Genomic DNA, 109,800 nt, shown 5'->3' on the forward strand with positions numbered 1-109,800 from the left:
GTAGCACGACAGCCAATCGCGATCCAATACGTCATCGCCTGGTTGCCATATTTCCCTTAACCTTTGTTTAGTTAAACACTCGTTAAAAATACGTTGGGAAACAGTCAAATTATAATCAGTACTTTAATGTTCTGTTTAAATTAATCGTTCGATTAGATAACCGAAACTTTAAACAGACTTTGTGAAACCGGCCCTAAGCTAGTCTTGAAAATACATGGTCGTATCGATTTTTTTCCCTAACCTAAATTAAAACTAAGTGTGTTTGGGAGGGGTCTGGGTTAGGGAAAGACTCTAAGGGCCGATATTATGACCTCCAGCTAAATCTTTAGGTTAGCTAGCCTCCTGGTTAAGCTAGCCTCCGGTTAACGAACGAGGGGTGTATTATGACCCATACTTAGCCTGCGGTTGGCTAACCGGAACCTGACGAAGTGTGTGGTGTAATAATGGGTGTGTTGGTAATGAAATAAACCAGAATTTGGTAACTTTGGTTGCAAGACAGTTTTTTTTTCTGGTAGAATGTTAGTCAGCTGTTTGTTTGTATTGTGATTCGGAATGTTTACAGCTGCAGTAAAGAAATTTGCCGCGAACTTTATTTTGCAAAAGATATAATTAAATTAACCAAAAACTACTTTGACGTCAAACCTGCTTTGTATTAAACCATAAAATTACAATTTACGATTCAAAACCGTGTGTTTTCAACTTTACTCTTGTATTGAAACTCATGATTTTGTTAGGTTATAATATATTAAGCCAAAACTAACGAAGTAATTCTATACAAACAAATAAATAGGGATGACATTTTTGCTAGAGAACACTTATTTCTTTCATAAATCTATTTCATAATCAAATAATATAGACCCTGTTTCGGGAAAATACTTGTCGATTTTCATTTCACTGGTGAAGGTTTCATTTTTGTACTAATAGTTTCGTATCACGTATCCAAATTAATCCGATCCTGATGGAATTCGTTTGTGGTATAGGATGCTTGCTGTTTTAATTTAGTAGGTCAAGAGATCCTAGACATATTCACTGGGGAAATAATTATGATTGTAAAATGTATACGAAAGAAATACATTTTTACAAGACCTGACATAATTTGTTTGCATCGTGATGTAGGTATTTTAAGTTATGTACAGGATTTTTCAACATTCTAAATTAAATAAAGCAAGTATAATGTAAAACAAGACCAACATATAAAGGGTCATGCCGATAGGATCAAGGGATAAACCTGGATACGGGAAACAGAATAATTCCAGTGCTGTTTTCGTTTTGAACTTGCGTGGCAGGTAGATAATAAGTACCTAAAGGTTTGTAAGATAGGGAAGGGATAATTGGGTAACATTTATTTTCACATTCAATTGTATTCATTGAATTAGAACCACGTCTGAAGTCGTATGAAGTGCATATCATTCCCGGCATATGTCCACTGTATTACGAATAAAAATTCACAGATACAACTTCCACGAAAACACGCATTTTATAGGTAATAATAACCCTCGTTTTGCAATTTAAAATTCACTTATTTACACATATTCTTAAGCAGGAACATTTAAGTTTATATACATTGCATACGTTTATGTACTTCGTGATCAATTAAAGTCAAATAATAATACACGACTCGACGAGAATAGAAAAGCGTGACTACACTTTCATCATGCCATGTAATTTTTAATAAAACTTTGACGAATACGGCGAAGCATTTTATATTTAGTAATAAATTATTCCATCGCATCCTGCAAATATTCAATAGAATTCCTCAAATAGTCATCATCACTATCAACAACTAACCTCGCCTGATACATCGCCATTTTATTAATGTTGCTTAGCCTCCGGTTAAGCAGCTAGCGGCCGGTTCATCCACCCGCTAGGTTAGCCGGAACTTTAACTGGAAGGGTTAACAGGCAGTCATAAAACCGAAATAAGAGCTAGCCTGCGGTTAAATTTTAGCCGGACCTTTAGCCGGAGGTCATAAAACCGGCCCTAAGTGCGTCTCAGGCCGAAGCTTATACACTCTAATCATGCAGGGTTTAAGCCATGCGGGAGAGGGAGCATGCATCATGTGCTAGGAGGGGGATTGTTCAGCCATGGCAGCAATTGGCGCCATGACTAACACCCCTCACTGACTATTCTAGACTAAAAAATAGATAAGTTGGGCTCAGGGAAAACCCTGGGCACTTACATGCGGGATGCAAAATTTTATGCATTAATTACATGCGGGTTGGCTACGGGAATAGAAGGATGGCTCAGGAAGAAAAGTTGGAAGAGTAGAAAATATCTACTAAGAAAGGGCGGGCACTTGGACATTTTTTGTCCGCATTGGGGTTTTTGGGCATTACTGGTCTTTCTTTAGGGAGGCGACTATCGTCGTTTCCCGCCAGGCTGCCAGCCAGCTAAGTTAATGGAAAGAACATAATTATATTTATATGACCGCAGAACCCAGGTTGCCCCAGCCACCGCGGCCATGTATGTCCGACACATTGTGCTGCCAGCCTGGGCATGTCAATCATTGGCTAGTCCAATGTTGTGCTTATTTGCACCGATGGTCGTACCCATAAACCAACATAGTTAAATAGGCAGGATAAAGCAAATAAAAAAAAACTGTGTGGTTGATAAATACCAACATCAAAAATTAATGTTATCTTTAAAAGATTTGTGCAATGGGAGTGCATGACTTGATGTAAGTTTTTGGACATACGCCATTGCTAAGAACTTTTTCTGTTGAAGAAAGTCGCACCTGTGTTTCCGTACCATGTGCGTCTCTGCCTGAGGACGGGAGCAGATAGCAGTTCCCGAAACGTCGCTTGTTTCTGTTTAGGTAAAACTATTGTATTTGTTTGTTTTTTCGTTTTGTCATGTTTTTTGTCTCGCTTCAACTGTTGTGCTGAATTATTTTGGGTTTCTATATTTTTGTGTTGTCATCATTTGTGGGGATTTTTTCGTTCTCTTAGTACATTTTTCTTTGTTTTTTCTTTGTTTGCTGACCATATTCCTGTTTCGGAATATTTTGTGGTGTTCATATCCTTGTTGACAACAGCAATTGTTTGCTTAATTTTGTGTGTTTTTTGTATCTTTTTTTTGAGTATTTTTATTTTTATTTTTATTTATTTATTTTATTTTATTAGTTTTTCTTCAACAGAAAAAGTTCTTAGCAATGGCGTATGTCCAAAAACTTACATCAAGTCATCAAAAATTAAGTTTTAAATATAAATAACACCTAGACATTTTTTAAACATAAAACTTAAATAAAAAAGTAGTTTTGCAAACCTTATACAAAATTTATGGTATGGTGTATTAACGGAGTGGCGTATTGAGTATAGTCACAAAATATTATACTTTGGAAAATCTTTTGGAAATTTAAATTATCTTGGTAGCAATTAAATAAGCATGGCTGCCAAGTTCACATTTGCAGGCGTGTACACGTGTTTTTTTTATTGCAATTGAAACTGGAGTTATGATTTTCAATGCTCATACTTTGCAGCTATGCAGATTATAAGTTTTTTAAAAAATATATAAAGCACTTTAACATAGGTATAGTGTTTTAGTGTTTTGGTTGTTCCGAATTGGAAAATAGATCATCGTAAATATTGCCGGCAACAACTTAAAAAAAAAAAAATCAAGGTACCAACATTTTCTTTCGAAAGGTTAACGTCTTTCGGTTGCTAGGTTGCCGATAAATACTGAACAGTTCGCTGATTTCCAAAGAAAATCAGAGCATTGAGTTGAGACACTTTATCGTCCTTGCTTTGTGATCCACCAAACGTCCACCACCATGGTGACAACTATAAAATTAGTTACCACGATCCCTGAAGGTCGTGGTCCAATGGATCCGCTCAAGGTCCACTCAGGTCAGACGCCATGGTTGGAACGAGGCACGTGACTGGCGCGTCGGCGGACGTCTCTCGGGCAGTGCGCATCTCTCTCGCGGGCTGTTGGCTGGGAGTTCCCTGCGCCCTATTGGGTAACCGAAGGCTGGCAGTGCGTGTGGGTTTTGTGTGCGTACTGGGGGCGGCCTAGCAGTGCCAACTGCTACCGACCGCGTCCCGCGGGTGGCGGATACGGGAGCCCAGCTCGAGAGTTGCAATCTCGCTGGGGTGGCTGTGTATAACCAATAGCAGTCCGCGGACCAATGGCCGGCCTGTGGAGTCGTTATTACGGCTATCGGGGTGAAAGGTAGCCTGAATGTAGCTAGGCGCGTGGCAGGAAGCAGCTTCGTCGGCGAAGGCACCGCAGGGGAGCTCGATGTGCCATAGTAGCGAAGTGTAGACGAACTGCGGGCTGGAACTTGCGGAGCTGTGAACTGCTGCGCGCGCAACGGAATTGAAATGCATCGGAACTCTGAAGGAAGACATCAGGAACCTTCAGCTGGGGCTGCTGTAGCTGTGGCAGCAGTAGCCTCGAGCGGCGCGACCTTCAACCGTCTCGGGGATTTTGGGTGGCGAGGTTGGTTCCCTCCCCCCACCCTGGCTTGAAAAGTACTGTTGTTGACCTGAAGAAGGAAGATGAAGATGGCGCAACGTCAGGCTGCCTTTCGCTCCGTGCGCCCGCAGTTCTAGCCGGTTTACTGGCTCGTCTGCCCACTTCTGTTTTAACTGTGGCTGCCTGGGCAGCTGTGGCTGGGCTGACGAGTGAAGTCGCCCGCCCCTGGGGGCGCTTGCGCCCCTGGTTAATAACCCAGGAGTTCCCAAACTTTAAATGCGGGCCGCAAGGCCCAAGCACCCAACTCCAGCATGGTTGATTTTTCAGCCCTTCCAACTCTTCTTACCTGGACCCTTCTTCCCTCTTGTCCAGTAGTTACCTGCTTGCTTAATGCATGATAATTGATCCCCGCATGACCCGGCCCAGGGTTTTCCCTGTGTCTATGCAGGTTTTACCTGGGTCACACTTAGCTAGCTTTTAAGCTAGGCGACCAATGGGGCGTCAGGCATGGCGCCAATTGCAGCCATGGCTGGCCAGTAAACCCCAATAAGCACACGATTGCACGCGCCTTTGTCCTGCATGGTTCAAAACCCGCATGGTAGAGTGTATAGGCTTCGGCCTGAGACATACCTAGGTCCTCCCCTAACCTGGACCCTCCCCTACACACTTAGAATTAACTTAGGCTAGGAAAAAAAAATTGTGATTGGCGCACCACGCACTGCACCTCTCACTCGCACGGTTCCTGAGCTGAGCGGAACCAGCGGGCGACCATCAGATGGCGAAATCGAACATCGAGTAAGCCAAACTTGCACGTATGACAATTATGCTTGCATAACATAGTTTATACAACCTTCGATTTTGTTTCGCAGAGAAAAACGGAGCAGCAATCAGGGGCGTAGGAACCGGGGGGACAGGGGGACGTGTCCCCCTGAACTTTTTGGGTGGAGGGGACTGTCCCCCCCAACTTTCTAGACCGTGATATTTTTATTTTATAATATTATTCTGCCCAACTTTATTTGTAATTTCTTCACTCATCAAATTTTATCTTAAGGAAACAATAATAATTTTACATTGATGTATCCAATGGTTAGATATAAAAATTGCTTAAAAAGCGCTATTTTGCACTTTTAAAATTAAAATTTTCCGGTGGAGGACCCCCGGACCCCCCGTCTTAGTAAGAGGGGGATGGGTTTACATGGCATCAAAATTATTATTTGTCCCCCCCAACATTATGAACACAGCTACGCCATTGGCAGTAATAAACTGACATTTGGGAGAAGCAAGTTCGAAACATGATCCAGCCATCCTGATTGCACCTTTACAGGATTCCCCGTAGTCACTCCAGCTAAGAACGATTTATTCATTGATGTTTTTATTTGTTGGGAATATTTCCGTCTCTAATGATGTCAGTCAAGCAAGAGCAGGGCTGCAACTAGAGTCTCTGGCACCCGGGCCATGAATGGATTCATGCGCCCCCCCCCCCTCTTTTTTTGCACATACCACACCAATAAAGCGGGGGGTCCGGGGGCCCTCCCACGGAAAAATGGTGCTATTTAAGCATTTTCCATACCTACATGTAACAGTTTCTGTGCTACTGTAACTTCCATGCTAAAACTTTTTACCAGTTACCAGTTGTAGTAGGAATTACAATGCATGTGATTTCGGCGCCCCCACAGCTTTGCGGCCGGGCCGTATGCCCCACTTGTCCCCCCCCCCCCTCCTTGTTGCGGCCCTGAGCAAGAGCGTAGGCAGAATTTAATCTGGGGGTGGGAGGAGGGGATAGAACTTCTTTGCCTGTTGCTTGCTTTCGAAATCTTTCATTTTGTTGGTAAAATGATGGATTTTTTTAAAGGATTTCTTAGGTATTCAGGGGGGTGGGGGACAATGTATCCAACAGTCTTCCCATCATACCCCTGCGTACTCCCTTAAGACCAAGTAAATCATATGATTACATATTCTTCTGTGCCCCCTAACCAGCGACTGATCAAGATTTCTGACCGCCCTGGGCTAATTATGAGGACGTGCCCCCGCCAGGTGCGTGTGTTACGGTCGGCCAAAATAGTAGTATATTAGTTTTGACTTTATTTACTAGTGTGAAAATTTTAACATGGTTCATACTGCCTATAAAAGTTAAAATCAGGAGTCCCAAGCTTTTTCAGTTCACAGCGCATTTAGTTTGTGTTTTATCTCGGTATAGTTGAAATATGTAGGGTAAATGATCCTCGCACCCTAGGCTGCAGCCTAATTAGCCTAAGGGTTAATAAGGCCCTGCCCCTAACTGAGCAATTAGTTCTTCACCATCAAGCGGACAGAATCATAAGTACAATTACGCAAAAACCATAATAAAACCTCTGGCATAAAAATTAATCAGTTTAAAACTTTGCCACCGGAATGTCACTCGTTTTTCTCAGTACCTTCGCATTCATGACCTCATTCTGAACCGGTAAGCTGGAGTAGCTACTCGCAACAACTTTAGTTATATAAATATAAATTAACAATTTAAAACAAGCAAGTGTTATCAAACAATGTTTTGTAGCATGTCTGCTACAGCTCTGGCCTGGATAAGGTTTATGTTGGCAGAAATGGTAGATTTTTTTATAGTTATTTTTTTGGCCTGCCTGGTAATAGAAGTTATTTTGATTTACGTTTGTTATATTTGGTTTAACGTAAAAAATATATGAAACTGTAATTTTTATTTAGTCTTCTTAATTTGTTAATTTTAATGGACTTTAGTTATTATATTGGTCTGGAAGGTTCGAGAGTATCATCGATTGTATCGCTCCGCGGCGAACGCACGTGGCGGAAGAGCTGTGTGTCTGACGTCAGCGGACATATGGAGTGGGTGTGACGTCAGGGGACGAGTGATTGGGAGTCGGCCTGTGGGCCTAGCCGGCGGCGGACGTGTCGGAAATAAAGCGGGTTGGGCGTGGTGATGCTTCCACTACGAAGCGATTATGAACGGCTTGCCCTTTAAACGGTTGGGGAAGCCGTATACGTAGGACGTGAGTGAGCGGTGAAGAGGTTGGTGAATATCGCGAGCATGTTTTAAGGAGGAAATACGTGCGTCGACGACACCTCCGAACCAGCATGACGGGAACTCGTCGCAGCAGAAAATCGCAACTACGGCAACGTCTAATGGTGATGGTTCGCCATCATTTTACGCTCGTGAGTAACTGAGTGTACCAGGTGACCGGACTTCTCGACGTGGAACGCAAGTAAGTGCCAGCCATGCCACCGCCCCATTGACCCTTTTTAGTCGCAGCAAGAAATGATAAAGCGTGGATTTTCCAAATTTAATTAACTTACTACGCAATCTGATTGTTTCAGCAGTTGGTTACTTTCCGCGTGCAAAAAAACTATACTCGACAGACGTTGAAGTGAAAAGACCGTCAGCGTTAGACAATGACTTAAACTGTGAAAGGCCTTTTGTTTTAAGCCAAAATTTTGGAACTAGATAAATTTTTAAGATATTTATCGGGATGTTAATATGTGTTAATATGTTGTTACATTACGCTTATCAGATGCAAAAGTTTATCCTGTAATATTTATAGTTGTACTATGCCTGGCGCGTCAGAGGTTGTTTTAATATGTTATATATATATATATATATATATATATATATAGTTAATATTTTTTTTGGGGTATTATATTAATTTTTCGGAGCTCCGAAGTATAAGATCAGAGTATACCGTTGGTAGTAATTGATGAAGTATTTTGTATATAGTTTAATAGAATTTTTTTAATATAATACAGTATGTATTGGAAGTGGTTCGCGCCGATTTGTGAGAAATCCTTTTATGATATACTTATCTAACTATTAAATGGTGCCATATAAATTTCTCATTTTTTTTATAACTTGCTGTCCCCTCTCACTGTTCATAATCTTACTAGTAGTGTTGTTGTGTCTGCTATCTGTTTGGATTCAAATATTTTTTTTGGGGGTTTTCCTGCGCTCGCGGTACGAGTCTTTAGAGCCTTTTTACGGTGTGGCGAGGCGCGGGAGTTGTACGTGTTGGCTAGGGTCAGGGCCAAAACGTTACAGTTTTATTGGCTCTACTAAATCTCAAGGACTTGTCGATGCATGCATTTTGATCATCATTACCATGGTAATATTCTAAATCTTTCACTACACCCCATGTTAACATAATATTTTCTAAGATGATCATTTTTCTTTTATTAAGTAATTTGAAAGTAGAGCCCTCCATATGCAACACTAGTCAGAAAAATCTGGGGGAAAAAAAAATGCCATAGCCTAGGATTATAATCGCCCAAGTCTTGGAAAAATGATTTCAAGATTCAGTGTCTCTTCTTTAGTCATATTGAATCATTTTTATCATCCTTGCGCACACAAATGATATAACATCATCTTTACCAAATATGCAAGGAAGAAAATTTACAAAATGCTTAGTTGGAATCTTGTAACTGTTCTCTGAATGTGACCTAGCAGTGCCAGCACAGAGTTAAGATCTGGCAAGAACAGTGCAGTAAAGAAATTTATCAAACTGAAATTTATTTACTCAGTGGATTAAGTTGAGGCAATAATGTCAAGTAGTAACAAAAGTGTAGCACTCAGAAAGGTCAAAAGTGAAACAATAAAGCGTAAGATGCCTGACAGCACGTTTTCATTATAGTAGGTACACTCGCATACTTGCACGTATGCTCATATTCTTCCACACTTTTATACATAGGTACTTCAAATATTTTCGTGCCTTACAAAATTCCTATCCCCGTATCTGTTAAGTTTTACTTCTAACAGAATATGTGGTAGCCACTCATCCATGCCATTTTTCATATTTTTAGTTCCCATTAGCTCAAAATCATGATAAGTCCGTATGAAATATCTCTATCCTTTGCAGCCTATTTTAATAAAACAACTCCCCTCCTTAGTTATGCAGCACAAGTTACACTATTTGGCAATGCAAGTGAATACTAGTTCTCTGATGCACAAACTTTGCGGTCACTACTCATTTACTTATGTTCCTCATGCAACCTAATTTAGTCTGGCCCAAATAATTCTCAATGTAGGCTAAGTTATAGAACCTATACATTTATTAGAACTTCACAGTTGCTAACAGGTGCTCAGTGGACCATGCCCTAAAATTTCATGCAATTCCAGCATTCACAAAAGATCCACATAGCCCAGTAAATGAAGGCCAAAAATCGCCTGTTGTCGCAACTAATTATGGGAAAGCTGAATTTTTGTCAGATGTTAGACCCTTATAAGACACGTATTTCCTCAAAAGTCCCCGCCTCTCCTCCTTGGGCTTTCCCCCCCACCCCTCTCGGAAGTTCTAAAATGTTGACCTTTACAGAATCGCTTGTGAATACGTAAATAATTGTGTAAAGTAGTAAATATTTAGAGTATTTTGTTCTCAAAAATCTGGTTTTTAATTTTGTTTCTGACAATATTTTCTTTAATGTTGATAGTTAAGGCGTTACAAAATCACAAACATAAAAAACGGGGTTTTAATGACAAAATGCGCAGTTCTCGTTCTGGATGTTTTTAAATATTGGGAATACACAAAAAATCTTCAAGTAAATTTTGTAGCACACACTTCCAGCTTTAAAATGATGTATAGTTTATATCGGGGAATTCATTGGTCACTGCTGGGGAGGGGGAGGGGGGGGGGAAGTGAGCGCATGCGTATGGATAGCACGCTCTGACCTGCTACATTTATCTACCCGGCTTCCCTACAATCTACTCTTTTCATGAGATTGTTATTTTTAATATTCCTCTGTTACATGCAGGATTTAAAACTTTAAGATTTAAATAGAATCCTAAATCTAATAGTAGGCTAAATATTAATATATTGATGTATTCATTTGCAATACAAAATGGTATAAAAAAATAATTGTTTGGTTGTTTATTTTTACATATTACGGGCGGAAGGAACGAGAGCTCTCCGATGAAACACTTTGGTCTGCGTCATAGTCTCGACTCGATTCCTGTTGACGAAAATCTGGGAGTTCCTGCTTTGTTTGAAACCCGAATCGCCTTTTACAAAGGCAAGAACTGGATCACTGCAACCCCGTTTCGAAATTATTTAGATAATGGTAAATTTGCCATAAAACTTATGAGAGTCAAGTGGCTTTTAGGGTTAATATGTTTGAGCCTTGGCAGCAAAAACTGGGTTAAGTGGCAGGCACACCACGTATGCATATTCTTGTGTCTCGTTTATTAAGTCTTCGCGATGACGGAGCAGGAGTGGGCTACACGTTCTTGTCTTATCTCGGCAATAGCGTGAAGAGTGGTTTAGTGGTTAGGGACGAGGCGGGCGGGCTGCAGGGCAGCTATGAAAAAAATGAAGGGACAGTCTTTCGGAGAACTGAAATTACATAGGAAGGATATGGTACTGCCTCAATCTAGTCACAAATCTGTGGCTGTTCGATCAAAGCGAGTGACTGAATCCTCAACAGTTATTCAATCAAATATTCTGTGTGATGGTCCGACTAGATTAAAAGTTTACCTTTCGTACGAACTGGCTTCACGACCACCATCCTTATTCGATGATGTTTCTTTACGTAAAGGAGCAAAGTCATCATTCCTGAAGGTTTTCTGAGGGCATTACTGATTAAATTAAACCCCAACAAGATACAGGTACTGGTATAGTTATTGATGGAGGCTTTCTACTCCATAGTGTAACATGGCCAATTGAAGAGACTTTTGGAGAAATCATTGAAAATTACTGCACATATATCGTCACAAAATATGGAATGAACTCATCTGTTGTTTTTGATGGGTACCCTTCAGAGCCAACAACTAAGGGAGAACAGTCAAGATCTGCTAAAAACTCAACATGTAACATAGAATTTGAGAGAAATACAAAATGTATCACGAAAAAGGAAGTTTTTCTATCTAATACGAATAACAAAAAAAATTAATTATGAAACAGTCTGAAGCATTAAATAGAAGGGGAATAAGTTCATTCATAGCCGAGGGAGATGCTGACTTAGACATCGTAAAAAAAGGAATTGAACATCTCAATAAATTCAATGTAGTCATATTTGTGGGATCAGACACAGATCTGGTACGTACTGCTTGTAGCACTTACGCCTGAAAATAACTCTGTATTCTTTCGAAAAGAAATCTGTGGCAAAAATCCTTCCATTGTTTATTATGACATACAAACACTAGTAAATGTGCACAAGAGCATCAGAAAACATCTTTTATTTGCATATGCAATTACAGGCTATGACACCACCTCATCATTTTTTGGTCTGGAAAAGACAAAATCTGTTGACGTGATAAAGTTGTACCACGTGCCAAACTTCAAGCAGAGTTATTTTTGGAAAAAGATGTATCTCGCGATGAATTACTCAAAACGGGAGAGACATTCATACTTGAAATGTACAGGCTTAGGAGATATTCTAATCTGAATGAAGCTCGCTACTACAAATTTACATCCATGACAAGTAAATCTGCTTTAAAATCTAACTTTGATTTATCAAAATTGCCCCCCACATCAGAAGTAGCTCACCAACATCTATTACGAGTTTACCTCCAGGTGCAATATTGGATGGGCAATAAACTTCCATCTACAGATTGGGGTTGGAGACATGAATATGTAAAGGAAAATTACAGAAAAAATAAAGTTTTAAAACCTGTTCCCAGTACCAAAGCCTTTGCCCCTGATGACCTTCTTTGTCTTGTTTCCTGCAGCTGTAATACTTCATGTGGTAACAATTGCAAATGCAGAAAATCCGGTCTAAGCTGTTCTGCTATTAGTGGAAACTGTAATGGATTACCATGCCTTAACTCTCCAAATTTCGACGAAGAAATTGAACTTCCTTCAGACGACTAGTGTCATAGTAAAGTTTGTAAATGCCAATGACTGATGCAGATGGTCAACATGTATTGATTAAGGACAATTTGTTAAAAATTAAGGATACATTAATTTTATATTAGAGGTGGGTGGGCGGTCCATGATGCTGTCATTTAAACTACAATTTAATATTTAAAACATTTTTAACTTGTTTAAAGTTATTCATAATCATGACAGCTACCGGTTTTAGCCAGTCCGGGACACGGCGGTTCTATACGTGGTGGATAATGGAAGGCGCTTAATTGGGTAGGGGTATCTTTCCCTCCCAACCAAATCTGGCTATGCGTGTTTACGTAAAGAATTTATGTACACAGAATTGCTTTAAATATTTGCTAATAAATATTATATATATATAATTGTTAACATAAAGTGAAAAAAAAAAATGTATGTTAGTTGTTTTATGAATTATTTTATATAAACATGAATACTGTTTAAAACTAGATATATTATTCCTCAAATAATTATGAAGCTACGCGAACGGACTGCGAATACAAAAGGATGCACATAGTAGGTCGGTGCACGCAAGCCATACGCATGCGCTCACTTCCTCCTACCCAGTAGTAACCAATAAATTCCCCGATATAAACTATACATCATTTTAAAGCTGAAAGTGTGTGCTACAAAATTTACTTGGAAATATTTTGTGTATTTCTAATACACTATTTAAAAACATCCAGAACAAGAACTGCGCATTTTGACATTAAAAACCAGTTTTTTTTGTTTGTGATTTTATAACACCTTAACTATCATCATCAGAGAAAATATTGCCGGAAACAAAATTAAAAACCAGATTTTTGAGAACAAAATACGCTAGATATTTACTACTTTACACAATTATTTACGTATTCACAAGCGATTCTGTAAAGGTCAACATTTTAGAACTTCTGTGAGGGGGGGGGGGGATAGCACAAGGGGGAGAGGCGGGGACTTATGAGCAAATACGTGTCTTATAAGGGTCTAACATCTGACAAAAATCCAGCTTTCCCGGAATCAGTTGCTACAAAAAAAACCCTTAATTTCCTGGGCTAACAGTCAAATTACTAGGGTCATGCATAAACATTTCACAGACTTTAACAGTGTTAATTAATTTAATGCAAAAAAATTTAGAGTTTAATGTGGCAATTATAAAAATTACTATAAATTTATTTCCTTAGATAATATCCTTGAAAATCATGACAACTTATTCTGCCAATAGCTCTACAGCTTTACAACAGGTACTTCTAAGTGGATGTATTACTTTCAAAAAATGTTTCTTAAATAGATAACTTCTTGTGGCATATCTAAATCATTTTAGACAATGTTAAAATCAGTACTTTTCGTGGTTTGTCCAAACCATGACCAATTTAGTATAAGTGATGGCACTGAGTATAGAGTATGAAGTATTAATAAGAATTCAACACGAGCTATATGTAAATGCGAAGTAATATTCTTTGAATGCCACTAAATAAAAGAATATTTTTGTCTCAACCACGGTGAATGTTAAAAACATTTAAACATTAAGAGAACTAGATTTTTTTACACACTGAATTTGCTTAGATAAGCACATCAAGAATCCAATAGATCCATGTGGGTTTTGAACCACTAGACTAGGCTCAGTAAAGAGCAGTGTCCGAGGATGGGTGTCGAACATCACTAGTTCAACCTCCACGCTGCACCATCTGAAGACGTGCTATGTGAGGGATTGGTGTACTAAATTAAAACAGCAAGCATCATGTACCACTGGATCAATGTATGCAGGATCATGCCATTAGGATCAAGGGATTAAACTTTAATACATGATATGGCATTTTTACTGACTTAACTTTAGAGAAAATATTATTTAGCAATATGAACCTAGCCTAAATGACTATATATATATATATATAAATATATAAAATGAAATTAAAACCCCCTAGAACTTTTAATTCATACTATATTATATATATATAAACAAATATTTTTCCAGGAAGGTACATTTAGAACATATCAGGGAGCATTAGGCTGGCATACAAACAAGATTGTGTTAAGAAAAGTTTTTATTACCAAGCAAAAAAAAATATTTGCAAAACCCAACAAGTTAACAGTTTTTAACAACAATCACAACAGTATTTGTCGTAAAAACCAAAATAATTATTATTAAGTACATTGTTTCAATTCTAGACCAAATGCTACGACAAAGCTATCTTTAAAACAAGGAACATGTTTTATATTACAGGAATTCACTAAAGAAACACACCTTTTTTATCTCCATCCAACATATATCTCTTTTTAATCACTCTTTTGAATACATTTTTTTTCAGGTCCTTGTAAAAACATTCAATGCAGATTCTTGCAGTCCTTTCATTTCTAATGTAAAAAAGTACGTACCTATCGGCACCAGTCAAAAAGAAAACTATAATAGTTTACCATTGAATTGCACAGAGCATGTGTCTGCATTTGAAAATCCTAGAATTCCTCATAAGATATGATCAATACAAATAAATAAAATCAAAGTGTCTGTGATTTCCAAACTATTACATATTTATTATATTACATATAAAATATTTTTTTCCCTGTTAGCCAATTAGAAACCTACATCAAATCTAATATTAAAAATTATTTTTTCCTGTTTGTACAAATGACTTAACTAGAAAGCTGCTTATGCTATTCACTTTTAGGAAGTAATGTGAGGATTTATTTTGTCTTATTTTAATAATAACTCAAATAGTTCCAAAGATACGGTGCTAATTATAGATCAAAATCTAATAGTAAGTATTATTACTTTTTTATGTAAAAAAAAAAACGACAATTTATTTGTAAGTTTTACACATTCTATGACTAACCTGAGTAAGTTTGTATTTTAATTATTCATTTATAAAATATTTCAATGAGTATACATAGCACGTTTTCAATAAAATATTCCACTCAGTATCTCTGATAGGAAAACTAAGTAAATTTAAGATAACAATCGTAACTTATTCTTTCCAAGCAAACCAAATCAAGAGAACAGTAGTAAAATAAAATAAAAACAATGATTAAAATAGCAATAGAATAACACAGGCAGTGATTAAAATAGAAATATATTAACAAAGACAGTGATTAAAACACAAAAAATAACATTAAGACAGTCATTAAAAAATAAATAAAATAACATTAAGACAGTAGACCTGTGTGAAGCTTCGACTAAGCGATTCAATTGAAGATCTTTTTAATATGCGATTTGACATTCACCAGGAAAAATGCTATTCGTTTTATTTGAAGCTTTGGTTGTGATGCAAAACTTAGTGTCTAATGTGAAGCTTCGCATTTGTTGCAAAGCTTTAAAACATTGGAAGCCTAAGATTCACTCATGAAAGTATTTAGTTGTTTTTTTTGTGTCGAATATGTTTTGCTTGAATAAAGTTGTTAATTAAAACAACCGAAATGTGGCATTCTGTTTGCTATTATGAGTGCTCAATATTATGCATGGGTATTTTAGAATTTTTATTGAATTTCGTTATACATGTTAATCACTTAATCAGTACCATCCCTACAAACATTAAATGATTTTTTTAAAACTTCAATCCTGTATTTTATAAAATAAATGTAATACAGGTTCGTTGAGGACAATATTCACAATTCAATTTGACTTTGTGAATATTTAAAAAATTCATTTTGATATTTGCTTCACTTCAAAAAATTAGTATCCGCACAGGCCTATAAGACAGTGATTAAAATATGAATAAAATAACATAAAAACAGTGATAAAAAATAACTTAGAAACACACAACAAACTTCATAATATGAATCAAATTTTCAACCACAAAATAGTATACTTTCGGTACAAACTAGACTGTGCTGATTTTTTGTGCACATCATTTTGTGTTCTTTCACTTAAATTTTTTTTATTGCATACTTTGTATACTTTATATTTAGAGCTAGTTCAGTATTTCCAGGTCTTCTTTAAATAAATCTGTTAGATACTCAATGGAAATTCAGCATCTTGAATTACATGATAGCTACTACTATACAGTAGAACCTCGTTAACCCAGATCAACTGGAGCCGGGGCCAATCCGAGTTAATGAAAATCCAAGTTATCTAGAGAATTAGGGGAAAAAAGAACACGTATGTATGTAGTTATCAAAAATATTTTTAATAGAGTTTAAAAATGATTACTATTGCCTGCTTTCAATTAAAAGCACACATGTATTTACACTGTACACTATACAGTCATAATAAGAAAGGCAGTGAGCTTTTGAGCAGCGCGATCTTGCATACGCTTTAGCATTAGAAGCTCGTTGGGTACTGTTTCGGCTCCAATCTTGGTATAAACTATCAATTTACCAGTTTGCTACACAGCAACAGCAAGTGGGGTGGGCGCAATGAACTCGCCTGCTAACAAGTGAATTCGAGTAATGTAGCTACTGAGAATAGCCATTTACTGTCTGCAAAACAAGTCTTCATTTACTAACATAATCCCCCCCCCCCCCCCCCTCCAGAACCAAAATGGTCCGAGTTAACGAGGTTCTACCCTTACCACTAAAATTACATCTAACATGTTTCTGCAAATTTATATCAGATGTTTTTCAGATTTGCATGAACATGAGATGGGAAGGGGGGAAATAACCAATTAAAAGAATTACCACAGTATTGTGGCATCTTCAACAGTATATGCAACTTGCAATATTATGTTATAAATTGTGTTTTTTATAATTTGAATGAAGAAATATTTAGTATGAATTAAAAGTTCTAGGGGGTTTTAATTTCATTTTTGATTTTTAGGACCTGAAAATTATGTTGCCCAAGATAGCCGTGGTTGTCCGGGATTAAAGAACACACAAAAAGCAAGCCCCTGACTCATGCAGAAGAGTTGCTTGCAAACTACTAACAAGAAAATAATATTTTCAACACGATGCAACTTTTTTTTGTTATTCTTGAAAAATATTTTTAACACTTGTACATGTAAATTAAGTTCAACAATAAAGGAAATTAGTAAATTACCCTTTGATATACCTGTTGGTGGCCAACTTTAAAACACAACTAAACATTCAAAAATCTTGCTGCCATGCAGCCAAACCCCAATTTTGACTGAACAAAGTTTTTACCGACACTACGATGCTAACAGCAAAGTTTGACCTTAACAATTCAGTGAGACATAAGCCCTAAATATGCGAAAAAAATGTTAAACTGGCAGACATTTAAGCCACAGTACATCATGCCCAAGGCAAATTCCCACAACTCTCACTTGCGATGACCCTTTTATGCACCCTAGAACAGTGACTATATTCATGAACAGGGCCTAAATAAGGATGATGGATGGGGGCAGGGAAAGGAGGATGATATATAACCCCCCCCCCCCTTCCCAATCCTAAAATAATCTATAATTTTCACCAACAAAAGGAAAGCATTTAAAAGCAAACAACAGGAAGTGTTTTTATCCTCTCCCTGGCCCACAAGATGAAATTCTCCTGGTCAGCAACACGGCAGAACGCAATGTGCCAATCCTGGCTGAGAAGTAAGCTTGCCACTTGGCAGACCTAAACAATGGAACAAGTTCACCATCATGGAGTAGCCAATCAGTCGTAAGGTTGTTTCAGCCAACAAACGATGGAGTACGCCTGTATCAAAGAATCTGCCATGCGATTTCCCTTCTGTGAGATTATTCACATATGCTTCTGTGACATTTGCATACTCAAGTGGTAACAGAAAATAGGGAACTGAGAGCTGATAACTACGCAGTACTGCCTATGCAGACTGAAATACCCAACACCAGAGCAAGTATCTTAGAAAAATTGTTTTCATGTGTCTTTATTAGGGATGGACCAATAAAAAACCCAAATACCATCAAATCCTTAGCATTCGAAGGATCTGATATTCAAGGAAAATGAATTGAAGAAAAATATTAGAGGAAATAAATTCCATACTTCATACCTATCCTGTTACCATTTCCCAAGCTGTTGTACTTTTAAGCTGTAATTATAGAAATAAAATTATATGTTTTGATTCTGGAAACATAGTTATGAATAAAACATTTAAAGGGTTAAATGTTTCAGCACCATAGTTAATATTTTTCATTTCTAGTACAATATTTTATTTTGGCCGCTTGTCACCTCGATTCAGATCAAGGGGTGTATTCAAAGTGCTCTTTGGGTTTCAAATTGGAGATTCGAATTCAACTAAGTTGGGTTTCAACCCATTACTAGTCTTTATACAATGACAGTAGGTCAGTATAAAAATTAGTTTGTCAATTTTTTTTAAACTTTATTGCTGTCAAATAAATCACCCATATAAATTAGAAATCAATATGATCTCGATGAGAATAAATCTGGGTAGATTGGTCAGACGTGAGAACCACTAGCAACATGTCACAGTAAAACTGCCCCTCAAACATTCACTGTTTAATTTGCACGGTTTTGAATAACAGCAATTAATTATGGCATGATTTGAAGAAATGCAGAGACTTTTTCATCTACGTACATGAATTTATAATTCCTGTACGATTACTATGGCAATGGCATGTGGGTAAAATTAAACATAATACAACATGCTAACAACTAGCTGATGTACCAGTGTTTGGTACAGGAGTCTACAGGCAAAACACTCTCGCACTGCTCATGACACAAGATGAAAATAGCATCAACAATGCAATAGCAGTTGCTAGGAGATGAAGAAAGCACCAACAATGCAATAACAGTTGCTAGATGAAGGAAGCATCAACAATTCAATAGCCGTTGCCAGGTAATGATGAAAGCAACAACAATGCAATAGCAAAATTACATCAAGAAGTACCACAATTATGCTTTAAGAGGTACGTATATGAATGAGGGATTTGGGGAGGGGGGGGGGGTGTTGCGAAATCTGATGCAGACAGTGACCTTCCATCTTGTTTCAAAGGTCAAGTGTGCAAAATTTCATCAAAATCATAGTAAAAGAAACAAGCAAATGGAAACTCTTACATGCAGCTCTGGTGAGAAAGGTCAAAAGCTTTCAGTCAAGATTACTTTGTGACTACCAGGCTGCGCTAGTGCAAGTCATGAGTAGCGAGTCAAGTGATGATGTCAGATGTACATTTAGTAATTTAGTAAACAAGAGTCAGCAATTACATTAATAGGTTAAAACTAATCTTTCTTTTTATTAGATAACATAAAGTTCAGTTTCCCTAATGTTATTAGACTTTGAAACAGAACTTCTGTATTAATAATATAAATTTTTTTTTGCATCTCATAAATGTTGTTAGCACATACTTTGTTACAAAATGTTATGCCTATGACATATGTCAAAAAATGTGGCTCATGAATTTTGTAACATTGTATTTTATTCTCAAACTGTAGCCCAAATGTTTATATAAACATATTTTAAATGATTTAGACAAATAATTAATACAGTAAATTGATTTTAACAAGTACAGTATCTTGATTGAAATGGTAGTCAACAAACAAACTTCAATGGTCGGAAAACAATTTTAGTTAAATTAGTGCTTCAATGAACAAATTATATATTTTTATATATAATATATTTTAACATACACTCTTTGGAAAAAAATAAATTAGTTGATTAGAGCTGTTTTTAATAGCACTCTATTTTCCTGGAATGAATTAGGGCATTAGATTGAAGGCAAGTACATATACTTTCATTAAGAGTAAGACCATTACTGTGATGATTTTCACATATGTTGTAATGAGATTTCACTATACTGTTAGCACAGTAAAGTACACCTATCCCTCACTTAGCACGACTAATTCGTTCCTAAAAATGCTCATGTTATTCGAAATCGCGTATTCTGAAGTTTTAGTTTCCATAAATAGCAAGGCTAATTAATGCAGACCTGCCAACATTCAAATTTAAAAAATCATGAGGTCCTCGATAAAAATTTTCAGGCCCATAAATACAGATTAGATATAAAAAACAACAAATGAGAATCTTTAAATTTAAGTGACATACCTGTACATATGTTACATGGTCTCTGCTTCAAAATTTATTTAAACAAATTATAGGTTGCAGATTTAATTTAGTTGAACATAATTTAGCGCTGTCGTGTAGTGATCATGCAGGGCCGCAACTATAAAAGATGTAAAATAACATTCTGCTCGTGTAACACTATTATCACTGTTCACAGCCAAATTATTTTTTTTATTGGAAGCAATACACTTCATGTGTTAGTTGTGTTTTTTTGTAGCGACATGTTTCACAATGTCTCCTCTTCAACTATGCGAGATAGAAAAATCAGCACGGCACACGCTACAAAACGCAAAATTGCTTCCTTTACGTGACTCGAGTATTGATGGAAACTCGTTACTGTTAGCTTTCGTAAAACTTGTTTTGTAACTTTTACAAACAAAATCTTGGGGCCCCGAAAAATCGTGAGGAAACACTATTTTGGCGTGAGGGCGTGAGATGGACCTTAAAATCGTGAGCCTCACACCAAAATCGTGAGAGTTGGCAGGTCTGTTAATGTGTTCCAAAATTGTCTAGGAAAATATACTTTACGTAATATAAATGAGTAGAATAACACTTAATGATAAATACGACACAGCGTAACGGGAGATACGTGGTTATGTACTTCATCGTCAGTCGGCTGGCTAACTTACCCGCCCGGGCGTGACCTTCAACTCACGTCATGTATCTTTCCAACCCATTCTTTACTGAAAGTGAAACCGATTTATTTTTCAAAAATTAAAGTGCTTATCGTGTCTTATCGCATAATCGTCGCACAATTTATAATAAGAGCAAGTTTCATAAGCAGGGGTGCGATATTTATGTGAAAAAAAAAAATTTCTGTTAGGTAGAGTTCTTCATAAAAACATACCCATTCATGGAAAGTAGGTTTATTTAAAAAGTAGAGTATAAAAAAGCACGCCAAACAATTTAAATTAATAAGTCATGCAACAAAAACCTTTCCTCAACTTTAAATAGAAAAACAAAATCTGTGACCTAAATGTGAGCCTGAACTAACGCATGACTATCGTTGTAATATATACCATGAAATAGTGGGGGCTATCAATTGTAGTAAACTCAGCACAAGACAGAGAGTGCGCATTGCATGTAATCGGCGAGATATCAATATCGATATTCATTCGACTACGTGTGCGTGCTCTGTACGGGAAGCAATATAGCCAACCATGAATGATGCCAACTAGCGGTGGCTACATTTTTATAAACAGTACACTGCGGCGACGCAGACTAACAGATAAAGGTTATAACGTATAAAAAGTCTTTAAAAGAAAATTGTGTGCACAGTTGACTTGCTTAGAACTGAAGTGCGACCAACATAAGTGTTGCCTTCATGTCAATCTGCATGCCGTAATACTTCTAGTTTGGTCTCAAATACTTGAACATGATGCATTATGACATGAGTATTAAGCATGTACAGTTACTGGCAGCTGAATGGGCAGACGTTGCTTTTGTTTGTGTGAATTCCCTGCCACTGGCTAGACTGAGTTCACGGCCTGGATTGTGGCCAGGCGACAACGGCATGGCACGGCAGCATACACGTGGACGTAAAAAAATTTGGTCCTTTACACTCCATAGCAGCAATTTAACTTGCCATAGTTGATTTTTGTACAACAGCCGATAGCGTAGTCAGACCTGTGCGCGCATCCGTGCTTCCCTTATTTGGCTAACTGTATCCCACGGAACATCTGTTGTTTACAGAAGTTGAAACAGACTTCATGGCGTCATGCCCGACTTTTTTTTTGCCTGTGGAGATTTCGCGTTAGCTGAAATTTACAGACGTGCTATTCAAGACTGGGGCAATAAAATTAACATTGCACTAAATGAATCCGTGCAATCTGAGGACGTACTAAGTGAGGGATAGGTAAACTATTAAATTTTAAAATATAAAATAAATGTAAACACATTGAAGGCTAAATGATAGACAGTAATACAATAATGTCATACAGTGTACAGTTAAGTGAACATTGGACCCATGCAACTGAACACATGAAAAACAGCACCACTCAGTGGTATCTTACTATAGACTAATTCTGACAGAAAATGGGGCAAAGGAATAAAGTACCAAAACCACTGCTTGATGAACAAGTAAATAAGTTGTTACACAGTTTTTCAAAGTAAATAAAAAACAAAATAACTTTACATCAACCTGTAAGTAGTTTCTAAATTTCAACATAGCAGAAGCTAAAAAAATAACAATAAAAACATTGGATTTCTGCTTCGTCACAAATAAATTACAAACACAATCGTAAGTGAAACATAGCCACAAAAAATAAGTTTTCATTACACAAAAAACTACAGTACAACTCTGTTAAGGTATTTTTCAAGGGTCCTGAAAGGGTGAAGACGGGTTTAAAATGTACTGTTTTCTGTCTCTATACATTTTAATGTGTTATTCTTTTCCAGCAGCAAATCTGTGGTTAACAGAACATTCTGGCTGTAGCGAGAGTTCCATTGCAAATAATAATAATAATGATTTCTGAATTGTTTCCAGTACCCGCTGGTCACAACCAACGTAGGGCGTGTGTTTGAGTGCCAAGATGACAAAACAGGGACACTATCCTAGTGTCTGGTTCACGGCGACCGCCAGGCGCGTCACTCGACGAAGGTCTCGCTGCTGTCGAAGGTGCAGCCGGAGCGCTGGACCACCTGGGCGGCCGCCCAGATGCCGCAGCGCACGCACGCCTCCGGCGGCCGGCCGAGCACCAGCTGGGCCAGGAAGCCTGCACGCACACACACAAGCCTCGCTCCCCGCACGCCTGCTTGCACAGTGTTCCAGACCACGGCCGTGCCACACTGGCGAACGTTAGTCAACACACTCTTTAAGATAATCCCACTTAAGACAATCATATTTCAAACAAACTATTCTATAGGAAAAAACAGACGAGACTGGGTATACAAAAAAAAGTGAGTGTGTGGAGTCCACGCGTGAAAGAAGTGGAATTTATTGCTTATATTAGCTGTAGGAAACATAATTAACTTTGGCTGAGGTCACAGATACGCTTGAAAATTGTAGCCCCCTCAGCAAAATGTACTTGTAAAAAATTAAATTAAAAACCTAACCTGTTAAAAAAAGGGATACACTGTAATGAAATGAAAACCAACAGTAACGCAAACTCTGATTGAACTAAAAACACAGGCAGCGCAGTGCTGCGACTTCGCGGGCAAGGAAAACAACCAAAATCAACCAGAAAGATATTTGAATTGGAGCAGCTCAACTGGTGCTGGATTGCAGAATGCGCTGACCACATGCTGCCTGGTTGAATACCTTTTACTGTGCAGCAGAGTCTTGATTAGTTCAGAGAATGTGGACCAATGATAAGATACGACACAGAATAACTTCGAACACACGCCTTTCTCACCTACTGAAGTGTTTGTCCGAGACCAGAGACAAATGGATTCAATTAGAGCTGGGTGGATAGGGAGTATCCATTCAGGAAAATTTAAAGTGGGGAAAAAAATTCAGCATGATTCATAGGGTGGCCACTATATTTGTGATAAAAAATTCCAGGTTTTTTCCAGGTTTTTCCAGGTATTTTCAAGATTTTCCAGGTTTTGCAATATATATACAAAATGACATGCTTTTATTTATGTAATACGTGATACAAAGCACACATTTTAAAACACGGAACTGTATAGTACTAAATATAAAACAAAAATGCACAAAATGTGATACATACCCAACTAAAAAAACAGGTGGCAGTTTACTAAATATATATTTGCCACATAACTTTAACCTTTTTTGTGTTTAAAATTTCTTCGTCCATGAGAGCGGTCTGTTTTAAGGCATCACTCATTATTTTGACTTTTTTTGCCCTAAGTTCCCTGAGGTTCTTTTCTGTTGTCTTTTTTTTTTTTTAACCAAATATATTTGGTATATTTTGTGCGTATTAAACAGGGCACAACACTGGCCGGCTGGTGGTTGTTTTCATTCAAAACGTGGCTAAAGAACTTGCATGGATCAGGCTGAAAATATCAGGCTATACGTGTAAGTTATAAGGAATCTTATTAGTGTCATGAATTGAGAAATGTTTTTCGAGTAGATATACACATCGACCTACCGGATGCTCGCCCGCGTCTTGTTTTAACTGTCGCAGCGATGTTTATTTTGACAGCTCAAGCAATTATCTTTTCCCGTGAGTTGATAGAAAAAGGTCGCTTCACACAGCATAAAAAAAGGAGCTACGCCACTTATTCCCCACGCAGGAAACACACTGGCTGCTGTCTGTCATCCCCCGCATTTCCCCCTTCCTTTCTTCTAACATTCCACGTCCCGCCTCTCGCGCGAGCAATAACGAAGCGATGTAGCTGTTGCACCACGCATTGGGTCGTGTTTATGCTTTGCTGGTGACCGCAGGAGGTCCAACATGCTTTTATTCGGTATATATGATCTTTCATTGCGTTTTTTTTTTAAATATTTTTTTCTGTTTTTCACATTTTGGTCAAAATTTCCAATTTTTTTTACGGTTCCCGAGAATGTACTCGTAAAATCACTGCTTCGTTAAATCCGGTGTTCGTGAAATCGGGGTTCTGGTGTACATAATAATTATATGTTTAGTATTATTATTTTACAAATTTTAAGTGAACATAGCATTACCGACGTTAAAGGTAAGTTAATGCGGAAGGTTTATCGGCCGGCCTCAACACGCTGCGAATATTCATAAAAAAACGTGCAGTGTCGTTAGTTACTGGACATATTTGACAGTTTATTGATAAGCGATGGATTACAAGACGTCGTAGTTTATAACACCGCTAAACCGTTGGAAGCTACTAGTATAAATTAAAGTACTAATAAAACTTTGTTACAGGAAGCCTGTGCTTCATCCTGAGCAGGTTGAGTGGAAACAAAATTCTGTAACTTGCAGGTTTCTTGATTGGTTATTTATAACTCTATTGTAATTCTTAGATTTGACATGGCTTGTAAATGCTCCCCTACCCATCGTATCGATCTTGAAACTTTTATTGCATATCTTGCATCTCGCACAAGTTCTGTCTTTCGCATCCAGTAGCCCATGGAACCTCAAGACTCATAACGACAGGAATACCTAGTCAGTGGGGGATCCAGGATTTTGGTTTGGGAGGGGCTTGACCCAGCTGAGGCTAGGCTTTATCAAGGCAAACACTAAAACAATAGTAGTGGACCCAGATGCTTTTGGGGGGGGCTTAAGCCCCTTAGCCCCCCCTCTGGATCCGCTACTGTACCTAGTAGACATTGCCGCAATAGCTTCCTAACAAACTGCACAGCGTAAGACTAAAACCGCTCGAAGACTTGTACTGAACAGAACAAATTAAAACAACACCCTGTGTTGCACGCCGTAGTGCGGTTCATATTCCCCCTCCCCCTCCGCCTCTTAGTGACGTATTGCGTCTATGAGGAAAGAAGAAACATGACACGCCTGGGAACACTACAGTCGCTGCCAACATGACACTGTACAGATTTGCCGCGTGATTATCAGACGCCGCGATGTACGTCTTATATAAGTTGTGCGCATTTACACCGCAGCATTTGCCCAGGAAAGAAATAAAATTCCAGACAGTTTCCCGGTTTTACCCGGGCCCTTTCAAATTCCCGACATATTCCCGGTTTTTCCCGTTTTCCCGGTTTGGTGGCCACCCTGGATTCAGGATGGGACTGGGAATTATTAGAAATTATAAATTTTAAAAAAATTCCATAATATTTAAAAGGAAAAATGTAGGCAAAAATCTAGTAATTATTAATTATTAGAGGCCAGTAATTTTCAGGGAAAGCCAATCACCATGATAACTGCGAAAATAAACAAAAAACTTAATTAAAAAAAAAATTGGTTGTCTGTAAAGTCGGTTTACGGACGATAGTTTAACATGACAACATCATAACAAAAGAGTGATGAAATGATTGCATACTTTTATAAATAAAATGGAATAATTCTTATTTTAATAATAAAAGAATATATACTTGAAATTATACTAGTAATCAGATTTTTAAAATGCAAGAATAATGAACCTTTATTGCCAAAATTGTTGTTGTAATAAGCAATGAAAACCACATCTAACTTTTCACTTCACTTTATAAGCAGTTGACAGAACAGTTCACGTGTAGATGACTTGTAATTAATTTTAAAAACTGGCATTTAGCTATAAAGTTTAAATATAATTATTAACAAGTATTGATATAAATAAACTGTAATCAAATATCTATCATCAATTATATGATTCACCATAATTTTTTAGTCAATTGTAACATAACCTATTATTACTGAACTCGCCGACAGATGCTACTTTTTTTTAATAATAAAAGAATAAATACTTGAAATTATACTAGTAATCAGATTTTTAAAATGCAAGAATAATTAACCTTTATTGCCGAAATTATTGTTGTAATAAGCAATGAAAACCACATTAACTTTTATTTTAAATATAATTATGAACAAGTTTTCATATAAATAATCTATATTAAAATATCTAACATAACCTATTATTACTGCACTCGCCGACAGATGCTACTTTTTTAATAATAAAAGAATAAATACTTGAAATTATACTAGTAATCAGATTTTTAAAATGCAAGAATAATTAACCTTTATTGCCGAAATTGTTGTAATAGCAATCAAAACCACAGATTAAAATTCGTCGAGAATATTTTACGTTTTTATGACTTGCAGTGCTCAAAATGATATGCAATTGTGGCCCCGGGCACGAAATTTTATTCATTATTCATAAATAATAACACCCCTCGCGATAAACAAAGGAAAATATGTATTAACGAGTGCCTGGTTCCCGCGGCAGTGGATAGATATCGCGATTTGTTCGGTTCGCGTCCGTAATCGTAGATGGCAGCACCGTAGGCGAATAATATTATTTCGTTTTTATATTACGATTTTATAACAAATACGCATCCCAAATACACCAAACGTATTTATAACGTGTTACAATATTTTTTAAAACATTGTGCAAAAGATCCAGGGTGTAGTTTGAATTATTATGAGTAACTTTAAAACACCATTGTTCGTACAAAAAAAAAGTATTTGAAAATTCAACTTTGCTTTTAGATAACCGTACCGATTGTGCTGAAAATCGGTGGACTATCGTTAAATTACATAATATTAATAATTCAAATGACGAAAACATGATTGAAAAGTCAAATAGATGGTTGTTCCAATGGAGTGGAAGAGAGATGCGGTGCATGCGTACAATGAGCGTAATGGGACACATCCGTAGTGGGACAATGTGTGTTACGGGACACTTTTTCTTGCGTGCAACCGGCGTTCATCGATTTATTAGACATTGTCACGTCAAAAATAGTTAATAATTAGTTTATATTTATACTCAAATTATTCACTCATTTTAGTTATTTACGACTGCAATATTACAAACATTTACAGCGAATTTTTAACTCTGTTCGGGCACTTTTATTTATGTTTCGGTTGTTTTCAAGGTGCAAGTTGCAACATCTATAATGTCATAAATAAATGCAGGAAGCAAGCTACAACTGTGTGAAAAGGTGGTTGATTGATTGTAACTATTGATCAGATGATCACAGGTGACAATTTCAACAAAAGTGTGTCTCACGCTTAGACTGCAGTATAGAGTAAACGGCGCCTGATGATGCCAGATTGATACTACGTACATATGGCTTGTTAACATAATAATCTTATTTTGTATATCATAGTTAATTAGGTATAATAAGTGTTAATATATTTTAATCTTACTATTTGATTTTTCATAAACTAATAAATAGTGTCTATTGATGGTAATATTAAAGTTGTTGTCATTCTGAAAGAAAAAAAAAAGTTAAACACTAATAATTTCACAGGAGAAACTATTTGTAGAAGTTGGACACTATTAATGATAGGCATTCCATTAATTTATGTGTTATAATCAACCAGAACCAAAAATTTATATTATTAAATGATAAAAAAAATTTGTTGCCAAGATTGCATCTTTCAGTTATGTATCCTTAGGACTAAAAATGGAATAGTATCAGATGATGCAATGCAACAAGAAAATGTATCTCCAAAATTCTCATTCCTAATTTTCCTTTACAAATTTAATGTTTCAGATACATTTCACAAAATTTTCTTTACATAAGTTGTATCGAAAATCTTTGTGCTCTAGTGTGTATCTGGCAAGAGTGCGCATTGAAACAAGGACAACACTAATGGCAGAAATTATGAATAAGAAAGAGAGAATAAATGTACATTATAATATTATAATGCATACTGCAAACTATGAATGAGACAAGCTATGTAAGTACAATGTTCATATTTTGTCCACTCAACAATACATAGTTCCCTGTTTTTGTCGATGTAGTCCATGGTCGAAGACAATAATTTTGTTTATACTGGTGCATGATATGAAACAAACAAATAACTGTTTATTACATATTATATGTGCCTAAAATTAATTTTTTCAATAATGGACGAGATACGTTCCACTACTGTTTCACAAAAGTAGTGAAATTACTTTGATTATTAGGTGTAAGTTTCAAATGCTGGATAAAGAGCTTGTTTAAAATTGTGCCTTTGAATATTTTTTATGCCACCGTTTAAGTGTTTGAATTTGTACTGCTAAAAATGGTAAAATTATGCGTTTTTGATCGAGCATTAATTGAATCAGGTTAAGTGCAGAGCTTTCTGTAAAATATTTCTTTTTATTTTAAACAAGTTTGGCACATGTACATGTATACTACAGGAATAAAATTGGGAAACAGAGAAACGTAACTTCCTAACAGACGTTTTGGTAAAGATATGTTCCCTTTTTTTCCCCAGCTCTAAATTCAATTCTAAGAAGAATGGGCAGACAGCCTAGCTAAATACTTCACATTCACAGACTTTTGTGAGCAGATGAGCTCAACATGTTCTGTTGATGTTCTGCTAGTATCAGTTAAGAGTTCATGAAGATTCAAGCATCTAGAAAAAGAAACTATCGAAATTTGTGGGCGCAGATGACACCATCTTACATAAGGCAAAGGCTCCTTGAAACTTTAAGAATTGAAACAAGAATTGTTTGATAGCTTTTTATATTAAAATTCTGGATCAAAAACTAGTATTCCATATAGTGTAGAATTTATCTGATACTAAATTAGCAAATTCTTACGACAGCATATTGGATTCAAGCATTTCCACCTGCTGTAATAAGATGGGTGGACTTCGAATACTAAAAGTATCCAGCAGCAAGCAGAAACAGATAATCAACTGTCACCATTTTTATGTACTGGACTTACAACTTTGAAGTGGGTCCTGAATCCTCATTAACACACACCTTATGGCTCAAACTGGCATGGACGTGTTGTATAATGTTGAATTAAACCAGGTCTAATAGAGGTATTTTACCTTGCTAGGTGTCATTACAAGCTTCATGAATTCTTTCTGCATGCCATTAACTTAGTAATCTCTTCATGGATATAGACATTATGCACAGGGATCAAATTACGTGCAGAAGATCGTATGTAAATGTTACCAACTTAATGGTTTCCTAACAAGTTCTAGTGACATGCGAAGAAGGCTCGAGCCAATATTGTTTGCCTATTGGCTGTTACCATGGTCAGAGACCTTTTCTACTCTATCCTGGGGCAACAAGGATTTGGCCAAGAATAATTTTTAAGTTTATTCCTGTAACAGTGAGTCCACAAATGTTAGCAGGTCTATCCTGATATTTAATTACACTAGGAAATCATGAGTGTTTTGATATTCAAGTCATTACGTAAATCCTTTACAAAGTTGTTTTGACAATTGAGTTCAAAATTTTACTTAAAATCATAACTGAAAATATCTGCTAGTTTTTCATAAGTAACTTCAATTATGAAATGATTCTCATTAATGAATACTGTAACATTATTTTCCAGTAAATGTGGTAAAAATGTTAACATTAGCACTAAAACACTCTGAGAACATACAAAATCAAACACCTTCAGGGATTGATTCAAGTTGGTCAAAGCATGTTATTTTATGGGAAATGGAATGTTTTGTACTACAGGAATATACAGTTTTACTTGGATGCTGGTAATAAATATACTTGTGCATATAAGCTCAGGCAAGACATTTTGCAGGACAAGTTTAATGGATCATCAAGACCATTAGCTGTATACTGCATGTTCATCAATTACCTAGTGCAAAAACAGCCTTTTCTTTAGAAACGGTTACTTCGAAACGGTTTGAAAAATAATGCATTTCTTTTAAGCACTACCTCTGAATCTAAAGAGCAATTAAAATAATGTTAACTTATTGCCTAACTGTCTGTAAGCTAATTATAATCCGGCAACTTTGTTTTCGACCTGCGCAGACCCCAGTGTCAGGTGGCAGTCACGTGATTCTCTAGCGGAGTGGAGTGGAGGGGATCAGTTGACGGTTGTGCTTCCTGGATACGCCGCTCCCGAGATAGTGCTTGGCAGGTCTGTTTACACGATACGGTTTGCGTTATGGCTTCAACTTCATGAATTAAGTAACGCATTTCAGCCGGTACACCATTACATGGACAAGCAAGGGAAATCGTTTACAATGTTGTAACACATTTAAAAGAACAGAAACGTTTATATAAATTAAATTACAACGTCACAGAATCGGCAAGTGCGGCGACAGGTGTTTCGCAATCAACCATTAAAAGTATCATTGTGGAAGGTAAAATTAAAAGTAAAAGTATTTCATCATTTTCCACACCCACGGGTAAGAACAAAGACCGAAAGAAAAGAATTGAAGTTGATGACTTTTCCGAATGTACGATTCGTAGGAAAATTCATGAATTTTATACCGTTAGAAAATCAGTTACGACATTAAAGAATTTGACAAAGTCCTTATGAGATGATGGTATTATGAACTGCAGCAAAGAATACTTGCGCAAACTGTTGAAACGTCTCGGTTTTCGATGGAAAAAATGTCAGTCTAGAAGAAAACTTTTGATAGAGAAACCTGAAATTACCGCATGGAGAGGAAAATATTTACAAGACATTCGTGCGTACCGAAATGCAGGGCGGAATATAGTATATATTGATAAAACATATATACAGGCTACTCACAGTGTAAGTTCTTGCTGGCAATCCAGCACTGAACTGGGGGTCACAGAATCTATCGGTAAAGGACAACAATTGATAATTGTGCATGCTGGTGGCGAACAAGGCTTTGTCCAGAATACGTTATTGATTTTTAAATCAAAACATAAATCCGGTGACTATCACGATGATATGAACTATGCATGGATTATGTCACTTCTGGCGGCCATCTTGGATTACATCACTTCCTGTGGCCATCTTGGGTTGCATCACTTCTGGCGGCCATCTTGGATTACATCACTTCCTGTGGCCATCTTGGATTTTACCTTGACATTTGGCCCCGGTGGTCAGTTTGTTTTTTATCCGTCATTTTGTTTTTCTAGAACTTTCCACCATCTTGAAAATCTTTATTTATTATCAGATTTTAATGAAATTTAAAATTTATTTTTTAAAAATAATTAAATAAAATTAAAAAAATATTATTTAATAAAATTTTAATTAAAATCCTATGCATCGAATAACCCACTCCTCTACATTATGAATACACCATCTAGCATCCCACTCCTCGGTTACAATGACATCGTCATCGAACACCCCACTCATCCCTGTTACAATTTTTCTTTACACCACATTCTTTAAAATAAATTTATAATCAAAATAAAAAATATACACCATCGTCTGCCAGAGGCAGCCATCTTATTTAGTGGAGACCACCATCCTGATTTCATCTGATGGCTGTCATCATAGGGTGTAGGTTTCTAAAGTACGTTAGTGTATGTAAGGATGAGTTCCTATCCCGTACGAACATTATTATGACCCTTATAGACCAACCATTTTTTCTTAAAGTCTTATCATTTATAGGTTTTGACTAAAACATATGTTATCAATACTATCATTGTGGATGCGATAGTTAAAGTAATGATAATTCCAAAAAAATATTTATTACCCCATCTTAGCGGGGCCAGAAATTTTTCAGAGTCCTAACTCACAAGTAATATTCTCTTCTCATGTTTGCGTACTCGTGTTTAAAAGCTGCATGGAAGCACATATTTCTAATGTCTGCGTATATATTTTTTACTCTCTCTCACATGTTAAATACCTTTTAAAACTGTAGGCTGCTACCAAGAAACATGAATTAAAAAAAAATGAATTTTCTTCTATTAATTTATTCAACACAAAAATTTATACAACAAATCCTTCCAAATATTTACATCAGACACATCCAAATCGCTCACACATGAACATATTGAGCAACCGCACCTCGACGCTCAAACCGGCCACCACAAACTCATTGCCGCTGAAACGAGCATTAATCAGCTCCTCCATCATTCGCAGCCTCTCCACCAGTCCAGCGCACTCGCACACTTGCCTGTGGCAGCCCTCAGACCGGTGATACGGGGACAGCGTTCAGCTGGTTGTTGGTGCTCCTGGAACACGCGACAATGTTATAGACGAGAAGCCTATGTTATCAATACAATCGTTGTGGATGCGATAGTTAAAGTAATGATAATTTCAAAACAACATTTATTACCCCATCTTAGCGGGGCCAGAAATTTTTCAGAGTCTTAACTCACAAGTAATATTCTCTTCTCATGTTTGCGTACTTGTGTTTAAAAGCTGCATGGAAGCAGACATTTCTAATGTCTGCGTACAATTTCACTTTTATAAACAAGTCCATGTTTGCGTACTAGTGTTTAAAAAGCTGCATGGAAGCAGATATTTTATTGTTTGCATATAATATTTCACTTTTCTGACACCAATTTGAAATAAAATAATAGGAGAATACATGTTTTATATTAAATTAATAAAAAAATATATGGCTAAAATTGTATTTATTAAAAATAAAATCTCATGAAGAGAAAAACGTACAAGAAAAACAGAACTATACAGCAAAGGGAAACTATGCAACAAATGGAAAACTATACAACAAATGGAAACTATACAACAAAATAGATATAACAGCAAAAACAGAAAACTGTACCTACACACCAAAATGGAAATACATATACAAAAAAAATAAAACAACAGAAAATAAATACAACAGAAAAACTATACAACAGATTATTTACAGGTCATTACCAACATATCCGTGGGGGACTGTACGTACGCCGTCATCACATATTAGACGCTCATCATCCTCCCATGTGATGGCCAGTTTGTTACTGAACTCGGTATAGAGCACATGCTGCCGGGAGCGAATGGCTCTTACACTCGCCCTCCTTGTGCGGTGTTCTTGTAGGGCATCCAGGTAGTCGCTGAATGTGATGCGGTTTTTGACCACGCACCGCTCGATACCCTTGGCCTTTTTCTTAACCCTGCCACCGCACCTGTAAGCGTAGAGTTTAGCTCGTAAGCTTACAAACTCTTCCATCACTTCTCCCCCACATTCATCTTTGAATTTGCCAACAACTTTCTTGTTGGTGGGGGAGAAGCAAGGGTGGTCAGGAGGGTAGCAGCTGGTGTCGAACTTCTCCATTAGTATAGGGTCGGCTTTGAGGTCATGGTAGAAATCATACGTGTGAATCTCATATACAAAACTGTCTGTGTCCATATATGCCAGATGAATGTTTTCAGAGTATTTAGGCTTCATGGTGTTATAATGGAAGTCATACATTAGTCTTTGAGAGGTCGAGAACTGCTAGTCCGGCATAGATAGGCTTAGCAAATATTATTGTTTCATGGTTCAGGTGTACAAGACTCAAGTTGGGATCATACATTGTGCGGTCCTAGAAGGACGGGCGGCACACTAGTTTCTTGAAATGCTTCTCAACACACCAACTCCATTTTGAGCCTACGTCTCTTGTTCTCCATCAATTTTCCGAAGGTGGAGTTCACAGCCAACTTGAAGAACTCCTTCTTGAACTCGTTGGCTGCGGCTTTACGCTTGTTGGTGTTCAGTCGAATATAGGGCTCCAACCATGCCGACTGCTCAAACTGGAGGACTCGGTGTATCTTAGTAACTCTCAGCCCATGCGATACGGCTTTCTGGAGGTTTTTGTAGTGGACGATGTAGTGCTCTTTATTTTCCAGCGCTGTCATCAGCTTTGATTGCTTTGAGGTGGGCGGACACTGATTGAAAGGGAGAAATGGCAGGTCTTTGTGACTTTCGTGGAGCTCGGGAGGGTACTCCACGTCACACTCAATTATGCAGCCAGTGGGTGAATTTTCCGGAATAGACATAACATCAACGGATGTATCCGACCATTTGAAATGGCGAATTGGAAGCGGCAGACACATCGCCCACCCGTACAAATTATTTGCATCAATGTACTCTAGGAATATGGATGGCTTGGATGCATCATATGTCTCAGACACATATAAATTATTCGCAACACAATGACGTTTGATGCTTTGCGCTACACCTCCGCGAATACCGGCTTCCACAAACATATACATATCATAATCGGTAAGAAGCTCTAGCTGTACACCTGTGGTTCGAAGCATCGCATCGAAAGCGAAACCAGGACAAGAAATGTAGTGAGACGGATCTAAACTATGTCTCCAAACATATGGAACGGAAATTCTCGAATACGTCCGCCAAAATCAGAACATCCGTCTTTAGGTACAAGTCAGCATACTCCCCTAAGGTAGCACACTGAAACTTGTCCCAGACTTTCACTGCATGAGCATACTCCGTCTCTGAAATCCCAGTATCAGTCAGACTATTGTAGAAATCATCGATAGGCGGAAGACTAGTGTCGTCTAGTCGAGCAAAAGAATCCACAAAATTGTATGGGAATACTCCTTAGCGGGTAACCAACTCTAGCTCATCAGGCGCGAAAAACTCAGCAGTACTGACAAACTTGTCTGCAGGCAAGAACTCAGCGAGCGAAGCAAGACCCTGACTCATGAAATGGAACGTATCTACAAACTGAATGCTTAACTATCACACAACTTTTTGGAAAAAGTTATTAGCTTCTCTTCCGAATTAGGAATGATGAAAATATCTTTAGTGTCGTACCCCAACTTCCTGATAATGAAGTTCTGATCGTATGCCAAGTTGTGGAAGAACACAATCAACTTTTATGGTCCACGCCTGAGAAGGTTGCAGTCATTACATGCAGGTCCCAGATACTTGCCGGTGAAGTGATTATGATCACGAACTTTCTTTGCGACCCCTCCGAACTTTCCTCCACAGTAGCAATACACACTTGCTTGCAGAAAAGCAGTGTTCTGTGCATGTGTGAGCGGAGTCATCAGAACCAATGTAGAAAAATTGTTCTGTACGTCCTGACTAGGGTTCTTGAGGTGGGAAAAAAACCAGGAAAAATTGGGGAAAAAACACAAAAAACTTTGTTTTTTTTCATCAGTACACAAATTTTATGGAAAAATTGGGAAAAATAAAAATGTACATAAATAAATACATAGATATAAAAACCCTTTACTTTCACATTGATGAAAATGATTTATAGCAACATGGTTACATAGTGCTCAGCATTGTTTCTTAATATATTATAAGTACACTTTTAAAAAGACTAAATATATAAATGAACATGTACATACAATTTCTGTAGTAGGCACTCAAGACAGTAGGTAGGTTAGGCCCTAGGCATTATATCACCTGTGGCTGTATCTCTAGATCCAATTCTGATGACTCTGAGTCTGAATCTGAAATGTTTGATTCCTCCTCCTGACTTTGTCCATCTGCAACATGTTCTGGTTGACAGGCACATGACGAATGACAATGTACATTAGTACAAGACCTCTGCCTAGGAGTATTTTCTTTAAATTGTAAGTTACTTTTGATAGACACTAGCTTCTGTACCTTATCTGCAGTCAGGCGATTTCTAGTTTTAGAATGAATTGCAGCAAACTAAGACCAATTTTGTTCACAGGCTGCAGATGAAGGTGGTAATGACAATATCGTGCTGCCATGTGAGATAGAGGTTGTATAGTGCACAAACCCTGCCACCATTTGACTGGTGTAACATGTTTTGCTGTGCTCCATATAGCATCTCTTGACCAAAATCCTGTTGATGTCCTGAATTCAGCAAGATTTGATAATAAAGAAGTTACATCTAGTCCAAGATGCGGTGTTAGTTTGGTGATGAAATCTATGGCAGACAGCACTTCATCATCTAGCATAACTCCTTTGTATCTTGGATAGAGCAAGTTTGCAGCATAGTGTATAGGCTTCAGAATGAAGTCTTTGCATTTTAGCGTTTTTACTTTCACAACTTTGGCTTCTTCGCTTTTCGTCAAGGGTGATGCTGCAGATGAAGATATTACTTCTTTACATAACTCAGAGATGAAATGTGGAACATCAGACTTTGTTAGAGCTGTCACAATTGGTTTTAGGAGGGACAAACTTGTTGTAATTTGTTTCCAAAATATATCATTAATAATTAAAAATATTAAAAATACAAATGTATACTGTAATATACTTACTTCTTTTAATTTTCAAACAGAAAGTAAACAATCTTGCTGCTGTAGGCCCAACACTTACAATAATGTCTCAACTCTCACAAGTGATTGTCTTATAAAGAAGTTTGGCCAACTGCCAACAAACAAAAATCAAAACTACTAAATTTCCTTTAATAAAAACATAATAGCCTACTTAAATATTTATAACAATAAAATTAGATTCAATAATTAATAATATTTAGTAAGTTAAATCTGAATTTATAATTTTTTTCCAATTTTTTGGAAAAAGTGGTTTTTTCTTTTTTTATTTTTTATCTGTTTTTTTTTCCTGGTTTCATTTTTCCTGAAATTTTAGAACCCTAGTCCTGACCGATTTTGATAATGCGAGAAATGAACTCATCTTCTACGTCACAACCGCGATACACTTCAGGCTGTGAAGGAAGTGAAGAAGTGAGGTTTGCAGGAATGACTGAGTTATCTGCTTTCACATAAATGCAGTAGCTGTACGCTTTATGCTTTTCATACTGCAGCGTGTATGGCTCAAAAGGATTCGGGTGACACGTATGGATTTTCTCCAGAATAGCTTCAAAGTCGCAATATACCACGATGGGCATCTTATCAGCATGGTGGAAGTTTTTGAACTAAAGTACAGGTGGCTGGCCATTTTCATTAAGTGATGGCATTTCCATTCGAACAGCAGCATGCTGTTTGCAGAGCTCACTGTGTTTTTCCAAACACTGAAGACCCGTGAGCCCACTAACCCTTTCCTGATCATCATAATGCTTGAAGCATCTTTTAAAGACATGCATTCGTTGCTCGTGTGTAGTGATTTGGGACCGAACCAGGGCATACAATTTTTTAATGAATGTGAAATGGGACAAATTGTCATTGACCAAGAGCAGCAGATCAAAATGACGTTCTTTCTCTTCAGGAGCGATTAGTGCAGGAAAAACATTCAGATTCTCGTCGATACTGTAGATGTTGATGGAGACTCGGCACTCGTTACTTCATCTTTCTGCAGATACTTATCAAAATTATGTGAAACTGAGTATTTGCTGTCACTGAAGAAACTACATTCGATGAAACATGAGAAGAGGTACTCACACCTAATGTTGAGGATTCACACAATTTAGATGATAGTACACCAGACACTGAAGTCAGTTCTTCTGGATGACCTGCTGAGGAACTGAAGTCGCAGAAACAGCCCAGGAATCGATTGGTGCAGACTTCTGAATGCTTTTACACTTACTTACGTGCTTAGCTCCTTTAGAATGGCTGACAATAGCTGTTCTTCTCATTGAGAGGATGGAAAATGTTGTGTTACATAAAGAACACTTTGCAGAATGACGATCACCTTTTACTTCTTCAACCCATGGAAATTCATTCTTCCAATCACTCTGGAAAGATATCTTTCCTCGTGATTTACGAACCATGCTTCTGTGTGATCAAGAACCTAATAATACAAACATTTCTGTACAATATAAATTTTATTGGTGTTTTGGCATGGTTCAAAAGAATTAATGTTTCTTAATCAAAAAGCTTCAGATGAAACACAAATCAATTTAACGAAATATTTTAAATAACTATTTATATTTAAAATTAAATATAACTGAGAGAGGCAGGGAAATTATTTTGTAAAACTTATTTTTTTCTGAAACAAAAATGTATACACTTTGATATCAAAACATAACATTATGCTTGGTAGTTATTTACAATGGTCCTGGTACGATGAAGTTATATTTTATGTAAACTGTTAATCCTATGAAGGCTTGCATATTTTGGTTACCTAATAGGCAACCCAAAACAAAACCCAAATAAAATTTGTCTGTTAATCACATTTAGGTTTACACACATAAGGTTTAATATAGAACAGCTCTACATACAACTGTTAAGCTGGATAAAGACAAATACAACTCTAACACAAGTAAAATTAAACCGCACAGTATTATTTGGAGCAACTTTTTAACTATTAATTATAACTGGAGGAAAATATACTTTCGGGGTTAAAAATAGTTATATAATAAATGAAAACAACCTTAACATTTACCGTTAATAATTACACATTGTGAAAAATTATGTATTGAAAAACTAGCATTGCTGCGACTTGTTAATTTTCATTCACAAATTCAAAAAAACGTCATTGATTTTGTAGGGAAAATTGTCTACATGTAGGTACACAGTGCTAACATACTCATTTTACTTATATTAAATTAACCCGAACACTACTTGCTCGCCTTGCGTAAATGTGAGCACATACTGAAAAGTCAGGGTAAATATGTAGTGTACGGATTAGCGCCAAAAAAAATTGTACAAATCTGAAATAACTTTCATTATATGCTCTTACGTCCTCTTTTCATAACCACCTGCAGAGATAAGAAATTCCAATTACTTTTGGAGATATCGCAGTTCTTATTTTGCAATACAAGACCTATGTAATCATTTGACCGACGCCATTTTATATTTTGCCGTGTGCGCGTGAATGCCTAAATAACAGAAATTTTCCATTAGTTAAGGTTAGTTACATTATAAATACTTCAAATTAAACGGAAATTAAAAATAATATCAATTTATTTTACTTGTATAGTTTTAAGTATTTATAATGCAACTGACCTGAACTAACAAAACGGGACAAAGGTAGATTAGGTCAGGTCAGCTACATTATAAATACTTTGAAACTGAACGGACATTAAAAATAATAAAATTAATTTTAATGATTGTTTAGTTTTAAAGTATTTATAATGTAGCTGACCTAACCTAACAAACCGGAACAAAGGATTAACAGTATGAACGAACGTAATTTTTTAAAGCATAAGTTAAAAACTCACCTAAGTTGGAGGCGGCCTATTGGTTCATTTGAATATTGGCCTATCACGAACTATCACGTGACAACATTATCCAATAAAAAAAAAAACAATTGATACTCGTAAACAAAAAACAATGATGGAAGTCGTATGAATGTGCAGGTATAGTGATTAAAATTTAAAAATTCAATATCTCCAAAAGTAATTGGAATTTATTATCTCCGCAGGCTGTAATGAAAAGAGGACGTAAAAGAGCATATAATGAAAGTTATTTCAGATTTTTATAAAATTTTTTTACGATAATTAAAATTTAAAAATTCGATATCTCCAAAAGTAATTTGAATTTCTTATCTCCGCAGGCGGTTATGAAAAGAGGACGTAAAAGAGCATATAATGAAAGTTATTTCAGATTTGTGCGATTTTTTTTTGGCGCTAATCCGTACACTACATATTTACCAAAGTCAGTAATTATATTAATTTATACATATGTATAATCCAGAAATTACGAGGCACTATTCACAGCAAAGAAGCGTACAGAACTTAGCACGTGGTATGACACAAAATAAATGCAAATGGAAGCTCTCCAATTATACCACTAAAAATCACAATCCAAAACATAAAAGGAAAGTGAAAATGTATACTTACACATGTGAATTATTTTACTGATGCAGTTTTTTCATAAAAAAAACCCAAAGCAAAACGAATACGGTAAATCTACCAGATCAACCACGCAACACTAATACACGCACACGCCATTTTGAGCACAAAGAATAAACGAACGACCTACCACATGCAGCCAACAAAAAAAAAAACTTCCGTTTGGTTTTATACATAGTAGTCTGCTGCTCTGCTCTTGCAAACATTTTTGTACTCAATCGTTATTCGGTAACGTAAACAAATAAGATGATACTTCTCAATAAACTGCGAAAATAATTTTTAAAATTTTTTCTTGCGTTTATAAAATCCCCACATGTTAAACAATTTCCGCACATTCATGTACATTTCCCATGCAAATAAAATCCATGTACAATTCCCGTTTTTCACGTTTTTCATGGCCGCTAGACACCCTGTGCCTGCGATAGGATTTTGACGGCTTTGTGTCGGTCTTTCAGATCTGCGCTTTTACTATAAGCTACGTCGTGGTTTTTATAAAAATTATCAAGTTTGTTTATACCTTTATCTCCTCATCTAAGTCTCTTAGCTAATTTCGTGCCCGGACCACAGTAGTTATAACCTGGAATGTGTAATTCGAATGGCAATTTATTTATCAAACTATTTACTAATCCGCCACCAAGTTTAGACTTACTCTCACAAGTAATTGAAGCTTACTGAGGGAAACATATAAATACAGCTCGTTATATAGCTAAGTACCTCAGTTGTAAACTGAACGTTGAAGTAGTTACATCGTGTCAGAATGTTTTACTTGTGTAAATACTGTGGTAAAGGTTTCAGTTTAAAACATAATGATTCGCGTCACGAAGAAAACAAATGTTTAAAGACTTATTCCTACCGCTTGTTTCGCTGTCTTAAATGTCCTCGAGAATTCAAGAGAGTAGGTAGCTTACAAGACACATCATTACTTGTAAGGTTAGTACGGATAGGGAAAATATTTCAAACAAAAATCCACATATTTCAAACAAAAGTCAGCCTATTTCAAACATAAATGAACATATTTCAAACATAAACCCGTATATTTCAAACAAAAATTCATACTTGTTGCATGATGATTCAAACACCGATCAAGTAATAACTAAAAGTTTAGGTTGTGGTATGAAAATTATAAAACCTGATTTAACTTTACCTGTGAAAATATCAGAAGTGGACAGAAAATATAGTTCTCTAGAATGCAGACAAGGAAGCTTACTACCGAATACTGTAAGATGTATCATTGCAGGCCCCTCGGGGTGCGGGAAAACGTGTGTACTCATGAGCTTGCTTGAACATCCGAATGGTTTGCGTTTTGAAAACATATACATTTACTCAAAATCCTTACAACAGCCTAAATATGTACGACTTGAATACATACTAAAATGTATTGATGGTATGGGGTACTATCCCTATAGTGATAATAATGCAGTCATACCTCCAGAAGAAGCTAAACATAATTCTACAATTATTTTCGATGACGTCGCTAACGAAAAACAGGGTAATATTCAAAGATATTTTTTGATGGGTCGACACTCATACGTGGATTGCATATACTTATGTCAAACATACTCGAGAATACCGAAACATCTTGTACGTGATAATACAAATGTTATTATTTTATTCAAAATGGATGACCTAAATCTTAAACATATGGCTCTGAGTCATGATGATGATTTATTTAGACATTGTGAACACATACGTGAAACTTTACTAAAACAAAGTGAGGGAATTAAACTGGTAGTTGAAAAAAGTTTTACTAATTTACATTAACAGTTCCTGACCGAAACGAATGCTCGTATGGATAGATTAGAAGAACATATAGTTATTAAACCTTTACAAGATCCTAAAACTTTACCGCAAAAGGGGAGAGCCGGTTTCATAAAGGTATATAAATATACGCGATGATGGAGTTAACCGTCATTTTATTAATATGTCTGAATCAGCGAAAGAGCTGCATGACATAATCAAAAGTATTCGTGATAAATACTTACTCGCGAAGAAGGAAAAATTAGGGTGTGATATTATCAAGGAAAGAATATTCGAACCGATTACTTCACGTCTAGATAATTTAAAACATGAAAATGTTTCTCCTACACTTGTTAAAACTGAAAATGTTTCTTCTGAAGCGAAAGAAAAGAATCCTGCTAAATCTTATCGTAGAAAGTGACGTATCATTAATGTAAACGAAGAAGATGTACCAATTTCGTATTTACTACAGCCTAAAAAAATGTGTTCATCAGAAGTTGAGTCGGAAACTCTTGCTTCTACTTACTTGTCTTCATACTCGTCACGTAAAGGAGATCCTATTTATGGTGTGTTTAAACGTAATAAAAAGTGGTATATGGGTAAATTCAAAGTACATTTTTTACCTGGTGATGTCATACAAGTAGGAGGATTCAGCACGGTTGGGACACCTGGTATTTATGATTTGCTGTTTCTTAAAGATCCACATCGATATACAAATACAGATTTAGAACAATATAAGCTAATGTTAAAAACTACAAGTGCTCATTACAAAAACAACTGTTAGAAAACTAACTTGTTTAAAGACGATAATCATATAAAGTATGATATCATATCTAAACTGTTCCCTGAAGTAGGTGTTTCAACAGGATCCGGTTTAGTTAGTAAATTAATTGAGAATAAAAGACTGTCATACATATTTTGGAATAATCTGGATGGACTTTTTGATCTGCTTCGCTTGCTGCTTGCTTCTAAAGAAACAGGGAATACTTCACATCAAAACGAGATAATTTCCCTACTTGAAGAACTGCAGGAAGACGAATACATCTCGAAATGAGTCGACGAGCTATTGCAAAAGAAATACATAAGCCGGCGCGACGTACTTTTCCTAGACAAAGTGTTCTGACATTAGGACTTTTAGACTTATTTCAGGTGGATTTGGTTGAAGTGATTCTTTATTCTAAAGTGAATGGCAGGTAAAAGTATCTGCTTACTGTTATAGACATTTATTCCAAACGGGCATGGGCAGAGCCTGTTAAAAGTAAAAACTCGAATGATGTAATGTTAGCCATGGAACATGTTTTTAAATTAAGTTCAACACCTAAGAACTTACAGGCTCTTATGAAAAAACATGCAATAAACCATTATTCTACGTTCACCGAGATAAAAGGTGGAGTGATCAAGCGTTTTAATCGTACTGTAAAGGAAGCCACGTGGAGGGAGTTCACAGCAAAAGGAAGTTATAAGTGGATTGATATGTTACCGGCATTACTAAATAAATGCATGTTGTAAATAAATAACATTGTTTTATTTATTTCCGTACTGTATAAACCTTTTTCTTTAGCGTCGGAGCACATGTGGGTGGTACTTAAAATGATATTTGTAGGTTGGAACGAGTGGCGACAGGTCCGGGCTATTAGGGTCAGGGAGGGCAGTGGTGTAGGGGGTAGGTGCATCAGAGGTTGTACATCACGGGGGAGCGAGCGCTTGGACAGGGCTGTCAAGGAGGGTGGGGAAGGGACAGCATAAATACTGCACACGTTTGAAAAACAAGCTTCAGTTTGTTGCTAGAGAGCTAACAATGTCTTTTCACGGTAGTGATTTCGAGCACAGCTAGGGGTGTGTGGAGGATGGTGAGATTTCTTCACCACCGATAATAGACCTCACAACAGACGAAGAAGATGAGACATATCTCCACAATTGGAGCGAAATCGAGCGTTGTTAGAGTCAGAGCCGCCGCTGGGCCCGTAAGGAGCCTTGGGGCCGGTCACCTGAACGGGACCGCTCACCGCTGGACCTCTCGCCGGTGGGGTCGGCCCGCCAAGTGTTTGGGGCACGCAGACCATCACCGCCACTCATCCCCATTGATGCTGTACGGCAGCAGTCTGCTACCGCCCGGATCGGTCCGTCGCCACCACACATCACCATTGCTGCTATCGGGCAGCAGCCGCCTGCTCAGCAGGGATCACCACCTCAGGCTACACGCTCCATGACGCGACCGCTTATGCCTCTGATGGAACTTGCCGGCCGACGGTCGCCTCCTCCGTCAGCAGCGTCAACACAACTACAGTCATCGCTGTCACCATCAACCCCAAGCTGGCTTCGCCCCCCACCACCTCACTATCACAGTGTGGGTGGGGTACGCTATCACCACCGGAGGACGTCCACAGGCAAGTGTGCGAGTGCGCTGGACTGGTGGAGAGGCTGCGAATGATGGAGGAGCTGATTAATGCTCATTTCAACGGCAATGAGATTGTGGTGGCAGGTTTGAGCATCGGGGTGCGGTTGCTCAATATGTTCATGAGTGAGCGATTTGGAAGTGTCTGATGTAAATATTTCGAGGGATTTGTCGTATCAATTTTTGTGTTAAATAAATTAAATAAGAAAATTAATTTTTTTTTAAATTCACGTTTCATGGTAGCAGTCTACAGTTTTAAAAGGTATTTAACATGTGAGAGAGAGTAAATAATATATATGCAAACATTAAAATATCTGCTTCCATGCAGCTTTTTAAACACTAGTACGCAAACATGGACTTGTTTATAAAAGTGAAATTTTACGCAGACATTAGAAATATCTGCTTCCATGCAGCTTTTAAACACGAGTACGCAAACATGAGAAGAGAATGTTATATTGAGTTAGAAAAATTTCTGGCCCCGCTAAGATGGGGTAATAAATGTTTTTTTGAAATTATCATTACTTTAACTATTGTATCCACAATGATAGAATTGATAACATATATTTTAGTCGAAACCTATAAATGATAAGACTTTAAGAAAAAAATGGTTGGTCTATAAGGGTCATAATAATGTTGGTACGAGATAGGAACTCATCCTTACATACACTAACGTACTTTAGAAACCTACACCAGATGATGACATCCATCAGATGAAATCAGGATGGTGGTCTCCACTAAATAAGATGGCTGCCTCTGGCAGACAATGATGGTATATATTTTTTATTTTGATAATAAATTTATTTTAAAGAATGTGGCATAAAGAAAAATTGTAACAGGGATGAGTGGGGTGTTCGATGACAATGTCATTGTAAAAGAGGAGTGGGGTGCTAGATGGTGTATTCGTAATGTAGAGGAGTGGGGTATTCAATGCATAGGTTTTTAATTAAAATTTTATTAAATAATATTTTTTTAAAACTTTATTTTAATATTTTGATTATTTAATTTTTTTAATAAATTTTTAATTTCTTTTCATTATAATCGGATAATAAATAAAGATTTTCAAGATGGTGGAATGTTATAGAAAAACAAAATTTCAGATAAAAAACAAAATGGCCGTCGGGGCCAAAGGTCAAGGTCAAATACAAGATGGCCGCAGGAAGTGACAAAATTCAAGATGGCCGCCGGAAGTGACGCAATCCAAGATGGCCGCAGGAAGTGACGTAATTTAAAATGGCCTCCGGAAGTTACGTAATACAAGATGGCCGCCGTGGCTCCCCGGCTACCCAGCCGTGAGCCGGTGTCCCAGGACTTACTAGATATACCTACTCTGGGCTATACCCGGATCACTTCCAAATTTTCTAGCAAAAGTTCCACATTTCTCATTAAATTTTTTTTTGGTAAGTACAAATTATTTAAAAGCCTGCTGTATCACTACTAAGATGTGTTGCTATTAATTACAAGAAAAGGGCACCAATTATTTAATCACATTAAAATAATGCTGGATCCTGTGGACAACCAGCTGTATGTATGTACTGCAAATGAAGCTCAAATATGTTGAGCATTACTTTATGAAAAAAATATTCTTCCTGGGAACAGGATGCAGGATTCACACGCAGTGAAACAACATTCTGATTTTTACTCACCTCCCACGAAGGCATCACCGGCACCATTCGTGTCCACCACCTTCTCGGGTGCTAGCTGAGGCACCGGGAACTCAGTCACCACCCCATCTGGAAAGCCAACAAAGAAACAATACTATGTTGGTTTCTTCACAATCTGAACAGGGTGTTTACATCTGCCACATTAACCAACTTACAGACATTAAATTAAACACCACACAAAATAAATATACTAATTACATGATGTGCCCATATTTATATAATAAGCTAAAGCATTTCTGAGATAATCTCCACATGTTTTAAGTGGACAGTCTTCAAATATTCATTTTTATGTGTGCCTATAAACTGAAGGTGTCAAAAAACAAAAAATGAAAATTAGTAACAGTTTCATAACTTTTTCATGACACTCCAATTAATACTTTCAAGATTTAACTCACTATTTTACTGTAAAATTCTCTAATCACCATCAATATTTCCTATTTAACAACATTATTTACACATTATTTTCAGGAATGTTCTTTGAATATTTCTAACAGTGTTGCTACAGCATTGCTCCAAGTCTAAAACCAAATGGATAATGGACCATTTTACAGCAAATTTGAAGCACTTCATGACGTAACTATTGTGATGGTTAATTGAAAGCTTATATTACGTCTTACTACAGAGACAATTACTGACGTTTATTTAACTAGTGAAATAGCAAAGTAACAACATTTTTGTAAATCTGATTTTTGTAAATGCTCATTATCTTCCTAAAACTATAAAGGAAAGAATCCTTCATAGTAAAGACTTTGCATTTGTCTAATATCAATATTTTTTCTTAAGTTTTAGTATTTTGTTCTCTATGATTTATTAATCTGTTCATAATGATTTATATGTTTCAATGTTTTTATCTATAGGTACTGATTTTGTGAAAACAGTTTCAACCACCAATGAAAGAGTTTGTACCAAATTTCATTTTGTTAAATGATATCAGTTATGCGTGTACAAATTAGTTGTTTAATTTTCACTTCAACGCAGATCTACTTATGTTTTATTTAGGTCAAAACAACCATCGTTAGTTATGTGAACAGCAAAACATTAGAATTAGAAAATTAGTTCAAAACCATCCGAGCTGAAGAGCAGAAGTTTGTGATTATAACTGCAATTATTTTGTGGATTTAACTCGACGTTTGAAAATATATTACTTATCAATGAGGAAGGAAGGAAGGAAGGAAGAACGTCTTGTGTTGCTGTGTTTGAGGCTTCATCAAAGTCCACCCTGAAATAATTCCTGAACAAGTCCTGAATCAATGCGGAAGAAAGGACGTCCCGTGATGCTGTTGTTGAGGCTTCATCGATTGCAGCCAACAAGATTAAGGAGCGACTCCCAGACCAAAACGTTTGAAGGAAGGACGAACGAAGAGGCTATATTCAAAGGCTGATCTAAAAGTTGTGTTAAATCACTGGAATGATGTAAATCTCAAAACTGGGATTACCATTTTATGTGAAGCGTCAAACAAGGTTGGTTTGTCCATGTGAGTTCAAAACATCCCGATACATATATTTCGGACGATTGGACGTTCCAATTGCCTTTATAATCATTCAATTCAATTCCCGTCATAAGTTCGTACTCCATGTTTAAAATTAAACTACAAAAATTACCATCACTAATAATACTGGAGCTCAAACGTGTCCAAAACTCAATGGTATGTGTATGAATTTGACCATTGCCAATTTTTCTGTCATTAAGATTAAATGGGATTTTAATTTCATTTGAATTGGTCCCCTTAATCAACTTTAGTAACTATACCCAGTGGTTGTAGTTTGAACTAATATTGGTTTGGTGTTTGATGTGTCACTGTCCATAACTATCAAATACATTCATCTTATAATTTTTTTTTGTGATGTAATAGATTATTACTAGTTATTATACCATACACATAGTGTATTGTAAAAGAGTTAAATGTGTTTGATGATTATATGATGTTCACAAGACACACTACCATTCAGAATACAGTTCAGTTAAATTAAGTTAACTTGTATGTTATTCACACACTTATTTTTACAAGGTGCCCAATGATTAATTCGCAACATAGTAACAAGGAATTATTTAACGTTTCACACTATTGTTTATCCATATTGTCTTTAAAAATACTTATTTGAATTGTAAAACAATAATACACAAATTCAAAAATGCAGATATTTTTTGGCTTTAGTTTTTATATGTAAGTTGTTTTCAGTATGAAATTTAGTGTGGATTAGGAGGCGACACCATAGCAAGCCTTAGTCATTCACTTCTCATGATTAGGGTGGCCGTTTTGCTGGCTGTCTTGGGTGCGGTTAGAGGTATGCACCATGTTGACCCGGCATTACGCATGCTACAACCTGGGCGCAAGAGAGAAGTAACAAGTGGGTGGTTCGAAGGACGAGGAGTAAAACTACATGGCTGAGTAGTCATGTTTTGGTGATGCTACAGCGTGTAAAGTCAACTGCTAGTGTGAGGAGGGTAGAATGTGGATAAAGATGCTGGGCTGAGGTTTCAAGCATGTCGGATATTGTCTTATAATTTCGGCACTTGAAGAGAATGTAAGTTATGGACGGGGTTGATAAGAAGGAAGAGAGGGTGGAGGACCCTCTGATAACGTAAACCATGTAGCAGATGTCAGTCAAGTATGGTGGTTTAGTTTTCCTCTTAGAGTTATGATCATCATTCATTATTAACATTTCCTCCACGGCCATAATGACCTTCCCTGAGCAACGTTTTATTACATTTAGATTAAGGCCGTTAGATGCAGACACAGGAAACAATATAAATAAGAAAATTTGGGGATCAATCTGGGCAATAATAAGGGTAAAAAGAATCTCAGCCTTTACCCACAGTATTAAGTTGTATCATGAAAAATCAACACCAACACCACTTCACTCAGTCCCTACCTATTAACACAATATATCCTCAACACTGAACATTTGAAAATGCGATGTAAACAAAGGTAAATGAATTCATTGCATAAAAACTTAATGTAATATTGAATACAAATTTGTGGTTTGAAATTTAACCATACAATTTATATTTTTTAAGGTAGAATAAGTGGTGTTGTAGCTAACCTGTTTTGAATTTCTGAAAAGAATATTAAATAATCAAACTTTGAAGCCCAGCACAAACATTACCTTTTGCCATAACGACAGGATGGTGACCATGTGTAAGAACTGCTATTCTGCTCCTGTTAGTATTATGTTTCGGAAGCTGCGTTATCTTCAGAGCAATCTCTTTAAAGTCATCAGTGTTGAAATTCTGCTCCTTTGCGAATGCTTCTGCTTCCTTCATAAAACCAAAACCAACAACAATCAACCACAGAAAGAAGGAAAAGCTTCACTAATGCTATTAGAGAAACTGTTGCCCCAAATACAGAAATTATGTACTCTCAACAATCATAGCCAAACAATTACACAGCCACAGGAATTAATGAGAAAAATATTGTATTTTTAAAAAATATATTTTTGAGCTATGTCTCAACCATAAGGAAACAAGGGACAGAAAACACTTCATAACTTAGAAATTTTGGGGAATGAATATGACATGGCGTAAGAAACCATTCCAGCATTTGCCTAGAGTGACTATGGCAAAACATTAAGGGGACTGTCCAGTCAGGGGTGTATCTATGTTACCGAGGCGGAATGATACGTGCGACACTCGCTGGTGCTTCTAGCGCGTTATCTCCTCTAAGGGCAAGGCTGTGGACTGCCACAGTCTTCTCGTCGTGCATAGGACAACTATTAAATTTGAGCGGTAATAATAACATTATATGGTGGGTATATATGAAGATGATGGTGTAATGCAAGGTCCTTGAGTGCTTTTATGAATCCAAGTTATTTCATGTCTAAAAGTTATTCTGAAAACACACATTTTAGCCTTTTTCACTCTTCAAAAAACACAGTTTAAAAATGAAATACAGAAACAGAACAACTCATCCGTCCTCAGCGCATTCTTAAATGCTTTTCGTAAACAAACGCCACTCGGATATCTTGAGCAGTTTTTAAAATTGCGTGGTTTCTTCTAAAGCTCTACACACCATATGTGTACTCAGATAAGCGGGGCCCTTAAACACAAAATCAGAATGATTGGATCAAGACTCAATTCCAGGTCCACCAGAATGTAAGTCTGGCATCTCACCACTGTGCCAGCCACCTTGCTCCACCAGAGGACAGTCAGTACATCACAGATGCAACCAAAAAAAAAGTAAACTTAAATGCAGATATGAACACAAACTGTTATGAGATATATATGACTCGTTTACCAACCACACTGGAAAAAAGCTAGTTTAAATGTTTTCCTCGACATCTACAAAAGCACCTCTGGCAAAAAGCATTAACATTCAAATAGACAAATCAACAAAATAGAGAATTTCATCCATAACAGAGCAAGAGTAGAAAAAAAGCACACACACATATATAAATACATACACAATATATAAAATGAGAAAACAGAATGGCATAACCCTCAAGGATACACAAAAATGAAATTACTGTACATAAGAGACAAAAATATCAAATTGAGCAATGTTAAATACATTTCACAAAATTTTACACAGGGGACAGATTCCTTATCGCTATTTTCCAAAGTTCTACTACTAAAGGGATAAAATTTGTTTAGTGAAGAGAAACTTTTACCACCGAATCTAAAAAAGAAACTGACCATGAATACCATGCATACAGAGTTAAGTAGTGTACATTATCCAAAATTATTTCAAAGTTCAACAGCTAAGGGGGTGAAAAGGAGAAAATAAAAATGACATTTGTGGGAAATTTTAAGATCCGATCCCACTATACTAGGAGGGAAAAAAATAATCCAGAATTGAATAAATTAAATAAGAAACTGCTTTTCACAACAGCAGGAATCATTCTACTGCGAGTTTACACGGAGAAACACAGTAGAATGAAGTCACAAAATCTTGAAAATCGGTTTTCACTTTCCAGTAATAACACCAAAGTACTGCATGCACACGAAACATGCTGTGCAACGCTCTATCAAATCAGACTTCCGGCTGGCTTAAATTGGTCCGAGTGTTACATACTTTCAAAAATTTGGAATAATTTGTTTGGCGCTGAAAATACTTTAAGTTCCGTGAAATATTACTTTTGAGGTTAACACTGTATGCTCTACATAAAGATTCTCTTCCATAAATAAAACAAATTGTGAATAGAGTTTGTAGATTTATTCTTCTTTTTATCAAATACTGAACATGGTCGCCATTTTATGACGAAGAACCAATTACGTGACGAAAACAAATTCGCAGCACATACAATTTTACTTGGTCTACCGAAACAATCACATGAAAATATATAACATGAATGTTTAATGTTGCTCCGGATTCAATTCCATGGTCGGTGGCAAATCGTGGTACAAACTGTGACCATTGTTCTATCGGTGTGCGTGGCTAACAATTATTTAAAGACTCCTCTAAGGTCTATGCTGCCACCATTGGTTGAATCTTTTAAATAAAAAACAATGTCTGAAAAAATTTTCAACAGCGCGGCCAAGACACGCGTGAAATTCTCTCCATCCACATTCAAATAATAATTTGTGAGCCACCAATCAAATCAACTTCCAAGCAATGACTAAACGATGGTGACAGATCAACCTGCTTCCTTGCTAGGGGGAAGCAAATTTGTTGGACAATCACAGAGCAACTCACAATTCTAGGCAATAAAATCACTCTGTGCTATAGTCAAATTGGACCATGGTCCTTTTTGTCTTTGTCCAAAGGACCCATTAAGCGATTTCTGTTTCCACACAAAAGTACACCTCACTCTAACACTGATGTAATTTACCAGCACACTACTTTATTCTACTTTTTTAAATAATAATAAAAAAAAACCTAAAAAAGATGTAAATACACGTTTAAAATTACCCAACCAAATGAAAAATAGGAAAACACAACCTACAGGAGCTTTACCCAATACGTAATTGTTTTATAAGTTGAGAGAGTAAGGGCCTGCCACTTACCATTTCATTGCCAAATAAGATGTCGACGTAGGGCATCGCCCTCATCAACGGCTCCTTGTAGAACTGTGATATGAACGGTGCACTGAGATTCATCATGAACAAGTGGTTGTTGGTGTGTGCGTGTTCAGCCACCTCGATGATGGACGGAGGACTCACAGTCAGGAAGAAACCCTGTTGGATCAGGAACAACTGACACCAGCTCTTAAAATAATATTTTTGGTCTTAATTAGCGATGGGTCAATTCCTGTTTTTTCCCGGTTCTCGGTTCGGTACCGGTTCTTAAAAATCGGTTCTCGGTTCTCGGTTCTGACTTAAACAATAAAATAAATATTATTCACACATTATTTATGAGGTGTTTTAAGTAGTGGTGCACCGATGCGGATACCGATGAATCGTAATCGGCGATTATGGGTACTTACCGATTAATCGTAATCGGCGATTATCTTAACGATTACTTTGCCGATTATTTACGTCCCGGCCTAAAGTAGGTTTTTACCGTGTAATATTTTGTTACACATTTTAGGACGAAATACAGTAATATTTGTATATATTACAAAATTCTTCTAACTCCGTCATATCATAATTACAGATATTTCGTTAAGTTTAATAAATCTCATTGCCTCGAACAATAAAAAATAAATTTTTCCTACACGTTTATTTACGTTTTGTCTTTTGTTCTGTCTTTTGTTTGGTGGCCTTGTACATTACCTATAGCCAGATACGTAAAATAGATGGCACGCAATCAAAATACCACAAATAGTTGCAGTGGATTCTATGACAATCGATCTTTTCGAGTCGTAGTAGCGGTTCAAAATCGTGGTCCCGATACCTTCTAGTTTTTATCACTGCGTTTTAAAAACTCGTTATGGGCGTCTTTGGTAACATTATCTGTTTGTTATTTGTATGTGACGTGAAAAGTGAAAAAGTATTTATAATTTTATGTATTCAGTCAACATAAATAAAATCACATGTGCTAGAATTGGTTTTTAGTCATTTTTAAATAATTATAGTGAGATGGCGAGTAGGGAGAAAAAAAGTGAAGTGTGGAAACATTTTTTCTATAAACTCAAGTGAACAAAATAAAGCAGCATGTTTACATTGTTAAACGGTAATTTCTTGATGCAACCTTATGTGATAGTCGATAATAATGCTAGTTTTCCGCAACAAAAACTTACCTATTATAAATTACTATTATTATACTGTAGTTCAAGTTGTTTAAAATAACAAATATAAATAGAAGTTAATTTAATTTACACTTTGCAATGACTTAATAGTGTATTTTATATATTTTTATACTGTTATTGTAACTGTATTCTCAATTTTACCTAATCTTGTTATTAAATTCACATGGGAATAAAAATTTATGTGTGCATTATTACACTTAAAAAAATTTCTTCATTATAATCGGTAACTGAATCGGTATCTGCCGATTATTGCTTTCATAATCGGTAATCGAATCGGTAATCGGTAAAGTCATATCGGTGCACCACTAGTTTTAAGTAATAAATTATTTATTGTTTTGGCTACAAAAAAAGCACTGTTTCAAAACACAGTAAACACACCAACCTATTAAAAATGTAATATGTATTAATAAAAAAATAAATTCGAAATAATATAGAGAACACTTAAAAAAACTAAAATTTACTATATCAATCTAGTAATTACCTCAATAAATCTACATACACCCTCCTTTAAAATATAGGAATAAAAAGAAAATGTTACAATAATGGAAATAAATACAATGATGGTGAACTTTCAAAGAATTACAATATTAAATTGTCCATCAAACTTATTGCCTACATTGAATTCAGTTTGTTTGCACAGTGAACAGTAAATTACTGCCACACTTCTGATGCCATTTCTTACACAATTTGCTCTATTTGGCCAGAATAATTATACTTTAGAAGTGTCAACAAGCATTTCGTTTGACCAGCCAATAGTAAAATACATCTACACATCCATACACCACTTTACTAAAAAAAGAAACTTCCCCTTCAAAGCAATCCCATTTACCTAAAAGAGAAAGTAACTAGCCATTACACTAGATGGCTGCAGATTCAGTGAACTTACAGTCCAAAGCACTGCACAAAAAGCATAAAATTTTAGAATGCCAAAAATTATTACGGAAAATTTTAAATCAATTATTAATTCTATTAAACAAATATTCTGTGGAATTTTGCACTTTAAATTGTTCTTTATACACCAGTCACCCTTACTTACATGTCAACAACTCAATTAACTACCTATTTTTAAAAACAAATTGAAACAAACATGGCATCTTCAGTTCTCACATCTCTGCTGAGGCACATTATAGAGTTGCACACATCTATGAACTACATACATCTATGGCACCTTCAACTGTTATGTTTTGGTTCTATAACAAAGTTTGTTTACAGATGTGACGAGAACATTAAATATTTTCACGTGTAATTTATTTTATAGTTAGAGATGAATATTATTCCACAGAAGTCCAAAAAAATAATTCATATGTGAATTGAACGTGAGTTGAGCCATTTCAAGCTGCAGTTAAGTTATAGTGAAGGACTATTTTTGTAAATGGTTTTGCTATACTGCCGGTACCGGTACCGGCACCGGCACCGACATTTTAGCTGCGGTTCTCGGTGCCGGTTAAAATGCTGAGAACCGTGAGAACCGTAGGAACCGAGAACCGAGAACCGGTACCGACCCATCCCTAGTCTCAACAAAATTTTATAATTTAAATCAACTAACATAATCCACAGGCTTTATTGCTTCGTTTTCATAACATTTAATGGTGAACAGTTTTCGATGAGCATCTTAGCTCTCGGTATACCGCATTTGGTGGGAGTAATATCGTGAATGCGATGGGAAGCCAAGAAACGGAAATGTGTAAAAACCACGGTGCTGCCATCTGTGGCGGATGATGTGAACCAAAGTTCACAAAGACAAAGAAAAATGTTATAGTATTAACTGTTTAATGAATTTAAAGAAGATGGGCAGTATTTAAAAAAAATTCCCCTTTTCGAAAATCAGGCCCAAAGTCGGGGTTCAGTATTTTTTCAAGTCTTTTTCACGTTTCTCTGAGACATTTCATTATATAAATATAAGTTTTGGTCTGTTAATGATTCAATAGTAGGCATAGCTGATCCAGCAGCGAATTCTAGCGGTGGGTGCAGAAACAAAGTGTGATTCGTGTTCAAAAATTTAGTTGAACACAATTTGCATGTATTTATTATGCTCAGCATTATTTTAAATAATAGTTCTATGTTAAATTTAGTGTCTGAGTTTTGTATTATAAGTTTATTTGCAGCATGAGAACACATGAATGTGCTCATTACCGAAGTTAGATATTACACTTTACTGACAAGTACTGGCAGACTTACTTACATTTTTTTATTTTCACTTGTTATAAATTAATTTTTATTATTAATTAGCATGTATTCGTAAATAGGTTTTACGTTTCTTTTTTTTTATAACTTGTTTAAAAATAATGTATGGATGAACAATGATAAGGGAGTGTAACATATGATGGAGTATGATAGTTGTGGAGAATAATGATGCTGAAGATCGAATCTTACTCGCTTCTGCCCAATTAAGAATTGTGTAGAAACTTAAAATAATTCATATGTTACTACACTGTTTGATCATAATTTGAACCTTTGAATATTGCAAGTGTATTCAAATACACTTGAATTTTAGTGATACTGATAGGAACTTCAACTAGAAGTGTTATGGCCATAACAATTGTGACAGCAACAATTTTAATGAGGAAAAACACTAGCCCCAAGGAAAAGAAAGAGAACAGCAAACAGAGGGAATGGAGATCAGGGCTAAATGGGAGATACGGCGGAGGAATAGAGGGAAGAGGTAGGAAGATGATGGCCGGAGGCTGTGAACCAGAGGATATCAAAGACTTACGGAAACATAATAGTACTTGGCGTTGTGAATGAGCTTCTTGTTCTCAGGAGTGCGGATGTGGTCGATGGTGAAGCAGTTTGCGGCCCCAAGGTCGGCACAGAGGGAGCGACTATGGCCGTTATCAGTGATCAACACAGCACACTTTCCTGCAAGCAAGGCGCCCTCAACGTTCCGTCAACTGGTCACCATGAAGCAAGTGTAGCTCACACATCACCTCCCTAACTCAACATTTACCCCCAAAGTTAATTCCACAGCAAACTTTGAAAGAAACTACCCTGCTCATGTCATAACTACTTCTTTTCCTACATCACCAAAAGAAAATGAATTTACGAGGTTAGAAACTTAATCGATCATTCATTCATTACCATAACAAATACAAAGATGGTTGGAAGAAAAAGAGAAAAATAATTGGGGGGAGGGGGGATAAACCTGGTGAGAAGAAAGTTGTGGAGGGGGGGGGGGGGGGTCAAGAGAAAGAGAAAGAGAAAGAGAGAGAGATTGCATCATTTTCTATAAAAGACATGCTCAACAACAGTCCAAAATACCTTTCACAGAAAAATATTTAGTACTAATGTACTAATTTATCAATGTTCCATGAATATGTTCTTGACTGTACAAATTAAAATATTTGGAGAATTGAAATCCTCCACCATGTAACCCATGTAAACGACATTGAGATTCAAAAGGCGACAGACAACAGGCGATGGGGGCTGGGGGCTGGCACCTGTGGGCTCGTGGGCGTGGCACTGGTAGTGGACGTCGACGCCCTGCCCCCGCGCCCGGTCCTCCAGGATGCGGCTGTACTCGTCGGCGCCCACGCTGCCGAAGAACACCGTCACCTTCGGCTTGCGCAGCACCCACTGCAACAGCACGCCGGCGCACGGTCCCATCAACCACACGCTCGAGTCTTGTTCCAACAGTAACACACTTACAATTATGTTATTTTTGAGGTACAAGTTGTTTCATACAATTAAGTGGTGAAAATTCTGCAGTTGAGATGTTTGAAATATTGCAGTCCATGACTTGTTGCAAGAGATTAACCTTTCTTTCTTTCAAACAACTTTTATGAACATCCAAGTGTGGATCACTCCTATTTTTTTTAAAAAATGGCGTTGTACCACTATTAAAATAAGATCATCATCTACTATGCTGCTCCGAAAAGTACAATATGTACACAGCCTCGACAAACCATTAACAATTACAAAAAATTCTTTAAAGCAAACTATGTCTAAATAAAAGAAAAAAAAAATTAATGGTTTTATCCAAAATTCATGTAGGCTTGAGCACACAATTAAGACATTTAGGAATTATGCAAAAAACAAGTGGGTTATCCGGTTTGCAGATTACATATTTCACTTCTATAAAGCATAAAAAAAAAGAATGTTTCTGTGCACGCACAATGGCAACGGCACTTGTGAACCATTAAATACAATGCAATGAATTAGTAACGCAACGAATCAACAAACAATATTTTGTCTTTTCTTCAGAGTTATTTGCTTCCTTCATTGTGCATTTATTTCAGATGACCCCCGAGTGTTCATCCAACATTTATAGTCAGCCATCCCGCAAACCAGATTGTCAGCAGCAGATCTGGAGACAGTGTTGCCAGCTGTAGTACACACAATTTGAGTACACTCACCTCTACATTTGGGTATTTATTGGTACAAGAAGTACTCAGTTCGGGTATCATTCAGGTACTTACACAAAAAGAGTATGAAAACAAAATAGTGCTGTCTTCTTTAATACAAATATCATATACACTGTTCTTTTAAATCTCATAATATAGTGCCAATATAAAATTTTATAGTTTAGATGCAATATTGACTCTACTGCTAAGGCCTGTGTGTAGGATTTTAAAATATGTCACTGGGTGAATGGAAAGGGTTGGATGTAATGTAAATGCTGAATAATACAATTCCAGCCACACGTGAAAAATGGTATTTTCAGGTTAAAGGTTGGTGTAAAATTATTGTAAATATTTCCTGTGATATAAATATGATGATGGAAATTTGTGCTATACTTTAATAGCATTGTCCAGACTGTTTTTAACGAAAGCTTTCCTTAATCCTGTTGTCACCGCCCAACTGGCAACTTGATCCTGTGGTTCTCCAGAGATCCTTAGGAATGTAGCATAGACTGTTGTCCACCCTAGTTGGTTTTCCATTCCAATTGAATATTGTTAAATATTTTTGGACTATTAATTTTTTTCTTTTTTCTAAATTCAGGTACATCTGTATACATGAGCAGACTTTTCAGGTACAGACTTAGTAATTTGGGTACGTCTAGCAACAATGTCTGGAGATAAAAGCCATAACCTTTCAGAGCTAGTTTACCTCACCCCTACTAGGAATCGCTAGTGGCAAATCATGGCAGAAACACATTTATTAAACAACAGAATCAAGAATTATGTTAACAGGTTAAATAATCTTTCTAATAATCGAAAATGTTAAGTTTACTATTTTTAAAATCTTATTAGAACTGAAATATATGTCCTATATTAAAAACATTATTATGTTGGTAACACCTACTTAGGAATTTACACCCAAGCCCTTTTATGTAAACAATGTCGTACGTGAAATTTTAAATTTAATCATATGTTGTTTAATCTCAACACTTATTTAAATGTACTTCAAATGTATTTAGACATATATTTGGACTGTAAATTAAATTTAACAGAAGTAGTGTTTAATTAAAATGGGAGTCAGCAAGTACTCTTACCTGGTTGGAAAACAAATTATTTTGATTAACATCATCTCTTATGGAAAAAAAGTATTTTATTAGCGCTGTTTTGATAAGCGCTCTGTTTTCCTGGAGTGAATTAGAATGTTACATCGAGGGGCGGGTGCTACAGAGTTTGTCTAGATAGTCAGGATGAAATTTTTTTAATAGTTTTTGACACTGCTTGAACCAAATTTTTTTGTTATCCGTAGACCCCTCACCAGTCATTACCCTGGATAATCGGGAGTCTAATGTATTGTATATTAAGAAGCCACTGATTACAAACTAAACTGGCAAACATTTACTGTAAACGTCTTCTCAACTTATCAAGAATTTACTTTCAAAGAACTCAAAATATTTTGGACCATCCTTCCACACAAATGCTGACTGCAAACATGCAGAGATGTATAGATATTCACAACTTTTATTTTTAAAATATATTACAACAGTGGTGTTATATAAATTAAGCCATAATATTATAAAGTCAAAAATTAAGTATTAATAGAAACATAAATCAATAATGTTAACAACTGGACTGCACTCCTTTAGATATCAAGCCCGATGCTGCTGTATGGTCTCTTTGCTTCTTTCATGCCCGTGTGCCAAGAAACATTTACCAGACAGAGAATTAAATAAGGTATATAAAAATAACACACATTTTTCGACTTGCTGATACCATTCCAAAAAGAATCATCACAATTGCAGGATTTTGGTTGGAATACAGTTAACAATGGCTACCCATTCGCTGAACGAATACTATCCGGCCACAACCGGGAAGCAGATAAAGCCGTTGAGGAATCGTCCCGAGACCAACCAACCAGGTGGCACTGCTTCCTGGGCTGCGTTCCGTAGAGGTGGACAATTGATGGGACGCTACCACAAACCTGACGCCCCTGGAGAGACTACGCAAGACAAGGCGAGTAGTTTCATCAGTACCAAAGCTGCGGTGGTTGTAGAAGTCGCTCTTTGGTCTTGGATTTTAACAATAACATGCATGTTAACTGGAGACTGTTTCTGAACTGAGCCAAGATAAACTTTACATAAACAGCATACCTAATTTTGAGGAACGATTTAATAATATATTTTAGTTTAAAAATTGCTAAGTATTTATGGTGTCATCTTTTAACGTAACTAATCTTTTCAATAAGTATTGTAACAGAGTGGATAACTTTTCAATAAGTATTGTAACAGAGTGGAAAACAGATGTAAGTGATCTTTTTTATGAATCAGAAATTCTAGCTCAGGAAGGCCAAAGTACAGGTGAATTGTTATATTTATCCTGATAGGTAGCAGATATTTTGTTCGTCATCATTTTTTGTGAGGCTAGCTGGGAGGCAAGGAGCTTAAATTTAAATACATATATAATATAATATAAGCTACAGTCCTTCAAACCTCTTCAAAATTTTTTCAAACCCATTAATAAAAATGCTTCAAACATGATAGACACGGTTTTATTTCTTTACAAATTAAGAAGCAAATGTATCATTATTGAAAAAACTGGGAAGTTTTTCCAAGGATTAGAAGTAGGTAGTGAAGTTTTAAAGAAGATTCCAAAAATTATTTATTTGTGACCACAAAAATTCCTAAAAAAATTTCCCTAACTTTTCCATGACCAAACTTACAAATTTTTATAAATAATTGACCTATTTTTCAATTTTCTGAAAGAATTAAAGACAAACACCCCCCCCCCCCCCAATCCCTACAGCTGTACTAATTCAATCAAAACCTTGTATACACCATTTTACAGTGTGCATGACTACTAACTAAAACACCAGCTTTTTTTTTAAAAAAAAAAAAAAAAAAAAAAAAAGGTTCAAAGTTTGGGTGATGATATGCCGGAGCTTGATATTCCCCCCCCCCCCCCCCCAATCCAACTTAATATAAGGAATTTCTATGACTCACAGGTTTTTAAGTAAATTCCCTGACTTCCCCTGACCAATTTCAACTTTCCTGACTTCCCAGAATGTGGACACACTGTTTAGCCAAGTCGCTGTAACAAGACAAGCAGAGGAACGTGTCGTCACATGGATGATACCACTACGTACACGCACTAACGTCAATAGCTACGGAAATAAGTGTCTTACTGTACGCACACAGCAGGTGTGCTAAGGAACAATAATAGTAACAGCACACACGACGACGCTCTCTACGCGTCTTGCCGCAGTGGCGAGAGGTTCAGGAGACGTTGGCTTGCATGCAATACAAGCGCAGGCCACACCCATGTGAGCATCTACATACTAGTCCCTACATCTCGGGAGAAGACTGAAGAGCTACTGAAGATCTCTTCTGGGTCTGCTCCAGCCATGATGCCTGGGAAAGTGGACCACCCAAACATGAGCCCAAAGGTAAGTTGTACCGACAGTCGCTGACTCTGACAAGAGGGGAGGACTGCTTTGTGACGTGCTGCTCGTCACGTCCTCAAAGTCCAGCCCTGGACAAGAGATATGCGCTATCCTGCTGCACACGCTAGAGTTCAAGAACAAAAAATAACAAATTTCCTGTCTTGCGGGGATTACATTTCTGTCAGAGCATTTACTGCGAGGTCTCTGGTGAAATGCTTGAGGTCCCCGTCTACCTGGGCACACACACGGTGCGCAGAGCTTCAGAAGAAACCATGCAATTTGAAAACTGCTCCAGATATCAGAGTGGGGTCTTTTTACGAAAAGCATTTAAGAATACGCTGAGGGCGGCTGAGTAGTTGTGTTTCCAGGTCTAGATTCTAAAATGTATTTCTAGAAGAGTGAAAAAAGCTAAAAACATGTGTTTTCAGAATAATTTTTAGGCATGGAAGAGCCAGTACAGATTCTTGAAAGCACTTAAGGGCCTGCATTACACGTTTTTATCTTCATTTCTATGCCATAAAACGTTAGCATTGCACTTATCATAATGCTTCACCAACACAAATACACCCCTGACTAGGAGGGCTCTTTAAGCAACATGAAGTAACCAGGTCACCGGTGATGATTCACAACTGATCCATGGCATTACTGTAGTGCGACCTAGCCACCTACATGAAATGAGCAATCTTAATGCAACTTTCAAATTTTGAGGGCTCCAAAATGGTTTCAAATGGCTTGTAGAAGAACTGAGCGAAACAGCGTGGTTTGGCTCATTTGGCAGGTGTTTAAATGACATCATGACAACATGTGGTGCTCACTGTACACCTATCCCTCACTTAGCACGATTAATTTGTTCCTAAAAATGCTCGTGTTATTCAAAATCACGTACTCTGAATCATTAGTTTCCATAAATAGTAAAGTAATTATATTAATGTGTTCCAAAATTGTCTAGGAAAATAGACTTTAAGTAAATATAAATGCGTAGAATAACACTCAACTATAAATATGTCACACCATTAATCTTTATATGCCTCCCATCGCACTTTGAATGACAAATACGACACAGTGTAACAGGAGATACGTGGTTATGTACTTTATCGTCAGTCAGCTGGCTGACTTGCATGCCCGGGCGTGACCTTCAACTCACATCGCATACCTTTCCAAACCATCCTTCACTGACAGTGAAACTGATATTACTAGAGATGGACGAGTTGAGGTTTTTTGGCTTCGAGTCGAGTCGAGCCGAGTTTAGCAATTCATATTTCGAGTCGAGTCGAGTTCGAGTCACCAAATTTTTGAAGAGGTCGAGTCAGTTCGAGTTTCATAATTTTATAATTTTTTTGCGTCGAATATGATAAATAAAATATTACTACACCCATTGATATAAAAATTGTGTATCCAAGATGCATCTGCATTATTTAAATATTTTAAATGATTAATTAGCAAATCATTATGTTATTTAAATATTTTAAATGATTAATTCAAATCATTATGTTATTTAAATATAAAAAACTAAGCTTTATTGCAACATGATTTCACAGTATCTTTAATGTAGCTATCCTAACCAAATCAACCGTCCACAATGTTTTAAAGTATTTATAATGTAGCTAACCTAACCTAATTGACCATAGTTATCATGAGTTGTCCAAAATAAACATTCACGGACATACTGAAAACGAAAAATATGGTGGCGTACAAATAAATACTGTTGCCTTGTTTATAGTATTTCCTTTTATCAACACCGCCATATTTATTTACATTGAACAAAAAAAAAACGAAGATGTACGATCGGGAGTTTGGCTCTTTCGTCTGTGAAAAGAAGGCTTCCCGAGTTACGTAACTTTTTTTTTTCCGATCCACCGGCAGATCCCTACATGAACAAACAGCTGAAGGGATATAGGCCTTGTCACATTGTCACATTCTCAATGTAAATACACTTTCGGCGGCAAGATTATTCGCCCGGAACTTGTTACAACTACAAGAATATGAATATGTTTTTAAATAAATATTTCATGCATTTGATTTGGCGATCAGTAACTGATTGCCAAATAAAATGCATGAGCGTTGTTATTATTATATTTTATTCAAACAAAAAGAAAGTAATTTTATCCTAAACGTTATTGACACGCAGCGCTGCGTAGCGGATCACAGCTAAATTTAGTTCCAAAATGCAAGGCTGGTTGGCCTAACACGCAGCCATTTTCACCAGTGTTGCCAATCTGCGGGTAATTACCCGAATTTCGGGTATTTTCAACTAGTGCGGGGAAAATTGCGAGTATTCTCTGGTTTCGGGAAAAATGAGGGTATTTTTGTACAATGAGAAATAACACTTTTGATGAAGGGTAAAGTTTTTGCTGTAACCATTGGAAATATGTGTTCCAGATAATATTGTTCAACATTATATAACCTAGAATATTTATCAGTATATTTTAGCCCAGGAGGAAATCATTTATGTAATTATATCTATGATTGAACTTTTAACCTAAAATTATGCCTCAGTAAATTATCCTGATATCTGTGACTATTATTTAGACATTGTTGTGGTGGTGTATGGCTATTGTTTTGCTGTGCGGGAATTTGTTATGAACTGTTAGGTTGCATTCTAAACATCAATATGCATATTGTCTGAACTATAAAGTTTGATTATAAATAACAATATGGAAAAGTGGCTAGGGCTACGTCAAAATAGCGACCAAGAACCAAGTTGCAGGTGAGAAATATCTTGTTGCTGTTGTGCATGAAAAACTGAAGTGTAATGTGTAGTAATGAATGATAAAGTAGAGTAAATATCAATAAGGACAGTGAATATTTAATAAATTTTCATTTTGAACGTATATTAGCCTGCAGTTATAAGAACATGTTTCACTCAATAAATTTTTACTTTAAATCACATCCAATTTTTATTAAGTTAATTCTCTTTAATATCACGATGTCATCAAGTGATTGGAATTGTGTCTCAACTCACTATAGCAAACGAAATGGGACAACCACTCTCAGCTATTCACTCGGCATAACTCTTTCTGCTTTTAATAATAATCTTTGTTTTCATTTAATATCATTTTTAAAGCGCTTTAGCATGTAGTATGTACCAATAGATCGAATTCAATGAAAATTTGTCACATGATTATTACCTTAATGTTTTTTTGTTGAATTATTTTGTTAAAAATCGTGTTACTTTGAGTTTATTTTTTGCAGCTCTCAGTCGGCAGAAATAAGACTCCATGAATGCAATCCAGACGCAAGTTTAGATATTATAGCAGAATCTGAAGAAAAACAAAGTCATTGTGTTCTTAAAAACCCGAGAAAAAAGTTAAAAATAAGTGGGAAAATAAAAAGGACTAATAAGTTTTGTGATTCCTGGTTGCAAATACCAGAACTCAAGTCCTGGTTACAAAAATCCAACAAAACTAGCTTAGGCAATGAGTTAGCGTACTGTACAGTATGTAGAGTTGACATAACTGCACACAAGAATGATATCACTCGTCACAGTAATTCGTCAAAACACCAGTTAAACTGGCCACAAGTAAGCACTTCACACAAACTGACGAGTTTAAAATTTATAACTTCAGACGAAGTTAAAAGAGCCGAAATTAAATTAGCTGGTTTGATAGCTTCTAACAACCTACCATTCTCATTGGTTGATACATTAGTACCATTATGTGCAGATATTTTCCCTGACTCAAAGATTGCAAAAAATGTTACTTTGGGACGAACCAAAGCCACAGCAGTTGTGAAAGACGTTCTAGGTCCAGCTTTCCAATCAAAATTGCATAAGCATTTAGCTGAAGCTGGGACATTTTTGTCAATAATTATGGACGAAACCACTGACATGAGTTCTGTGAAACAGTGCGCATTTGCTGTAGTGTACTATAATAATGAAACTCACAGTGTTGTAACAAGTTTCCTGGACATGGTGAGTGTGACTTCTAGTGCAGCAACTGATTTGTTTGAGTGCCTAAAAAATTGCTTACATCTGAAAAACATTCCACTGTCAAATATTGTCGGCTTTTCTGCTGATACAACAAATGTGATGGTTGGTGAACATCATTCTGTATTTTCTTTGCTGAAAGAAAATGTGCCAGGCATTGTTTGCATAAAATGTTCATGCCACATGATTCATCTGGCTGCTTCAAAAGCTTGCTTAGTACTTCCTCGTTCAGTTGAAGATTTGCTGAGAAATCTTGGTGCTCATTTTAGTAGGAGTTACATAAGAAGAGAAAAACTGAGAGAATTTCAAATTTTTTTCCAAACAGAAATTCATAACATTCTTTCTCCAGCTGTCACACGTTGGTTGTCACTGAAGGCTTGCATTGACAGGGTTTTAGAGCAGTACTTAGCACTTGAATCATATCTTAGAGAGTCTGTCTTTGAAGATCCTTCAAGAACAACAGAAGATATGCTGAAGACCATGGAAAACAAGTATACTAAAATGTATATGGAGTTTATGTCATATGTTCTTGGTCTTTTGACAAATTTCAACACGCTCTTTCAAGGTGCAATGCCATTGCTCCATCGACTCAAACCAGAAGTTGAAAGACTTCTGAAGACCCTATGCTGTAATTTTATGAGTCCATCATATGTTAAAGGCATGGATGTATTGACAATTGAACATAAAAATCCATCAAACTATGTTGCTTTAAATAAAGTATATCTTGGAATCCTTGCACAAAGTAGTTTGGACAAACTTACAGAAGATAAGAATGTTCGTGAAAATGATTTACAGTTTTTTCTAAAATCATGCCTCCAGTTTTATGTCGAGCTTGTATCACAGATCAAAAGTAGGTTTGATTTTAGTGACAAAGTGTTTGATGTTGTCAACATAGTTGAGCCTTGTGTTGCCCAGTCTTTAGAGATTCCATCAATTATGCCAGTTCTGAAGCGTTTTCCTATATTAAATGACCATGTAAGTGCTCAAGCTGTAGACCATGAATGGCGGCAACATGCGATGTTAGACCATGCAAAACTTGGTCTTGATAGTTCAAAACCAGCAGAGGAGTATTGGAAGGATGTTTTCAATCTCAAGAATGCAGCTGGAGCGAAACTCTTCGAAAATCTGGAAAAGGTATTGGGACTTCTCTTGGTTCTTCCATTCTCCAATGCATGCGTGGAAAGACTTTTCAGCACACTTAGAAACATCAAGACATATCACAGAAACAAACTATTGGTAGCTTTGATTAGTTCAAAGGAAGGTATTGAAGCCGAGGGAGGCTGTGTTTCATTCAATCCCAGCAAGACAATGGTGAACACAAAACTGTGGAACTGAAACTACAGAACATATGGTGTTTTTATAGTAAATTTATACGATTTAAATTACAGTGTAATTTTATAAGGCAATTGGCCATAATAGAAGTTGTTTTATGTAGTGCTTATTATGTTCCAATTATATTTGTATTTATTTAATAATTTAAATGTGTACATACCTACATAAAAAAATATTTTTAATGCTTTGTAGACAGCCATTTATTATACGATAAATACCTACTTTCAAAATGGTTAAAAAGCTCACAGCATGAAATTCTTGTTTTGATAAAACTGTATAAACGATAAGTTTTACGTTCCAGCTAGATGTTAAACAGGTATTGATGTTCTCGTTCAAGCTCTTGTGGGTGTCCGCCCTTAGTTACAATTTTTTTTAGGAGTGCGGGTAAAAGCGGGTATTTTTGCTTTCACATGAGGGTAAAAATGAACACCTGCATTGGCAACACTGATTTTCACGCATCACGGCTTGGTGTTATTTACTAAATATTACAATATAATTATTTTATGTTTTTATGTTTAGGTTACGGAAATCTCTTGTTTATACGAGTTATTATAAACGGGGCACGATAAACGTGATGATTATTAATATATGTGCGTTTTGCAACAAATTTTTCTTCAGTGAAAATCCATTGACGTATTTTGTAAACAAATGCGGTACCGTATTTGAAGTAAGCACAGGATGAAAAACAAAATGAAAACAGTGCACGCTGTTTTCCAAGTATTTTCTTTATATAAAATGGTCATGTGATATAATTTTGTCCTATAAACTGTCGCCACTATCGACAAAATCACGTTACGACGTCACGCTCATAAATGAAGGTAGGCCTAGGTTTGGTTGCACTTGTACCTATTATAGCGCCGTAGCACGGTAGCGGGCAAGGTTAGGTTTGCACGGGATTTGTTTTGTTTAAAGGTCATTATCATTTCTTGCTGTATTAATGATTTGGCGAAAACGTTAAGACAACCTATAATAAAGTGCTATAACGTCACGATGCTGGTACTTAACTCGAAACGTGTTTCGAGTCTCGAACTTGATAAAATATGTGACTCGGTTTTCGAGTCGAGTCAATCTGACCCAACTCGGCTCGGCTCGACTCGATAAACCAAGACTCGACCCATCTCTAGATATTACTGTCCGGATAATTACATTTTAATTTTTCAAAAATTAAAGTGCTTACAGTGTCTTATCGCATAATCGTCGCACAATTAATAAGGAGATAAATTTTAAATGTAGTGGTGCGATATTTATGCAAAAAAAAAGGGGGTTGTCTGTAAAGTCGGTTTACGGACGATAATTTTACGTGATAACGTCATAAGAAAACATTGATGAAAAATTGCACACTTTTTAATTTTCAAATATTATTTACAGTTTTTGCAAATTATATTTAAATAATTTGTTTAAACATAATCACGAACAATTAGTCAAAAAGCCCGCCTTAAACTGTTTGATATTATAGAAGATTTTCTCGCACGGTGGTTGGCCGGTTCTTGCATGCTCGACTCAGGCGGAACGTGACAATGAGTCATGCTTTTTCGTGCGTGCAGCCGGCGTTCATAGATTTATAAGACGTTATCACGTAAAAAATTTGTTGTTAAGTAAAGTTATTCATAAAAACATAACTCATTCATGAAAAGTACGTTTATTTAAAAAGTAGAATATAAAAAAGCACACCAAAAATATAAATTAATAAGTCATGCAACAAAAAGCTTTCTTCAACTTTAAATAGAAAAACAAAATCTGTGACCCAAATGGGAGCCTGAACTAACGCATAGCATAACTATCGTCGTAGAACACACCACAAAATAGTGCGGGCTATCAAATGTAAACTCGGCACAAGACAGAAAGCGGGCGTTGCATGCAATCAGCGAGATATCAATATCGATATTCGACTAAGTGTGCGGGCTCTATACGGGAAGCAACATAGCCAAACATGAATGATGCCAACTAGTGGTGGCTACATTTTTATAAACGGTACACTGTGGCGATGCAGACTAACTGATAAAGGTTATAATGTTTAAAAAGTCTTTAGTGCTTAATTATGCGAAAGATATTGTTCAGAAAAAGAAAGGTGGAGCAAAAAATTGTTGGCTGATAAAATTATAAGGAATGCTACTACACAGCCATATCAGGAGAGGGTAAAAGAAGAATGAAAGTTGCCGACGAACACAAGCAACATGTAACACAACCAAAACACTACGAATTACCAGACACTAAGTCAGTGAAACGTCCTGTGAGCCCGTGTAAAACAGCAGAAACAGACCTGGGTCAGTGTTTCCAATAGTTTCCTGGGCTGTATTAGAATGTTCTCGGTCTTAGTGACCTTTGCTGCCAACGAGTATATAAGAAAGCCGAGAAGGTGACCAGACACTCAGTTGCCAGGAAATGCTCATTGACCATCAACGATGCCAGAAGTCAGCCTAGACTAGACCGATGCCACCACAGAAAAGGGTGACGAGGCACTGGTTGCCATGACTGTTGACATGGGGAGATATGTCGGACGGTGGCAGTAAGCAGTGTGACCGATGCCACCACAGAAAAGGGTGACGAGGCACTGGTTGCCATGACTGTTGACATGGGGAGATATGTCGGACGGTGGCAGTAAGCAGTGTGACCGATGCCACCACAGAAAAGGGTGACGAGGCACTGGTTGCCATGACTGTTGACATGGGGAGATATGTCGGGTGACAAGGCACTGGTTGCCATGACTGTTGACATGGGGAGATATGTCGGACGGTGGCAGTAAGCAGTGTGACCGATGCCACCACAGAAAAGGGTGACGAGGCACTGGTTGCCATGACTGTTGACATGGGGTGATATTTTCGACGGTGGCAGTAAGCAGTGTGACCGATGCCACCACAGAAAAGGGTGACGAGGCACTGGTTGCCATGACTGTTGACATGGGGAGATATGTCGGACGGTGGCAGTAAGCAGTGTGACCGACGCCACCACAGAAAAGGGTAACAAGGCACTGGTTGCCATGACTGTTGACATGGGGAGATATGTCGGACGGTGGCAGTAAGCAGTGTGACCGACGCCACCACAGAAAAGGGTGACGAGGCACTGGTTGCCATGACTGTTGACATGGGGAGATATGTCGGACGGTGGCAGTAAGCAGTGTGACCGATGCCACCACAGAAAAGGGTGACGAGGCACTGGTTGCCATGACTGTTGACATGGGGAGATATGTCGGACGGTGGCAGTAAGCAGTGTGACCGACGCCACCACAGAAAAGGGTGACGAGGCACTGGTTGCCATGACTGTTGACATGGGGAGATATGTCGGACGGTGGCAGTAAGCAGTGTGACCGATGCCACCACAGAAAAGGGTGACGAGGCACTGGTTGCCATGACTGTTGACATGGGGAGATATGTCGGACGGTGGCAGTAAGCAGTGTGACCGATGCCACCACAGAAAAGGGTGACGAGGCACTGGTTGCCATGACTGTTGACATGGGGAGATATGTCGGACGGTGGCAGTAAGCAGTGTGACCGATGCCACCACAGAAAAGGGTGACGAGGCACTGGTTGCCATGACTGTTGACATGGGGAGATATGTCGGGTGTCAAGGCACTGGTTGCCATGACTGTTGACATGGGGAGATATGTCGGACGGTGGCAGTAAGCAGTGTGACCGATGCCACCACAGAAAAGGGTGACGAGGCACTGGTTGCCATGACTGTTGACATGGGGTGATATTTTCGACGGTGGCAGTAAGCAGTGTGACCGATGCCACCACAGAAAAGGGTGACGAGGCACTGGTTGCCATGACTGTTGACATGGGGAGATATGTCGGACGGTAGCAGTAAGCAGTGTGACCGACGCCACCACAGAAAAGGGTAACAAGGCACTGGTTGCCATGACTGTTGACATGGGGAGATATGTCGGACGGTGGCAGTAAGCAGTGTGACCGACGCCACCACAGAAAAGGGTGACGAGGCACTGGTTGCCATGACTGTTGACATGGGGAGATATGTCGGACGGTGGCAGTAAGCAGTGTGACCGATGCCACCACAGTAAAGGGTGACGAGGCACTGGTTGCCATGACTGTTGACATGGGGAGATATGTCGGACGGTGGCAGTAAGCAGTGTGACCGACGCCACCACAGAAAAGGGTGACGAGGCACTGGTTGCCATGACTGTTGACATGGGGAGATATGTCGGACGGTGGCAGTAAGCAGTGTGACCGACGCCACCACAGAAAAGGGTGACGAGGCACTGGTTGCCATGACTGTTGACATGGGGAGATATGTCGGACGGTGGCAGTAAGCAGTGTGACCGACGCCACCACAGAAAAGGGTGACGAGGCACTGGTTGCCATGACTGTTGACATGGGGAGATATGTCGGACGGTGGCAGTAAGCAGTGTGACCGACGCCACCACAGAAAAGGGTGACGAGGCACTGGTTGCCATGACTGTTGACATGGGGAGATATGTCGGATGGTGGCAGTAAGCAGTGTGACCGACGCCACCACAGAAAAGGGTGACGAGGCACTGGTTGCCATGACTGTTGACATGGGGAGATATGTCGGACGGTGGCAGTAAGCAGTGTGACCGATGCCACCACAGAAAAGGGTGACGAGGCACTGGTTGCCATGACTGTTGACATGGGGAGATATGTCGGACGGTGGCAGTAAGCAGTGTGACCGACGCCACCACAGAAAAGGGTGACGAGGCACTGGTTGCCATGACTGTTGACATGGGGAGATATGTCGGACGGTGGCAGTAAGCAGTATGACCGACGCCACCACAGAAAAGGGTGAAAAGGCACTGGTTGCCATGACTGTTGACATGGGGAGATATGTCAGATGGTGGCAGTAAGCAGTGTTGTGATACTCACTGTGGGTTACGGGTTGGAGTCCTCCACCTATGTGTAGGAACTCACTGGGTGATTGTCTACACCATGACAAGAGTAACTGGTTTGAGTCTGCCAATGACAAGCAGTCACTCACTGGGTAAGTTGACTGCTGCAAGGTGAGTGATACGAAACATCACCTAGGAGGTGGCAAGCAACATGACATCGTAAGGGTCCGGGTTGGAATACTCCTCTCGCGAGTGACTACTCGTTGGGCGAGTAGAGGTAACCTAGCTTGCTGTGCTGATACAATTCCAAAGATTATCATCATAATTGACAGATAAAGGTTATAATGTTTAAAAAGTCTTTAAAATAAAATTTACAGACATGCTATTCAAGACTGGGGCAATAAAATTAACATCGTGCTAAATGAATCCGTGCAATCTGAAGACGTCCTAATTGAGGGAAAGGTGTATGTACTTATTTTTCAATTACGTGTTTTATCGAATAATCGTCGCACATTTTATACTAAAATCACTTTTGAAAAGTAGGGGTGCGACGTTTATGCGAAAAAATATTTTTTGTTAGGTAAAGTTATTCATAAAAACAAAACCCATTCACGGAAAGTACGTTTATTTAAAAAGTAGAATATACAAAAACATGCCAAATAATTCAAATTAATAAGTCATGCAACAAAAACCTTTCTTCAACTTTAAATAGAAAAACATAATTTGGGACCCCAATGCGAGCCTGAACTAACGCATAACTATCGTCATAGTACACACCACGAAAGAGTATGGGCCATCAAATGTAGTTAATTCAGCTCTCGACAGAGCGCACGCGTTGCATTCAATTGGCGAGATATTGATATTCGACTACGTGTGCGCGCTCTATACGGGAAGCAACATAACCAAACATGAATGATTCCAACTAACACGGGCTACATTTTTACAAGCGGTACACTGCGGCGACACAGACAAACAGATAAAGGTTATAACGTTTAAAAACGTCTTTAAAAGAAAATTTACACATCAGACAACTTCGTATTTCAGTTAATTAAATAAGTAAGTGGTAATGTCCGAATAAATATTAGAATTTTACTTTAAAATACACAGTTTTATACAGAAAACATACCTACACAAAGCGCTCGGAAGCTAATAGCGGGACCAAAAACATCACGCGATGTTTACCTACACGCAATAGGTTTTTACTATCCAAATTTTGACGCCCTAAAATATTGGTGCGACGATTATGCGATAAAAGAGAGTATTCTATTTTGCAATGAAGATACCCACTTTTTAAATTGGTTAAATAGAACCTGAAAATATGTAACAAACTGTGAGTGCTTAAAATTAAAGAAAAAAAAATATATATTTTGTTTGATGCAATCTCAGATATAAAAAGCTGATTGTAGTTAAAGTAATTTATTTGTACATAATGTTAATTAAATTATAAATATAACAGCTAATATATTTGCATGGTTCATAGTTATTATTTATTGTGTACCACAAAATTTGCATAAAATATATATACAAGCCTAACTGAGGTGACATAAGCTTATAAAAAAAAATTATTTATATCTAGTTTAAAGATAACATAGGGTTGCTGAACAGAGATGTATTATTCTGTGTCGAATGTTCCAGTTTATGTCTTATATCTTTACCAAGTCTTTCAAATACAATTGATTAAATTTGTAACCCCTCATAATCAAAAATTGTCACAAATTCCATATGAATCCTGGGTCTGAAATTGAAGGGTCTCCTAACCTCAGTAACTTCAATATCATCTTCATCATTGTCAATGAATACATCCATTTTACTTCCACATGAGACATACAAATAATACTTGTACAAATTTTACTTTATGTTAAGACTACAGTATTTACTCGCATATAGGTCGCTGCAATTTTACCAGTTTTGATGGGGGAAAAATGAAGTGCGACCTATATGTGAAGAAAATTTTTTTTAAAAATTTTGATGAATTTTTTTTTGCAATACAGTAGAATCCCGCCGATGCGACCCCCCTCTGATGCGTCCATTCCGTTTATAAGACCGTTTTTTGAGAAACCGTGAAACATTTGAGCAGAGAAAGTCGGAAATTTGAGTAAAATCGGCTGAAAAACAAGTCTGTTACACTTTGTTGGGCGCTATGTGTTCACGTTTATCTTGGCGAGAGCTGTACTGTAAGCAGGCAGGCATACAAAAAACGGCTAAAAATAGATACCACCCCTCTAGACTGTCCACGCGGCAGTGTCTAGCCGAGCTCGGCGCGTCCACTATCGCACGAAAAGCCGTCTCAGCTGTCATGTTATCTTATCTGCCCGCACGAAAAGCCACTGTGGTAGCTTCTGCGAGAGTATAAGAAACTCGTCCGGCCAGGCTGGCGGTAGCGGCGGCTTGACGTCATACGTCATACCTCTCTCATCCCCTGCTAATTCTTCAAGGCTCATCCCTCCCAGAGCCACAAACCATGTAAAAACACCCTCCCCCCCTTTTCCAACTAACATTTCAACACATTCCCTCCCTTATATCAACCTTCTGCGTGAGAAACTGTCAGCATCCTCCTCCCCTCCCACACCGTGTGCGGCAAAAGCCAGGTTGTATAGTCCATTCTCGGTAAAATAAATATTTTTATGGGCTTATACGACTGTCTTTCGCCGTTAATAAATACTTTATAAGTTTAAGTTATTATAATACAATTTGTTTATTTGTCACACAGCAGTTTCTGCTGAAAAATCACTAATATCTTGAATTTTATTAAATAGAAATATTTAGCAGGGCTGTAAATATATTTATTTTACTGCATAGTTACTTTGTGTTTTTTTCTTCTTTTCTTTTTCGCTGTGAAGGGTCGTGGAAAAGATAATTGCTTGAGCTGTCAAAATAAACATCGCTGACGGCAAGGGCGGGAGCGCATCCTGTCGGTCTGTCGCTGTGATTATCTACTCCAAAAACATTTCACAGCATTTCAGGATAGCATTGTTCTTATATCTTTCGTTTATAGCCGAATGTTTTCTACCTGATCCACACAAGTTCCTTAGCCACGTTTTGAACGAAAATAACAACCAGCCGGCTAGCATAGCCGAACTCGCGTGACGTGAATTCACTTAGCGTGAGTATTTATCGGAACCCATAACGAAAACCACTGTAGATATAAAAAATAATAACAGGCCTTTTTTATTTGTAATTAAATTTACTACAACTTTTATTCTGTGCATTTTTTTCAATACAAAGCATTGTTTTCGAGTTATAGTCTACAATTAAGACATTTTAAGAAGTCAGGAATCTAACTTGACTTCAATTTTCTATATTCGGTTATTACGAGTACTTGTTGTTACAACAATTTATCACGCCATTATCAGCTCTCGTAGTAGCGGAGTTTTACAGTACCCGTTAACTCTTTTGTGCACGGCGCGCCGGCCGTTCGCGTCATTAAATTACCGGTACGACCTATATGGGGGGAATCTTAAATACCAAATTCAAGACCTCATATTATGGGTGCGACCTATATGTGATGGCGACCTATACGCGAGTAAATACAGTAGTTTAAATTGTTACACAAAATACAAGCCTATGTAGGTTACAAGAAACTTTATGAAACATGAGTGTGATATTACTTGTAGAAATAGCTTGTGACTTGTGAATCTACACTTATCATCATTTTTACTTGTAGTTTAATGAAAAAGGCCAGGGAGAAGAAAAGTTTATTAAAATTTTTGCACTCAACTACACTTAAATTATTTTTAATTTATAATTAGTGTCCAAATTTAGCATACAACAGCATTAAAAAAATATATACTACTAAGCAGCTATTTAACATTTAGAGCAACTGTTATTTTTACATATGCTATTGATGAAACATTTATTCAATGATAGAAATGAATTTATGGTTTTTCTTAATTGATTTAATACCCATTTCTTGAATTTCAGATTTCAAAGTTATTGTTTTTATCTTGTGTATGTCTTACAAAGCACACAAACTAAACATTGTCTCAAAGATCATTTAAAGCCTTGAAACATGTCTGTTGGCACCTTCTTGGAAAACAAAAATAATATATCCTACTGTCCCTTACCATTCTGGTGTGTTTTCAGATGTACATACGTAGTTTTACAATATTTTAGTTTGCCAAAGAGTTAGCAGGATAGCATGTTCATGTGGTTTTGGGATTGGACATAAGCAATTCTACTCTAACACCATCGTTAATTCTACTTTAACACCATCGTTGTCAATCATGAGATAATTTTACAGAAATGTGAGTGTTGAAGAAAAATTGTTGGCTTGATTTAAGCAAATTCGAGCATCAAGAGTAACCATCTGTGGTTTTAATATGAAATTTGTTTACATAGCTAGATGAGTTAATCTTTAAAAAGTTCAAATACTGACACATGCTAATTTGATATTTCCTGCTTTTTTTATTATCCTTCCACTCCCCTGAGAAATGTTATAACAACTTTATACTGCATAAAACAGTGTAGTATGTATTTAAAGGCATAATATTTTACACTACAGCTTTATGTTTACTTCATAAGGGCTTGCTGGTATCTGAACACCACGACAAAACACTCCAAACAAAGAACGTGCTTTAATATCCATGCTTGAAACAATAGTGATGGTTTTATTTTACAAGAGCCACAGCTTGACAGCCACAAGACTCAGACAGGCATGGTTTCTCACTCCACCTTGAAAAGTGATTAGCTTCCCCTCCGCCATTCATTAACACTGATTACTTGCTCACTAATAACTCAACTGGCAGTGGACCATTTCTTTCCTACTGTAAGCATTATACAAAACAAACCACAAGTATTTATAAAATAAACTTCACCAGTGTCGAACAACCAGTCACTCTTCCAAACCAAGGAACCATGACATTACTTAAAATAGCTGTTACCATTCATAAAATGGCTGAAAGGATTAAATTAAAACTAAAAGGTAACCTACAGTTTACAGAGCATTCTTCAAGTATGTCATGTCATGTCATATCATGGTCCATACATACATACATACATACATACATACATTAGCCGTACATTTAAACAAATCTTAAACAACATTTTGAGATTAAACCAACTAAAATTAAATTTAATAATCCACGTACTGCATTGTTTACATAATAAGGCTTAGGCACAAAATTCCTATGTAGGTGCTACCAATATTTTTTTTAAGTTACAAAATAATAATGCTTTTGATATATGAGATATATTTCAGTTGTAATAAGATAAAAAAAAGCATAAACTTAAAGTTTTATATTATTAGAAAGATTATTTAACCTGTTAAATTCCTGACTCTTGTTATTTACTAGATGTGTTTCTGCCATGATTTGCAACTAGCGCATCTGTGTAGGTACGAGGTAAACTAGCCCTAAAAGCTTCTGGCTTTACTCTCCAGAGGTGCTGCTGACACGCCTGACATGCGGGATGGCGGAATATAAACGTCGGCTGAAACTCACGTGTCACCTGTAATAAATATACAATGAAGGAAGCGAATGGCTATTGAGGAAAGAACAAAATATTGTTTGATGTTTCGTCACATTATTAATTCATTGCATTACTAATTACATTACTAACTGAAGAAATAAATAAGCACGAAAACTATCTAATACAACAATAAAACTGTATCAGAACATGATTAATGTCATAATTTGGATGTGCTAAGCAAAGCTTATAGGTTGTCCAAACATGGCAACAACTTCGTAACTTTTTTTTAAATTTGATAGTAAAAATCTCCTGATCAAGGAACTGACGAAACTTAATATAATAGTAATACCAATTTCCCAAAATAATTACAAAACAAAATAATCTCTCTCTCTCTCACACACACACAGAGAGGCTGTGTGTATGTATGTCACTCATATATGTGTGTTTTTGGTACTGTCAGCTGTAACGTGACAGAAGTTTGGCCCAGACGCGACCCACCTGCGCGACGCGCAGCGCGTTCTGCACGGAGCCCCCGGCCGTGTAGTCCACCTTGTGGCCGCGGACGAGCTCTTCGTACAGCGGCTTGTGCTTCTCCGCGGCCAGGATGGCGTCATTGGGCTTCAGGTCGTACTGCTGCAGGAACTGCTCCTCCACGCTGGCGGACATGTCCAGCAGCGGGTTGCCCATCCCGAGCACCAGCCCCTCGCTGCGACAACGCAACGACTCCCTCAGTACATTTCCTCATCTGCACTCCTGCAGAAGTACAGTTTACACTCATGCAAATGACAGATTCTTGGGACCCTTATGAAAAATTCCAGCAGTGTTCCAGAGTGCTAACCTTAGGAACACAAACACATGCAGTTCTGCCAACTTGTAGGCACACCCATCAGTAATAACGTATATGCGGAAAATAAAACACACGTGAAGAAAATGAACTAAAACACACGTGAAGAAAATGAACTAACGTTTACACCCAAAAAAAGTCTTATATATTTTTATACAGTAACGTGAAAATCCTTCAATTGAACTTTTTTTTAAGTATACAGATGTCTAAAAACAACTTAAATGTACACAAATAATGAACAAAATTTATATGTTTATTTGTTCAGCATTATAACATGCCACTATCAGTTTGGAAACTCTATAGGCAGGCTCGACAAAAAAGACAAAAAATTAGTACTGATGGAAATTTAGGGCAAAAGTGGAAAAAGAATAAGGCCATTATATACTTAAGATAAATGCATGTAATCTAAAATATGACAACACGAACAATGTCCAACATACTTAAACACAAGAGAAACAAAATATTGAAGCGAATAAAGGTATTGACAACAATCGATATATCCAAAGAGGTTGTTCATATAAGTACATACAAAAACAATTACGTACACTAACGACAAAGTAGTCACTGCAAGCAGGCAGGCACTACTTTGTGAGAAGGCACCACCTACAAGCAGGTACTACAAGCTTGCAGGAACTACATCAGACAAATACATTCACTGCAGGACAAGATACATGGATAAATACACACGAGGGTTGTCTGAAAAGTTTCCGACCTCAACATGAAGATGGCAGCACTCATCAACGAAAATTGGGGAATGTGTTTAGTCATGTTTTGGAATATACTGTCTGAAATTTAAGCCATTTTGGAAGAGCAGTTGTTTTTTATCCATCGTTTTTGTGAATCTCTGCGTAATAGTTGTTTACGAACGTGATGGCCTCCTCATTCGACAAAAATGTCTCTCCTCTAAGTGCAACTTTTAGCCTAGGGAACAAAAAAAATGTCAATTGGGCTTAGATCTGGTGAGTTAGGAGAGTGGTCAAGCAGTTCAAACTGCAGTTCGTAGATATTCACCATGGCAACTGCGGAGGTGTGAGCTGGTGCATTGTTCTGGTGAAACAATTTTTTTTTGTTTCTGCAATTTCTGCCTTCAACTTGTCAAGTAATGATGCGTAGTTATGTTATTCTTTTTCCAAAATAATTTATCAAGATAATTCCATGACTAGCCTAGAAAACAGTATCTCTGTTTTTCTCCGGCCAAAGGAAAAGTCTTTGCATTTTTTGGAGCTGATTCTCCCTTCGCGGTTTTTGGTGTCGCAGACGTTCATAGTCACCTGAGCTGGTGTGGCCATGTTTGAATTGAGCTGCCAGAAATATCCCTGCGGTAAATGATGGCGCAGAGTCTCCGTGCACACCGTCCAACTCGTCTTCAATTAACGTAGGCGTATTGCCTTTCAATAACAAATATTTAATGACACTTTGATATGTATTTTTTTCATTTTCACAAAAAAATGTGCATCGACACACAAAAACGATGGTTAAAAAACAACTGCTCGTCCAAAATGGCTGAAATTTCAGACAGTATATTCCAAAACATGACTAAACACATTCCCCAATTTTCGTTGACGAGTTCTTCATGTTGAGGTCGGAAACTTTTCAGACAATGCTCGTACTATAAATAGAGGGTTGCATGATCATGATTAAGACACAAATATATGAACAAGGACATACGTCACTAGACGAACATGCAAACTATATAGACAATGTTTTCATATAAGTTATTAAATAGCAGCGAGACAAAAATGTGCTTATATTTATGATGAGTTGACAGATTATAAGTTTTTCTTTGCAGTATTTATATCATCTAATAAACAAAAAAGACGTTCATACTTACCTATTAAAGTAACTCATGATTCAGTATATAATATAATTAGTATTGCTTAAAGTACATAGTAAAGGATTCTGACAACTACTGAAGGTTGGAACCTTAATGCCAGTGGTTTCAATAAGATAATTACAATTTATGTTATTATTATAGCAGTTACATAGATGAAATATTTCTATTCTTGTTGATAATGAACCAAAAAGGGAGTGTTGATTAACATCATTAATGTAATTTTTTTAGGTTTACCATTTCTATGAATTTATTCTGTACTTTATCCCATTTATCACTATCTGTTTTTCAAATACTGTTCCAGATTATAGAGCCATATTTTCGTTAAGACCTTACTGAATATATATAAATACTAAGAGTGTAATTCAAATTAGACGCTTTATATGTAATATATTTAATGAGAGCAAGTGTTCTATTAGAGTTTGATAAAAGGGATTCTATATGTATTTTTTTTTTTTTTTTTAAATGATTCTTGCAATGAGTAAGCTTCAATAAAAATATTTCCATGGATACCCCACTACTGGCTTTGACTGTGTGTCATAGAGAAACCACAAGAATGAACAAGAAAAATTAATATACAAACACACAGAAAACCAGCTGAACTCAGCTGATATCAAATATTAAACACAAGACAGCGCAGAGAGAATTGAGTGGAAGGAATTGTAAAAAAAAAATATCACAGCACAGACAAACAGTGGGCTGACAACCAGAGAGTTGTAACAAGAAAAGAAAATACAAACAACAATTTTGGACAATACAGAGACAAAAAAACCTAATGATGATACAAAACAGGTAATCTGGACAGCATGACGACAACAAAGCAACGCACAGTTGAACCCAGCAATGAAAATAAACCAATGTTCTGGACAACACGACGATGATGGCACAGACGAACACAAAAGGCTTCATTAGACAGATGTTTCGAGAACTGACCAGGCAGAAACAGCACTGGAAAAACAGGGTTTTTTATGCGTTTGACCACCTCTCACCTGATTGGTCGTGCAACTGTAGTGCTGCTCTGATTTACTTCCCACTGACATAACCTAAAATGCAAGACTGTGTAGCCTGCAACAAATATGTGGACATATTGTGTTTGTAAATTAACTGACATGCTGATAAATCTTTATTGACAAACCTATATTTAAAAAAAAATATTCAAAAATGTAAGTTTGTATGTGTCCCCCACACAGTCTACAAATACCTAGTGAAACAATTAGAAGACTTTATCAGAATCTTTTAACAAAATTTTCCTACAAGTTTTATCTTATCAAAGGGTGATTTTTGAATCAAGATATACAATACAACCAAAATTAAACCTAAGCAAATGCAATAACTAAACTTTCTTCGATTCGCAGGCACCTACAGATTTTTACGTTAGAAAACTAAAACATCTTCACAGAAAACGTGTACACGCAACTATAAACTGAAATCAGGCATTACAAAACAAAATGTAAGTCAGCAAACAGCTGCTGAAAATTGACGTTTCTTAACTTTCAAGACTTCTGTAACCCGTAGATACCTTATAACAATGAAAGCATGCAAATCTGGATGTCACGATTAGGCTGGTTCACCTCAAAAGTTTACACCGAATACTCAATCTGTATACCAATACACCAAGGGTAGCTAACCTGTCGAAACCACACATTTTCATCATTATTAAATAGGGTATTCAGAGACCTAGAAGAAATGACACATAGGTACAAACACTGGCACAACTCAATCATTACAGTCTAAGGGAACTTAAGATTAGAGGATTTATTTAGCAGTCAGTCTGCGAAGGCTGTTATTGCAATTGCCGACGCAGCACCCAGATCACTGTCCTCCCCCTGCCCCTCCTTCCAACGACCCAGAGAACCGCTGTCATGCAATGCACTGTCTCTCGTCATGCGCCTCGCATGAGCGCCAAACTGACAAGTAGTTTAGTGTCGCGGGTTCAGAAGAGTTCACAGTATTTAAAAAGATCCAAGGATGGATGTTTTCGGGACAATGTTATGCCAAAAATTAGTTGTTACATAGAGATAATATTTTGTCGCTACGAGACTACAGGAGTGGAGTCCAGCACCTAGTTGTGCACCAGGTGGTATGTACTCACTACAGAAGTCCTAGGTTCGAGTCTCAAGAGTACAAGCACACTGTGACCCATCCATGTACAGGGCAGAACAATGTTAAGCGAATTAACTGCATTACTTAAACGTCAGGTGTGAGAATCACAAACTCTCAGCCCAATCCAATCCCGAAACCCTCCTCTACCAAATCACAACTTTTACCCTTTCCCTTTCTTTCCAGTAGAAACACTGGTGTGGTGTTGTAAAATGGAGAATGGCCCACTTGCATATATTTTGTTCTATTAAAAAAGCCTCACTGATTTCAATATTTCTATGCATTCACATTACAAACTTTAAATGGTGCATTTCACTACTTATGTTCTGATTTCTTCAAGAATTTCACAACGGAGAAAAAAAAATTAGAGCTGTAGAACGTGAGAGCATATTAGCTTAAACAGAATCTAATAGATGCACAAATTTATAAATTCAAATAAGTTATGACTCTAGTACCCCTAGGTTAGGGGTATGCAGACTTTCCCGTGAGATCAGCCAAATATTAAGTAAAACAGATTCTACAAAATTTTTAGAGAGCTGCAACACATATTTTCCTTGTATCTACACAGTATTTTAAGATGATAAAAAAAAGGGGGTAAAATTGAAATATTTGATTCACAATCTCAACATATAGTCTTAAAAATAAAGGCTACTAGGAAAAAAAAAAATGCAAATGTAAACAAATATGGTAGTCATTAGTAGAGCTCTAGTTATAAAACAAGAAAATCTAAAATATTTTAACTAATTAATTATTAAAATAAAAAGAAGCACCTGGTGGCAGGCGGTGTGATGGTAAGTGTGAGCGCACAGGTTGAGGACATGCGTTGTGATCGTGCCGTTTCATTTTGTTTGGCATTTTATTTTGTGCTGTGGTAGTGTAGTGAGTTTTCGAGCCGTAAAATCCTACACAAAGAGCAGAATGTGGTTCGCGAGCCGTGTTGTCTGCCGACTCCTGCCCTAGATGTACAACTTCTCGAATAACGTGTTTAGGTGCGACCACTTCCACGAGCCACATCCTTGATCTCAATTCTTTCTTTCACTCCCACAAGAAAACCAACATACCTAAGGCATTATTTTTCAGTCTATGTCTCACAATAATACACTTACCTGAGAAATCACCTATATTAAGAATTTATATTAAAACTCAGATACATTTTTTACACAATTAAATAGAACATAGTAACAGAATAATTGTTTACTTCTTTTTCAAATGACATGACTTTTTATAACTACTGATTTCCATGCACTTAATAATTACCAATACAACCAAAAATTTACAGCATGATCATAAAGCCTACGGTAGATTTTCTTGACAACTTCCGAATGGAACTATAAAGATAGCTGCAATCATGTTAGATAGCAAGATTCGGAATAAGTAAGCTGAATAGTTCGCCCAACAAAAAGCAATAGCTACAGGGTTAATCCCCACATAGAATTCCTCTCCTGGATCTGTTAGATATTAGCTTAGGAGTTGGTGGTCAAAGTCAGAGCATGACCTTAGCTGTGAGCAATCTACGATGGATGTCAAAGATCTAAACCAAGAGTTTCAGGTAAAGGGTAAAAAAGGACAAGTAGCTCGGAGCCACCCACCTCAGATTAGCCGACATCCTGCAGCTTGCTTCGAAGGCAAACAGCACTTCAACCTCTGCAGAGTGCGCGACCTTGAGGCTCCTCTTGCGACAGCCAAGATAACCTCGCTCCCAAGAAGATAATGCCTGCACAGACAACACTCAATGCTATCAAGGCGTCTGCCACACAATGGCCCACAAAATCCTCAGTTTTTAATGAGCACTCCTCTGGTGATCTTCACATGCAAGTCATAAGCAGGGGCATCAAGAGAAACCAAGAGCCAGAGGACAAATAATTTTGATGGGCTCCCTCTGTATTATTTAATATAAAACTTTTCAAACTCCACAATAAAAAATAAGAAAGCTAAAGACTGTAAAAGTTACTGTGGCCATAACTGTTAATGTTGTTTTGCATATTACATTACTGGTAAGGTTTCCTATTAATTGTAATAATAACAGACTTATAATTTTCCTCTTATCAGGGTAACCCAACTATTAAACAAATCTCAAAAAATAACTGGGGCCCCTCATTAACCAATCCCAGGGGAGCTTACTCGCTTCCACCCACAACACCACTCAATACCTAAGTGAAGTCTGAGACAGATGTGTTAGCTTTGGTTCAATAAAACATAAACATGATAACGAATACGTGATGATTATTAAATTATGTTAATTTTTTCTATAATAAGTATGATTGAAAAGTGTATAGAACAAATATGAAATAAAACATTTTATTAAAATAACACAGAAGAAAAGTTAAATAAAAACCTGGAAACAGCCAAATGGTATACATTATTTTAAATTTTATATGAACTTTTAGTCACACTGTCTTTTGTAGCTCGATGCTTGTCCATTTAAGAATAGTTTCAAGCATTTCATCGTTCACAACCAAATTCTCTGCAGTTTCAGGACTGTTTCAAAACCTAAAAGTGCAAGAGCTCAATCTAGGGACCTGCCAATTTGTACAATATTCATAGTATCAATGCAGATTTGTGTTGTTCATAATTTTATTAAGTATCTTATCCCATGTAGTAGAATGGAGGAGAGAATCATCAAATCAAATTCATCATTTGACATGTTTGCATTGAAAGCATCAATTTGCTAAAGGAAATTAAGGAATTAGTGAATTAGTGGGTTTTGTATCATTGTAGTTTCTGGTGCAAGAATGGCTGGTGTTTACATGACTGTCATGAGATGTGAGGCAGATTATAAATTGGCATGGTCAGTGAATTATAATTACATTGGTTACTTCGTGGATTCATGTTTCGTCATTGGTTCTAGATCATTATGTCTCCATTTTCTGCTCATAGCGAAAAATATCTACACACATCCGACATAAGCAAGTGTCTCAAGTTTTATGTTTACAGTAGAATCCCGCTAATCCGTACTAATTGGGACCGAACTCTGTTCGGATTAGCGAAAATTCGGATTAGGTGGAATTTTGTCATATAATGCCATATATTGTCTTTTTGAGGCGTATTTAGTGTCTGATATGTCAAATATGTATGAAAGGTCAGACAAAAATACACTTTTATTATTTAGCGTACATATTTAGTATCATATAATATTTTTAATTACTCACATAGCCTAAACTGCAATTTCAAATATTCCGAGTTTAACCAATCCAACAGCCTACATTATGTGACAACAATAGGTCGAAATGAAGGGTGGTTCATGAGTGTGTATTAGCGGAAGGGCAGTGACCTTCAACCAGAGTAAACAAAGCCCCCATCCTCCTTCCTGCATAGGCTTACGCATTCCTCTCCTCTTCCGTTCCCAACCATGATGAGTCAGACAGTCAGTGCGTCACATGCTACTGCTGTGTCACCTGCTACTGCGCACTTGCCTTGTGTTTTGTGAGCCCTTGTGAGCGGTGTGTAGTGTGGTTTTTTACATTCTGTGCTTGTCCCTGCTGTTGGTCATCATGACAAGTAAGCGTAAACATAACTCGTGTAGGCCTACATTAAAATAAAAACTTTAAGTGCTGAAAAGACTTGACAAAGTTGAAAGTGCCACTCTGTTATCGAAAGAATTCGGTGTCGGCAAAGCAACCATTTCCGATTGGAAAAAGAACAGAGGTAAAATTGAGCAGTTTTGTACTACCATAAGTGAAAAAATTATTGAAAAACGTATCAAAACGACAGTGTCTTCTTACGAAAAATTGGACGAAGCACTTTTTTTATGGTTTACCCAAGAAAGACCAAAAGGAATCCCTATCACTTGTCCCCTGATTCAAGAAAAAGCGCTTCAATTGAACAAGCTCATGGATGGTGACGCATCATTTACGGCTAGTTGCGGTTTCTTAGACTGATGGAAGAAACGACATGGAATCAGGCAGCTTACAATAACTGGGGAGAAACTGTCAGCGAACAACGAAGCAGCTATTGAATACCTTGAGCAGTTCAAAGATATCATTTCTTCCTACTCGCCACAGCAAGTTTATAACTCAGATGAGACGGGACTTAACTTTAAAGCATTGCCTACCAAAAGTCTTGCATCACAAGAGGAACAATCTGCACCAGGGTTTAAAATGGATAAACAACGCCTAACTGTGTTAGCCTGCTGCAACGCTTCTGCCACAAATAAGCTTCCACTGATGGTTATCGGCAAATCGGCAAAACCACACTGTTTTAAAAACATGAACATGAACACTCTCCCTGTATTTTACAGAAACCAAAAGAAAGCTTGGATGGATCGTGTCTTGTTCCAAGACTGGTTTGAAAAACAATTTGTGCCAAAAGTAAAGGCTTTTAACAAAGAAAATGGATTGCCTTCTAGTGCTTTGTTACTCATAGACAATGTTCCGTCACATCCTGAAGAAATGCAACTTGTTTGCGGTGATATCAAAGCCATTTTTCTCCCACCAAACGTCACTTCAATTTTGCAGCCAATGGATCAAGGAGTTTTGCAGGCTTTGAAACAGAATTACAGAATAATGCTACTTCATAGCCAGCTTAAAGAGAATGAATAACTGACAATCTTGCATAAACTCAAGAAAATCACCATCAAATATGTCATTTACTGCGAAGCAGAAGCTTGGGAGAAAACACAAACGGAATCTTTACAGAAATCATGGAAAATTCTGTGGCCTAATTTAGAGTTTGTCCAAATAGTCTTCCCCCGGCAAAAGAAAAATTTGAACTTCTTCAGCTAGTGAAAAAAATTGTATCAGGTTGCGAAAATGCAGAAGAGTGTGTTGAAAAGTGGACGGCCATTGACGACTGTGGCTACGAGGAATACACAGATGAAGATATCGTAGCAGCTGTGCAGGGAATGTCAACTGATCTTGATGCAGACGACAGTGAGGAGGAAGGGAACGCGTCGACCGATGTTGTTTCTCACACTGCCGCCGCCAGTGCCCTTAAGAGGCCGTGTCAGTAAATGTTTATTTCCAATATTCTGCTCTAGAAGTTCTCTCTTTTAACAGTGAGATTTAGTGGCTTTTTCAACCGAAGGAACTGTAGCCGCAGCGCGTGATAAAGCTACTATACCCTTATCACAGGATTAGTGGGACGGTTGACAGCTCGAGTTTACTCGACGAAAAATGTATCTGGTTCCTCGACAATCTAAGAGGATGACAATCTGACCGGCGGCTCACTAGGAAATTGCGGATGCAGGGATTCAGAATCAAGAAACCTCACTTTAACAAATGTAGTATGAGTCGTATCTAAAACTAAAACTAAAAATTTTAATACTTTAAACGTATCGGAATACAATTAATCTTCAAACATGTGGTAATTATTCTTTATCTGGATGTAATAGTCCGTGAAAAATAATGTTAGTTGACATTAAAAAGTATACGAAATTCATCATGTAACGTTTTAAAAGGATAATAACATAAATGCATATGCTTATATATTGCATATGCATCACACACAATCTAAATACAATCTCACTTAAGTCAGACTACCTAATTTTTTACAATGCACCATCATACAGTTTAACAGAGGTAGGTGAACCTCTTATCGACGTTGTTTCAAAGAATTTAAATTTACAAATATTACTATTTATCTTAATACGATATGTAGCCTACCTTTATGAATACGAACTTACAAAAAAATTATTGAATTTATCACATTACACTTTAACATTACACAAGACTAAAAAACTAACAAAACTTAATTTTATACATTGCTGTAGCATATTAGAAGACGAAATAACTCACAAGACTAACATTAAGAGGGCTGCATTACAAATTTACTTTACAGAGAAGAAAATATCCTTTCAAGATATTTCATTACCTCATTGATTACATAATACTGCCGTTGATGTGATCGTAGATATAAAGTATTTAAAAAATATATTCCATTATGTTTATGTAAATATTTTGAAAACGTTATTGCTTAAAGATGCTCATTATTTAAATAATAACGAATCTTTTACTTTTATGTACTGAACAAACAAAATACTTATAAGTTAATAAGAATAAGCTTAGTTGAGTAACATCTTCAATTTGTATTGAATTCAATGTACATATCGAAAATCATGTACAATGAATGCAAAAGATTGAATTCAATAAATATTTGATCTTGTGAAACGGCCATAATATTGATGTAGATTAGGGACCGGAAAAATTTGCGGTTTCGACGGCCTTCAGGATAGACTGCACATTCCCCTGTACACTCGGGCAAATAACGGCAGTTCATTTGCTGCTGACTTGTTAGTCGTCTCAGCTTGTTTGTCTGTGATTCGATCCATCTTTGGTTGGTGTTTTATAATTGGTTGAGATTCGTCCAGATGAACAGTAAGCCAATAGCAAAATCATCTAAAAGGTATATGTATTTGATTTCTAGCCTATCGCCTAATGAATCCGCGAATTTTTCCGGTCTCTATTAATTATAGATGCTCACATGCATCGTGAGAGTCCGTATAAAGCCTATTACAATTCTATAAGTATACATTAAAATGATTTTAAAATATACATGTGTAATATAATTAAAACTTGTTTAAGTAAGATCATCACAAAAAAAATGAAAATCCTTGAACAGTAAGTGATGTTTTATAAGATTTTAACAAAACACACTTACAATAAGAGAATACTAATCATACCACATAATTCAACACAAAATATACATTCCAGTAGGCGCTACGTAAAAACAACTTCTATTTTTATGCTGATAACTCTGCATTGTTTTATATATATATCATTATTTCTAACTTTTAATATTCTCTACACATTAACTGAAATTACTTATTTACAGAGTCTTAGCTAATGTTGGTCTGTACCACATACAGTTCGTACGATATCTCTACGCAAAACACATACAGTTCATTATTAGTAATATCAATTATATTTCATGAACATAATGAAATTAGTATAGGCCCTAGGTTGTTCACTGTTAATTGAGTACTTCTGAAGTATTTTCATTGTGAGTTAACATACATACCAAATGCCATTCTTCCAGTAAAGTTACAAAGAAGACAACAAGATAATATAAATATGTATGTAGTACCATATTTTAAACCCCTATTAAATGAATAATAACTCAATCTCTATTCTGGACTATTAAAAAATAATTTTTATTACTGTTATTTATAACTTAAATAAAATGACAACTAACAAATTAGTAAAAAATATAATTACGTGCGATATAGTGTGATATTTGTACTTGGACGGCAAACGAATATAATAAAATGTCTATGACAATGTTAACTTTACTCATTATTATGGAAAGAAACAAAATGGGCAGATAAGCATATTCTACGCTGACATTTGAAAATGCTCAATTCAAAATGAACATTCCCTAGCAAGAAAATTTATTTTATATCACCACAAAAAATCAAACTGCGGCGTCATTTTCCCGATGACAAACAAAAAAGTTGTATGGTCGCAAATAATACATTCGTATGGCGTCACATCAGCGGAATATTCCCTTGGCATAAATGTGTGAAGTCTGTGGCACTTATGGAGAAGTAAACCTTCGCTCGAACACAAAAACAAATGAACGAACAGCTTTTTTTTTTTGATAAGATGTGCAATCGGAGACCCCTGGGGTGGTTGAAGAGTGTCAGGTCGGTCGCCAGACCAGATAGTAAAAGCTCAGGGGCTGAGGATAGAAAAGGCATATCTCCAAATTATTAAGTATAAATGTTGTCATGTAATAGTTAAAGACTTGATTACACCCAGGTTTATAAACCCATCATGATCATGAAGACACTGATCGAAAGGTAATGTGCAAAACATTTCAATGGCGTTTTCAGTTTTTGCTAAATAATTATAAATATAAGCAAAATTTCAATGTATCTGGACAAATCAAAATATTGATAATATTATTTTCATCACAGAAATAATATATGATATGATAACTAAATTTGAAAAAAGCGGTTATGTTAAATGTATTGTATACTTTCAGTAGGCAAAATTTCCGGCCCCTACCTCTTATAGACTTTGAGAAAAACTGCCTTTTAAAATAACATTGATATAGATAGGAGCGCAAATTTGTGACACGGCCTCTTAATCTGGCTTTGCGCTACGTCGAGCAACATGCCGATGAATCCCCAACATATGTTATGTTTATGCGGCGTTGGCGAAACATTGCATCTTCAAGCCGATTTAGTGCATTGGGTCAAAGGAAGATTACTGGCTTTGCCTCTTAGATAATGGTTTGCTTTTATACGTTTTGTTTTGTGTCAATCCTGTACAGAACATGAATTCTACATATAGTATGTAAGTATATTCAAAAATTTTCAATACGTACATATGTATTTAAGTACTATGTACGTAATCCTATTTTTTTCTCTTTTCAGTTACACAGTGAAATAGATAAATTATAAGTTTCTTATGTACATATTAATAAACGTACAACATTACTTGAAAAAAAAAAATGTTTTTCTTTAATTTTCCTAGTTCTTAAGTGTTAAAAATTATTATTTTTTGTCCTAGCCCTGTTCGGATTAGGCGGATTTTCGGATTAGCGGGGTTCGGATTAGCGGGACTCTACTGTATTACATTTTATTTTTTTAAGTCGTACTTAGATCCTATGCATTTGACCCTAATGACATGATCTTGCTGTTTTAATTTAGTACATCTAAACTCCTGAGTAATTGATCCTGATAGCATGATCCTGCTGCAAATGAATCTGTTTCAATTAAGTACATTGAAAATCCAGTGCTCTTGATACCGTAGGAAACTTGGTGGTGAAAAATAGCCTTGAAGTCTGCAAAATTGGGCTTATTACATTTGTATTTAGGTTAGGTGTACATTAAAAAAAGAGTAAAATTGCAAGAATGGTTTAAGTTGGTTACATTAAAAATATTATGAAATTGTGTGAATGTTTGGTTAGCTAAAGTTAACTACACTAAATATATTATAAAATAAAAAGGATGGCATGATAGGTTAAGTAAGCTACAATTTAAATCAATGTTGATAATAATTTTTCTACTGGAAAACCTGATACTGATACAGTAATGTACCTAGTTACAAGTATCTGATACTTTTGTATCAGAGCAGTAGCGGTCCTAGGAAGCGACAAGGTATCAGCATTCTCGTTACAGGGTACACATCCTCCGTGCCGTCATCACCAGCGTAAAAAAGGATCGGTGTTTCTGACACATTATTCATCACGCCCGGTAATTCTCTACCTCTGTTACTCTCATGCCCGCCTGATACAGCCAGTATCAATCAGTTCAACATTCACTGCAGTTTGTCCTGGCCGTGTATTAATTACCACCATGTACATTGTTGCGGGCTGTCATGCTTTGTAGTTAGTATCTTTATAGTGAAATAAGGAATGGATAAGTGCAGGAAAAAGACTTCATTTGTGTGGAATTTTTTTAAGGAAAATAATGAGTTTGCTAATTGTAATTTGTGTAAACAAAAACTGAGTTATAAATCATCATCGACTAATCTGAAGAAACATTTGAAACATAAACATTGATATAATATGCTCACTAATGTACGTACATATCTGTTTTTTTTATTTTTAATTTTTGATAAAATCGTAATCTTTTAATGTATGAAAACACTAGTTACTAATTGTTTTCGAAAAAAAAAAAAGTCCATATGTAGATTACATCTGTTATTAGTGTCAACTGAGAATTTATTTGCATTTTCATAGCTGTTAGGTGCACAAATATAAATATTATATCTTGTATTAATGTACTTTTTAATATTAAAATTTCATTAGTTTTATTATTGAACGAGACTGTGCACGCACTGTGCACTGAGCGTACTTTGATGTGGGACAATAACCAAACGACTCGTAACAATTTTGCTTTGCGCCTCTCCTTCAACGCCTTCTCCTGCGCTTCCTCCCCTACATTATTTCCCTTCTTTATCCCTTATTCGTCGTTCCTGCTCCCTCCCCTTTCACAAGCTCCGCCCAAGTGACCGTCATCTGCGATCGGGTTCTGCGCACATTGGCCGTGGTGTTGTTCCAGGCGAATTCTGAACTGATACTAAAGTACTTGATACTTTTCAAGTGTACTCGTTTGCCGTTCCTGATACAGGCACGTATCAGTGACAAAGTATCAGGGAGATACTTTTCGACCCACCTCTAGGTCAGAATAACTACATTGTAAATTGGTAATTCCTAAGCAACCACGAAAAATATTTGAAAGTATTTTTAATGTAGCTAACCTAACCTAACCTAACCTAATAAACAATTCTCAATATTAGACTTAATTTCTCCAAAACATAAAACACACGGAACCACACCGGAAGGCAAAAAATGGCGGCAGTCACGTCTATTCACAAGTATTGTAATGTAACCTATACCTAGTGAGATTTCATGTAAATCCATGGAATTTAGAAACGCAGTTTTCAGGGTAAATAAAAAAAGTCCTTAGTGTTCGAAAAAAGGTAAATATGTAGTTGGGCGGTATTTACGGAAAAAAAAATGCTAAAAATCCGAAAATACTTTTATTCTATGCTCTTTCACTTCCTCTTTTCAAAACAACCGGCGGAGATAAGAAATTCCAAATACTTTAGGAGATATCGAATTTATAAATTTCATCATATGTAGTTCAGCGGTATTTGCAAAACAAAATGTTAAAAATCCGAAAATACCTTTATTATATGGTCTTCAACTTCCTCTTTTCATTAAAAGCGGCGGAGATAAGAAATTCCAAATACTTTAGGAAATATCGAATTTTTAAATTTCATCACAATACCAGTGCACTCATGTGGCATTCAACATTGTTTCTTGTTTACGAGTATCTATTTTTTTATTGGATAATGATGTCATGTGATTTTTCATGATAGGCCAGAATTCAAATGAACCAATACGTGATTATTTAGTTCATTTATTGTTTAAAACGGTGTTTAATTACCGCCTCCAACTTATGGGTGAGTTTTTAACGTTTTTAATTTTAAAGTCTTATTTGTTATTTGAATATTGTTGCGCAAGTAATAAGTAAAAAAAAATTACGTGAGTTCCTACTGTCCATCCTTTGTTCCGGTTGGTTAGGTCAGGTCAGTTACATTATAAATAATTTAAAACAAAAGAATAATTAAAATTAATTCACATTATTTTCAATATCACCTTAGTTTGAAAGTATTTATAATGTAACTGACCTGACCTAATCAACCATTTTAGTTTACTGTTCATCCTCTGTCCCGGTTTGTTTGGTCAGGTCAGTTACATTATGAATATTTTAAAACTAAACAGCCATTAAAATTAATTCACATTATTTTTAATGTTGGCTTAGTTTTGAAAGTATTAATAATGTAACTGACCTGACCTAATCAACCATTTTATTAATTACGCATTCACGAACACCCGGCAAAATAACAAAAATGGGGACGGTCCAATAGTTGCACAAGTCTTGTATTGAAAAAATTAAAAAATTTGATATCACCTAAAGTATTTGGAATTTCTTATCTCCGCCGGTTGTTTTGAAAAGAGGAAGTGAAAGAGCATAGAATAAAAGTATTTTTCGGATTTTTAGCATTTTTTTTTCGCAAATACCACCCAACTACATATTTACCCGAAAAAAATATTTTCCTAATTTTATTATTTTATTTTTGGAAAAGCCGCGACGCTAGATTTTGACCTTTTTCAGGCCATCTGATGGGCTGCATGTATCATAACTGACGGACGGACCGGTGACGAACGGATGAGATGGATCATTATTGAGTCCAGCTTTACGAGAACTTCAATACTTTTAAATATTTATTTATTAAATATAATAAACGCCGCATTAGTTGGTCGCATCCGTGCTGTGCCGGGGAGGGTCACTTGCTTAGTAATAAACAAACGAGAACAAGCGTTAAAAATATTTATCAACTACACAAATCAAGTAGGTACTTTTCACATTACGATACTTAACATGCAACATGCGGGAGGGAACATAAATAACTAAAACACGTGGTGAGTATGAAGATGAATTGAATTTAAATAATTCTGCAGTTGTAATTTGTGAATTGCTTGACAATATAATTTCTTACCGTACAGGGTTATCATAACAAATCCAAATTTACTATAAAATTTTTTAACCTTAAAAACTATTTCAAACACAACGTTAACACACACATGACGTTTTCCTTTCCAATTACAGTACTACCACTCCATTCTAAACTGTACCATTATTGCCAGACTTTTAAAACCAAATAATATTTAACAGAATTTAAAAAATCTTTAAATCACGAAACTCAATTAAACATTCCCTAAAAAAATATTGCTATATAAAACAATAATTATAAATTAAAGAAAAAACCCATAATGACATTAATATTTTATGCTTCCAAATACTTCCTTCAATAACTTGACACTAGCCAACGAGCATTAACCCTACGGACACTAGCCGATAGTGCGCCTCTTAGGGCCGGGACTATAGTCGGCATTCGGTTATCACCCAGTATCCGAAATCCTCTTCAGTGCGGAATTCGTATTATAGACCTCTTTCGGTAGCTGGATGACTGCTAGGTACGGATGGCTCTCCACTCTTGAGTGAATGAGGTCTGAAGCTCTATCGAAAGTCTGTTCGGCGTATTTCATAACGTTTTGTTGACAATGGCGGCGGATTTGGATGAGTTAAGAAATCACATAAATGGAGTTTTTGAATTTTACGAAGAATTGGAAGATCATGTTCGGCTTCCTAAACGATATATAAGAAATACGCCAGATCCCTTTGAAATCTACAGAGAAAAGGAGTTTCAAAATAAATTTCGATTCTCAAAAGAGGTGGTTAGAAATGTCCTGTACCCATTTGTTCAGCATTTGGAAAAACCAGATAATCGTGGTTTGCCGATTCCTGCAGAGAGGCAGTTATTGTTGGCCTTGCGGTTTTATGCAACTGGGAGTTTTCACGTAAGTATTTAAGCTGTATTTATCCATGGACTGTTTTGATGTCATGTAATGATAGATTTTAACTGGCATAGTAGGCCTAACCTAAACAAAAGTAAACAAATAGCTGCTCTTATGTAAAGATTTGTCGTGAATGTGTTTTAGCTTTGACTTCGTACTGTTCATGTAGCTCGTAACAGACACATAAATTTAATTTTTTTTTTATCATAAATTAAGTTTGTTGGGACTTGCCTCAACGTCATACCTACACCTTGATCTATTGTACCATGTAAATTTCCATTGCAAATACAAATTAATAGTGTAACAAGAATATATGTATGTTATAATTTATTTCACCACTCATTTAATTTACCTTCTTTATATATTTTACAAAATTTTATACTTTTTAGGTACTTTATTACTTTGGTACATGTAGACTTGTAGACATAACAGAAAAGAGTGGTATTAAAACTATAAGGAAGTTCTTCTACTCATATGTCCAGAATTAAAAACAACTTTTAAAAATTTAATAAAACTTATGTTGCAGTTGAAAGTTAAATATATGATGTTAAATATTCTCATTTGGTAACATATTTTTACCTTGTAAGTTTGCTAAGTCAAGATTGTTAGTTTTGTTTTAAAAAGTAATACTATACATTACCTATCATGTGTAATTTATAAATCTTTTTATTTTTACAGGAAGTATGTGGGGACATGAGTGGCCTAAGCCGAAGTACAGCGGGAGCAATAGTTAAAGCTGTTACGGAAGCTCTAGCTGGACAGCTGAGACACCACATCAAGCTACCCAACACAGATGAGGAAATGAATGGTGCTATGCAAAAATTTTTTGAAATTGGAAATTTCCCTGGTGTTGTTGCTGCAATAGACTGCACTCATGTTCCAATTGCAAATCCTGGAGGAGATAGAGGAGAAGTGTTCAGAAATAGACATGGGATTTTTTCTCTGAATGTCCAGGTGGGTTTAGCGCTGTCTACATAAAATTTCATAAAACCAGCCTTGTCCCGTTCTCATATCCCTTAAAGCAAATTTAAAAATGGAGATAAAGAAATATTTCTCTCCTGGTCCGACTTTGAAAATAAACTATCGCTGTTACTGAGCCACCAATATTTTAAGTTTATAAAATAAAAAAGTACATTATGTGTTGGAATTGCTTTTGAAAAATAAATTAAGCCTTACTACATTCTGTAAAGCCATGTACTTAAAAATATATATATATATATATATGTACATACATACAATGTGCTATAAAAATTTTTTGATTACATAAACAATGTAGCCACTTTTTATGAATTTTGAAGTAAATTTATTTTTATATAATGTGGTAAAAGTTACGTATGACGTATCCAAGTTAACCCCTTGATCCTGATAGCATGATCCTGTATAATTGATCCTGTGGTAAATGATGGTGGTTGTTTTAATTTATTGTGTCGACAGATCCTGGACTCAAGATAACATGAAAATGAATTTTGATCACAAGTTGAATTCAAAAATAAAATTTCACTAAACCTGACAATTTGTTTGCATTGTAATATTATGTTCAGGATCTGTCAATGTAATAAATTAAAACAGCAAGCATAATGTACCACAAGATCATGCCATCAGGCTCAAGGGGTTAACTTGGATACATGAAACAGATTTTTTACCTAAAATAGTTTAGTTTATTCTATTAAAAAGAAGTATAACTTCAAATGCATGTAAATACATTATCTTTTTTAGTGCTAAGCCAATTTTAACATAAGCCTATTCTTGTTACACCGCAAATGTATTTTTGGTGCAGGTTGCTGTCAGCGCCCAAATGAAAATTATTGACATTTGTGCTACAAGACCTGGTTCATGCCATGATGCAAGAATTTTTGATGGATCAGGACTTAAGGTTTGCTTCGAAGAACAACGCATAAAGGGCATTATGCTAGGAGACAGTGGTTATCCGTGTCTTCCATACCTGTTCACACCACTGCTAAATCCACAGACAGAAGCTGAAGAAAGATATAACGTCGCTCATATCCGAACCAGGAATATTGTGGAGAGGACATTTGGTGTTTGGAAGCGAAGATTCCGCTGCCTTACTAAAAAACTGGAGCACAAGCCTGAAAACATTGTCGCTATAATTTGTGCAACTGCTGTTTTGCACAATATTAGCTTAGATGTCGAAGCGCCTTTACCAGAAGATGAATTTCCTTGGGTTGATGTGTTTGGTGCTCCTATAGCAGCAGAAGCAGCTGCTGGGAATCGCAACAGATTAGGTCATCTGATTCGTGCAGATTTCATTCAACGTCGGTTTATGTAATATATTTCAGTAAAGATTTTCTTGTTTGATTAATCCCTAGTACTGTAGTAAATGTTTGCGTATTTTATGCACTATGCAAGACTTTTTTTTTAGTTTTGTTGCTGTATTACAGTTTGTAAAATTTTATTCACCATATTTTTAACAAATTGAAGCATACAGCTGGTAAGCAACCATGCTTGGCATGTCATGTATCCTACTGTAGCCAAACATAAATACAAACATAGCCATGTGACTCACATATAGCATGTCCATATAGTGTTTACGTTTATCAGCTAGTTATCCAATCATGGGAGTGTAGGTTTGCAGACTACAGCCCTTCCCCAGATTTAATATCTTTTTTTAAATAAAAAAAATATGGTTAGGTTAACATGCAGCTAAAACTGCATGCTAATACATATAATAATCATAATTGTGTTATTAGTTCAAGAGTTGCCATTAATAATTGTTTTTATAAATTTAATGTTAAAAGGTTAAATTTCAGGAAGCCTCTCAACTAGAGTTTTACCTGTCTACTGTGTTTCTTGGCGGGAGTAAGCGTGTTTTATATGTTTATTTTTAAGTATAATATTGTTATAGTTGTACTAGAAATATTTAATAGGCTTCTTACTGAACCCCGTGGTGCAGATTTATTTTGTCATAATTTACATTTTTTCATGGTGTTAAGTATTTCTGGTGATTTTATTGTTTTGTGCTGTATAAGCAGTTTAAACTTACTTTTGTATTTGTTTAGTTACTTTTTATGTGGTTAGACATTTTTTTGTACCTAAGTACTTAGTACCATGAAGAGTCCATTGGTGTTTTGGAGTTACTGAAGATGTTTTGTGCAGCTTGACATGTATTTATATCATGGTCACACTATAGCGGCCACAGTGACTTGTGACTATTGAGAAGCATCAATAAAACATATTGAAAAGAATTTGGTGTCCAAGATACATTATTTAATTAACCATTCATCAACAGTGATGTTGTTTTCTGGAATGTAAATCATGCATAACTAATTTTCATGAATGTGCCCCCCTTTCCAAAATATTCAACTAGCCAGGAAAGGCTACAAACCTTAAAATATTATCTACAACTTTTGTTTGAAATAATTATTTATAGACAAACCACTACTGAAAGGGTGGAAAAAAAAAAAAACAAGGTTTAAAGACAAAAATTTTTTTAACACCATCATTAAGTAAATGATAAAATCTAGAACAATTGTAAATCTTTTAAAGGTAATGTATTACTTGGGCTGAAACAAGTTTCAATGGATTAACTATTACCATTTAAAGAGGGATTGAAATAACAAAAAATTAAAACTTATTTTCTATCACATTCATTTGAAATTTATTTTAAAACAATGTTACTATTATCCAAAGCCTTGGCCTAAAATAAATTTTACATGAACCACATATTAGTGGTAGACATAGAATATAGTTTGGAGTTTAAAAAATTTAACTACCTTAGTAGGCATATTTTTTTTAAAAAGCTATTTAATGCTGGATCCATTGAGTTAAAACCATTGCTGCATTGAGTACGAGAAAATGTTAAAATGTTCATTTTGGAATTTTGGAGAATGTATGGTATGCTAGGTACATTAAGTTCTTAAATTGTTACTAATGTTTATTTTCCAGAAAAAGACAGTGTTTCAAAATCTACCATATGCCTGTAGGCCATGCAAAAGTGATTTTTTTTTTCAATTTATTTTGTTTTCAAGAATATGAAGCACAACTCACTTCAGCACAATGATAAATGAGGTGCTGAGTTTCACTTTTTGTTATAACTGTTTAGTAATTTTTTTTAAATATGAGTATGATGTAAATTGTTTTTATTTAGATTTTGTTCTAGTTTCTTGTTGAATGAGTAGATTAAAATGAACTTAGTTTGAGAGATGTCATAAACACCACAAATATACAGGCAATTCAATGTTATTAACTTGCAATTTATTAAATTAAGCAGGGTAGCTGAATAATGGACAATACAATAATGCAATAACTATTGGAATTGTTGCAGAACTGTTAATTTCTCATTTTTATGAGAAAATTTGCACCTCGTGCCACTTCTCCATATGCCTTAACATTATGTTTACAGTGAATATTGAAGTGTACATTTGTTTCTAACTAAACTTTGTAAATAAAAACCAAATTTTAACATAATGATTATGTGGGTTAAAAAAATTATTTATAAGATAAACTACATAAGGCTGATGTTAGTTAAAATTCTAATGACTTTTGTAAAAAAAAACATTTGCTATAAATAGTAGGTACATATAATTAAATAAATAAACTTTACTAGGCAGATGTAAATTAGAGTTCTAATCACTTTAGTAAAAGTAATAGAACCAGTCATCTATAAATAGCTTATCATTGTTGAATTATTTATGTTTTAACATACAACTTGGAAGAATAAATATGCACACACAAATATCCATAAAATTTCCAATGACAAAATTCCCTGATGAGTCATTTGAATGATTTACATACTTTACAATTTTCTTAAAGAATTAAGGACAATTCAATCTACACCATCCCTATAGATGCACTAGTTCTAACAGAACCTTGCATATGCCATTTTACACAATGTGTGACTATGTACTAGAACACCATCTGAAAAACCAAATACATGTTTAAAGTCTGGATGATGGCATAGCAGAGCATGACATTTCTCCCTCAAATTACTATCATTGAGAAATTTCCATGACTTTTCCATGTTTTAAGTAAATTTATTGCTTTTCCCTGACTTTCCAGAATTTGAACAACCTGCATATTAACAAGGAAGTTTGAACAAAACAACAAGTTTATCAGTTATCCAAGTATTTTTTTACAAATAAAAAAAATTAATTTAAATTCATCAGAAATATAAACTTCTGAAATAATATAATTAAAAATGCCAAAATAACTTAATTCTATGCTCTTCAACTTCCTGAATTTAATAAAAAAAAAGGCTGAGATAAAAAATTCCTAATAGTTTAGCAGTAATCACCGTTTTACCATCCCATGTAATAAGACAATTATTTGTTTCTTGTATTACGTACACAGCCTTACTTCCATAACACCATTAACGAAGTGTTTTTTTTTTTTCAGTTTTGTTTTTAATGTTAATTTCATCATACAAAAGTTATAAATTATAAAGTGCTGCAACATTATAAGCCCCCTTCAAACTTTAATCATGCAATTAGTACAAACAGGTTTTGCAATTAAAAGTAAATGAAGATAAACATTTTTTTATTTTATGTAAATGGACAAATTCTAAATACAAAACTAAATTAACAATGACAAAATTTCTAAATACAAAATTACATTGTTGATAAATTAACTTCAAATATTTTCTGTACTTTTATGTTCATCTGCCTGCAACTGGCGCAACAAAAGTTGTTCCCTTGCAAGTTTAACCTTGTGTAGCTCCTCATTTTGCCGCATTACCGCAGCATGCAACTCAGCATCTTGTTTAAGTTTTGCTGCATGACTTTCCCTAAGCATTCTAATCTCTTCATCAATTTTCTCAATCCTTTTCTTTACCTCTGCCTCAACCATGTGGGCGGACTTTACAGAAAAGGAGCCCTTCTTGTTAATTGGCAGTTTCGGAGCCAAAAACGTTTCATCTGCAAATAAATTTATTTCATGTAATACAACATAACACTTCACATATATTTTTGCATGCTTTAAGAGAACATGTGGGAATAATTTTTAGCCAAGATACATTTGCTATACAAAATATAGGTACTAGTAGCATAGCTGCTTAGATTAGCCGCATAATAGATTTAACTTACTGATGTGAAGAGCGCATCTGAAAAACAAAATACAAAATTTTTTTTTAAATAAGAACTAATTTCTAATCATTCTGTAACACGGCGTTGCAATATTTTGAGTACCTAGTTTATCTGTAATGCACCGTTTTATGGTTGGTTAAGTTAACTACATCTAAAATACTTGATTAATCATGAGGTATGTACTGTTTTAAAAATAAATAATTTAACCTTACCAGGATTATCAAAGTTCTGGGATGTAGTAGGCCTAGCAGCTCCAATAATTAGAGGTGGGGTGTCTGGAGCATCTGCCACTTCATCCATTGCGACTACTTCTGCACAAACAGTTGTGGCACTGCAGTCAGCCCTGGCATCCTGGAGGTGGATCGTGTTGCTATCCCATGCCGAAACCACCTCCAAATCAAAATAGGGCTGGATAGAGGAAACCACAGTTGCCATTTCTTCCAGCTGAGGTGGGGAAACAAAAGCTTTGCCCCCACCTGTTGCCATAGCATGACTTCTTTCTGTTTGACGATGCTTCCTTGCTGTGGTTTTTGTCTTTTCCCAACACCTGGAAAGTTAAATTGAACACTGATATAATAATTTATTGAAACTTTAATTTTAGTGTAATACAGTTTCAACATAAAAAACATGAAACGAAAATTAATGGTCAATTAAGAAATTGCTACTAATTAGCAAATACATCATACTTGATACTAGAAATCTCAAAGCAGTACAAATGTGTCTTTATAAAAGCCCATATCTTATGTACAATGGTAATTGTAACACATATCCAAGTTGATTCCTTAATACTGTGGAAAGATTTAGGACTTAACAAAAGCTTGTGATAGGCCTATACCAATTAAAAATTGATAGTAAGATGAATACAAAAGAAAATTTTTTTACTAGATCTGATATATTTGTTTGTATTATACTTTGTTATGTTTTGGAAAGGATATTTCGACTTACTTTAAAACAGCAAGCACCATGTGTACCACAGGATCAACTGATATAATTAGTTTAATATATTCACACATACCTTTTTAGCTGGCCATCATCTCTTTTAGTTGTCACGTTACTTGCGTTAAACTCCAAGGCTATAATTTTCCACGTAGCCTTCTTTTCAGTATTTGAAACAGAGTCCGTTTTCTTATTTTCAACTATGTTCTTATATTTTTTTATCAAGTCAAACAAAATGTATTTGTCTGCTTGAGTGAACGCGATATTTTTCGGCGTACTCATTATCTTCACTGACAATTGCACACAAAAAATAAAATATCTACGGTCACCAGACACTAACCTCAACAAATTCAAACAGTAATTTAATTAGCGTGTGTTTAAAATATGTCAAACGTCACAAAAGACGATCGAAACAGACGGGTAGCTTCCTATACTCATTTGGAGTACTATCGGTAAGTAGAAATTTGTACTATGTTGCCATATTTTCAGATAATGTGAATGTGAAAGGGCTTTCGGCTGGCAGTCATCCGAAAATCGTTTATAGGAAACGGAAGGTGAACAAGCTGCCAGAGGAATGACTGTTGAAAGCGCTTTCGGATAACGACTATAGGCTCGGCCCTTAATCGCACAGGTCGCGATGCCTCACCGAAGCCTCTCAAAGTCGTGTGCCACGAACATGCCCGCGCGTGCAACATGGTGCAAAGAGTATGAGTCCACTGAACGACCCACAGCTAGTACCACTACCAGCCACATTGGCGGAAGCACTCCGCCAGGTGTGGCAATGTGCTTCCGCCGGACTATAGCATTCAAGAGCGCATGTTTTCTTTCACAGACATAAACTATGTAATATATAATTCTTCATATTTTTTTTTAATTATTAATGTAATTGTTCAACGTGCGACTATGTCCTAAACTTGACCGCGTATGTTCCCCACATGCTGCGCTTTTGGTGCACAATTAGCAAGCCCGCTGTAGAACCGCGCTACACGGAGTCGGCAGTATCCATCGGGAGCTCGGAGAGGCTGGTCGTCTTCGCGCAATGCTGAGGTCAACTTCGCGCCAATTGCAGCCTCATCTAGAGCGTTAGTTATGACCCCCACCAGCCGTGCGTCACCGCACAGGTCTTAAAAGCCGTCGCGCGCCTAGCGCCATCACAGCACAACGTCCGCCACGTATTGTTCTCCATCAAACTCCCCCTCGCACCATTGTAAGCAGGGTCATCACTGAACAGCTGTTCATGCGCAGAGCTCACCAACCTAGAACAGTCGCGGCCAGGGGATGGATAGCACCATGTAAAGGTTGTGTTGTCCTACTGGCCCTAAGTTTCCAAGTCCCCGACGAAGCTCACTCTGTGAAAGTCGTTTTGCCCGAGTAGCTCCAGCCGGAGAGTGGCGAGTTCAGACCTGATGTGGCCGGGACCGGAATATGCGGGTCAGGGGGATTAATTAAGGAGAGGTTGAGGACATTGGTGTAGACGGTGGAAAAGATGACTCGCTCAGATCTGTAGACGAGATTTATTAATAGCAATATTTCCTATTCGCGACCTGGCCTACCACGTCAAGAGATAGACGTTACTCCCACGCAGCGAACCGGACTTCCTGATTATGAACAGGAAACAATCGTTATGCAGTAGAGTAGCCGATGACTACCCCGTGGTACACGAAGCTAATCGCGGTAGCCCGACCGTGCATGTCGTACTCGAGACGTGTGTTTGCTCGTCGAGCAGAGAGGTGCAGGTCGGCTCGGCGTGGCAACTAGATAGCGACTGACAATCCGCTCGCGCATGCGCGCCTTTACACCCGGGTGGCAGAGTAGGATGGGGGGGGGGAAGCCAGCGCGGGAGGAAAAGTGCTCGCGGCAGGCCAGGGGCGGGTCTACAAACTAATTACACAAGCACTGAATAACAATATGAGATTAATTACAAAATACAAGTACAATGTTAATTACGAAATAGGCATATATGAGTTACACTGATATGTGGCTGTCCATGAGTGGTCCTCATTACATAACGTAGGGTGCACACGGGTATGTCCCTGACCTTTCACTGCACTGCACCAGTGGGGAAGGTGTCTCCCTTAGGCACACGGCTGTGGACAGGTACGGCCTCTACGTATAGGAGGGCACGATGACTGTCGTCATATGTCCCCCTCTCCAAGAGCTGTCCTGACCTCAGACGTCGGCCTAGACAGGCAGCCGCAGCCGTGTCTGGTCCCTCACGTTGGGTGTGTTCAGGTCGTCCATTCGGGGTCGGGCGAACCGCGGCAGGAGCTGCATGATGCTGGAGAGCAGACCACCGGCATTCGGCTGTCGCACGTCACAGTACTTGTACAGGCCCTCCCACTCGTAGTCCCGGAGATAGCGAGGGGCAATCGTGTCACGTGTGGACCGGCGTACCTTTGGCCAGTCCCCTGTGTAGATAGTCGTCATCGGCTCCTCGGAGGGCATGTCCAGGACCACCTGCTGTGCCCGGTCCACGTCAACCTCACCTCTGAGGAGCCGCACAGTCAATTCATCAGCTGTAGCATCGTCAATGTCCGTGTTCCCCACCTGCCGTTCCCAGGCGCGGGTGTGTCTCCATCTGCGTCCCTTTTCGTGGTCCGGCGTAGTCACCGTCAGGTCGCTGAGGTCAACCAAGTCACCGAGGATGGTGTCATCGGCAGACACATCCTCTATGAGCGGCCCTAACCCACGCAGGGAGTTCCCATTGTCAACGTCGTTATTGTCGTCGTCGTCCGGAAGTATTCGGCTCATAAGGTGCTCCAGCTCGATCATGCTGGCCACTCGCGGTCGTCCATTGTCCGTCACGTCGGCTGTCGCTGCCGCACCCTGGTCACCGTTGAGGAACAGTCACCCCCCTCCTGACCACCTTTCGAGGGAGACCGGTCCGGCTCCCTCGCTGTGTCATCGGTGGGTACAGCATCCCGTGGTTCGTCGTCGTTGACGTCGTCTGTCCAGTCAGCTAATCGGAGGTCGTCCCTGTGTACCTTTGTCGTGTGCCCAACAGCGCGACAGACGAGGTACGTCGTGGTTCCCAGTCAGCCGACCAATTCATGCGGGCCTGCCCACTTAGGGTCTAAGCTGGTGCAGAAGCTCTTGTCGCCTGCCGACAGATGATGGCACGGGACAAAGACCTACTGGCCTGGCTTGAGCAATCCCAGAGGCTGATGCATCTGGAGGGTACGTCGGGCCAGGTATTGCTCCTGGCATCGTCGAGCATCCTTGCGTCGATCATCGACAGTTGCCTCGTGAGAGTCGGTGAGTGCTCGCGCTTCCCCGGGCAGGGCGAGGTTTCGGCCCGGCACCAGTTCGGCAGGGGAGTGGCCCACGACTACATTCGTCCTGCGGCGCAGGCAATACAGCAACGTCGGCAGGTGCAGGTCCCACTTGGTATGGTCCTCGTCCAACCAGATGCGAAGCAGAGTTTTTAAGTCCTGATTCCGCCTTCCGGTCGGATTCGCGCGTGGGTGGTAGGTGAGCATGGTGTAATCCTCCATCCCCCATCTCTCGCCGGACATTTGCCAGTGTCTCCCCGTAAACTGCACCCCGTTGTTCATCAGGAGGACCGCAGGGTACCCATATCGCGGGAAGAACTCGCACACGAGCAGGGCAATTACAGTGTCGGCCTTCATGTTTGGTACCGCGAACGTTTCTGCCCAGCGGGTGAATATGTCCATGACCACCACGATAAAATGCGGGCCACAGGACGTACGAGGATACAGCCCCATAATATTCACCACCACAGTGTGGAAGGGATCTCAGGGCCGCCATGGGACCTGTTGCTCCATACCATCGGGACGCCTGGACTTCGGCTTGTGGCAGCGCTGGGAGGCTCTTACGTAGCGCCGTACCTCTGCCGCATCGCCAGGCCAGTGGAACATCCGCCGGACCTCAAGTAGCATCTGCTCCGCACCCGGGTGTCCCGCCAGGGGGTGGTCATGCAGGTAACCCAGTACCCATTGCCTGGCCTCTGGTTGCACATGAGTCTGCAACTGCTAGACCTGTGAGCCCCCCTGGTCTGGAGCACACCGTTAAGACTCTGGCAGCCCGGCACCACTTTTTCCCCACACTCCATCTTCCGGGATTGGGTGTCAGGGTCACGGAGCTGCGCTGCGTGACGAAAGCAGTTCTGTAATTGTCTCTGGTCGAGCGTCTGGCCCAGGAGCAGTGGAGTAGGACAGTGAGTACAACATGAATGGCCACGGTCGCGAGTCCTCGACACTGGGCTCGCGCTCCGGGAAGAGCACCTCCTACCAGCTCTGATTATCGCGGAACTCACTCACAGGATCCGTATTCCGGGACAGCTGGTCGGCCAGCTGATTCTCCCATCCCGGGATGTGTTCGACTGTAAAAGAGTATTCCTGAATCAGCATAGCCCAGTGAGTGAACTTGGATATCCAGCCCTGAGTGGAGTCCAGCCAGCGGAGACACTGGCTGTCGGTTCTCAGCGTGAATGAGCATCACTCGATGTGGTGCCGCTAGCGCTGCAGGGCCCAGACCACTGCAAGGCACTCCTGCTCATTCACGTGATACCTCCGCTCGGCCTGGCCAAACTTTGCACTTGCATACTTGATCACACATCTCACTCAGTCGTCGTCCACCTGGTACAAGACCACAACCATCCCCTCCTGACTCGCATTTGTCTGTACGAAGATGGGACGGTCGGGGACCAGACACGACAGCGTGTGACAGTTCCTGAACCGGTCCTTAACCTGGCGCAGAGCCTCGTCTGCGGCGGATGTCCACCAGAACTTGGTCTTCGGTGACAGCAGGTCCGTGATCGGGGCCATAACCGTGGCGAAGTCAGGGATGAAAGACAGCAGCCAGTTAAGCAGGCCCAGAAGCTTCTGGAGCTGCTTCCTGGTCCTCGGCACCCCCTTACCCTCGATAAGCTTCAGCTGCTCGGGGTGGAGACTGCACCCTTCTGCCATCACTATGTGTCCCAGGAACTCAATCTCTGTGGCCTCGATGTGACAATTTTTGGGAATACAAGTCAGTCCATGTCTGGCCATCCTCTCCAGGAACAGTGCCAGGTAGTGAGCGTGGTCCTCCCACGTCCTGGACCAGACGATGACATCATCCAAATAGGCAATGGCGAATACGCCAATGAACCCATCTAGAACATGCACCATGAGAGCTTGGAACGTAGCAGGAGCATTCTTAAGTTCCAAAAGGGATTGCGCAGAACTGGTATCACCGACCGTCTGGTGCAGTGAATGCCATTTTTGGATGGTCAGCGGGGCATACCGGCACCTGCCAGTAGCCTGACTTCAGGTCAAGAGTCATGAAAATGGTCGCATCCCCCAGTCCAGCCATAGTGTCCGTAATGATTTGTGGGGGCGGGGTGGGAATATTCAGTCTGTTTATCGTTTTGAAGTTTAAGCAAAAGTGTAAACTCCCGTCCTTTTTGGTGGCCAACACCACCCTCGAGTTGTAGGGAGAGGTACTGGGTTCTATCACCCTGTCCCGCAACATTTTGTCTACCTGGGTCTGCATGGCCTCGCGCTCTCGGGGCCCGAACCCATGCCCCTTCTCGAAAGGCCGGTGGTGCGGTACCATGGGTATTCGGTGTTCCGTCATAGTAGTGCGTCTTAACCGGTCTGCAGCCGCTTATACCTGAGGTTGGGATGCGAGGACACTGTTGATGGCATTGACATGCTCTGCTGGGACATTGTGCCTGAGGTCCTCCAGGCGGATGACCGACTGAGGAGGACTAGGAGGAGTCTGGTGTATGCTGTACACAGTCCAACGACCATGTGTGCAGAAGTACATCCGCCCAGCTTGTACCTCCATGGCTGCATCGACCCTGTAAAGCCACAGTGATCCCAGGATCTGTCCCTCGCACATTTCGGGGACCACCCAGGCCTCGATGTGACTAACATGACCAATGATGATCAGTGTTACCTGGATGGTGCCCCTTGCTGTTGCATTGGCATCCTTGGTGGCCAGCTGCACCAGCTCCGGACACGGGATCACCACCTTCTCCGCCACCAGATGGGCTGCGATGTAGGACTGGATGGCAGCGATTTCCACCAAGGCCAGCATCTCCAGCCTGTCGGCATGGACGGGTATCCACAGCAGCTCTGGCTCCTCGGGTCCGACCCCCCGGATGGGCAGCTTCTTGTTCTCCCTCGTCTCCAGCCTCCGAGCCGTCCGGGCGTAGGGGGACCCAAGGAGAACTCGCCTGACTGCTCTGGAGTCGGTGCGCCGTCATTCTGGTAGCCCACCCCACCGGCGACAGGCCGATGGAGTGACAGGTCCAGCTCCAGGATGTCCGTGTCGTCCCCTTCTGCTGGGAACCGCCCGGGATGTCCTCCGGCATTGCCCAGGTCAAGCAACTTCCGGTGACCTGCACAGTCGGTGAACTTCACCACTGCCAATTCGTTGTCCGGAACTTCAGTGAGAGTGACCCCTCTGTACCCCGAGTGAACCTGTTGAACCTGCACGCCCCTGGGTGTCGTCCTCAACTGCATCCCGTCACGTTCGACTACGCGGGCGAGGGCCACAAATTCCCCCCACCTCGCTCGACTGCCATTCTCATGAAAATGCGAAACTCCGGCAACAGTTGTTCGACGATGTTCGGTAATGCCGCGCTCATGTCCCCGCCTGTCCCCAATCGCCTCAACAGGCGCAGCATCTCATAGATGAAGTGCTCCGCGCTCTCCTCCTCGCTCTGTGTCCGGCAGTGAAAGGCTCTCTGGCACATCACGTGCGCCTGATCATTGTTGTACCAAGCCTCTACTTGTCGAACAAAGTCCCCCTAATCAGTGATATAACCCCGGCCATCGACCACCAGTCCCTCGCATCACCACAGAGCTGTTCGAACACCCGCGACGTCCACTCGGCCCGTCGCACTCCGTACAGTTTCAGGAGGTGCTCGCAATCCCGCACAAACTCTCGCGGGTCCTCATTGTCACTTCCCGAGAACACCGGCAATACGAATGGTGCACTCACATACTGCAGGACTGGCCTCTCAATGTCCGCATGCCTGTCCCCCCGGACACATTCCCTTTCGTGACCTCTCACGTCCATGTCGTGAACACGCTTGGCTTCGACGCTCACCCCACACGGCCTGACGTGGCCGGGACCGGTATATGCTGGTCAGGGGGAGGAATTAAGAAGAGGTTGGGGATGTTGATGTAGGTGGTGGAAAAGATGTCTCACTCATATCTGAAGACGAGATTTATTAATAGCAAGCTTTCCTATTCGCTTCCTGGCCTACCACATCAAGAGATAGATGTTTCTCCCACGCCGTGACCCGGACTTTCTGATTATGAAAAGAAAACAATCGCGGTGCAGTAGAGTAGCAGATGACTACCCCGTGGTACACGATGGTAATCGCGGTAGCCAGACTGTGCATAACGTACTCGAGACATGTGTTTGCTCGCGGAGCAGAGAGGTGCAGGTCTGCTCCGTGCGGCAGCTAGATAGCGACTGACTCTCGGCCCGCACACGCACGCCGCTACGCCCGGGCAGCGGAGGGTGTGGGGGTGCCGGCGCGGGATGAAACTGCTCGCGGCAGGCCAGGCGGAGGGTCTACAAACTAATTACACAAGCACTGAATAAGAATATGAGATTAATTACAAAATACAAGTACAATGTTAATTACAAAATAGTCATACATGAGTTACACAGATACGTGGCCATAGGTGAGCAGTCCTTATTACATAACATAGGGCGCACACGGGTGCGTACCTGACCTTTCACTGCAATGCACTGCACCAGTGGGGAAGGTGTCTCCCTTAGGCATACGGCGGTGGACAGGTACGGCCACTACGTCTAGGAGGGCACGACGACTGTCGTCAGTTGATATGTAGTAAAAAACACACTTCACATAGCGGAGTGTATCATTTGTAGTGTAAGGCATCTTGGGTGGCCTAAACACAGCCCAATGATCACCTCTACGGACACGCCCCTACCTCCCGCCACTTGGTAGAAACCAAACCTCGAGACCCATTCCGCAAAAAATTGATAACTTTGACAGGGAGGCAGCCGGACCGGTGTCAATCTATTCTGTCTGACATGGCCTAATCTACACCAGGAGTGTGTCAAGACGTGGCGGATGTCGCTCCTCAGGTGTTGGTGAATATGGTGATGATTGCATAATGTCAGCCCTCAGGGGAGAACAGCCTCACACACATTAAGACAGTTTGTGGAACTTTCGACACAGTGTGGGTTTATATAAGACACACCTGCATAGGTTAGCTGTAGTGGTTTGAGGCCTATTGGGAACACTTGTTGGTCCACGTGCTGTGAGCCCGTAGACACAAGCCACCTAGACTAGAATAGCCTCTCGCTGAGATAGTGTCGGGAGAGGAAATTTCTGGTTAAGAGAATACTAACAGTTCCGAGTCGCAGCAAGCTGCTGGTTTATTATAACAAACACATTGGTACTTAAGACTGATGCTACAATCGCACCTCACACTTCCTTGCACTGTAATTAAGACACTACTTTGGCACTGGTCATCAGTCCTAAAAACTTTGTTCTGGCACTCGATGGTACCCAGAGTTTTAACTAAAAAAAAAATGTCAATTGTTGCCAGTTAACATTCAGATGGTGCATTGCTGCTGAAGCAGGGAGTAGGGAGGTTCAGCCACCATTAAAAGATAAAGGATAGACCTTCAGAATTCGGTTAGAATGTGCATAGGTTTAAAATAGATTTTTGAAAAAAAAACAACTAGTATAGTGAAATCAGTTAAAACAACAACAAAAAAAAAATAACTCTGTAAGATGGTTTATGTGCTCATGGAGGTGTCTGATCAGAATTAATAATTGTAATAGTTCTGTAAATATTCTTTGTTAATTCCTTTTTATAGTGTTTTTATTAATATTGAAGGTTTGTGTTAATCATTCTTCACTGGGCGACCGCGTCACGGTCTCCCGCCTGCGACATGTCAGGGGCGGCATGGGTTGCGAGGGAGGGGGGAGGAGAGTTAGTCGCACGCGGAGCGGCAGTCGCTGACAGGCCTTGACGGCAGACAGACATGCCACGCAGGATGTCGAGGCGGGCAGCGCGTAAGTGGACACCAGTATTGTGACGTGGGGAGCGGCAACAGCTTTCCAGACTACTGGGGACAATGCCCTGGTCTGGGAGCGCTCTCGGTCGGGCAGCAGGCACGGGTCAATCGTGGCACGCAGACAGCGACAGGATAGACTGCGAATTACCGGCACGT

The 109,800-nt window shown here is 37.8% G+C and overlaps 2 protein-coding genes and 2 long non-coding RNA genes across 7 annotated transcripts; 2 read left to right on the plus strand and 2 right to left on the minus strand.

The window, feature by feature from the left end:
• The first annotated feature begins 7,298 nt into the window (after positions 1 to 7,298).
• On the plus strand, positions 7,299 to 17,177 carry LOC134533704 (uncharacterized). Its single transcript, XR_010075372.1, has 2 exons — positions 7,299 to 7,631; positions 16,960 to 17,177. It is a non-coding gene; the product is annotated as an uncharacterized LOC134533704 (long non-coding RNA).
• A 344-nt stretch (positions 17,178 to 17,521) lies between these two features.
• Positions 17,522 to 93,295, minus strand: LOC134533703 (uncharacterized). Of its 4 annotated transcripts, none has more exons than XM_063371266.1 (9): positions 93,204 to 93,295; positions 82,432 to 82,556; positions 76,566 to 76,773; positions 56,271 to 56,406; positions 55,547 to 55,692; positions 51,650 to 51,820; positions 48,814 to 48,964; positions 45,688 to 45,774; positions 17,522 to 22,850 (listed from the first exon to the last, which is right to left on the minus strand). In XM_063371266.1, exons 2-9 carry the CDS (start codon positions 82,446 to 82,448, stop codon positions 22,723 to 22,725), a joined length of 1,044 nt encoding a protein of 347 aa, XP_063227336.1. In that variant the 5' UTR covers positions 82,449 to 82,556; positions 93,204 to 93,295; the 3' UTR covers positions 17,522 to 22,722. The 4 variants fall into 4 exon arrangements, with proteins under 4 accessions (XP_063227336.1, XP_063227334.1, XP_063227335.1 ...); XM_063371264.1 differs by lacking the exon at positions 93,204 to 93,295 and adding an exon at positions 92,797 to 93,155; XM_063371265.1 differs by lacking the exon at positions 93,204 to 93,295 and adding an exon at positions 92,846 to 93,038.
• Positions 93,296 to 93,361: 66 nt separating this feature from the next.
• Positions 93,362 to 96,858, plus strand: LOC134533702 (putative nuclease HARBI1). Its single transcript, XM_063371263.1, has 3 exons — positions 93,362 to 93,658; positions 94,334 to 94,609; positions 95,433 to 96,858. The coding sequence occupies exons 1-3, from the start codon at positions 93,362 to 93,364 to the stop codon at positions 95,940 to 95,942; spliced, it is 1,083 nt and encodes a 360-aa protein (XP_063227333.1). The 3' UTR covers positions 95,943 to 96,858.
• Positions 96,859 to 98,116: 1,258 nt separating this feature from the next.
• LOC134533705 (uncharacterized) lies at positions 98,117 to 100,976 on the minus strand. Its single transcript, XR_010075373.1, has 3 exons — positions 100,709 to 100,976; positions 99,906 to 100,240; positions 98,117 to 99,525 (listed from the first exon to the last, which is right to left on the minus strand). It is a non-coding gene; the product is annotated as an uncharacterized LOC134533705 (long non-coding RNA).
• Positions 100,977 to 109,800: the final 8,824 nt, after the last annotated feature.

This window comes from Bacillus rossius, chromosome 7 (genome assembly GCF_032445375.1).
Source record: "Bacillus rossius redtenbacheri isolate Brsri chromosome 7, Brsri_v3, whole genome shotgun sequence".
Classification (NCBI taxonomy): domain Eukaryota; kingdom Metazoa; phylum Arthropoda; class Insecta; order Phasmatodea; family Bacillidae; genus Bacillus; species Bacillus rossius.

Bases quoted from the DNA above. Each gene is read 5' to 3' on its own strand.
- LOC134533703 (XM_063371266.1), bottom strand. The intron at 48,965-51,649 runs GTAAGTGGCAGG...GGTTTTATGAAG, and splicing joins TCTTATTTGGCAATGAAATG to GAAGCAGAAGCATTCGCAAA. The intron at 45,775-48,813 runs GTAATGTTTGTG...TTGGCTTTCCAG, and splicing joins TCCTGTCGTTATGGCAAAAG to ATGGGGTGGTGACTGAGTTC.
- LOC134533702 (XM_063371263.1), top strand. From the start codon at position 93,362: ATGGCGGCGGATTTGGATGAGTTAAGAAATCACATAAATGGAGTTTTT. The intron at 93,659-94,333 runs GTAAGTATTTAA...TTATTTTTACAG, and splicing joins ATGCAACTGGGAGTTTTCAC to GAAGTATGTGGGGACATGAG. The intron at 94,610-95,432 runs GTGGGTTTAGCG...TTTTTGGTGCAG, and splicing joins TTTTTTCTCTGAATGTCCAG to GTTGCTGTCAGCGCCCAAAT.